General features: G+C 40.4%; 1 protein-coding gene across 1 annotated transcript; it reads right to left on the bottom strand.

Moving 5' to 3' along the window:
• Nucleotides 1-22,189: 22,189 nt before the first annotated feature.
• NPSR1 (neuropeptide S receptor 1) lies at nt 22,190-84,478 on the bottom strand (the record flags this gene model as incomplete). The annotated part of the gene is made up of 9 exons (XM_084281557.1): nt 22,190-22,283; nt 22,407-22,587; nt 24,693-24,785; nt 26,703-26,779; nt 35,831-36,032; nt 41,086-41,179; nt 41,665-41,768; nt 67,961-68,093; nt 84,332-84,478. 9 exons carry the CDS (start codon nt 84,476-84,478, stop codon nt 22,190-22,192), a joined length of 1,125 nt encoding a protein of 374 aa, XP_084137683.1.
• Nucleotides 84,479-104,833: the final 20,355 nt, after the last annotated feature.

Below are 104,833 nucleotides of genomic sequence, written 5' to 3'. Positions count from 1 at the left end.
GTGGGAGGTAATGTTATAAGCAAGCATTAGTAGTCCGGTCAGGTAGAAATTCTCATTCCTGAAGTATCTAGAAGACCACTCAACTCAAAACACAATTTGTATAAGATACTAGGAGCGGTTTTCCTTAACCTTTGTTTTCTTTGTTCGCAGTCCTTTAGCTGCGGTAATCATGCTACGTGCTGCTTCATACAGGGTCTTTGATTTGGTCATTTTTGAGTTATTACATAATTTAAATGGATGAAATTTCAAGATTTTTTAGACTAATGAGGTCTTAGCTAGTTGGAGGTTTTTTTATCCACTAGTTTTTTGCCTGAAAAGGGGATTGTTAAGACATTGTTGAACCAGGAGCCTGTGACACGAGTTACATTCCTTTGAACTCTCAATGTGCAGCTGGATTGACAACTGAATTTAGAAATAAACTTGTCAGCACTGATGGTTTGTTCTGTATCCTAGCACACAAGGAAATGGTAAAACAATAAAGTTCCAATTGAAATAAATTGAAAAACATAAATATTTGCAATGACAAGGTGCAGCAGTATTGCTGAAAGAAAACATGGTTTCAATAAACTCAGACCTTGTTTGGAACATGGTTTTTTTGACTTTTGTTTGTGTTCTATTTTATCTGATTCTGTTTCACTTTAATACTTGGAAATGGGATAAAATTGAACAGAATAAAATGGAGCAAAACTGCATAGCTGAAAACTGGGAAGGTGTCTGTCTTCCAAATATAACCTGTTTTTCTAAACCTCATCAAAATGCTTGACTTAGGCAAATGATCTAGGTGATGTGAGCTGTCGATGTTAGCTGCTTTTCCTGCACCAGGGTAGTTTGTAATCACCACATTCTTCCTCACTCTGCAGTTCATTTATTTGTGAGTTAAAAAGATCCTAGACTTGTTACAAGGTTAAACCTGGAGTGTGCATCAGCATCAGGACCTTACAAAAGGATGAGAAGCACACTTCAAAAACAAAACAAAGCAAAAAAAAAATAATTGTTTGTTTATATGGTCTGAAAATACCTTTCTTCCACATATAGCATGTCTCAACTCATGTCTGTGAAACATGCTCATCAGAGTGAATTATCAAGGGTGTGCTATGCTGCACTGTAACTAGGAGGACCAAAGTGAATGTATCACAGCTATGATCAGAACATGTTTTCTTTGTGGCGTATCGGTCTAACAGGAGCTGGATTTATTTTCGAGTAGGACTAAGTGTGTTGCCACTAACCTAGTCAGTAAGTCCAGCAGTGGATTTTACTGAAGAATTGATTCAAGCTATTAAGAACCAGAATGACATCTGTGTTATTTTAGAGTGATGGTTAGATTAAGTTTCTAATGTTTTGGCTGCAACTGCATGTCATACTGTTACATAATAGTATATATAACAAAGTAAAAGAGCATAGAGAAGATAAACTGGAGAGAGAAAAGAACCTCCTGCCATGCCATAGCTATTGCATTCAAAATATTTCAACTTATTTGATATAAAAAAAAAAAAAAAAAAATTGATAAAAAACATCATCTGATCTTCAGTGGGCACTTTTTCAAGTTTTTTGCTCATGTCTGCTTTCAATGTAGGAACTTTTTGTTTTGTGTTGTTTCCCCTGAGGATCCTTTTGATTGTTTTCTAAGGTTGATGTTAAAGCTAATTGAGACAAGTCACTGAAGGAGAAACAGGACAACATTGTTTTGCTATGCTAAGCAGCTCGGCTGATGAACTTCAATAAAGAGCTGTGCTTAATGTATGTGTAACATATGCGATCACTCCTTCTGGTCTCAGAGTGTCTGAAGCAGATGTCTGGGGGGATTCCAACCACAATATTTAAGTTACTTGTGGCTGGCAATGTTGTTTTATGTCATTGTCATTTGCCAGCTTAGCTGTGTCATTTATTTATTTATTTATTTTTTTAACTAGAGTGCTTTCTGAATTGTTCCAAATAACTTCGACCCTCATATACAGTACACGGGTGCTGTCGTCTTTGTTATTGGTATGGTGAGGCATAGGACCTCAGTGTTACCTATTACACAGTGTTTCACCCCTTTTTTCATTGCCTTAGTACCATCATGCATCATCCAAATCCTTTGAGCGATAGGTAACATGCTAGTCTGTGTGGTTAAAGAGATGTAAATGCCATCTAAGCAAAGCAACCAACTATGATGGAAGCTATCTGCTCTGTGCTCCCCTATTTACGTTTCACAAACAAATAACTACAGTGATGTACTTTTGGATGTTTCTGCTATTTTGTAAATGTCTACTTGTCCTTTTGGAATTTGCTCCTGCAAGTTTGACAAGCAAATACAGAAAAGATGTATGCAGGCTTTACTGAAAGCTTCACAAGTCATGGTAATTTCCTATGATAACATACCCAAAAAGCCAAAAGATATTGTCTGATATTGTTGCAGAATTGCACTTTTGATGGGTTGGATTACACTTTGAAAGAACAAAGGATGAGGGACGCACACAATTTGGAAATGTAATTCATTTCTGACTAAATTTGTGGTGTATTCTAGTGCAGTCAAGTCACGGTGCTCCCATAGCCACCATGAGGAGTCTGTAGTCTGGATGAGCAAGACAGGTTCATGAAGCCAACCCACTCACAACTATGGGTGAACTGTGCAGTCACACTTCATCAGTTCCTGGTTCCCTGATACCCTTTTGTACTTTCTTCCTTCTGGCACGGTGAGACTGCAGGCCAGACTTCACCATTGCCCTTTGAGCTGCTAACAAGCAGTGAGCAGGAAATTTTAAGGTAAGGGATGAATGAGCCAAGCTCTCCCACAGGCTCATGCTTATTGAATTAACGGTATCTATTATTTCCTCTCTCTATGCACAGTCAGTAGCATATGTCCATTTCAGTAAATCCTGCTATTTGTGTTCTTTGAAGTAAGCCCTCTAAAACAATTTCATTGATTCCTGCATGACTACCCGATTACCTTGTCATTACAACTGTGAAGAAAAAAAAAAAAAAAAAAAAGGTGACAGAAACTGACCATTAAGGTCCATCTAAAAGACATACAGAAAGCTAAGCATGTCTTGTACTGTTGGCAAATGACATGCTGGGGTCTGTCACCATGGAGCACAGTGACCTGCATGACATAAAGATGAGCTTGGCTATGCCCTGAACCCAGGTTTGTCCTCCTAGAGTAAAACAGATTTCATTTATAGCAGGTATCACTGCTGGGCAAACTCTTGTTCAAGTGCCACTCCAGTGAGTTCAGGGGGTTGAGGAGGTTTCCCTTGGTTATAGTCTACTCCAGCACCCAGGGGCCCAGGCTGTAGAAAGCAATCTCCAAATTTCTTCAGACTTTGCATTGTGAGTGGTTCAGTCTTATCACTGCATGAAACGTCATTGTGTACTAGCACATGTGTTTGATTCTGGAAGAATTTAGAGGAATGTAAACTAAGTGTTCCCTGAAGTAGAGATTTTCTACTTTCCTTAGGATTACTGAAGCCTAAACCCCGTAATTTGTACAAGCTGTAATAGCACCTCCCAGAAGTATTCTCTAACTGAAAAAGTTTGACGGCCATCACACTCATGTAGAGAACTACTTTAATAAGTTATTCCTTTTCATTGAGTTTATTTTAAGTTTCATTATTTTGTTATTTATTTGTTTATATGCTGAAGGTTTCAAGAAAAAATGTTAATTTAATCCAGAGAGAATCACTAATGCAAAGTACCAGCATAAGAATGTTAAATACAATCCAATCTTCCTGTAAAGGCTTTCCCTGCTGTGTGATTTTAAAACTGTGCAAGGATTAAGTCTGGCTAAAGTTGCAGTTCCACATATGCAGCAGCCCAATGTAAACCACGATGCCACTGAAGATTTCATCCTCTCCAGCCAGCTTGCATGCTAGCATGACTTCCGTGGAGTCAATACAGTAAACCAGATCAGGAGTCACAGAATCACAGAGTCGGTCCAGATGAAACTCATCTGGCAAAATAAATTGCCTTTTACATCAGTTAAGTATGTAAACTCATTCATTACACAGCTACAGGAAAAAATGGAAAAAACAAGGAGAAAAGGCATCATGGAGAAAGATACAGACAGCCAACACCAGCTTTTTGCAGTAGCTGGGTCACCTTATGCTGGGCCTTCAGGTGGATTTGTGCCTGGTCCATACCAAATAACATTTGAGTTCCTTCCTAAATTAAATAAAATTTGATGGAGAGGTAGAGCTCTTAAGAAGAGCAGGCTTCACTGTTTGTGGGGCTACCATTTTTTTTTTCATTTGGTAAGTGCTTGCGTTTTAGAGCTATTTCCCACAGCTCTTTCTCCAAAGGCTTTCCCCAAAGCCTTTCTCCTGCCCAGTGTGGTGGGCCCTGCTCAGGTGTATGCACCTCCTTGCCCTTTTCAGAGCACCCACCATGCTTTGTGGGACAGAAGGCTATTAGTGCAGCTGCAGCCCTGGAGCACCACTAAGCCAGCACAGGTGGGAAGGGGTGGTGCAGGGATGGATGAGGGGGCAGGAGGCTCTGGGAGGGGGCTGCAGGCTTTGGAGCTGTGTGGCAAACTATAGGCCTTGGAGCTGCATCAAAAGGCAAGCTATGGAGCTGTGGGATTTCTGTGTGTCTCATGGGGTAGCATCATTTTTTTTTTTGGTGGTGGTGTTTTTGCAGGTTTTTTTTTTTGTTTTGTTTTTTCTTTTGAAGGTGAGATGTCACCTTCAGAGAGCTAAGCCCATGCTGATGTCCAGGTGCTGCCAGCTGCCTGGCTCTAGGGGCTTGCTCTGAGCATGTGTTTTGGCAGCACCAAAGTATGGTTGGGTGATGGCAACAACTTCCACAAAGTATTTAGGAACAAGGTTACCTCTCTCAGCAGGGTTTGGTGTTGCTTGTTGAGGATCGTTAAGGCTGATTTTGGTAGGTCAGCCCCAGCCCTGGAAGGAAAGGATGCTAGAATGAGTGCTGGAGCAGGTGCAGCCCTGGTGGGCTGCTCCTGGTCCCACAGAGGAGTCTCGATTCAAAACGGAGAGCCTCGCATTTCTCAGGGATACAGCAGTGTGTGCTTTTGTAATGTACTGCGTTATTTTCTAAGAGGTGGTGGAGCCACAATGTACTTCCTTTACTATCAGCTGATAGTTTAAGGGAGTCAACCAAACCAAGGGGTGAGCAAGGCTTTTCCAGCCTTGGGCCCCTCCACTGAGGCAAAAGGAATCTGCTTTAAAGAGTCTTGGGCACTCACAGCTGTCCATAAAGCCATTGAAAGATCTGATCTGAAAGCATTAAGTGAAAATGGATAGAGTAAGATGCTGCAGCCTTGTGAAGATGTCAGGGAGATGATTTCTTTGCTGTGCCTAAAGCCAATTCATGGCACAACAATGCGAGCTAAATAATCACCTCTGTATGGCAACACATCAGAAAAGCGTGGAGTAAGGAAGGTCTGTGACGTACACTGAAAAGTTAGGAAAACATAAAACAATGAAACAGCATTCATCAAGGTAGTCTATTCTGTATACTACATAAAATAAACATGCTTTATAGTAGCAATTCTGTTCTGTATCTTATTACATCCACATGCAGGGAGTAAAAAGTAAATTAACCGGTACATGCAACCTTAATTTCAGCTTGTGCTAGGTTTGGAGGGATTAACTTTTACAAATATGGGGCTTTTCCCATGCCTGGACGTACATACAACTGTGTTCCTATGCTGTATTGTGTGTGTATCTGAGTCGTGGGTCACTTCCAGACATTCTCCTGGCTCAAACTTTTCATTCACAGTACCCTCATGTGCTTTGTCCTCACCGTATTTTTTGCAAGAAAATTATTTTGGAACGCTTTGACACCTTGACAGGCTGCTGGCTTTCTGGGTAGAAAGCCAATGCCAGGGGTCCACAAGCAGCTCCATAAGTTGATTTTGTTGCCAGAAAGCTCAGTCTGCTGATTCTCCCCCTCCACCACCTTCTCCTTCAGTTAGGTGAGGTGTTTGCACAGTCACACTGGGAACTGGGTACAGGAACTGATCATGTTGCTGAAATTAAAGCTAACCTAGCAGTATCTGTTGAACTCATTGTGCGCTTGATGTGGCAAACAGAGGAGCGTGTGGCAGAGGGTGGGTGAGAACACGACTTTGCTTTTTGGTGGTAGCTCTTGGTTATGCTGCCTTAAAGTGCAACACAAGCATAGGAGTGGACAAGGATATGGGCAGCCAGTAGTTGAGAGCAGGAGGTGAGGGAAATACATATGATGGACACCCTCTTACCAAGCCCTATAAGCCTGCTGGACATTACAGAGTCACACCCTAGAGCCTGACCTGTGAGATGATGAATATTTAAAAAAAGATAATCATTTCATTACATTTGTTCAAGCTTATATTCAGAACTTTGGATGAGGAAAAGAAGGGAAAGTGCCTGATAAATATGGTACATGATAAATACAGGTCATCACCTGAGCAGTCATCAGCATTGCATATGCATGCAAAGGGGGAGGGAAATGTATGACAGGAGCTTGTTTTGTAGGATGAAGCTATATCTGTGTCTGAGATACCCTGTGTGCTGTGTCTTTTTAGTTTTATTTAGCCTTCTCCCACGCTTTTCCTCATATATTAAGAGAATAGTATAAGTGAGTAGAAATCCTAGATTTTTTTTATATGATACCTAAAGGAAAACCTCAGAATATATGAGCAGTTTAAAAGAGTGAGAACAAAGTTATTCTCTCTCACATACTGCTAACAGTTAATATTGAAATCACTCTGGAAATCTGGGAAGAAAAGCAAAGTGGTTGAATATGGCAAATACAAGAGGAGCTAAGCTCTCTTGAGTTTGCTAATCTTCAGCTTGAGCAATCAGAGATTGGGAAAGAATTCAGGATGAATTTTTAGGAATTCTGAAAACAAGTCTTTTGGCTCCAGTATCTCATTTTATTTGATAAGTGAGGCAAGCAGGCTTTTCACCACAGTGGGTAGGTGTTACTCTGTCCACACAGAAGGACAGATTTAGGACCCAGACTGCCAGGTGCCATCATCCCTGGCACTGGTCGTTAGTGCCTGTCCTAGGGCAACAGGGTTTTAACTGAATCCCAGAGCTGTAGGCATTCAGCAGTTGTGCTGAAAAGATCAAGACTGATGCATGGAGCATTGGTACCCTGTATCAGCCCACAGTGAGTGGGCCAGATTCAGTACCCTCCTGTTTTGTTGGAGGGCCACACCAATGCCCAAAGGAGCTGTAGGAATTCTGTGCATCAGAGTCACCTGGCTCCTAGAAATCCTGGATTACAGTGGTCTGGTTGAGGGAGCATGTAGATGCTAAGTCAGTGCGCTGACAGCCCAGCACAGCATCTGCAAATCCATCAGGAGCAAAGCTCTGTGCAGTCAGAAATTCAGAAACACCGAGACGGCTGAGTGCATCTTTAGCTTCAAGGGCAGTCAGCCATGGCTCAAAGTGGCTCAGGCTTCAGGTAAGTGTTCGTTACGCAGTTATCAATGTAAATTGTTCCTGCTACAGCTCTTGAAAATTATGGTCAGCTTTCTGTGCCTTTTCATATTCTCTATATAATATTTCCTCAGGTAACTTCAGAAACTTAGCTCTTTTCAGCATAAAAGTTCCTAGATCAAAATGCTGTCCTTTGTATGATGTATAACTTTGTATGATGTATAAACGGAATATAACTATAAACCTGAAGTGAATTCTGACTGTAAATGGAAAGGCAAAGATAATGGAGTATTGTATTTCCAAAAATATTTTTTTTGTTTTATTTTGATTTAGATTGATCTTCATTCTTTCTTCTGCCTGATTTTCAAATGCTTAAGGTACATTAACTGAAAGGAACTTCCTTCAGCCTGTAGCTGTGACTAAGCAACTCTTCCTATACTCACTCTACTACACGTCTCATTGCGCTTGGGCACCAACAGTGAGTCATCACCTCAGCTGGAGGCTGGTAACTGATAAACAAGCAAGTCACCAAACAGGAGCTTTCTTGAGGAAAAACAAACAAACAAAGCTAATAATTTCCACCGTGTTTTGAATGGAAAGCTGAGATACCTGCATTTTAATTCATAGTCTATTTTAAAACAAAAAGCTCTGTTCCCAAGCTCAGCTGGAGACAAGGGGGTGTTCCATGGGTGATCCTGAAACCTGCAGCTCTGTGATGCCCCTGGCGTGATGCTGCTGCCTGGGTACAAATGAAGATGAGTTGGCTCAGGGTTGAGAGTGCACGGACTCTGCAGGTAGGGAGTTACAGGCTGTAGCTGAGATGAAGGCAGAGCAGCAAAACTTTAATCCCAGTAGCTCTGATGCAAAAGCATTGTAGACAGATGGCTGGGTTGCATTGTGACCTCCTGCAGCCGGAGAGCAGCTGGGTATTTTGTGGGACCATGTCAAGAAGCAGTTTCAGAGCCCCGCAGGAAACTAAATGTAGTGTGACGTCTTGAAGTGGTGCAATTAAAGAGGAATTTGAAGTGTAGGCAAAGGTTACATGCTTAGCTTTCAGTAATATAGTAAAGTAGAATTAAATAGAAGCATATGAATAAAAAATGTGTTTGCCTGGATGAATGGAACGGCATTTTACAAAAGGACAAAGGATTGTTCTGAATAATATTTAAAGTTTAGTATTGCAAATTGCTTGAATTAATAACAATGACATTTTTAAAAGGTCAGAAATTAGGTCAAAAAGGTATCTAATATTTAAAGCTGAGTTTCCTGCAGCCGTGTTTTCCTGGTGTCACCTCGGACCTGTTGCCAGCTGAGATCAGGGACCAGCCCTCTTGCCCTGTGGGTTAGGGTGCACCAGCCTGGATGATGGCCTTTTTGAGAGATGGCCATTAGCAGAAGTGACCATGTGAGCTACTCAGCCAGGCTGAACAAGCCTCTGGGAAAATGCATCGCTGCCCCCAAGAAAAGGTGAGGAGGGACATCTGCACATCTCACATGAATCTCAGTCCAGGTGGTAAAGCAAAAGAGCCTGTCATGACTGCCAGAGGAGGTCCACAGGCTTCTCTGTAGTCACCTGGTTGTCATCCCTTTCCTTCAGTCCTGTGTGAAGCCTCTTAGTGAGGTGCCTGTAGCATCCCTCCCCTTGGGATAGACCACACTGCTGTCATCTGCATGACTGAGCAAGGGTTTTGGGATCTCAGTCCAGGGGTATGCATGAGTTTCCTGCCTTGGAGGGTGCAGCACCAGCAGCTGGGGGCACAGACCCATCTCCTCTGGGATCCCAGCCTCTCAGTGGGTGGAATTCTCCATCTCTCTTGGCCTGGTTTTGTCAGCCTCCTACATAGTGAGGGACTGTATGTTGTGTGGAATCTCTATTGCAATGACCCTTTGCTTGGTCGTGTCCTTTCATCAATTTTGTGAAATCCCAAGGTGCAGATACAGTGCGGGCTGAGTAATTATGTTGCTGCTTTTAATGTATATTAAGTAATTAGAGTTACAGAGAAAATATCAACCTCTGCTCCTCTAAAGCTATTATACTGTTAAGGCTGTTTTATTGCTTCCATATTTTTGATAATATATTTGGTCTCCTTAAAGTAGTGCTGACTCTCAAAAAGATTATTTTCTGCGCTATCACAGAAGTGGAACAGACATCATCAGCGTGTTTACTCTTGGGTGGTGAGTCCCTGGGGATTGCAGGTGGATGGCACCAGTTGCAGTACTGCAGTGTGAGGTTAGAGCTGGACCAAGAGACTGAGAGAACAGGAAGGCTTCTCCTGGGCTCATCAGTGAATTAGATAAAATAGTCTGTGGGCTCACTGAAATGCTGGCTGTTGCAGTGTCAGTGAACTCTCTGTTCATGAGCTGATTGGAAGATTGTAGTTTTCCTTCTGTAACTTTGAATGCTTTCCCTTCCTCCTGCTATTGTTTCACTCTGGTATTTCAGAGCTTGCTCACTGTAGCTTGTATCTTGAAATAAACCAATATCAAGTTCAGCAGCAGGAAAAAAATTTAGTTGGAAATTTGCTGTGGGAAGAGTTGGCAGAATCAAGTTTTTCCATTAAATGTGTGAATAAATGAAACTGGCTGACTGGTTGTCCTCATCTGTTTCAGGTGAGCTGACTCGGATATTCCTCTGGATTCTGGCCATGTGCTGGATAGGTGACTGCTTCAGTTTTCTCCCCACCCCATGCTGAAGAGGAAGAAGTCAGTTCAAGTTCACCATGAAACCTGGTAAGATCAACTTTTCCTTGTAATGGTGATGTCCTGCTGCTCAACTACTGAAAGGCACGTAGTGGCAAGCATAGCTGAATTGCACAGCATAGGGGTTTCACAGATCTCTCCAAAGCTGGAGTTTGCCATGCTCAGTGGCAATTTGTCAGCAGTGAATTTGTTCTTCAGGATTTGTGGTGGGGAGTTCAGGTTAGGTCAGGATAGTAAACCCATCAGCTTATTTGGATGTCATGTACACTGGTCCAGTAACGGATGTGTGATGTTCAATGTGGTATGGCTTGCTTTGGGGAAAGCATGAAGGGACATCGAGGATGTGGCTATTTTTTGTGGAAACAATGAAGCTGTTGAAACCAAAGAAACACAAAGAAGTTGTGTTTTGTTTTGTTTTCTAGCACAGCCAAGAGCACAATCATGCTTTCAGATGCCTTCAGTTTGTAGAAATTATGGTCCGAAAAGTTGCTAAGTGTTGCTAACAGTTTGCTCTGACGGAGGATGAAAAATAAATTAGATAAAATTTATCATTCAAGTTAGGTGACATTTAGAAAATGCTGAATTAACCTTCAGAATGTCCCCAAACATCTTGTCTGGGGAGGAGGAAGGGGTGAGAAAGAAGGAAAGACAAAGACATTCAGTTTGGTTAAGACTAACAATGAATGAATGCATGTAAACAAATTCCCTCAGGCATTCATGAATACATTTCCTCATGCTCCAGTATTTCATCAGGTAATTAATAATGTCCACATCTGTCATACTGAACAAAACCCACCGTGGTCTGAGCTTGCAGGTGAGGAGGGAGCAATATGTTTAGATTTAATGTGGATGCAGCTGAATACAGAGGTTAGGGAAAAAACAAAAACAAACAAACAAACAAAAAACAAACAAACCAACAAGCCTTAAACTCTCCCGTTATTACTTTTTGCAATTAGGAGAAATGAAAACAAGCATAACTGTGTTTTTGTTGATAGCACAACTTTACCATTGCTTTGTGGGGTTTGTATTTCAGGCCTTAAAATAATGAAATGAGAACTGAATGAAAAGTCAGTATGGCTTAACTGTTGCAAAGACCCTTACAAGCATGCCTGGTGTTTGTAGGTGCCATGCTTGTGCTCCCATGCATGACATGCATGTATTCACTCTTTCAGGGAGAGTCACTCTGTGATGCACGGCTCAAGCATGCTGAAGCCCTGATGTCTCTCTTTGGCTGAGCCCTGGAGGGAACAGACGTTTCCTTTCCTGCCCAAGGCACTCATGTCCCATGTGTTAAGGTCCTCCCAAGGGGCAGCCTGGCCCATCACTGCTTGGCTGCAGGTGTCCTGGCATTCAGACAAGGGCAGTTGTCAAGTTGTTTCCAAAGCAGAACATCTCAATAATCACAGTGGACCATGTTCCCTGTAGGAATCTGCTGAATATAGTGCCTTCAGGAAGGATTAGCTCCCACTAATCCCTCATTCAGGAGGAAAGTCTCAGGTGTTGGTCAAGCACCAATGGGCCTGTTTCGTACTCCTTTTGCTTTTTTTTCCTCTCTTGACAAATCCTTCTCAAAATTGCAAAAGCAGATCCAAGCAATCACACAGTGACTCAGCTGTAGAGCTAAAAGCAGTTCATGTTGCAGATTAAATTTGCAATTGGAAATATTGTTGTGCTGCACAGTAAAAAATGAAAAAATGATTCTTTTCCTATTTGCTATGTGTAAAGTGCCTTATGCAAAGATTTACATTAAGCCAGAGAGTCGGTAGAACCGGAAAGTGAGGAACAGACATCGTCTGACAGGCTGAGAGACCATCCCAACCAATGTCTTGCTTTACCAGTAGAGTGGTCTTTGCTGGGTGTATCAGCAGAAGAAAAAAGAGACATAGACAAAAGCATTAAGAACCCAGGCATTCATTCACAGCTAAATGTTGCAGGTAGTGGAAGTTTATTTCTGATCCAACTTGTGGTATTTTTTGCCTGGAGACATAATGCTTATGATATTTTCAATCTGAAACTCCCCCAGAGCTACAGCAACTGCAGATGCTGCTGTTGTTCAGTTAAGCGTTGAAAAGTTCATAAAAATTTAAACTGATTAAATGTTAGCATGGAGTAATGATTCCAAGTACCGATGTGTTAATTATAATATTACATTTAGTGTGATTGCCTTTGTAATTGAATTTAATGCACTCTCTCCTTTGGTTATGGGACAGTGGATAGGAGTATGCATTCTGTTCTGTATCTCTATTTTATATACCTTATTCCTCTCCTTTAAGGTATCTGTCCCAGCTGTACATAAAATGTATAACAGTGTCAAGATTTTGACTTTTTTCAGTGTATAGTAGGCAATGTCTGTGTGAATTTCTGGTTCATTTTGAAATCAAAGGCAGAATTTCCATTGACTGTGGGAAGGCCAGATCTTTCATAGCATCACAGTTTGTTCCCGTTACCCTGATGTTGCCTTTTAACATGTTCTGCTTTTACTGCCTCCTCCCAGTATGAGATTACGAATCTGCTTCACCTGAACTGGAAGTACCTCTGCTGTTTTCATGTGCCACCTTAATGTGGTCTAAAAGATACCTGGACATTTTGCTCCTTTTCATTAGACATAAACAATCAGAATTTTGAGTTTGTTCCCCTTCAAAAACAAGAATACAAATATCAGGCTGTGGGGCCTATTAAAAGCTAGCCTACTATTTTACATTTGGTTCTTACGCTACCCAGTGCAACTAATTATCGCTAGGAGAGGTGATGCAAAGCCATGCAGAATATAACTTTTCAAAGATTTTAAACTGTTGATTTCTGTTTCTAAAACATAAACACCTCAGCTTTGGTTAGAGAACATCAAAGATGAAGAATACAGTATTTCTCATGATGATTCCTTCTACTAGTTAAACATCTTCACTATTAAAATCTGATCCTGATGTATGGTTTGACTCTATACTACTGATGTGTTATGTCTTGCTCCACTAAACTTATTTTTTAGCACTTTTTCTTCCTGTGAAAGTTCTTAGGTGTTGTTATTGGCAATCTTTTTCTATGGAAAAGAGATTGATTCTGAAATTTATTACTGTAGGAGACTTTCTTCTATTCTCAGATTTGTTTATGGCTCTTTGGGGACAGCCTACCCAAGTTTTGTAAATGCTTTTTGAAAAAGATGTGATAGCAAATCCTGTCCTTCCCATTGTGTATGGAAGGGTATAGAAAAGCTCCTTTCTTCTATCTGATCTCCTCTCAGCCTCAGGTCACACTGGGAGCTCATGCTATGTTGCTGATTTGTCATTATTCTCTCTAGATCCTTTCTTGTCTTGGGATTTCAAGCTGCAGTGCTACTTTCCCTTGACAAAGAAAATGCCTCTATGCATACATTGGTGTTTGACTTTATTAAAACGCCTTTTGTCTGTGTAAGACTAACTTACTGTATGACCTTGCCATGATTTTGTGAAGACTCAGCCTTTGCCTGTACTTATTTGTATGACATTATCATTGTTTTGCAGAAGAGATCTCATTTTTATTTCCAAGTGGGCGATGAGCATACAAAATCAGATGACCACTATGAAACTGGGATGGACAGTGAAGTATGTTATTTCTACATGCCCTTTTTGGCCTGCCTTCAGGCTTCAGACTGCATAACATCTGGTGGCAAAGTGACTGCTGGGGAAAAGACCTTCAGCAGAGAGCAATTGCCCAGAGCCAGCCCTGTGTGTCCCCTGCTAGTCTCCTTGTTTCCTTCTGAGATGTCTGCCCTTTGTCTGCATAGCAAGTGGGGCTGGAGGATTGGGTGGAGGCCACCAGGATAGTGTGCTCCAGGCGAGGCAATGGGAGGGTTCCTGATGTGCCCTAAGGGATTAAAGGGGCCACAATGGGGAGGGGGAAAGGGAAAAGCCTCAAATGTGAGAGGGGAAGAGGCTTAATATGCCAAAATATGCTGCAGTCCTGTTGGTGCCTGGAGGGTGCTGTAAACAAACTTTCTTGGGAATCACTCTCTACTAGAAACATTTTTTTTTCATTTTCCCCCTCTCCTTTTCTGCAATGCATTAAAAGATTTAAAAGGCACTTTAGAACAGAAGTGACACTTCTGCCTCTGCTTGCAGGTATGCCACCTAAAATAGTACAAACCATAAATCACTTTAATAGAATAACTTTAACAGATAACAGCAGAAGCTTCACAAATCCTTGTGATTCAAACATCGGAGGAGGCTAATGTAGCAATTCAGAAGAGGAGAACTGCAGTCGTGCATTTTGTGATTGAAAAGATCATGAACTAAATTCAGCTGATCACATAAGGGATGTCAGTCAATAGAGCAATGGTAATACGTTTGAAGGGATTAATGACTCCAGTGGTGAACATCCTGTAGCTTGATAACCATTTGTCCTTTAGTTAATTATCTGAGCCACATTAGCTTTGTGCAGCAGAGATGGAGTGGTGGGTGGCTTTCATACACCACAGAAATACTAAAATCAGATTGCTGTATCATGAATCTCAAAAAACAATGTCTTGGCAGGGAAAGCACTTTTATTTTGAAGCTTGGCTTTTGCTCGTGTCTCTTGAACCATCAGCAAAGCAACCAGGTGTGCTGACTCTTATCCGAAAGCTTTCACTTTATTAAAAAGACACTCATCTTACTTGGTTTGACTGTGGCCTCGATATGAAAGCGGCACATGAGCAGAGGCAGTGTCTGGGTGGCTGTGTGGTGTGGGAGCATGCAGAGGTGTCCAGACCAGCTCTGAATATGAAGCAGGATGGTCAGGGTCCTATTGCCCCCACCTTCTTGCCTGTTCTCATAACCCCACATGTGCACAAGGGTGCCAGAGAGCTACTCAAATGATGGACTTCAAAGTGGATTTTGACTTGTAAATCTTTCCTGGATTCTTTCCAGCCTGCTTCCCTCTCTCTCTCCAGTCTGGGGTTTAGGATGCAGCAATCCTACAGCAGCCAAGGTTTCCCCAGGGTGCAAGGAGAAGTTGCAGCATTGACTCCTCCAACTTCTTCATGAAGGCACTGGCAACTGTGAAATACTCCAGAATACTGATTTTTGAAAGTCAGTGGCTTTTATTCACAATCTGAGGCCAGGGCAGCAATTTTTTTTTTTTTTTTTTTTCCTTTCAGGACCTTTGCATTGTGTCCAATGGAGCTTGTGTTGCTTAATCCCAGTTAAGGGTGAGAAGGAGTGAAATTCAGCAGAGCTCTTATCTCAAGTAGAGAGAGGCCTATGCTGTTCCTCATATTGCTTTGGGTTGTTTTTCAGTTGGTAGTTAAGTTTTATGCTTAGGTGTGACTCTAAGTATACTCAATGAGCCAGAAATTACGTTATACCACTGCTGAGCCCACAGAAATACCAAGAGCGGGTAGGAAGTTGATGCAATAGTCTTGGTGTGCTCTGTGCCCTATACTGTCATTGAATATCTGGCTTCCAGACGGTTGGTATTCTATGAATTTCCTTTCTGTAGTGTAATTTGAATCTCTTAATATATATATATATATATATATAGTTATAGTTATTGGGACAGTTTTTCGGGAAGTAGGAATGAGCTTCTAGGAAGTATGGATTATTTTTTTCCTTTCTGGCACCTTTTAATTGATGCCTGTTTCTTAGGTTTTCTTAAATGATTGCATGTCTATGTGCACTATTCTCTCTTAGCGTTTTGCTTGACTAACCTGAAAAAGTCTCTGCAACCTGTTTTTTAAATGTCAGTTTGTGTTGAGGTGCCAGTTAATTCAGTTCAGTGCTTCCTGAAACAGTAAATGTAAACATGTTAAAGAGGTCTTGTGCTCTCAGAGACCCATCAAGGCCTACAAGAACCAGCAAGAAGAACCTTCTTGACCTGTGATAAGGCTGGATTGATCTACCAGTGATGTTTATTTGTCACCCAACATGCCTCCTCTGACAATGCAAACTGAAGTTCATGCTGCTTTATATAAGAAAAGAAATTAAATTGATTAGATACTTTTAAAATTATAGCAGCTTAATTGCCTTCAGGCTTTTGCGAAGTCTCCAGCTGGGTAGAATACTAATCTTTTCCAATTATTCTCATAATTATAAAATTATAATTATGTCTGTTTTCTGATGATTGATCGTAGCTCATAATGGTTCACACTTATAGTCCTTAATGCATGAATGTAGTCCTGGTCTAAAAAGCAACATAGCTTCAACTGAAGGTGACAAAGCCATGCTGAGATGCAAGAATTGAGAGTCTGGCTCAGAATATTAAACAGGTTCAGACATGTAATGCTGGGTTCCTAACTGGCCCTTTCTTATACCTTACTGAGCCATATTAACAGTGTATCTCCATACAGTAAGTATGTATCTCACTCGTGGCTGTGGGATTTGAAATGAACATTTACTGTAGACATCAAATATCATATGCTGCAATTCTTTCCTATCAACCTTTTTTTTTTTTTTTTTTTTAGGGAACTGAGGCAGTACCCTGTTACCCCCTCTCAACCTCTGGATTGAACTAATTTGCTTTTTTTTTTTTTCTTAAGAATTCAGACATTTTTCTAGCATCCAACAATGAGAAGTCCTGAAGCACATGAAAATCTTGTTTTGGAAGTGAAGGAAAACTGAGAAAGAGGGGTGAGAAAGCAAAGGCAGCACCAGGGTGCTCCTCAGTGTGGGTCTTCCCACTTTTTGAATGGGGATTCATGAGCCCAAGGGGTTTTGTTGCCACAGAGCCAGGCCCTTCCTAAGATGTTTCCCTGAGTATGTTCCATCCAGAAGATGTTCTCTGTGTGCAAAAACCTTCAAAATTAAAGCTTTCTGAAAACTAGTGATTTCTTGCTCAAGTTAAATAAATATTCCCAGATAATTCTACACCCTGCTCCATGGGAATAACCATGTTAACTGCCCATTCTCTAGGAGAGATTCAGGTGAATTTCCAAGTATTTCTGAAAGAGTGACTGCATTTGCTTTTCCTCCATGAATTATTCTACATTTGTGTCATTTTATGAACAGTGCTAAGCAGTCACCTTTAAATTGTTATTTTGGTAGCATATCAACACTGAGCACACTTCCACCTACCTGATGTCTATTCAAATCAGTAATTCCCCTGTCTAGGTTTTTAAAAACTCTCTTGCAGTAATCTTTCTCTCCCAAATAAGGAGATTAAGCTATGGACTCCAAATGGGACTTACTTAGTGATATTTTCCTATTTGATCACTTTAAAGTCTTTTTGCTCTACAGTAGCTTCATAAAGTACCTTTTAGCTTTTAGTGTGATCAAGAGAGTCTGACTTCTCTTTAATTTTCTGTGTAATACACTGAAGGGACCCAAATCCTTTAAGTCAGGGATGCTTTGTTAATTTACAGCTACATGAATTTTTCGTTTGGCATTAGGCTGTACTGCCCAGGAGGTGCAGTCATGCATAAACATGTGCCACTTTGCAAGCTCTCAATCACTGCTTTGTGGAACCATGAGCATGTGTGAAGTCAGTACAGTGGCAACTCAGCTACCACCAGGTGTGGGGGGCCGGGTTGTATGCAAGCCTCTAGCATGGCATGAGCCATGGTATCTCAGGCAAAGAGGAAAGAGGATTATGCTTCAAAGAGTAATATTTGCATAAGTATGTTACCATCAGTATTGGGCTCAACCTGAAAGTCTGAGCATCAGCAAAAGGGTCAGCTGCTACCTTGTACTTTTCTAAAACCTGTGATGTGAGCTGGTACAGCAGAGATGGTGAGAGTGTGCACATCTGAAAGTTAGTTTGCTTTTCCAGCTTCATCAGTTTGACTACAGAAGATATGATGTCTGCAAATAAATGTCCCCTACTGATATTGTTCATATTAGATCTCCTTGCTGCACAGTTGCAAAGGTATGGCCATTAGCTTCATGCAAAATGAGAGGAACCAACACCTTCCTCTCCTTCCCTTCTATGTAAAGCACAAAGGTGCGTGCTTTGCCTTGTGTTTAAATCTCAATAAACAGCCATAAAACAAAATGAAAAGTCTTATTCCCCAAAAGTTTGTTACTGACTCATACAATAAGATTCAAGCAAGCTGATAATTATGTCTGCCAAATTTATTCAAATTTATTCATGGTAAAATTATTCTAGGGGGTGGTGTTTGTGGCAAATGTATCACTTACTTAAGTAGTTCTCTTCTCTTGCTCCTTTTCTTTGGTCAACATTCCAGATGTGTTACCAGTCAATATAAATATCCCTCTTCTGCTTTCCATTTTACTAGCCCCAACAAGCCACAACCACAGGCTGTTTTTTTTTTTTTCCACGTCCCTTCTTTTTCATGTTTCATGCTGAGTAGTCTCAACAGGGGCTCACAATGGTGCTAATGCAGCCTTAGCTCTTCTGACTAGTGCTTTACCAGATACATGTTGGGATCGTGTTAGCTCCTGCTGCCACTGGCTGCATTGCTGTCAATAACCAGGCACTATCTGAGCTATGGATCCACCCAACACTCTCTCCTCCACAGATGTTTCCAGCTGATGAGCTCCCAATCTGTAATTGAATGTCTTGAAATTGATGCAACTGATTATTAGCATATATGATAGATGGTACATTTCATAAGATTTCTGCTAATCCAGTGGTAAAGATAATCCAGTTCTTTCTATGAGATGCCTCAGTCTGTTCATTTTTACTGAATTTATTAAAGCTGCTGAATTTTAGCCCCTTTTCATTTGCATCACTTGAGTCTAAATTAACAGTTGAGTTTCTAATTATGTACCACTATAAGTAAGTCAGTATGAGGTATAAGCAGTGTCTATTTGTAAATTCATGCCTGTGTTTGTATGCCTAACCCTCTACCCCCATAATTTATGCATGCTCAGAATAGGATGCCATCAAACATGACAGAAGATTATCTGATGAACCATTCAGCTATAATGCTTATCTAAATTGAATGCTATGTACAATAAATTACAGTTTGCTAAAGAAAATGAAACATATTTTACCTTACAGAAAAAATTGCATCTACTCCCCAGATCAATCATGTTTTTTCAAGGGTTGGTGAATAAACTAAAATCTCTCTTCATGTAAGCACCAGGCTGTTGGGTGGAAGTTAGATAGCTTCTGCTGTGATTTATTTTCATCATGGAATGATTCCTCACTTGAAAAAAAAAAAAAAAAAAAAAAAAAAAAGGTATTTAAGACAACAATGTATATACACTTTTTTGTTGTGCTTTCTGCAATTTCTTTCTTTTGTAGTTCCTCTGTTTTCATCAAGTACTTCTGAAGAGTGCATGCAGTCCTTGTGATGAGTAAAGTGAAATGGCAGGTAGCGTTATGCCTTCTGGGTTCTTGTGTGAAATGAATCTGTACAAACAGCGTGGGTAGGACTTTCTGAAGGGACTCATAACTTGGGGCATCTTGCCAACAAGCATGTTCCTTGTGAATGCCAAGAGACTATTCTCAGGTATCTCAGGCTGGTGGTGCCTGAAAGCACTCATCTCTTCAGAAATTCTTCACCAAAGCTGTGTTGAAAATATTCCTTTTTTATTGAGCCACTTGTTCCTGGGCTTTGAATAGAGGCTCTTGGTTTGAGAGAGGATTTTGCTGTGTCTTGAAGTGTCAAAAAATATGAAATCTTAACAACTGTAAAGCTTGCTTTTTTTTTTTTTTTTTTTTTTTTTTTTTTTTTTTTTTTTTTAAGACACCAGGGCTTGAACTAAAATAAGTACTAGTCTCACTTCTTTTGCTTATGTGGCCTTCTTAGAGAATGCTACCAGTATGGGTGTGATATTTGCAATATCTAGTATTGTAAAGCCATATTGCATAAGCCTACTTCTATAATCATACTTGTGGACCCGATTACCCTAAAAACAATTCATGTATAAATGTTTATGTGACTTGTAGAATAGAGACCTTTATTCATTCATGCCTTTTGAATCTTAGAGACATTTAAGAAATCTTGGTGGAAGACAAATCAATCTGTATCATAGCAAAATATCTTTGTCAGTGACATGGACAGTGGGATCAAGTGCACCCTCAGCAAGTTTGCCAATGACACCAAGCTGTGCGGTGAAGCCAATGTACTGGAAGAAGGGGATGCTGTCCAGAGGGACCTTGACAGGCTTCAGAGTTGGGTGTGTGCTGAACCTCCTGAGGTTCAGCAAGGCCAAGTACAAGGTCCTGCATCTGGGGCAGGATGATCCCAAGCTAAACACAGGCTGGAGAGCAGCCCTGAGGAGAAGGACCTAGGTGCATTGATAAAAGAAGCTTGATATGAGCCAGCAATGTGTGCTTGCAACCCAGACAGCCAACAGTATCCTGGACTGCATTAAAAGAATTGTGGCCAGCAAGTGGAGGGAGATAATTGTCCTCCTCTGCTCTGCTCTCGTGAGGCTCTGCCTGGAATGCTGTGTTCAGCCCTGGGACCCCCAGCACAAGGACGTCGAAGTATTAGAACAAGTCCAGAGGAGGGTGGCAAAGATGAATAAGGGGCTGGAGCACCTCTCCAATGAAGACAGGCGGAGGGAGTTGGGGTTGTTCAGCCTGGAGAAGAGAAGGCTCCTATTAAGTCTATGAACTCTGCTAAATGTCCAAAATTAGGCAACCAGTGTATTTGTATCAAATGGAAAAATAAAAGAACAAAGAAAAGCTCATATCAATATGAAGCTTAAACAAACCAGTTCATTTTTGGGAATGTTATGAGAGGCGCACAAAAAAATATTGTCTAGTTCTTACATATAATCTATCCAAGGCAGCTGCAGTGAAGGGTGGTGTGGATTCATGGTTTTAATTAAGCTGATATTAAAACTGAGATGTAACAGAATTTCTTCATAATAAAAAGAGAAACCTTACTTATTTTCTTGACAATGTAAAGTCCCATGATTTTATATATCTCTTACTTAGAAAAAAAGCTTTTTGTAATGTAGGTAATTAAATCAATTTTATTCAGTTCTTGTTTAGCAGTGAACAAACCCAGTGTAGAGTCACTTAAAAAAAAAAAAAAAAAAAAAAAAAAAAGCTGTTTAAATAGATTCCACTTGAGTAAGATTGCTAATTTTGCACAGGGAGGAGTAAAAACATGCCATGCAGCTGGTTAGAGTGCATTATCATGCAAGCACTTTAAGCTGCCTTATAGTAAAACGAGTGTTGAAATCAATAGCCTTCACCCACCTGCTAAACCCATTTGAGACCATTTGTCTTCAAACCCAGGGGCTTGGGGAAGGGGATGTCACTTCCAACCCCTACAATTCTGTGATGTCCCAACAGCTAGGGGTATTTTACAGCAAAGCTCTGCCTGGTAGCTGGTGCTCTGTGGACCTTACAAGAATAAACAAGACTGGACCATCAACATATAATTTCTCATGAACATCATTTGAGTTTTAAAATGTCACCCAGGCCTTTCTCCACCTCTGAAGTTCCCTAATAGCTTACATGATTCCCTCCATGACTTAAGTGGTATGAATATGTAGGGCATGAGACAGAGAAATGCTGCTGTGTGGTGGCAAGATCGATCTGTACAGCTGGAGTGCCCTATATGGCAGCTCTCTTTAGGTAGTATAAGCGTAGTATCCCCAAAAGACTGCTTAAAAAGGGGAGGGGAACACGAGCTATGTGGATGGGAGGACCAGCTTGAGCTGAGAAGCACAGCCAGGAGAGGCAGGGGACAGCCACCCAGCCCTGCAGTCCCTTTCTTTCTGGAAATGAGATTGTAAGGTGTGGTTGCATGTGAAGCCAATATGTAATTATGCAAATTGACAGTGGTGTGTTATCATTGGAAAAGTGCCTGTGCCTTTATTTTAAGAATGGTCTCCTCCCATAATTATTTGTCAATACTCTTTACTAGATCTGTGAGTTACATGGTACAATAGATGGCTTTGAGATGCTCTTGAAGAATAGAGAGAAGACTCAGACTAGACACTGTTTACATTGTGTTTTATTTATTTATTTTTTTTCCATTTGGAGTGCATATATGTTACAGCTTGCTTGAAAACAGATGGTCAAAATGAGCCATCATGAAAGTGGCATGCAAACCACACGCAGCGAGCTTGGTCCTGGTGGCATGCAATGGCTGAAGATGCAGTGCTGGTCCAAAACACTCATGCTGTTCAACAACAGCGAGGTACAGGCTCTGTCCGGTTGGTTTGTGCATGGTGTCCTTCTATTCTCAGGGAAAATCTCCACCCTCCTTGGTACAGGTCCTGGTGTGGCTATGTGGAGCATCGTTTACACTAGATGTATTCTGGTTTGGAGAGGACCTGCATCTCCTGCCCTCCATCACTTTGGTCACGAAAAGTTCCCTCCAGCCTTCGTGTTCTTCTTTCCCTAAGGAAAATAAGGAACATTCAGGATTAAAACAGGAGAGAACAGGTGGTGAGTTTAGCAACTGTGTTTATGTGTTCCCTCCCTTCCTAAGGGATAGTGGGGGTGAGAGTTAAGGAGCAGTACTCGAAGGGCGGGCAGAGGCGGTTGCTGAACAGGCAGTAGATGAGGGGGTTGATGGCACTGTTCAAGGCCGGCAGGTTCTGAATAATCACGGAGGCAAAGAAGCGCTCTTTGGTCTCAGGGAGGATGTTGAAGTTGTCCAGGATATCAAACAGAAAATAAGGGCTCCAACAGAGAACAAATGCTGCAACAGAGGCAGAGAAAGAGCTTGACGTTAGATAGTATAGCGATTTAGGGAGTTAATCACGGACACACATAGAGAGACTGTCATAACACATAAATATTTGTTCATGCAAGAAATATCTCTCCCTATTCAGGGTCTTATTTAAGAGAATAGTTATTAGATTGTGTTTCTATTTGTCTTTATCTTTATTTTAATGCCCATAAAAAAAGATTATGTGTCCTCCTTTAAGTGTTTAGAGTGCTCCCTCTAGACATATCGAGGCACTCTGAACACTGCACAACACATAAAGGGTAAATAGGTAGCCAGTTAAAGCATCATCACTTATAGAGAAGCGTTCTTTTAATGGTCCCTTGAGTGAGCAGCAAGTCTAAAAGCACACAGCACCAAAGTGCCAGTTTGTGGCAGTGCTGCCTGTCACGGCCACCTGTTAAGAAAAGGCTCTCAAACACCCAGCAGCAAGGACTGGCACTTTCACACCAAATTATAGTAGGCCAACATGTCATTTTACATGCTGGTTGGAGGTGCTGTGTAGGTGGGGCGTGCAGGAAGATTTTCTTGATTCCTGTACTGCTATTTGAGAGGCATATCTGAGGAAGCGAAGAGAAGGCTGCATCATTCGTAGCTTTTGTTTGGAGGGGCTAGAAGTGAAGTGGCCATGGTTTTATCTTTATTTGCAGGCATAGGGAATGAATCTGTTTTTCATAAATTTCTGTCAAATCCTGTCACAAAGGTTATTGAAAATGATGGGACAGACAGGTCACTCATAAATTGTAGGCACCTGGGTTGCAAATGTTCAGTTTTCTGTGAGATCAGACATATGTGCTCCCCCTGATGCAAATGAGTCAGCAGAAGCAGCAGTCATGCTTGCTTTCTTGTTATATTAAGCAGCATCTCTAAGTTGGCGTATAGCAGGATGCTCAGTGAGTGTGTGAGGAAGAGGTAAGCTCTCCTCCTTTTTTCTAGGGTAACCAACTGATGGTGTCCATGCACAGGTACCAGCAAAACAAAAAAGCACAGTGTCAGCATGTGGATCACAGCACTGACTGTGCAGAATTTTAGGTGGCTTCAGAGAAAGTCCTGAATGTTAGGTGTCTTAATGTGCTTGCACATTGCGAAATGCTGTGTGCCTGATGTTATCAAGGTCCTTTGAAATATTGAGCACCCCGGTGAGCTCTTGACATCTGATAGCATTGCAATAAGCAGCCAGTTCTGACAAAAACTCTCTCTGATTGTCACACAGAAAAGATGCTCTTGGTCTTCCGAAAGGCATGAATCACACCGGCATCTTTCATGTCTACAGGCACTACTGCTAACTGGTGAACTAAGCACCTCCAGTAGTAGCTATTATCGTGGTATCAATCAATCTGAATTTTTCCTAGGGTTGGAAAGAGAAATGATCTCTCTTGCAGTGGTAGCTGAAGGTTGTCAGCCCTGGGGAGTAAATAGCTTCTGCTGCCTCCCAGCCCGTCTCTGGCAGCTAATCGCAAGCCCTGTGTGACGCTGCCTTTATTTATCGAGATAAAATGTCAGCCTCCTAATTCCATCAGGATAATGTCGTCTCCCTGGGAGACGGAGGACACCTGCACTGAGTCATACACGGCCTGGTTGGGCAAGGAGAGCTCATCTTCCCACCTTGGCAGGGAACATGCTTCTGACATCAAATTCAATTGCTCTGCATCTCTTGCCTCTCCTTCTTTTCCCTGCCCTGCCCCAGCAGCTTATATGCAGGCTATATTCTCTAAATCTAGAAGACAACTCAGACTCTCTTAGCAGACTGGATTAGAAGGAGGCGACATCTTCCTTTGCTCTTTTTAGGCAATGTCCCTCCTTTACTTTCGTTACATGCAGGAAGGGCTATGTGTATCATTGCACCTGAGGCATATGTCAAGTGCCTAAAATAGGATCCTATCAGTCAGAGGAGAGCAGGGGACACGGTCAGAAAGCAAGTCAGGGCTTTAAGTAAAGCTCCTTCTTTGAACCACCTAATGCACTTTTTTTGCTGGTGATGGAGGGAGCTAAGGAAAACCAGCTTCCTAACTTCAGCATCGTCCTCCCTCCTTCCCAGCTGCCAGCTGTGAGGCTTTTATTCTTCTGTTTTTACTTACCAAGAATAATTACAATGCTGTACTTGATGGCTTTCACTTTTGCTCTGGATATGAACCCACGACTGGTGTAGCCAGCAGAGGAGGTTTTCCCATCTGGGGAGAGAATAAGTCAGTTAGTGAAAGAACAAGGCTGGTGCGTGGATGTGTCAGCATGCACTTTCACAGTCAGGACAGTGATATGCAGCACGTCCTTCCTCAGTGTAAGGAAGCAGGGCTCAGTATTTCCTGAAATTCAGATGCTTGCAAGACTGCTTAAGTTGGACACTCAAAACCTAAGCCTTTCAAAATCAAAAGTGGAAATGTAAGCAAAGGAGATCTTCCTGAAGTTTTGTGGCAGCTGCATATCCCTGGTCCTCAAGACTTGGGCGCATGGTCAGGAGAAACACTGATGACATGCCCAACAGTATCAGTCTAACAAAAAGCATTGGCCATCACAGCTGCAAAAATGCAGCTAAAGTGGTGTCATAAGAGAGGTTTTCTGAAAGAAACTGGCAACTGCAGTTAAGAAAACATGAGAGATAACCTGGCAAAACAGACTACCTGTTCACTTTTTAACTGCATTTCAGTTAGGTGGCTTTTGAAAGCTACATACTCCATTCCCGTGACCTCTTAGTCTTTGTGATGCCTTAGATAATCAGTCATGCATTTTAGTCTTCATGTTTACTCAGTAATGAAACATGAAATACCGTTAGGCTAGCTTTTCAGAAATGAAATGTGCCTTGAATTGAGAAACAAATTCTATTCAGTCTTACACCAAGGCTGGTTGATCTAATTTCCTCCGAAGCCACACTAATGTCTATGAGAATCAAGTGCTGTATTTAAATAGCAGTACCAGCATGATTTTAATAATATGCTTGATTTCATTATTAATGTCAATTTGCTGCTCATGTTGCCGGATGAGAATAATGAGGTTCACCATAGTGAATACACAAGAAGGTTATTTTTTGTCAAAACATATCTCAGCTCCAGTAGTCCGAGCTAAGAACTGAAATTTTAATGAATGTCACTGGAAATAACTCTGTGTACATGACCTTTGGCACCTCTTACAAAAACAGCATATCCAGGCTTTGTAATTTGCAAGCAAAAAGTGTAAATAAAATTAATGTGGGTTTGCTATCAGTGAAACATGTTATCAGTGAAATATCCCATAGAGAACCTTGAATATTGTCCATACTTAATACTTCTGGAAATTACTTGACTTCCAGAGCAAAATATACCTCTTAGGTGAGGAGAATAACATTTTTTTTTCAAGGTTAGTTGATACTGATTGTGTCACAAAGGCAAAATAATTAGAAATGGGTCCTGTTCAAGCATTTCAATGGAGGAATAAATCTTTGCAAGATTATAGTTAACAGATGTCAGGTTATGATGAAAGGATATCCGAGTAGGCACAGCAATGCATTTGGACACTTCCTCCTAATACAGTCATGATCCTACTTCAGGCAAGTATTGGCAACTTGGTCACCACGGTCTGATGTGTCACCACTCCCCACTTAGCTGTACTAACTGGTTGTGTGCACTGCACTCTTTGAGTTGTGTTGTAAAAAGGATTAGTGTAAATGAACATACTTCTCTTCATAACTAACAGGAAAGTCTTCTGGCAAGTGAGGTTCTTGTAATGATTTGTGGTCAGACTCCTTGGTCTTGACCAAAATCCAAACTTGCAAAGGCGTGTGAAAACACTGCAAACGTTTTATCTAAGTGTCTGCTATAAAATAAGTAATTTTAAAAATGAGCAAAGTTCTCAGATTAAAGATTCTGAGTTCTAGAATAAAGATTTTTAACTTTTAATTCTCTCCTTGCAGATGTTTTCTATAATTTCTTGAAAGCAGATTTAGTGTCAAGGGAAAAAGTGTGGAGAAGAGATATGATTCAGCAGTTATAGAAAACCAATTCCCACCACAGTGATGGGGTCCCAGCTCAACACTACATGTGTGGGCATTCCCAGATTTGATAGGACTGGCCAGATTCAAATCATGTGTCTGGAGACATCTGTGTGCTGACACTCACCAGGGCAGCTGGATATAATGACAGCCTGAGCTTTGCTCTTCATCCAGATGGTTCGAATCACGATTGAGTATATGATGCTACAGAAGGAAAAGAGTCATTGATATTATGAAGCACAGTAAATTTAACTGACATCTCGGTCATTCATGCTCTGTCAACATACCTATTGATGTGTAAGGAACTCACGAAGATGACAGAACTTCATAGGAATTATAATAATAGTAATGACAACAACAATAGCAAATTAAATATGACTGTCCCAAAGTACTTCTCAGAAGCAGACCTGAAGAGTTTTCACAATGGAGATTGTTATCATTGTCCAGGCTTTGCAGGTGTCAAGTCTGAAGTTCAAGGGAATGACATGGCTTGGCCAAGGTCTCTCAGATGAGAGCTCTTTGGAGATTTTGAGCTGTCTGATACCAGACGTGTCTAGTTACTGGCACCAGGCAGGAGGCACCTTGTCCTGCACTGGGAAGTGTTCATGAGCGCTTTACATGGGAGTTGCAAGGAAGGAACTCACCCTGAAATGGTAGAAGCAAGAGGAGGGACCTGTTTTGGATGTGTACCCAGCTCTGTTCTGGTGTTATTTCGGGAATATGAAGATGATGAATAGTATGGTACCCCGGGGAAGGGAATGGGGCACAATCCATGAGAATATTAAGTGCCACGGTGCAAACTCTCACCTCTTGAGGTTCTGGGACTGAAATTGAGGAGCACAGAAATGTCAGGTATGTGGGAAGATTTAGGTGATTCAAAACCAGATCCACTACAGTTTGCATATATAGAAGGCAATATGCATATAATTTTGATGGGAAAGATGGACAGTGCTCCACTCCACAACAACCGTGGATTGCTGTGGTCTTTGCCTAGGTGATAACTGTGGGATTCTATTTCTTTAACATAGAATAGATAAAAATAGTTCCTCTCAGTTCATGGGCTGTTTGAACCCATGCCCTGGATGAGGATGTTACCTCTGAAAAAGAGAAATATTAAGATGCTACCTCTGAAGAAAGAAAGATTAGGCCTTGCTCCGTGTGCCTTTTTACCTGAAAGCTTGGATGATGTGCAGCTAAAATCACTGAGCAAGAACATGCCTTTGACTAGTGACTTCCTCTTTAGTCTGCTAAGGAAGATGAAAATAATTTTAAAATATTTCAGCTAATGCACTTGGCTTTGCATATTTTCGTGACATAAAAACCAAGCTTCACAACAGAAGTCATCGTGTGCCATTTGCCAGTATACCATAGTGTTTTGGGGTAAGCTTGGGCAACCTGACCATTAATTGCTACAGACCTTAGTACTGAGCCTGTGAAAAAGGTGCAGCTCTAGAAATTGTTGCAGGGTGTTTTATAGAGATGAAAAAAAAAAAGATGTCTTACTGTCATATGGCTTATTTTTGTTGTCAGAAGAGACATTATTGTTACTAGAGCTTTCAGACTGGTATATGAGCCTTTCCTATAGCAACCTCAATTCCTAGCCACGCTTGCAAGGCAGTATTTGTGCATCTTGGGGGTTTCCTTTCTCTGCAGGTTTGAGACATCTGGTTCCCAGACTCAGAAGGGAGAGATGGAAATTCAGTGTGCAGACCAGGCTGTGCAGCAGAGCAGTGCTGTATTCACCCAGCAAGGATTTTTCATACATCTGCTGCAGACACCAGCTTGCCTCCCTTAATCCCTTCAAAGATCCAGCATGGCTCCCAGCTGACTTGAACATTTTCCTTTTATCTCCTGGCTTTTCAAGAGCCTGTTTGTTTATCAGCTCGCACACTTGAAAGTTTCTGTGTACTTTGCACTGACAATGGTTGAAAATTCATGTATAATTTCTCCTTTGATTGTTCCAGTGAATCAGAATCTATTATGATGATAATTGTCATTATCTTGAGAAAACTTCAGCCAGCTCCTGCAAGACCTGCTTCTATTTTATCTCCAGACTGCTGTCTCTAGCCTGACCTTTTTATTTGCAGTCAGAACAATATCCCCTCTGATAAAGATCTCTGTGTGTCCAGCAGGACACATTCAGAATTGCCCAAGTACCAGGACAAAGTAGCCCAGCTCTGTACTCAAAATATTCAGACTCTGTCCTGCCAGCCAGGTACCACAAGGATTGGATTACGAAGGCAGGCTCTTCACTTGCTTTCCCTCCTACCCTTGAAATTCTGCCCTCTTGGCTGCAGTCTGGTAAGAGCAGCCCTTTCACAAGACGCAGTTGTACCAACTTTATTTTTCACACACCGGTCAAGCAATGTAGTTCCCGGTCCTAGAATACACTTGATATTTCATATGTAAGATTACACACTGTTCCATTTGAATCCTTATTTTTTAGAAGTCTGGGGGAAACATTAATTCCTTGTTTAATCTGGTGACTCCTACAGTGCTGCCAACATAGTGAATTTGTATTAGTATTTTTGCCTTTGTTCATCTTTCTTTTCTCTATAGCTGGATCTATGGGAATCTGCTTTACTGCAAGGAGACCAGAGGTGGCATAGCAGTGCTCAGGGTGGGTGTCAGGGAAGAGGAGTCACTTGGTTTCCCAGTGACCACAGTTAGGCCTTCATGCCTTCATCTCTCTGGGATTCCAGATGGTATTACTGCCTAATCTCTATTTTCCAAACTTTCCAGAAATGTGTCACCCAAAACTTAGGGTCAAAAAAGGCACCTGTGTGTGTGTGTTTCAAAGCCAAAAAAATCAATAACAAAAAACCCACCCCCAAACTATAACAAAACAAAAGAGCGCTTACAGAACAGAAGTTGTATTTTTATTACAAGAGAAAAGCAGTTTTGTTTTCCCAGAATGGACTTGTAGCTTCTTTCTTTCTGCACAAGGTGGTTGCAGGAAGAAGAGGTGGTCTGTGACATCTTAAAGGGTGGGAACAAATTCCCACTTGATGGTAAATGAAGTGTCAGATGAACAAAGATGTACAGATAAGAGATGGTATTCAGATGAACAGGAGATCCAGATGTCAGGTAATTTTGTGTCTGTTAGTGCTTGGTATTCCAACTCTAAATGGGGATTTTTGGGTGCTATATAAATGTGTTGTAGTCATAATGCATACTGTAATACTGACATATACTGTTTATTGTTATATTATTGAGTTATTGTGGCCTATTATTTTCAAGTAAGGGACTAATGAAAAGGATGAAAGAGATCAGATGTAGTAGTCACATCTGGATGGAAAAAGAAACCAAACCTTTTTGAGAAGGAGTCGTTCAGGCTGTGAAGACCATAGGATAGAAGGGGCATGCTGTTCATATGAAAATGCAATAATTTTTCTATCCCTGATAAGAAGCATATGCATAGAGGTGGTAGAAAAATATAAGAATATGATGTAACTCAGTAAATTAAATGCATTGCACCTCCAAAAACAATTTAGATTGATCTAAATTCTGAAGGAATGAGATGCATGTTCACCTTTGCGTGTTATTAGTTACTGGTGTTAGTTAATTTGACCCCATTGGTAATTTTGGCAGTCTTTGTCCATATGAATAACTAACTTAAGGTATTTCCTAGATCACTTCTGTTTTGGAAAATAAAATGTCGTCTGGTAAAACTACATATTGATATTAACAATCATAAGAATTAAAGATCTACCAGCTCTTTAATTAATTATTATTTTTTTTTTAATATTTGATTACATTGTCATAGCATCCCATAGCATCCAGGCTCAGTATTTCCTAATAAAGTGAACCATTACAATGGCAAAAAGTACACTGAAGCTCCTTGTTAATTGCTTGTATTTATCATCCAGCATTGTTTATTGTTCATCATACTTTAATTGTTCAAAGGGAAGCAGCTGCATTGTGTTTTATGGTAGCTAATTTACAGCACTATTTATCCAAAGACAAAAAGTCTATGTAACTTCATCCAGACAAACCATTGTAGGCATGCGTAATGGGTAACTGAATAGACAGGCAGATATTAGAACATATGTGTAAGATCTAGACTTTTTTGTTTTGAAATGGAAATTGCAGGCAAAATGATTGTGCTCATTGAATCAAGCTCAAAATAAGACCTTTGATATTTTTATTAATATATATTTTTTTCATTTTATTTGATTTAATTCAGATAAATACTTTTCATTTCATCTACTCATCTTTTCATTGTGATGCCATAATTTTAGTTCCATATTTTTCCTTTCAGCTGATTTTTTTTTCCTTTCTGACTATTTTTCTTCCACTCCAAAACAAATGTTCTCTTTGGAGTTTTGATTTTAAACAGCAAATGAACTTTTTTTTCCCCTCCATGCTTTAAGAGGAACTTCTGCTTGTTTTTTGTAACTTGAATTTGGGTTTATATTAGATGAATGTCTAGATATTGCATTTATCATGTTAAAATACAGAGAACATATTTGACTTTCATGAAAAAAAAAAGCTAAAAAGAACAATCCCTTATAGACTCTGACTTTCTGAATATCCAAGTGACAAAACACGATTATGTTTTGGCACCGACCAGAGAGTAATGATGTAGAACAGAAGCCCAGTAACTTTCCTGTCTCCCCATTGCAGAACCAGAGAGGCCAGGTGCAAACCCTTGCAGGAGGGAAATCTGTAATCTTGATCTGACCCATGTTTAGTGGTGCCACAGAGGTATTTGAGTATCACAGGTATCATTCTGAGATATGATTCACATTTCATGGTGCAGGAGAAATGGCTTTGGTTGTTACTGATGACACCTGTCCCTGAATAGGTGAGAACAAATTAGGCAGGTGGCCTAATTTATTTTTCTGAGCAGTCTGTTTTTTTGGAAGCTTAACAGTATTAACTGCAGGAAAAAAAAAAAAAAAAAAAAAAAAAAAAAGGTGGTAGAGTAGCCCAAATAAGAGGCTTCCCTCTTATTTAGAGCCACATCTTTAAGCGCTATAAGGAAGAACATGATGCAAGATATTTGGCTCTCTCTGAACAAAACTAAAGAAGAGGAGTGGAACTTTAATATGAAAACAACAAATGCTCTCCCCGATTCTCAACTCTCAAAGATAACCATGTACTTGGGTTGAAAATCTCATTAGTGCTTTTCATTCCCTTTCCATTATTCAGATCTTGTTCATTTGTATTACAATTGGGTTAAAAATTCCTCACAAAACCACAAGCTGTTTGATCACTGATTGCTCTAGTTATGAAGAAGTGGTGGTGAGAACAGAAGTCTCTAGTATGGAAATTTTTCAGGACTGTTGTAGGACTGTATTTTGTTCACAGATTGCCTTTTTATATATATATTTAAAAAATAATAATAAAAGGGAGATTGTTGTTTTCTTGTGGTTCATGTTTTGGCCTGGATTCTATAGGGTTTGCTCACGTAGTGTCTGGGGAGTTTGCTCACCAGTGGAAGGGATGTCTGGGCTGAATATAAAGGTTGTCAGCTAAATATTGTATCCCTTGTGCCTCAGTGTTACAAACGATGCAGCTCTAGTGAGATACTGACTGTGCCAGGAACATGTGAAATCAGCTCTGTGGAGAGCTGGAGGATGATGAGAGCAGTTTAAAAGATAATGGTACCTGGGTTATAGCAACAGAAAACTGTGCAGCCAGAGCATCAGATCAGTGTGGAATTAATTTCTGTAGCTGAAAAGTAAGGTTTTATCCTTTGTATGCACTTTGGATGGACCATGCCAGAAAATCTGCTGCTGTGGGTGAACTGTTTTGCTCTGGAGGTGAGGCTTTCTGCAGACACAGGTGGCAGAACTAATTAAGAATTAACTCTGCCAGACAGTGTCCCATATTGCATTGGGCAACCACTGTGCAGTTAGGTCAGAGTACTTCAGAAGAGAAAATAAAGGAGCTGTGTAAGCAAATTGAGTTATTGCAGAAAAGGTGTGCAGCCTGCACTGTAAAGCTTTGCTTCCTCACTAAGCACTTGACTGCTGCCTTATTCACAATAAATTAATATTTCATATATGAATTCATTTTATATATTAATTTAATATGAATAAACCTGCTTCTTAGAAACTGTTACTTGACTTTTCAGTTGCACATTTGTGGATCATCTCTCCATTGTCACATTACAGCTTTATTCTTTGTAACATCTTCACCTAAAGACCACTAAATTCAGAAACCACAAAATGCCTTCCTCTCTTGACTAAATAACACCTCTCATTTGTATAATTAATCTTTCAACAGAGTGATGCACATCCGCTACATCCAGACATTGTGTCTGTCCTCTCTCTCGCTCACCCCTCTGAAACCATGTTTAGTTTGAGACCAGTCTGAAAGAGCATCTGGAGGTATGTGGTGGAACAGGGCTTTTGCAGAGAAATGGAGTCCCTGCAGACATTAATGTCAGTTCCTGCTGCTCTTTAGCTGCAAACTGCACATCAGAATATTTATATGCTGCAGTCATATTAGGTGGATCAGTTTTAAACCTCTGGACTGACAAATGATTTTAAAGAAATAGGTGGTGTCTCTTGAGGCTGCATTAGCAGCAGTCCTGAGATGTGTCAGATGGGATGTTGCAACCTTTACTTGTATGCTTGGATATCCAAAACTTGAAAACATGGTCTTAAAAATAGCCACTTCTTTCTGAACTGTGTGCTATTTGTTCACAATGCTTCTGCTGATGATCATCTGATGATCATCCTCTTTTTCTATGGCTGTAGAAATTCCTCTCTATTCTGAAGGACATAATATAATTGACAACAAATAAATGGCCATAAAGCATCCTTCCATGGCCCACCTGCTTCCGTTCTCCTAGTATCCAGCACCACTTAAGACCTGTCAAAAATTGTTCTTCTTGCTGGCAGGGAGGTGGGAGAGCCTGTGCTGATGTACCCTGAATCAGAGACGTGTTTGAACCAGGAGCAGGCTCTGCCCCATGACCCTGAGGCCAGTGTTTGAGGTTCCTGCCCTGCAATAACCTTCTCATGTGGAAGTCACTTAAGGTTAAAGCTGCAGAAATTTTAGGGTGTTTTATTTGTCTCTTAGCTGTCAGGGCAATCTTACGAAATGCTGGCTTCACTGTCTTTCCCTTTCCCCTCATGTCTTCATCACCTTCTTGCTTCTGGGGATTTACAGTAAGTCAAGTCACACATTTCTGGCAGGGAGGAGAGGGAGTGTAATGTCAGCAAATCAGAAAAAAAGAAAAAAATGTTGCTACGTAGCTTGCCTGTCACTGGCAAAAAGAAAAAAATAATAAAAAAAAAATGGCGCCTTTATACTCCATTTAAAGAAGGGTTGGCTGTCATAGAAAATGTATGGATCTGTAAGTCTGAGTATGAAAGAGATGTTTTACACACCTGTGGAATGATAGATAAGTTGTCAGGCTGCTGGCCTTTTCCCTGAAACACTTAAGATGCTGGGTATAATTTCCTGCTCGCTAACTGTTTAAAAATTTCAAAACAAATCTCCTCCAGAAATAATAGCCAGCCTCAAAGTTTTCTGGCATTATTGCTTTTACCATTAGATTAGAGTTTGGGTGTGTGTTTGTGTTTATTCTTTCTGCCCACAGTAACAGGCTGCAGATTCACCCATATTTTTTCTTATTCCCAAGAACACTTTTTGGTTTATTTAGAACTAGTCAGGCTTTAAGATACAGGAAAAAAAAATACAGAGAAATGATCCTGTCTAAGAACAAAGAGCAGTTGGATAACCGAGAAGCTGTTTTTCTCTATTCTATGATGCCCATTCTTTAAGGAGAAATTTTAATGACCTTGTTCTTTGTGCATTCTGCACAAAAATGGAAAGTTTAGCAAACTGATGTATTATCATCAGTATAAGCAAAATATAGAAGTCATCCCTTCTCTTTAGGGATCAACACTGGTCAATGTTGAAACCATACTAAAAAGTCAGGTAGATGAATTCAAGCACCATAATTTCCTTGTTCCCATGTTTTTGGTTCTATCAGAGATAAATTTGTTTCTGTTAGAAGCTGCAGAACTTAATCTCTATGATTAAACTTCACAAAACTTAAAGGTATCACCCAACTGGAAAGGAACTAAAACTATGGAACAGTTTTTAATATTTACCTTATGTAGCTTGTCCTGTCATCACCTAGAAAAGACCAGCATCCCCCCTGCTCCCACCTGAAGTGTTAATGAGCAAGAATCTAATAGAGACTTGGTGATCTTGAAGGTCTTTTCTAACCTAGATGATTCCATGAGACTCATGCTGGAAGTCTCAGACCCACTGGAAAAGCAGAATTATCAAGAGAGATGTCTGACAAGCATGCAAACAGAGCTTCTCTCTCATAGCCCAAGTAGTTGTCACCAAAAAAAAGGTGTCACCAAAAAAGAAGGCAGAAAAAAAAGGAGTCCCAGCAAGTCACCTTTACCACTAAGAAGAAGAGATTGACATAAAGAAATTCGATCAGAACCTTGCTACTGAAAGAGAACATAAGGGAAAGAGAGGTGAGGAATATGTCTTCAGTGGGAGCACAAATTACTGCCACCATCAGTCTTTCAAGGCTGTTAGTTACAAAGCTGCACTCCCCTTCCACGAGAGTTTTTGACTGCTCGTTCCAACCGGTAGCTCCTCAGGGCTAGATCATTTTTGTTTAATGTTGACTAATGGCAGCACCCAAGAGGAAGGCAATAAATTCATTGATCACCAAGCACAGTTTGGGATATTGGCTGAGCTCAGTTTAAAAGGAGATTCTGCTGCAGATCACCTTTGTTCAAATTCCCCATTACAGAATGTGAAGAATTTAATTTCTTTGTATTTTAGCAGTGTTTGACAGCTTCAGATGTTTAGGGATTTCTTTCTGACCCCAATGAAGAAACACTCTTTTAGTACTATGAAACTTGAGAGCACTTTAAGTTAATTTCAGTTTAATTAGTCTAAGTGTGGTTTCTGTTCTTTTATTAAAACGATGTTTTGTCATAATAGCTAGATATTCATACTGTATTTATAAAGATATATTTCAAGATATTTCAAGATAATTTCAAAAATGTATTTCAAGCCTGAAGCTGCAGAGATAAGTGGACATACTTAGAGATTCAATCCTTGTTCAGAAAGAATGTTCCCAACTATTAATACTGCATGGAGAGCACCCAGGGCAAGCACAGCGGCCCGTGCATTACATGATGCAAATCGAAGCCGCTATAAAGCAGGTGTTGAAATGAAACCATAATGAATGAGTGAAAATAAAGCATTAGGAAGATTGCATGCTTGACAGCTTTCACCATGCACTCCCACCAGCAGGCTTACCTGATAATGATCAGAGGAATGAAGTACACCAGGAAAGCAACCACCGTCATGTAGGGTATCCAGTAGGAGTCATCGGGCCAGAGAGCCCAGCACTGCACTTCCCCATTGGAGAGCTGCCGTTTCCCAAAAATAATCAGAGTCGGAATTGAAAACAGGAAAGAGAGGCTCCAGGCCACTCCAATAAGAACTTTCGCCTGTCTTTCTGTTCAACAGATTCAAACAGACAGTGTTATTGGGGTTGCCAATGAGGCTGTCCCTTTGAAGCAGAACTGAGAGAAAGGTGGGGAGGAGCAGAGACTGTGTGAAGAAAGGTGTTTTCAGTTAAGCCACTTGGTGCTGAGAAGAGTGCAAGGGAGTGCGGGGGTTCATCTCTTTCTCATGGTAAAAAGTCATTTAGTTATGATCTTTTTTCAAGATTCTTTGGGCCCATTGAATCTGAAATGCTATGGGAAAGGCATGGGTGAGGGTCAGCAAGTCAGAAACCTGAGAAGTAAAATATTCCTCTTGGCCACCAAGGCAACTTTATGAATGAGTGCAGGGGAAGTCAAGCCTGCCCTGATGCACGTTTGTACCTGGGCACAGCAAAACAGAGGTCAGTATGGAGACAGATGGAAAAGAAGGAGCCTTTGTGCTACAGGTAACTGAAGAGGGTTGAGACCAGGAAGGGCTACTTAAAATATACCTGGGTTGGAGTGTACTGGATATACTGGAGGGGGGAAATGTCCTCCTTGGAATGGAAAATTAACATATTGATGTACCTTGCAGGGAGAAAACTCAAAAAATATTCCCTCCCAGGAAATAGAAAATGCATCTGTTTAGGGTGGAAACAAAACTGCACAGCCATCTGCTTTTGACCCCGGCTGAAACTCTACTGCCCCAAGGAGAAGTGATGCTGGAGAGCCCAGGCATGTCCTGCAGTTCCCCATGGCACAGTGGGGACCAAACCCAGCTCCAGCTGATGGACACAAGCCCAACCACACCAAGGGTGGGCAGCTAACTATGCAACAGAGAAACAGGATTGTGGGCTAGTGCTTGAGTGCTCAGCCCTGCTTTGTCTGCCGCAACAGCCATCCACTAAGAGATCCTGCTGGACTTCATGGTGAGGAATGGAAGTTCAGGGATCCCAAAATACCTGGTAGATTTGGGTTACTGTTTCCACCTTTCTTCTGTCCTCCTCTACTGCCAAATAGAGAAAACTGGTAGAAAACCAAATGATGCCCAGTGGCTCCTATGGAATTTTGTAAAAATCAACATATTGGAGCAAAGAGCCCCGAATATTTAATTTTGACAAATATGCATCTTTTGGTAAAATCCTTGTAGCTCTAACTGAAAAGTATGGAGAGGAGTGGCTGATCTATGGATCACCAGTGATTCTCATCAGCAGTTATTCACCCCTCCTTGAGTCATATTGCTAGAGAAACAGATGGGGACAAGTTTTTGATTTGGGAAGCTTTGGTGCTGAAATATTTTATTGTCCTTCTTGTCTAAAAAATACCTGGAGTTGTGTGTGAAATAGAAAATCATTTTAAATTATGCATATCAAGAAGAATGTCTTTTCTTCTTGAAGCTGAAAGAGCAATATGAAAGCATGTGGGAGAAGCATTCAAAAAGTAATTTTATGCTTTATAAAACATCACTTGCAAATATTCATTTATCCTGCTCATCTTAAATGCTACCCACATTCAGCAAAATATGGTCTTGCTAATCCAGGGCTTAAGGGAACTTTGATGACATCCACATAAGGGAGAGGGTTAAATTAAGTTTATAAATATTGCACAAGCAGAGGAGAACCATAAAGTTTCCCAAAGCATAACAGAATAAACTTAGCAAGAGGAATATTAAAAGCTTCACAGAATATCTCCTGGCAGAAAATGCTTTTAGGTGGTGAGGAAGCTACTTAAACAACATGCTACAAGCCTCAATAGGGCCCAAGTGTCTATTTATAAGGGAGAAAGGTCATTCTTGGATAACATACCTTATTTTTTGCACTGTGTAGCTACACCCTTAATTTGAAGTGAAGTGGGCAATTTGTGCTTGGCAAGAGCGTTATTTTATCTACATGTTTTGTAAAACTTTAGCTGCAATGTTCATTTATTCTTTTTTTTAAACATTATTTGTATTTGGTAGAAAATCACCTTGCTAGTCTAAAGGGCTTTACAGGCTACTGGTAGCATAAGGATAGATTTTTTTTTTTATTGGGCTAATGTTAATCATCTGCCTCATAAGCAGTTTTTTTTTATTATTATTTTTATTTTATTTTTGCAAATGCTCTAGTATGTTCCAAATGCTAGCAAATTCTGTAACTAGGGTTATATAAGTTATAGATAGAATAAGTTATAGATGGAATCAAATAAATATCAGCTTTCTAATATTCTGTATAATATTCTACATAATATTCTGTATGATATTCTATTCACCCCGTCAGTATTTTCCTCTAAACATAATATTGCTCTTTATATGGAGAGTTTTCATTGCTGGAATGGTCAAGATGAACATCCAGCATTAGCAGGAATCTGTCACAAGCTCTTGTACTCTCCTAATGGGCCTGTTCATGTCCCCTTCCCTTTTGCTTCTTCCATCTGTATATTGCAGCAGTGTTTTTTATGCACATCTGTCTGTTCTCAGCTCCATGTGGAGGAGAAGCACCTTCTGGGGGGAGTTTTGCTTCCTACTGCCACCCTGCTGCAATCCTTTCACCAAGAAAGTGCTATTTTAAAATTAGTTTTTAAGTCTGGAGAGAGTTGTTATGATCTCAATGATCTAGTGGACTGGAGCCTTCGCACCCCAAAGCCGTGCAAGGGACAGTTTCTACCTATTTGGGTTCTTTTATTTAAGCAGTTTTGTTGTCTCCTGCTTGTTAGCTTGCACACTACTTATGTATATCTTTTCAGTATATGAAATGTCTTCTGCCATAACTTCTCACTTTCTTTACTCTTCGATCTTGATTTATTTATTTATTTATTTTAACGAGCTTCTTTATTGTTGAACAAGATGTTGAAAAGTGTTGGAATTAGAAACTGTAGTTCTTCCCTATCCTGTGCTTTCTGTGGTCATGTGTGTATTTGCAAAGTGAGTATAAAATATTTAACCATTTTATCTCCTTAGAAGCCAAGAAAAATATAATTTCATTGAAATGTTTTTTATAAAATAACTCATGGCTAGTAATTAAACACATGTATGTATTTAAAATTATTTGACATTTTCTAAACAAAACGATGGACTTTTTTTTTTTTTTTTCCCTGAAATGATATTTCAAGGTTACATTATTTCTAAACAGAGTAAAGAGAAACAACTCTTTTGTTTCTTGACTGAAGGATTTTGGGGGATGAGCATTTGATTTTGGACAGAATATACAAGTGTCATTTTCCAGTAGTTGACTCAGAATGGTTTTTAGCATTTCTTTGCATCATTACCAATGACAAAGTCTTGTAATTCTCTTTGTTCTCCATTTGCAAGACAGCTGAGAGCTGCACACATGGCACCTCTGCTAGGAACAGCCAGGTGCAAAAGGCTAGTGTATATACATATATATTTCAAGAAGTCTCTGTGGTACATATGCCTCCTTAGATCATTGTTTTGCATTTACCACTGCCTCCTTTTTCCCATTGAAGATATGCAGGTAGCTGCATGATCTTCGCTCCATGAAAGACATCTGTTGGTGGCACCAGCCCTGCTGGAGGCAGACGGTGCTCATCAAGTCCCCTCTTGCCTCCTGGCATGCCAGATCTTAGCAAATCACCCTGAACCACTTGGGCTCCAGTAAAGGTGATAAAGGGAAGAAGGCATGCTTGTTAATCCTCCTAGGCTTATTATCCCTTTGCTCAGCTCCTGTACGCCCCATGTTGACCAGGTATCTTTGGCTGGAGGAATAGTGCAAAGAGCATTTTTGCACACCATGGGGCACAGAAAGAGTGACCCGCACTGTAGTGGGGCAGGATGAGGTTTGCAATCTCTGAGGATTGCATCCCACCAAGTGTAGGAAGAGTCTGATGGAGAAGAAAACCCTCTTCCAGTACGGGAAAAAGAAAAAGAGCTATTGCATGCAATTTGTTCTTTAACCTTTACCAAATTTTCCATGGCAGCAACAACAACAAAAGTTCATGGATCAACATCAAAATGGCTGGCAAAATGTACTGAAAAAATTCTTTACTAAGCCCAGGAAGTAATTTAACAATGTTACTTTTCTCCTGTGGTGCCCGAAGAAGAAATAACAGTGGGTCTGTCCGGTAGCTAGCCCTGCTCTGCCAGCAGCCAGTGTTTCAGGTGGTTTATGAACCTTCCCCAGCCCAAGGCTGTGGGAGCTGCAGAGCAAATTGCATCCAAAAGCCCACTGATATAAAAACTTGGTATCAATCCTCCCCGCTTTGAAAAAGTCAGTCCACATGCTGGGGAATATTAGGTTGAACTTCACTCAAGTATTTGAAGTTTTCAGGCCTTAGAATCTGCCAGAGCTGCACCACTGCCTGGGCTGTGATGGATTCATAGATTTTTAAGGCCAAAGAGGACCATTATTCTGATCCCCTGAATAGAGCAGACTGTCAAAAGTCATCATTACTCAGAAACAAAAATAATATTTCTGTCTGATTGCAATGCATCTTCGAGCCACCATGGCTCTCGTAACTGTACCCCTTCCACCTCACCTGCTATTAATATTTTTCACTCAGTGCAGCATTCTTAAATTCAGACTTTAAGCTCTGTAGGAAAGAACTCACATTCTTTAAATTGTATTGCTAAGCAGACAAGGTGTATTTGAGTGCTGCAAAAATAACAGATGGAATTTTAAAACAGAATAAATATCCTAACTTATTTGCTATAATTTTTAAAGTTCTCTTATCGCAGTCATATCAATTCTCAATACTATATAGCCTCTATCCATTTTTTTTTTTTTCACATGAATAAATAGGTAATATAGTTGTATCTCCTAGAGACAGTCTAGCTGTACAAGGGATACCTTTTTGCCCATAATACTTTCCTCAAAATGCTGGAAGATAACGAAACCCCTGTACTTTTTAAAATGTCATTTCATTCTTCACTAACACAAAGCTTATAAAAAACTGCTGAGGGCTAAGTGCAGCTTTATACATATTGAAGCCACAACTCTTTTGCCATTTGGAGAAATGTAGCGGAGTCCAAATATTGCTACAGCAGGAATAAATAATTCATGGCACAAGGTTAATAATTTTGAAAACTTTCCTAGAAAAATGAAACTAGCCAATACTATCCACAGCAACAGCAAGGCATGGAAATTCTCCTACCTCCTTGCATGAACTTCATTGGATAAACTATGGCATGATACCGGTCTATGCTTAGTGACACGAGGACATACGTTGAAGCATACAGGAGGACCACCTGGGGCAGAAGGTATAGAAGACAGAAATGAGACACATTTATTGCAGAAAATAACACTGATCTAGGGATATTGTAGGAATATATGAAAGCTTTTGCGGGAAAAAAAATAAAAAGGAGAGGAGAGGAGAGGAGAGGAGAGGAGAGGAGAGGAGAGGAGAGGAGAGGAGAGGAGAGGAGAGGAGAGGAGAGGAGAGGAGAGGAGAGGAGAGGAGAGGAGAGGAGAGGAGAGGAGAGGAGAGGAGAGGAGAGGAGAGGAGAGGAGAGGAGAGGAGAGATATTTTCACCTCGATCTTTTTCTGGTCTACAAAATTTAAAGGATTTAATATATTTTAATTAATAATGTTTAAAATTTAAATGAATACCTTTAGCATTCAGTGTTTCTGATGCTAGCAAAATGTCTGTACAGCATTTTGTTTGGGTTTATTGCTGTGGGGACACAAAGCCATGTGAGCTTGGGTGTGTAGCGGAGCATGTGGTTTCTGTACCTGTAAGTAGCGGACGACTCTGCAAACGATATCAGGAGCCATGAAATCTCCCGTGTAGCGCCAGATGATGTCAGTCATTATGTTTATGAGTCCCGTGAATGAATCTGTAAAGGAAAGCCACAGAAACTATGTGAAAAGAAATGCACACAAGGTGCAGTTTAGTCATGGAGGCAGGGAGGACCCTTGGGAAATAGCAGCTCCCCCAGCCTTGAGGGGGATGCTCAAGGATCTGGGAAAACCAGAGAAAGCACTGGAAGTTTGGTGCTTTTTTGGTCTCATTCTCTTAATTTGAAGCCTATCCATTTGGATAGACAAAGTGAGACTGGTGTAAGTGTCAGAGCCTGCAGCTGTGGTTGTGGTGCAGTCAGGGGAGGACTTGTCACTGCCACTGGGGTTGTGGCTCGGGATGGCTGGCATTTAAAGCAGGCCAGATGAGCTGCACCCCAAAAGTGCTTTTTTCTTTCCATTGCTTATAAAAGAATGAAGTGACCGTCTGAGAGGGCTTCAACAGCACTAGGCTGGATGTGGATCCTGGTCTACACTGGCATGTCTACTGAAGATGCCTAAAATTAATTGAGATCAGTTCACCCTTAAATAGTGACTTGCTTTTTGTGAGTGGAACTACTTAACAAATCACCCATGGGCACTACTCCCCTGTATACCAACATGTTGCAGGTCTTTCCACAAAGATGTGGAGGGCTTGATCCTGCAGCATACCAGATATATGTTCTTCTAGCTCACCGCCTCCTGCTAAGACCCCTGAGCTTTTCCATGAGGAGTGGATAAAGTATGACATTGGGAAGCTGTAAGTTAGTGCTTAAGTGTATGGGCTTGTTCTCAGCTGTACCAAATATTGAACTACCTAATGTCTGTTTTCCTTCACTTTTTATTTCAATGCAAAAAGAAATATGTACCCTATGTGAAAGCACCCAGGGTGAAATCCAAATGCTGCTGAAATTAGCTGGAGTTTTGTAAGGATTTTATTTGCAAACTTAATTATTTAATAACTAAGCCCACCCTGTCAGCTTAAAGTTAACCTACTTATGTCTGTACTTCTCCTGCAGTCCTCATGCACCAAAATGAACACACCTCAGGCCACCTTTAATTGTTTAAGGAGATCAGAGGAGATATTCCAGTCTTTGTTCTGCTACTTATTGAACAAATGAGCACTTACAGCAATGCAAGTTGTACAAAGGGATTGCAAAAGCTGTTATTGCTCTTGTGCATATTGGCAATATTAAGTCTTGTACTTAAAAGCAGAATAATAAAATCTCTTTCCCTTTAGGACAGGATAAATGTTTTGAGTGCTATACATAGACACAATGGTGCATCAGTGTAATGTTGTGCTGCTTACAGTAACACAACACGTTGCTCTTCTTGGACAAGCTAACACAAAGGAAAGGCGCAGGCTGGGAAAATATTTTGTGCAATTTGTGAGGAAAACAAAACAAAACAAAATAGCTTCAATCCACATTAAAAAAAAAAAAAAAGAGCAGTGAGGTAAAATGTTTCATTCTGATACCACCATTTTGCACATTTGAGAACTGTCTGTAAAGTTTTATATAATTATATATCATAATTAATCCTCATATCAGAGCATTTTGGTTTGAAATGTATGGTTTTGGAAACCATACATTTCAAAAATTTCAAAACTTTTTTTTCAAATTTTTTTTTCAAATAGTTAATTGTTTGAACCAGTATTTTCATGCAAACAGGTGTGGTTTTGCCAAAATGTGTCTATTTTAATCCCTTTGAAATTCCAGAAATTCACACGTATAACTGGAAATTGAGATATCAACTTAATGCTTTAGAAGCAATGATCTGTTTTGCTTCATTGGAAAACTAAGATTTTATTTTTTCCTGTATCAGTAATCTTTCATCTCCTTTTTCATGCACTCTTAATTTAATACGAAATAAGAGCAGAAATATTATCGCTGATGCAAGTGAACACAATATTTCCCTACTCGTGGCTTTATCTTATGGCAATTATTTCAATATCTTTCAATTAATTGTTGTTTTTTCTTTCCTCTCCCAGTATTTCCTAATGCCATTTTCTCTCCCTTCTCTCTTCCCCTGCCTCCAGCAGGAGGCTGGGTCAAGGATGACCTCCAGAAGTTCCCTCCAACCATCATTTCCACGTTCTCAATTCTCACACCTGCTAAAGGCAGCAGAAAATCCTGTTTTGAAACCATACCTTAAATTTTGCTCATTGATTAGAGTCATGGAGGCAAGGTTGTTTCTCAAGGATGGTTGCTTCTCTAATGAGTATTACTGGCTTTAAGATTTTATTGGTGTCTGTAGATGTACGTGTCTGTAATTAAGGTGGTCTTTTGAAAAAAACACAGGGTTTTAAAGGGGAAGCATTTTAAAGTGAAATGTATTCTCTAGCAGTGGTTCAAACTCAGCTCTTTCCCTCTCCTTACTCCTGAATTATTGATTCATATTCTTTCTCTCCAGTAATGAAATATTCATCAATTCAAAGTAATACACATCAATAGAAGTTCACCTCAGGATATCCCCCAGTTTTTGACAGTCTGAGCATCTGCCAAGCAGGCAGTAAATGGGGGCTCAGCTCCCCTGGGGAGGAGGAGGATGAGCAGTCTGCTCTTCCACCTTCCCATCTCAGCACTCTCTAGGGAACAGGGAGGCAGAAGAGAAGGCTGTCTTCTCACCTCTCTCTTCTCACCAGCGTTTTGTTGTCCCTTTCTGACGCACTTGGGAAGTGCCTTGGAGATGCATGAAGGGCCGGCATCCTGGTGGTCTCTGGGAGGCTGGCTGTGATGCTGCCCAAAATCTCACTTCCAGCTAATGCCTATCTCAGCTGTTCAGTTTGCATCCTGAGTGTGTGTTTTAAACTGCAGGCGGTCCCTACTTCTCTGGCTCATTTCATGGAGCAAGTGAATGAGCTTTCACTTACAAATGATGCCTGAAGGTGCTCTCCACCTCACATGCCATGCAGCTGCCAGCCAGCACTGAGACTATGGGGGGAATTACCCTGCTGAAGTGAACCCCCTGCATGCTCAGTGTGGATGTCAGCTCCATCTCCTTCACTCTACAGATCTGATCCAGCTGCACTGCAGCAGCTGCCAGTGTAATAGCGATAGACTTAAGTACTTTAAAGACAACTCAAAACTCTCTTTCCCTTTAGAGCCCTTGAGCGGGGTTTTCAGGTGACTGCAGAGGCTTTTTAAGCAAGGTTTAAACTTCCCAGCTGCCTTGTGCTGTCAGCTGAAGCTCCTCACATCCAGTGGTGTGATTTCAGAATACTTTGTGCTGGGTTTCCGAGTCTCTGGGAAGCGCTCGGTAGGCACTTGGCAGAGTACATGTCCCCGGGCACAGCACACTTCTGTGTGCCAAAGCAGATGCAGCCATCTGTGCGCGCACACCAAATTAGTCTGAGTTCTCAATTCCCTTTAATTATGGAAACATGCTCCCACATAACATCCTCATGCCCTCTGCACTACCAAGTACTGGGCCACTTTTTCCCTACCATTTTTTCTAACACCTCCATTATTCACTCTCTACCCAGCTAACTGATTACCCCTATACCAAGCATACATGTGAGCTCCACTCATAACAGCACCATATTCGCTTCTGACCCTAAATGTGCCATTCGTCCTTTTCTTGCTTTCTGTGTCCTCCTCCCTGCAGTACTACAACTACCCGTTTTATTAGTGGTTTAGGCAATGAATGTACTGGACATTATTCTTATGGGTCATCACAGCCATGATAATTAGGCTTCATATTTTCCATACCTTCACAGCATTGCTTTAGCCTTCACATACAGCCTAAATCTGCCAGTGCTATACATCTGAGACACAGATCATGAATTGCCAGCAGAGCTTTAGTCACTGGTGGATGAGTCCTCCTCACCCACGTATCATCTCAGACGCAATTACAGTCATGATCATGATGTCTGGAAAATCCTTATCTATCATGTTAAGTGCTTTTGTTACAGGTTAGTGTTTAGCTGACGTCTAGTGTTTAGACGTCAGCTATTTCACTTATGTGGTCTCAGCAGATCACAAGTTCATCTCAAGGTATGTCACTGGAGTACATAACTGACATCCAAAATGGTAAAAGCTGGGTATCAGGAACCAACGTAGCCAATACTTCATCCTAAATCTCAGTGTCCCTGTTGCTGATAATTTTCTCACTGATCCCCACTGAGCTGGTAGCTTGCTCCTTAGGTACCTGTGTTCTCTTATTGATCTTTCATTTCCCAGGCCGAAGGACACCAACCTCTTTCCTAAAAACAGCAGTGGTCAGCCTTCATTCATAACTATGTGTGAGTTTGTCATTGCCACTGTTTTCTTAATACTTTTTTTTTTTTTAACCTAGAGTTGTTGTTTGTACTGTGGTTCTCTGCATGCAATTCTAGGCAAGAGTGTGACTACAGGTTCATTTAATTCCTCAGAAAAACAGGAGAAAAATCAATTAATGACATATATCCTCTTGATAGAAAATAAAAAATACCAGCAAGTGATAATTTTGGACTTTTAACATGATCCAAAAGTGTAGTCACAAAATTATGCAGACAGAATGTTTCCTTGCTAAAGAGAAGACAACAGCAGTAATGTGATGGGGACAGTAGCCGTTTGCTGTTGAGAGGAGGTGGAGTTTCCAAAAACATGATTTAAAAGAAAAATTCCATGAGACTTCAGTAATGAGAAAAAGTAGAGGGAGGCAAGCAGGGAGCAGAGATGGATTTGCCTGAGGTACAGAGGGAAGAAAAAGGGTCTGTGGGGTTTCGCACACACAGGGGCTGTGGGGTTTCTCACACACCAGGCAGGTCTGCAGCCCCTCAGCTCTCTCCTCCCCATCACCACCATGGCCACAGCCAGTCCTCCAAGGCACAACTTGTACCTGCTTTATGAATCTGCCAGTGTTTCTAAAAGCAGCTTTTAACCAGCAATTATTAAAAAGACCAAGAAGCAGTCTGTTGTTCCTCGAGGAGGCTGAACCACACTGAACATAGTGCTTCAGCATCTGAGAAATTTGGCAGGTGCTGAAACCAGCTGTGAAAATCCTAAAGACCTGTTCTTACCCAAGTCTCTCTTGTAGTCAGTAAAATCCATTTGGATTTTTCTGGGTATAACTGAATGTGAGACCTTGCCTCTTTGCATTTGAGTGTGGGAGCCACTTGATTTATGAGGTGATTGCATGTGCTTGTGTGTTGGGCACTGCCTCGTGTGCCTGAAGAGTATAAAAACGTGAAAATACAGCACTGCCCTTGGAGTGACAAATTTGAATGCAGGTTTGCTATCATTTTGAGTGAGACAAATTTTCATAGCAAAAAAACCTCCACTGAGATAGAAGTCCATTATGGAAAACAAATAGAGGTAATTAGCAATCTAGCATGGGAATACGGACATGTTACAACTGTCCCAGTTAATCTTTTTATAGAAATTCATTGAATTGATGGCATTGCCCAAGGGATATACCTTGTGCAGACTTCAGGATATTTCTTTCATTACAACCAAAGAGTTTAAAACAAAATTCTGTGCTAGCGAGGCTGCAAGAAAATCCCTCCATCATTTGATTATTACTGCTGACACCACTCTTCCCTTAAGTCATTTCCCTTAAAGATGCTGGATGTTTTTCCTGTCAGAAGTGGGGAGCAGATTGTTGGTAAGCTGCCATGGGTTAAAATGCTCCACATGTCATTTCAGCCACAAGTTGATCTTTCTTCCCCTGATGAGAGCAGTCTCTTTTAAGGTGGATGTGGAGATCCATGACTTTTTGGTGAAGCCAGTAGCTAGTGCCTCTTGCTGAAATTTCATTCCTCTTTTCATGTAATTTACTGAGTGTTCCTCATTGTAGCATGGTAGGATGTTTTGTTGCTTTATTGACAGTACCAGACTGCAGAAGGCACAGCAGCAGTATGGCTTGTAACACAGGTTCCTCCTCAGGGCTGAGCACTGGCTCATTTTCTGGGGACATCACCATGTGTTCCCATCACCTTCCTATCCCCAAAGAGAATTGGAGGCAGCATTTTCCTAGCCCTTGCCTGCCACTCTATGGAGTGATAGGCCCTTAAAAACAAAAATGCTTTAGAAATGAACCCTAGTGCAGCAATAGGGACCTGTCTGTGATTTCTGAAGGGACGAGGCAGCTATTGCCAGGCAGAGCCCTGTTTCACAGCAGCCATCACTGCTCTGCCATGCCCACTCTGTATCACATTGCCTGACATGCAGCCAGCAGTAAGACAGCATGCTGTGAACTTGCCTTGCAAGCCAGAAAAGCCTCTTTTTTTTTCTTTTTTCTCTTTCTTTCTTTCTTTCTTTCTTTCTTTCTTTCTTTCTTTCTTTCTTTCTTTCTTTCTTTCTTTCTTTCTTTCTTTCTTTCTTTCTTTCTTTCTTTCTTTCTTTCTTTCTTTCTTTCTTTCTTTCTTCTTTCTTTCTTTCTTTCTTTTCTTTCTTTTCTTTTCTTTTCTTTTCTTTTCTTTTCTTTTCTTTTCTTTTCTTTTCTTTTCTTTTCTTTTCTTTTCTTTTCTTTTCTTTTCTTTTCTTTTCTTTTCTTTTCTTTTCTTTTCTTTTCTTTTCTTTTCTTTTCTTTTCTTTTCTTTTCTTTTCTTTTCTTTTCTTTTCTTTTCTTTTCTTTTCTTTTCTTTTTCATGGCTAGGGGTGCAAACAATTTAAAATCAAGGTACTTAGGAGTCCTGAAACTGCAGGTTGGCCCCAGCATACCTGAAGGACAAAGCACAGGAGAGGCAGCAGGCTCTGGGCACCTTTAAGACAAGACACCTGTAAGATACCCAAAAGACACTTTTTAAAATGCCTTTGCCCAGTTTTGCAGGCCCCCCACCAGCACTGCAGAGCTTTTGGGCACAGGATGGTGCTTTTTGTGGGCAATCAGCAAGCTCTTTGCTCATCTGTGGTGCTTGCACTCCTACAGGCAAGTGGCAGACACGGTGTGTGATGCACTGCTACAGCATGTTCTCTGCTTAAGGCCTGGAGCAGAACACAAAATATAAGAGATGAAACATAACCCACTTGAAAACCTTTGAGAGGGAGTCTGTTCAGTTACAGCTATGCAGATTTTTTTTTCAGTGACAGAAGTGATGTTTTGAGGTTTTCTTTCTTTTTCTCTTTTTGTCTCATAGGAAGTGACAGAAAGTTTTGCTGTAGTGGGTGAGCATTTTATTTATTTATTGCATTTCTAACATTTCTGCTCTGAGGTCCCCCACCCTCAAGATAAGGCAGGCAGGATGCTGTAAGGATGCACACAGTAAAGCTTCAGCCTTGCCCCTGGGCTCATCCAGGTTAAATGATAAAGGGCTGAGACAAGCTCTTAGGGCACAACATCAACCTTAAAGAAATGGCACTTACAAGAGCCAGAGAGCAGATCCCTGACAATTCAAATGCAGTGTGCTGCATATGTGAAGGGCATTAAGGTTTTGTGTAATTTGTCTTTTTTAATAAATCTCTTCCTAGCTTTCCTTCCAACCCCACTTCCCACAGCTGACAGAAGGCTGGATTGAACCAGCAGTGCTGCTAGGGGGATTTGTGTGGAGCATGGCACCTGGTAAGACTGTGTACAGTGAACAAGAAGGAGGACTTGGCTCATCGTACAAGGTCATCCATGTCTGCAGTGGTTTTAGGCACTCAGAAAACCCGGTTCCTCACACAAGGGTGAAGAACTGAATTGAGGACTGAATGGAGAAGGGAGTTGTGCAGAGCACATGAAGTTGAGAGCTTCAACCAAGTCCCCACTTCCTTCTTGTGTGACTTATGCATGTGTAGCCTATGAGGTCACACAATATTTTGTTCAGTGGGAAGTTCTGCACAAAGGGAGGAATTTATTCGAGTGGAACACACAGCGTCATCTGAATGTATTTCCACACTGGGATGTGAGCAGTGAACAAAATTGTGGCAGCCATTTATGCCGTAGGTAATGACAAACATTGCAAACACCTTCAAGTTTTGTGTTTTATTGGGTCCTTTCAGAATGTCTGTAGGTTTTGAAGTAGGAATCAAGCATCTGCCTAGATAAATGAACATAAGACTGATGCATGCCTGACTGTCGAAGTCACAGTTAAGCAAGAACAACTGTTTGATCACAAGTATTTAGCTGTTGGGAAAGTGTATTTCAAATTCAACCCATTCATTTAACTCCCCTTCTTTCCTTCAGGCAAGGCAGAACAGGTAGAAGGAGTAAAAGCAGCAGGAGGAAAAAAAATCATGAATATAGGATGTTGGTCTTGGTTAACGAAAATGCAGAAGATAACGTCCTACAGATCATCTTGTCTCACCTATGCACTGGAAAATAAAAAATGAAAACTGGAAAAATGGAAAACTTCTAAAAGGACACAGAAATTACACAGTTTGTAATTAGTCGACTCTTCATTTATTTCAAGTGATTATTGTACCTCTAACATTTTCCGTGAGAAGTGTTCTTTCTAGGATAACACGTACCAAACAAGTCAATTTTAATTCTGTCCTTCCCCAGTGTCTTCTACATATATTCATTTGTTATTTCCTCTGTAGCCCCATTATTGGTAATTTTTGGCAATGTTTTACCTCAAGTATTTTAAGGACTGCTTATCCATATCTTGATCACAACAGCAGCTGTGTGATTTTTCTCATCTAAAAATTGTGGACTCTCCAGGTAAAGATTTCTGTTGATGTAATTCAGGCATTCTGGTCCCCATTACAATCACTGAACATGAGCACTTATAATCCTTTCCTACTGTCTCAGATATTGTTGATGTAGCTGCTTTAGTCTAAGTTGGTATGGTAAAGGTAAAGCCTTCTTTTCTTCCTCACATCAAACTGTAAATCAGATTGCCATGATGTTGAGGCAGTGATGTTGCAAGCTGTAGCTCAATTTTTGTCTAACCGTAGGCTTGCAATTACAAAGCAGTGGGACAATATTCGTTCTCATTTTTGTACCTGCTTTGTCTCCCCTGGTGTCTGCTGATAACATGAACAAAAACATACGAGTAAGCTTCCCTGGAGGATTGCCTTGTAAAATCATCATGTGGAAAGGGCAGCACATGAAAAATGAATGCTGAACTGCTTTCCATTAAAAGTATTGCAATGCCAGAACACAATGAAGATTGTTTAACATGCAGTCTGGATCTCAGTCCTATAACTGGACTCAACTTGGCCGTAGTGGACTTATGAGCTTTAGGATTTATTACAACAAATAAGTCTCCATGATGCCATGTGATATCTTGGATGTGAATTCCATAAATCCTGTTAAACTTTATAATCATATGTTAACCAGCCATGCAATGAAGTTAGAGGAAGTAACAAAAGTCCCTTAATACATGCCAGCCTAAGTTGTACAAATTGTCAGACAGTGTTCTGTCCTACCATCCTCTAGAAAGATGGGGAAAAGCCAGTCTAAAGACAGCTTCAGAAAATTAAATAAATATCACTACTTTAAAATGCAAGAAGGGGATAGTAAAAAAAGCCTATATGTTTTCAGTGCTTTCTAGTGCATGTAATGTTTTTCTTTTTTCCTTTCCTTTCCTTTCCTTTCCTTTCCTTTCCTTTCCTTTCCTTTCCTTTCCTTTCCTTTCCTTTCCTTTCCTTTCCTTTCCTTTCCTTTCCTTTCCTTTCCTTTCCTTTCCTTTCCTTTCCTTTCCTGTCCTCTCCTTTCCTGTCCTCTCCTTTCCCGTCCTCTCCTCTCCTTTCCCTTCCTCTCCTCTCCTCTCCTCTCCTCTCCTCTCCTCTCCTCTCCTCTCCTCTCCTCTCCTCTCCTCTCCTCTCCTCTCCTCTCCTCTCCTCTCCTCTCCTCTCCTCTCCTCTCCTCTCCTCTCCTCTCCTCTCCTCTCCTCTCCTCTCCTCTCCTCTCCTCTCCTCTCCTCTCCTCTCCTCTCCTCTCCTCTCCTCTCCTCTCCTCTCCTCTCCTCTCCTCTCCTCTCCTCTCCTCTCCTCTCCTCTCCAGTATAATTTCTGTTAGAACTAGAAATGCTGCAGTACAGATGCTTGACTCAAAGATGTTAGTATTATATTTGTACATTTAATGTCAAAAATGAATATCATGTCTTTTAACTGAAGCTAATGAGATCCTAAATTATAATTTTGAGGAAAGCATCATTATTGCAGCCACACTGCTGGCAGCACTGCTGAAATACACATTGTGCAGTCCTCTCTCTCAACATCTGCCACCAGCATACGAAGATGCCAGGTAGAATACTCTACACACCTACCTTAATTTAGCAACAGATATCAAACCTTCATGTAGAGTAACTACAAAATTAACATCCCCTCTGTCAGATGACAATCGTTTTATACTTTCAGCAGGGAATCAAACAGCAATCCATAGGAATTACAGGCAACTGGGCAACTCAGAAATAAATAAATAAATAAACCCACTTTACTCCTTAACGCTAAAACATTGGACCCAAGGGATTACACACTTTGGCTGCAAGCAGCTTTTTTTGAAAACAAAAACAAATGCAGCACAACTGTCATTAGGATTTGAATGTCTAAAGCAGGCTGAAAGTAGGAAAACCGTAATCAGTCCATCAGGACCACAGAACAATTCTGTAGCTGTCAAAACAAGAATTAAGCCTTCCTATAAACCAGCATAAATTGACACAGCAAAAGCAGACTGCTGCCAATGTAAAAAAAAATATATACATAGTTCAGTCTGTTGGCAGCTGAATGTATCTACAAAGCATATTCAAGTCTACCACAGGGACATGTGAAAGGTTATCAAAACATCAGCCATCCTAATATCTGGTTTTGCTCTGGGGCCCCAAAGTAAACCCTGAGCCTACTTCTTGCCCTTCTTTTTTCCCTGTACCACACCGTGTGCACCAAATGTGGCAGAAATATAAAAACAACTATTTTCATTGCACTCTGTCTTGTCCAAAAATTGTGTTGTTTTGAAGACTGTCATTTATGAAAAGGAGCACTGAAGACCAACTGATTGCTAGACAGACTTACCAGTGCTCCTAATTCCTTTTTCCCAAAGCACGTTACTTATTTAACACCCTTGAGACATGCTCAGAACTATGTTTAAACAGAACCAGTTTTCCACCAGTGTCAAGAGCCTTTGGATGAGATGTGGTTTGTGGTTTGAGGGCTAGGCCTACCAGGAATTTGATTGAGGTTGCAATCCCAGTCCAAAGTGATTCCCCAGCATGCTGAAAACATACAAGTAATCAGTCTTTTCAAAATGTCCACCTTCTCTTCCTGACCAAAAAGGTCAGGGTATGTTTGAGATGAATATCCAGAGGGTTAGGTTCTCCCTGCATATAATTCAGTGAGACAGTTGAGTGTAAAGAGTGCAAACAAACAGCTCATTTAAACTGCAAAAACAATTTACTTGTGCCTTTTGCTAATCTTAGTCAGTGGCATCCTGGCAAAGTTCATCTGAAATTGGAATGTTTTCTGAAAGAGTAAATATATTTATTTACAATTCACACTGAAAACATAACTCTGGGAAAAGCTTGATGCGGTTCAACGTGACTTTCCCCAGTTCTGGGGCAAAGAATGGTCAGCCGGGGGGGGATGTGAATATTTTTTTGCCACCTTCTAAGGGAAAAAAAGCAACATAAACAACAGACTATAAATTCAGCAAGCCATTGAATGTATGCAGTCACTGTCTTTTTGAGAATATTTTCTGCAAAGTATTGTGGAAAAATTGTATGTTGAAAACAATATTAACTTGCAACAGCACTTATTTGAAAATATATTGGTGTACTAATGAGTGGGAGTTTAAGGATATGGAAATAAGTCTGAAAACACACAATGCTATCTTGCAAGAGCAGGTAGGCCATTTGTTTGTGATATTTCAGGATGATCAAGTTAGTCCTGAGCAAGAGCAAAATAATTTGTTTGTGACATTATCTGTGCACAATGAGGTCCAATAAAAGAACTCATAAACATTTTCTTCTTCAGATCCCTTCAGATTTATATTGACATTATAAACCACAGAAGTGAAGCATAGAGTTATTTAAAAGCATACCTGTAAGAGATATAGTTTTAGAAGCACTGCTTCACTGCTTTTTATTTTTTATTTTTTTGGATGGATCCTGTTGAATTGATTTTTTTTCCCAGTCTATTCATATTAGCTGTGTAGATTGTTCACAAAATTGCAATTGTGTATTGTAATTTCACTTTGATCACAGTCATTTTCTTTCTTGTGTTATCCAAGCTGTCTTCTAAAAAATAGAGCAGTAATGGTATGCAGCAATGGATACTGAACTGCTCGCAAATCACTCAGGCAGCTCATAGAAACATTATTAAAAGGCAAATGCCCTTTGTGCTCCTAACTTCTAAACTACACAAGCTGAAGTGCTTTAATATGTCTAACGCATCGTAATACATTGAGATGTGCTCTGCTGGAGTTAGTACCATGGCTTTCCAGCTGACAGCTTTTCCTCTCCTGTCAGTCACTGGCTGGATTTGACTCTGACTTCAGTTCATGATGTCGGTTAGATGTCTCAGTGTGGTTTGCTGGGAAGCTTAGTGACAGGAATGTGGCACGTATAATTTTCCTGGAGTAATTTCTCACCTCTTGCAGAAAGATCCTGTTCAGAGTGTACTGAAGTGTCTCCCTGGTACCAGCGAGTGTCCTCCCAAGCCATGGGGACTAGAAATGTCCCATCCTGGGAAGATGTCCTGGCTCACTGTCTAATGTGAACTTTCTCCCAGAGCTGGGCATGCTGCTTTAGTTTGTGGATGCATTAAACAGCCTTTTTCCCCTCTCCTGATGTCATCCCCTGATCAGCGGTGTCCATGAATGTAACATTCAGACATCATGTGAGTTTAATCTTTTACCTAGAGAACTGGGAGCTCATCTGAAGATGTGCATACTCCTAAAATCAGATCCTGTGCAGCTGCCCTACAGCTTTCCCTGTGTAGAGGAGATCAACAATGCTGGCCACAGCTTTTGAAAGCTGAATGTGCATTGCCAACCCTCACAGGGTGCTGAGAACTCTTTCCATCGTGGCAGCTGCCCTGGGTTTGGTATATTTGGTTCCTCATTGTTGCTTTTGTTTACTGGAAAGTTACCTTGTCAGGCCAAGGCAGGAACTCGTACACGGCCATTAGTGATCTGAAATGGCCACAGGTGTGCTTGTAGGGAGTGAAGAAGCTTATCCTTGTTGTCTGAAGGACTTCTTGTCTCTTTTCTATTCGCTGGGCATATGATACTTCATATTATAAAACTTGCATCATTCTTTAGGCTGGTTTTGATACCTAAGGTTAATGTCAGTGTTTGTGTGGCTGAGCTCAGTTCTCAATCCACGCAGCCTTTTGATGGATCGAGTCCTGCCTTGGTAGTTACCTCTGTCTGTTAGAAAACTGGGGCATTCTCTTCACCTTTTGTTTATCTTGCCTACTGCTGTTGTAAGCTAAGCATAAACTATACTGCCTATAAGGCCCAGGTTTTGTAGCATAAGAAGTCTTTCCAAAAATCACAGTTATAAAATATGATATCTTGGAAGACCTAAGACTTTCATACAGACAAAAAGGACCAGCCTAGCCAGTATCAAATTTCCAACAGCTGTATAAATATATTTTTTTCTCAGTTGGCATCAAGAGCTTTAAACCAAATAACAATTATTAACACATGATTTCCCCTTACTGGCAAATTATTTTTTTCCTACTGGCATATTAGTGGAATACACTTTTCCTTTGGTAATGAGTAAATTGTGCATGCCTTTAGATACAGTACATACTCACAGTAAGCCATCTCTTGAGTGCAATATATGTTTTGAATGTCATCACTTACAGAAAATCCATACTTGAGCTAACATGCTCTTACATTGTCCCCTAGACACAGTGTAAAACATTTCCATGTTGCTTTCCGTAAATCACTCATCCTCCAAGGCCTAAGAAGATGGCCAAAGACACTGTCCCACCCACTCTACAACCAGATCCCTGTTACCTGAGGTGCAACATGTCCAAGCAACTCAAAACTTCTGTTCCAACAGATTTTTGCTACAGAAGAGACAAAAAGTGCTTTGAGAGACATCTAAGGAATGTAAAAGGTGCCACATTTTGAAAAAAAAAAAAAAAAACAAACACATGTTTTGGCTAATTTAATGCATGGTAGGATATGGTTATTTGGGATGTACTCAATGAAAGCCATGTATGTGGTGAGGCGATGCTATTTTAGTGAACTTATCAAGCTACAAGGGCTGGCATACCCATGTGGGGAGACCTAGCCACAGTCTTCACTTACAGCCAGGTTGCAAAGGTACAGGACTCACTACTGATTTGTTCATTTTAGAGGCTTGAGTGTTTGAGATGTATGTTTTTGGAATATAATATAATGAGAGGACCCTTCAGAGAAACCAGGTTGATGTGCACCTGATGTGTTTGACACTTACTTATTAATATTAGATTAGATACTTTGCTTTGTGAAGGTTTCACATGGGTAGTTTTCTTTGCTGTATTGTCTTTTGTGCATTAAAATTTCATGAGAGTTCCTGACACAGAATCACAGAATCACAGAATTTCTAGGTTGGAAGAGACCTCAAGCTCATCAAGCAATGAGATTCACCACTGATAATTCTTTGAGACTAGAAATGCATGCACTGCACGAGTGGATTAGTGTTGTAGTATAGATTTCATGGGTCCCATGCAGCCAGTGCTGTGAGGTTTACTTCATATGGGCCTTACCATTTTGCAAGCCCAGTATTTAAAATGTGTCAGGCTTGCTGTCTGTCCACATGTGCTTCTGTCAGGAAAATCCAGAAACCTAAACTTCAATTGATTTTATAAATGAAAGAGGGAAGAGGTGACATGGCATATTACTTTTAGAGATGTGGACAAACCAAAACACTGAAGGAGTCTCATTCTTCAAGTGTTATATACAAAGCTGGCCTAAGAAGTGGTGTTACTGATTGTATTCTAGGCTAGGACCGAAAGAAAGAGTCTCTTTTGCTTTTCAGTCCTTTTAGGGGGGATTTGCTGCTGATTTCCACGAGGAAAGGCCCATGGTCTTGAAGGTCATTACATACTGAGTAAGGGCATTTATACAAGTACACCTCCTTGATTTTTAAATAGTTTCCAACTTTCATTAAGACAAACAAAAATGACTGAGAGAAGTGACATTTCTTGTATTATTTTGACTTACCAAATATGACTGGACAGAAATTTTCGTTAGGAGCAGTGTGAAATGACAATGTTTAATCCACTGTAACTTATTTTTTAGTCTTAGTAATAACATAGCAGTAACTCCAGCAATCCCATAACACTTCCAGAAAAGCATTGCTTATATTAGTTCTGTCTCTGTAGGAAAGCCATTTTCTAGGAAGAACCTCCATCCTTTCCATATGTGATACCAGTTCCTGTATTATTCCCTATCTGTGTGAGTTGGAAAGTGGAAATGGATAGAAATCAGTCCCTTATTCAAGACTGCAAAATGTCTATTTATAGAATAGCGCCATCATAACGCGTAGAGATGTGGTATTCATCTCTATAATTAAGGTTATATTAAAAACTCTATAGATAAATAGCTGCCCTGGCACATCCAGTAGATAGGTTCTGATTTTTGCTATTATTTCTTCAGTTCATAAACGACTTCAAAAAAATACACACCTGTAATTTTATTTTTATTTTTTAATAAAATATTTGTACTTTTATTTCTGTCATGTTTCTTCAGGTTCCTGGAGCTACGAAGCAGTCTCCTTGTGCTAAAAGCTCCTAATCCCCAGTTCTGGTTTGCCAGCTTTTGTCATGTTTGGATAATATTTTGCCTATTGTTCTCTGCTGCTAGTTTACAAGTAAAGAATAATCACCTTGCAAGGAAAAAAAAAAAAAATATATATATATATATATATGTTCATTATCAGTAAACTGCCAGTCTAAGAAATCAGTGTGATCTACCAACCATTTCTGCTTTTCAGTGCTGTTAACATAGTTGCTTTAGAAACAGCAAAATTCTGACTTGGAAGTTAAATGCCTGGGGGGGTTTCCAGATGTAATTTCCATTCTATTCTTATCATTCCTGTTCCTATTAAGCAGGTCTTCACCCTTTTCTCTTTCAAGGTACCAGCAGCTTATTTATGCCCTCATATTGAAAATGTCAAATAGGAGTGGAGAAATTAAGTCTACCTGCAAGGTTTTGGATTTCAAAGTTCTGTGAACCTCAATTTAACACTTCTGAAGTTTTATTTTTTTGTTTTTGGTGTGTATTAAACGTGTGCAGAAACAGAATGATGCTGCTCAAGTATGTCCATATTCACATTGCATCCTTTATTAATTTCATGCTAGTCTTTCTGCTAGTGCAGCAGGGTATGGTAGTTATCTACACTGCAAAGGTTCTAGTCCAAGTTTAGCCATGCAGCCATTGTGTTACCGCACAGGTTTGGAATAGCATTTACCACTTAAGCTACATTTTTTTCCAGACTTTACTTAAATAAATTGTCTTTTAGGCAGATGCTAGAAAAGTCTGGAGAAATTCCAGGTGGCTGTTTAGAAACATAGATGAGTGTAAAGGGAATATTCGTGTGTTTTCCATGAGGTAACATGTTGATATGCCTTGCTTTAAAAAAAAAAATATATATATATATATATATAATATATATATATTATATATATACTCATATATACTTAATATATATATACTTATATATATATACACTTATACTTTTTATCTATCTATCTATCTATATTTATATATATATATAATATATATATATACACTTATATACTGAGAAATACCTTCTCTGCAAAACTTTGTATTTGCTGATGTGAATGGAGTCAGAGCCTTTGGAGGTTTTATTCTAGCAGTGGAAGATAAGGTTCTTCATTGTCAAAGAGGAACAGTAATCTTGACACATTTGGTGATATATGAATGTCAAAGGGATTTATATAGTCAACTTCAGGGGTCTAAATTAGGACTTGAATCCTTCTGTACAGTTAGTGAAACTTAAACACAGCTCAGAGAGCTTTTCTCTATTGGCTATGGCTGGATCACAGGGAAAGCAGCTTCCTATCTTACATACCTACAGTGAGGCACCTAAAATAGATGGCATGAATAATCCCTAAAATGAAAACCAGCATGAAGGAATGCAGTAATGAAACTTAATCCACTTATCTCTATGACAGTTATGGCCCATTGTGTTTCCCAGGACTGAAGTTGAGCCTTATGTTTTCCTTTGGTCCTATTCCTCTATATGTGGCAAGTAGCTAGCGGAGCATTTTTCCTCCCTTATCCCTTCTCATAATGATGCTATTTAATGCTAAAGATGTGATGCCCCCGCCAACAGTAACTCCCTCAGGTGAAAAAGGTCACACTTTGACTCTGAGTCAAAGACCTGAAAATGTATGTTATCGCCAAAATAATCAACTATCTGGCTATAAGAGAAAGAAGGTATATGGAAATATTTGCCAAATTCACATTTCACCATGCTAAATAGAAAAGTTGCTAAGATCATAAAATGGTTATTCTTGCTATTTCTTTAAAATATTGCATGGTTACTCTAGCATGCACACTCATCCCACATTGCATTTTTGCCTTACAGCCCTCAAAATTGCTGCAGTCATCCAGGCAAACCTTTATAATCTCCAGACAGTCCTATTGGTATCAGCAGATCTGTGATGACACAGTAATTTAGCTGCACAGTGCAGGTCTCAGCACAGGATTAGCAAAATTACATTGATGGTGAAAGGGAAAAAAAGCTACTAGCAGAAGTTGGCTGAAAGGAAATGCTTTTATTTCAGCCACACAGAGGTGTAGTCAGGAACAGCATTTTTATGCAAAGTTCTGAAAAAAATGGCAGAGCCTTTCAAAATGATATAAATGGTAAATGTAGCTCTCCTATGTGGAAATCTGTAGGTGGGGTAGTGGAATGAGGTTTTGGCTGTGTGTCTGTTGAAATGAGAAGACGGTGTCTTTGTATAAAGAAAGGACATCTAAGGTTCATTCATCATTTTTTAATCCTTTCAGAAATGACTTATTACATAGGAAAAGCAAACAGAGTGGCCAAGTCTACCTTAGTTTAAATGTATGATCTGGTGTGAATTTTGAGAGAGAAGATTGTTGCCCGGTGTTCCAGTACTTTTGTTATTTCCATTGTGGGAGTATCCAAGGGCCCAGGCTTTTGGGGTGATACTTAAAGGCACTCCTGGCTGACTTAGGAACAGAGGTTTGGTGCCTGCTTGTAATTTTAAACATATATATCCACTGCAAAGGAATAATCACTTTGTCTGATATTGAATATGTATAGGCATACTGGCACTGGTTTTATTTTGTGCTTTAGAGGTAGAGGGTTTTGTAGACTAAAAACTGTTACATACATACAGTTTATATACAGAAAGGCTTACATTCTTTGAACAGGAAACCCCACCTTTACTGAAAATATGTTATGGCTCTACAAAATAAAAGTGTGTTTTTTTTTTTTTTTTTTTTTTTTAAAAAAAAGATATTTCTGTCCTGAGAGTGTTATAGTGACTGATATGCAGATGAGAAAAAGACATTTCATCTTCATTGCTAAATTTTCAGTGTCCCAGGTGGTCATGTGCAACATGAAAAAAAACAAAAGCACATTGCAATATCTTTTCCTGAAATTGGTACTGGAACTGGTGGCCACCTGGGAGAGTGCCTGCTGTCTTGCTGTCTTGCACTTTCAGAGTGGATACCATTTATATCAGTGGGCACTTTGAAAATACTGCTCTGAGCAACTACGGATGGTGAACATGCGAGCAGTCCCCTCCTGGAGCATTTTAGTACAGGATATGCATGCTGTGCATTAAGCAAATGGCTAACAAAAGGGTTAAGAGGGTTTGTTCATGAGCTACCCTTGCCTGTGAGGACATGAGAGCAATGTCTGAAGCTATGCTGCAGTGTGGCTTTTGCTACCTGTAACAGAGCTGAGGACCACTGCTCAGACACAACAGCCTGGAAAATGTTCGTTTAAGGATGTCTGCCTAGAGGTCTGTGATTGCATTAATTATAAGCCATGAATCATGGACATCTTGTTCCTGCATTTGTAAGATTAAAGTAGCCTATATAAATAACAGTCATTACAAGGTTTTTAAGTGGATGACCATTCTTGCTTCCAGTAGCAAATTTGGAGAGATCATTATCTTTATATTTCCACTAATGGGAGGGACATTTCATTCTGCTGTTAGAGATCAACACTTCAGCTTTTTTTGCATCTGTGCCAGCACTACTTTTTCCTACTGCAGTGGTCTGCAATTGACAGAGTCAGAGCAAATGGGCATATTGTTTCCAGCCCTGGACTCTCCAGTGAGCAATTAAGAAGGTATCTAAAAATACAGTCAGAGAGCAGGAGGCAAAATTTAGAGGCCACAGGCTTTGGTCAGGGCTGGTTAAAAACACTTTGACTTTGATTCAGAATTGGAAGGAAAAACAGAATTAGTTTTCAGCAAATTTACAGCATGTTTCTACACTCTCAAGGAGTGTTCCACCTCTACAAAAGCCACCCTGCAGGGTATTAACTAGCCTGCTTTTCAGAGTACCATATTCTAGAACAAAACTCTGGCTACTGAGTCAAGATCAGCTCCATCACTGTTTCTTTACCTTTCCTAGCATGCTTCCTTGACTCTGATTCTCTTACCTATCTACTTAGAAAGCAAATGCAATCCAGCTGCTTTGCACCTCAGTACTACTGCCAGTCATCCAAAGTCACCTTCTTCCACCTGTCTTGTGGGAGTACAAGATCTTTTCAGAGAAAGTTCATTCTGCGCCAAAGGCAGTTTCTTTTACTTTAAAGGAAACTTGCAAGGAAGTTGTATAACTAGGCCGTTTGTTGCTATTATATATTTCATTGTTTTTCCGACACTAGTAGTCTGGATTAGAGCAGTATATTTTCAGGATGCCAAGTTTTGTCTGCCAGACCTCTAGCCTCATAATTTCACCTCTGAAACATGGGATCATCTTTGTTTTCTGTGACAATTTTCCTTTGTATGACCAAAAAAGGTGAAATGAAGGTCTATATTCTCCCTAAGAGACTGTCTTCTCCTTCATACAAAGCTGCTTTCTGTCTCTCACTTTTGGTGCTAAAGCTCACTTTTGGTTTCCTTGCCTAACTTCTGAGGATATTCTGCTTTTTACCCCATCTAATTGAGGACTGGGTTTGGAGATATCAGAATAGATACACATACAGAAATATTCCTGGCTGTCCACAAAAGAAACCTAAGAGTATAGTAAAACTGGAATTGTGTAGCATCAATGCCCAAGATGACTTATTATGATCTAGGGTACTATGACTCGTCTTCAGATCTTATTTAGAAATCAAAGGAGAATATGAGTTTTTGCTAGGTGGCACTGAATTGCCAGGACTAGCAATGGATATCCAATATGGTTTTCCATGTGCTACTATGAGGTGTTGCATGTGATGACGCCACCACATTTATCTTATCCTGCATTATGTCTCAGCTTGGGGGGAGGGGAGGTAACTTCTTCCAAATCTTCTTTTCAACAGGTAGAATACTTTCTTAACATAAAAGACAACACCAACAAAAAACAACAGACACCTCTAATTTTTACTCAGTCTTCATGTTTTTCCAAAAATACAAGCAGAAAATAGAGGTGTGGAAAGAGGAGAAAGCCACAAAATTCTGGGGATTGCTGGAATAAACTGTCTTTCAGTTCATCATTCTGCATTTTGTTTCTGTATCTTGGTTAGGCAATCATATAAATCAGTGGCAAGGTCTAGCCAAGACCCAGTTGGCAAGGTGTAAGTTTTCCAGTATTACTGGGAACTGAATGGGCTCTTTGGCTGCCAAAAGTCCACCTCCAATAATGAGACTTGCTGAGTTAGAAACTAATTGGCTCTATGCAATTAACTTCCAATATTCATTATCATTGTGATACCTAAGGTACTTGTAAAACTGATGATTTTATACTCAAGATTTCTCTGAAGTGAGGAAATATTGCAAGTACCATTTTCCAGATGAAAAGCTGAAACAGTGAGAATTATCTGTTAATATGGTTCTATATGTTAATTTTTTTAATGGTGCTATTATATTAAGTTTTTGTACACATCAGGAAGTAACAAGTCATCTTCATTCTTTCAACTCACAATGACTAGGAAGGAATCCTAAAGGAGGAAAGGTACAGCCCATTAAAGTTGCCAGTGCCACAGTAGATTTAGTGTAGTTTTATTACCCAAGGCCTCCTGAGGAGGTCATATTTGGAGATTAGGCAGATGGACAAATTAGAAAAAAAAAAAGGAGGAGAAGGAGAAGGAGAAGGAGAAGGAGAATGAGAAAGGAGAAGGAGAAGGAGAATGAGAAAGGAGAAGGAGAAGGAGAAGGAGAAGGAGAAGGAGAAGGAGAAGGAGAAGGAGAAGGAGAAGGAGAAGGAGAAGGAGAAGGAGAAGGAGAAGGAGAAGGAGAAGGAGAAGGAGAAGGAGAAGGAGAAGGAGAAGGAGAAGGAGAAGGAGAAGGAGAAGCCAATGTGTTTCTTCATGTTTAGCCATTATAATAGTCTAACTTAGTGTAGGTAAGTTGGCAGACTCTGCCTTCAGTCGTCTTAACCAAAGCTATTACAGAATTCAGTGGCTAAGCAGCACAGAAATGAAATAATTCCTACTTCAGAAGGGTCCATATCCATGTAATCCTCCTGTAGCAGATTTTTGGTGTACTGCCTTTTTACTAAACACTAAACAAAATGAGTGCATTTTCTTAAGGACCAAGACCACCTTCTGTGGTCCAATTTCCTGGAAGCAAACAAAGAATGTAGAAGTGATGTAAGGAGACACTTTTAAAAATACTTTTTTTTTTTTTTTTTTTTTTTTTTTCCAGTCATTCTCAAGTCATCCTTTAGGATTTGGCATTTATACCACAACTTAGACTAGTTAAATATTTTTTCAGGTCTTTTATTTTTCTGCATATATGTATGTGACAATAAAAGTTAGCTGACATTCTTTTTACTTTCTTTCTTCATTACAACCATAACAATACCTAAATGAGCATGTATTCCCAGTTAAGTTTATTGGCTTAGGGCTTAAAGTTAAGCACATGGTGAAGTGCGTACTTGTATTTTTATCCCCAGTAATGAACAGAATTCAATATCATTCCTAAGGTACTGACTTCTTAATTATGGGGCTGGAGAAATCTTATAGAATTAATGGTCATGACATTTCCAACTCCAATTTTCCTGATTTTAACTTGGGGGGGAAAATGAAAAAAAGAAAAAAAAAAAAAACAAACAATCCCCATCCCCAACAACAAACCCCCAAAAAACTATACATAGACATGTACACTTTTGGTCATTAAAAAAAAAATAATTAAATACGTTCCTCTGTCACTAGTAGTTGGATGAAGGATATTGAACAATTAAATACTTTTTTTTACCGGAGGTTTTTGCATGCCTTGATGAGTTTTAGAATTGGTCAAATAATAACATTTTTTATTGAACGGACTGTTTAGCCAATATATTACTATCTCATGTTACTCAAATAACTGAGTTGTTAATAGAAAAATATATATTCTCTTGTCAGCTGCTTTTACATTTTGAGAGTAGGGATAAGGAGGCCTTCTTTTGGTAGATCTGGGGGAAGTGATCTAACTGGATAGAATACAATCTTATTTCACGTGAAAATTTCCAGCATGATTTCCAGCATGTCCACAGTGTCGCTTGTTGGTCTGTCAGACCCTACTCTTTGTTCTTGAACCACTTGGTGAATTCAGTCAGGGGCAAAAATCTTAAAGCCACCAAGGGTCTGTAAGGTACATGAAATGGCATCAGGTAGAGGGAGATAAGAGAGGTTTCCTGCCAGTAGAGATAGCTATGCCATGAGCATAAGTTGTGTTAAACTCATAAGAAATCTATTTGGGAAAAAGTGTTTAGAAATACCCTTCCAACAGGGTAATCTTCAAAGTTTACACTTTCTGAGAAACTAAATTGCCTTGGAGATAGAAATCTGCAGGAAACATACCTTTAGTTTTAATCTTCACAGAAGAACTTGTTTCTAAGAAAAACATTTGGGGGAGGAGGGGATAGGAGACATATACCCAAAAGCAAGCTGAACACAAGACAAACATGGCAATATTCTTTTTTGTTAAATTAGCTGATGCTGAGTGATTAGTACTATTGTTCAACTCAGCTGTTAACTCTTAGCTGATTTCCTAGTGCTTAATTTCCAGATAATTTCAAAGAGATTTATGCATGATCTGAGAGTTAAACACAGATTTAAATGCAGTACTGACACAGGCATTGTATAAGCATATATTTAATATGAAATATACTCTGAATCCAGGCTTCAGCAATATCTTTATGCTGAAGTGGAAGATATTACTCATATACCTATAGATCCCTGCATCCACCTGCACCATGTTGAATTGCAGTGTAGTGAGGGATTAAGTACGTGTCTTATCTGTGAATTTGCCAAGTGGGTGAGACCATTGACTTCTGGTGGTATTGAAAGAAGCCTCAATCAGTTAGTTGCTTCTCTTCTGCATCTGGCTTGGCGATGAGTCAAGAAGAACAACAGTGCACATTTCCTATTCATGTATTATGTATAATTTGCTTTGAATACCTTGTTTATTCTAACACAAAGGCTATATTTTAATTTTATATTAGTACTGTATTAGTAGGAAGACATGAGAATTAAGTATGTTATTCAAGTATCGAGCCACAGATTAATAGAAAAGAAATTTTTAAATGGCTTTGAAATGCCTGCATTGATAAAGCTATATCCATTATTCTTCTCTCTTGCTACTAGGGCAGAAATAATAAATATTTTAACAATCCAAAAATAGATGGAAGTAGTAAGATTGAGTAAGCAGAAACTGTTTGCCAGGAGATTAGGCTTTAGTTGGTAGGATTTAAATACGCCTGGCATATCAAAGCAATGTGACAAGCCAGTATTTTCATAATATTCTGTGTCTACCTCATAACTTGTTGTGAAAGGCTGATGACTGTTGCCAGCTTGCTTTTCTCTTATTAATATTTTTGAAGATAAGAAAGTGAAATAGCTCCATTTCAGGAATTAAGTCATTTCTTTGTGCCAAATTACTGACAGAAACTCTTGGTGAGGGAAGATAAATTAGAGGTCTGACTGCTGTGCCACAAAAAAAGAAGTCAACATTGCCTGAAAGGAATCTTGCTCTTCAAGGTGGTGTTAACTCTTTTCACATTGCAGATGTGAATGTCAAGTGGGTTTTCTGCTGTGAATTCGTATAATAAGAAATAGATCAGACCATTGAACTCAGGCACTGTTGTAGTCTGATTTTGAAAGCCAGGGATAAATTTAGGAAAGGGGAAGTCAGAAGAACCAGCAAGTTTAACATGCAGACCTTAGTCAATATGGTAACATAAGCTATAGAACATTATGTGCTACCCACCTCTAATGGGATATTTACCTTCTTGTCTTTGTCATTAGTTATTGCAGCTTCCTCAAAACAACACTTGCAATCCCCTCCCCTCCCATCACGCAGACTGTATTCAAATCCCCAGCAAATAGCTCTCCATCCACGTCCACTTAACTCAAAAAATTAGCCTTTCTTATGGGTCCGAAACTCCTGCTGAGGTCCTTACCCAGTACAGCAACAACAGTAGTCTCCTGGTACACCTCACATAGACCAACTTTCTCCTGATCAGTCCTGGCCAAGACACTTCTGTCTGCTTCTTGCATTATTCCTTTGACCTACACACCCGTGTTGTAATGCTGGTTCTTCATCTGCTGCAGAAAATACATGTGTTTTCTTACTCAGACAGAGCACTTTGCTGTTTATTTGATCTCTTCCTATAAAGAACCATCTCCTATTACCACATTGACCTGTGCATTTGCTCTGGCAGCGAGACTGGCCCTTGTGCATTCTGTGTGATGGACACATGGGGCCATTTTCCACTCATCTCACTTACAAAACCTTTCTCAGGGCAGTTGTCCCCACTACTCTGTTCTCTGATGCCATCAGTTAGAAAGTGGACAGTGTCCATCTGAGGTTTCAGATACTCTTCTGCTCTTGTCCCATGTTACTGCTTGTCTGGTTACTTTTTACCATCTTCTTTATATTCACCTGGCATTGGGCTATTTAAACTCATATAGACACACATGATCTGTGACTGCAGCTTTCAAAGTGTGCTGTGAGACTGTGTCAACATATATCATCTGATGGCAAATACCACTGGCACATGAAGGAAGTGACATGGAAGTCACAACCAAGATAAGAAGTGAAACTTTTTATTACAGATGAACACAAAACCCATCAGCTCTTTTGAAAAGGAGTCACTGCAAACCTTCATCTCCTCATCTTGAACTAATTCTTACATTGCCTGTAGTTATGGGTCAGTCCTTCTGCATCACTTTGCACAACTTGTTGTAACTGTTTCAGGTGAAAGCTGTTCTTCAAATAAGACAAGGCCCTGGATAGGCATGGTTGAGACCACGGGCAGGAGTTCATTTACTTGTGAAGAACATGTTAAAAATTGGGGAGTGTAGTCCTTTTCTTTTCCAGTTTAAATAGATACAACAGACATCAAAAGAGGACTCAAAATTGCTGGGAACACATGTATTAAATAGCTGTTTACTGGATGTTGCTATAATTCCTACCATATCTTACCAAAAAAAAAAAAATCAACAGAAAAAATATAAATATATGCTATATACACAACCAAAGCAACACAGCTGTCTTGTAAGCAGGGATTAGTAGCAAGACACTGTTATAGAAACAGTACACATTTTCCCTCGGGAAACTGTTAAAACCCCATAAATTCAGCCCATTCAAGGCCACAGAGAAACAGTGTTCTGCTTATGCTCGTTTCCATTTCTAGTTGCTGAGATCGATAGTTTACAAACCAGGTTTCTATACATTCTCCATTACATTTGAAAACTACAAAGGTATTGGATCAGAATCCTTATTCCCACTGCAAAAAAAAAAGAACTGACCCAAATGCATTCCTCTCCACATTTACATTTTTCTTTCTCCCTTACTTGGTTAAACCAGACTACAGGAAGTTTTTTTCACTCTTTAATGCAAGTGCATAATTGATGGAGCAACACTGTAATGAAGTACTTTAGAAAGGGTTTTAGCAGAAAAACACCAGAGATTCATCTTAAACTAGTTTAATCTAAACAGTTCCATGACAACAGCTGGGGACATAACTTCTGGGACATGTGGATGCAAATTCATACTGGAAGATAAGATTCAGTGAAATAAATGAGTTGCAGCTGCTGTGTCTGACACAGACACTACTATATCTAGCAACATCTTTTTAGATCAGAGGCAGACTGAGCCCTAAGATAAGCAGCTATCCATCTGTCTCATGGCAAACTGCAGCTGGATGTTAGGTGGCAACTGAATTCTTCACCATTCAACTTGCATTTTCTTATTAATGCAAGACCTTTTTGTAATTTTTCATACCAATTCTGCACAGTTCAGATGCCCCATTCCCTCCCATACACTACCTGTGATTGCCAACTGTGTAACAAAGAATGTCATTCGAGATTTCCGCTTCCTCCTCCATGTAGAGAAGAGCACAATGGCATTTCCAGCAATTGTGACAATAAAGAGGATCCAAAGAGTTACCAGCTGCTCTGTCTGCATTAGAAAAAAGAAAATAAAAAATCATACAAGTAGGTGAGTGGGTAGTGACTACAGTTAAGCCAGTCAGTTAACCTAGGACAAATGAGATAAGAAGAATTAATATATAAATGCATATATATATATATAGTCTATTATTTTATTTGCAGTGCCTGCATATTACTTCTGTATTCACAAAGCCACTATCAGTATTTATGTTCTGCACTAGATGCTAAAATGAGAGGCAGTTTTCTCGTGTTGCTCCAACAAGCTGTGAAATAACCAACTGCCTTACTTTGTAAGGAATATTGATAGATGGGCTCCTTTGGAGAAATGGGGGAAATAAATACTTCTCTTCCTCACAGCTCCAGTGAGTACGGGTCATGCACAAACCCTATAAAATTCAAACATCCACTCCATGATCTAGATGTGCACCAAGTTTGAAAAGCAAGCATGACCCACTGCAAGGAAAAGTAAAATTGCATAGCAAGCAATACGTGAGGACAAAACGTCCCCTAGTGGTAGTGTGCACAAAGAAAAGAAGTAAGAAAAACAGTTATGCGCACTCTCAAAGCATCAGGATCCTCTGGCTGCAAGAACAAAGGTGTACATATGCACGATTGCTTGTTTTGTGTGAGTGCATACACAGTTTTCTCCCCCCCTTTTGGCCTACCAAAAATGATTTTGTCTTCTCTAAATGCAGATTAGTTATTTTCCAGTGGCTATTCTGTAGGTTTCCTCTAGATGTGTGAGACTGCAAAGTTCGTTTTCTCCATATCAGCCAGCCAGCTTTGAGAAGCACTGAGTCTGGTGAGCATGGGGTCAGCTTGGAGAAAATACTCTGTATTTCTGCAAAATTGTCATTTACAAAACCTCTCTTGTGTAATGCATGTAGTGTCATGGAGGAAGATGGTTCTGCTGCTCTTCTGAAGGCACTTTTCACAGCAACAGTTTGGAGGGCACAGAACAGGGGAATGCAGTAAAAAAAATCCTGAAGTATCCAGCAGCAATAATATATACATTATTATTATAGTCAGTGAGAGAAAAAATACACATATGGCTCAGTAGAACCAGTAGCCAGCATCCATAGTCCCTCATTTACTGGAAAGCAAGCTGTGGCCCATGCTCCTCAGCCACCTTTGTTCCAGGTAGGTGGTGATGGTATCCTGTGAGTTATGTGGGTGTGAGGGAAAGGCAAGATGCAGTGCATGAGCAATTCAAGGCTGCGCTCTCTAAACCCAGGGATTAGTCTAAGTGCACAGTGAAGGCTGTGTTTAGATGGTTTCACTTTTCCCAGCATGATAACTTTGTCAGTATAATCTGCCATTAGGGCCACCTCACCGAACTTTAAAGCTCTAAAGAGAGACAGCTACTCTAAATGGCTTTTGTAGTCTGAGTAATGGCCGTATCTCAGGCATGAGTCATCATCCATCTCACCTACCCTGGGATGGCCTGTCTCCACTGATTATAGAATCATAGAATCATAGAATATCCTGAGTTGGAAGGGACCCTCAAGGATCATCAAGTCCAACTCTTGACACTGCACAGGTCTACCCAAAAGTTCAGACCATGTGACTAAGTGCACAGTCCAATCTCCTCTTAAATTCAGACAGGCTCGGTGCAGTGACCACTTCCCTGGGGAGCCTGTTCCAGTGTGCAACCACCCTCTCTGTGAAGAACCCCCTCCTGATGTCAAGCCTAAATTTCCCCTGCCTCAGCTTAACCCCGTTCCCGCGGGTCCTGTCACTGGTGTTAATGGAGAAAAGGTCTCCTGCCTCTCGACACCCCCTTACGAGGAAGTTGTAGAATGTGATGAGGTCTCCCCTCAGCCTCCTCTTCTCCAGGCTGAACAGGCCCAGTGACCTCAGCCGTTCTTTGTACGTCTTCTCCTCCAGGCCTTTCACCATCTTCGTAGCCCTCCTCTGGACACTCTCCAACAGTTTCATGTCCTTTTTATACTGTGGTGCCCAGAACTGCACACAGTACTCGAGGTGAGGCCGCACCAGCACAGAGTAGAGCGGGACAATCACCTCCCTTGACCTACTAGCGATGCCGTGCTTGATGCACCCCAGGACACGGTTGGCCCTCCTGGCTGCCAGGGCACACTGCTGGCTCATATTCAACTTGCTGTCTACCACGACCCCCAGATCCCTCTCTTCTAGGCTGCTCTCCAGCATCTCATCGCCCAGTCTGTACGTGCAGCCAGGGTTTCCCCGTCCCAGGTGCAGGACCCGGCACTTGCTCTTATTGAACTTCATGCGGTTGGTGATCGCCCAGCTCTCCAACCTATCCAGATCCCTCTGCAAGGCCTTTCCACCCTCATTCGAGTCCACAACTCCTCCAAGTTTGGTGTCATCAGCAAACTTGCTCAAAATACCTTCTATTCCTACATCCAGATCGTTTATAAAAATATTGAAAAGTACCGGCCCTAAAATGGAGCCTTGAGGGACCCCACTGGTGACTGCCCACCAGCCTGACGCAGCCCCATTTACCCCTTTGGGCCCTGCCCGTTAGCCAATTGCTCACCCATCGTATGATGTTTTTATTTAGCTGTATGGTGGACATTTTGTCCAGCAGGATCCTATGGGAAACTGTGTCAAAAGCCTTGCTGAAGTCCAAAAAAATCACATCAGCTGGTTTCCCTTGGTCCACCATACGGGTGATCTTATCATAAAAGGAAATCAGGTTAGTTAGGCAGGACCTACCCTTCACAAACCCATGCTGGCTGGGACCAATGACTGCTTTGTCCCCCAGGTGCGCCTCAATAAGTTCGAGAACCATCTTCTCCATGATTTTACCAGGCACTGATGTGAGACTGACAGGCCTGTAATTGCTAGGGTCTTCTTTCTGACCCTTCTTGAAAATCGGCACAACATTTGCCAGCTTCCAGTCTACCGGGACCTCTCCAAATTCCCAGGATCGTTGAAAAATAATTGAGAGAGGTTCCGCGATGACGTCCGCCAGCTCTTTCAGCACCCGGGCATGAATCCCATCCGGACCCATGGACTTGTAGGGATCCAGGTGGAGTAGCAAATCCCGCACACGTTCGGGGTCGGTTGGGAGTTTGTCATCCCCACCGTCCCGGTCCTCCAGCTCAGGGCACCCTGGGTCCCGAAGCCCATCATCGGCATTGAAGACAGAGGCAAAGAAGGCGTTAAGTGTCTCTGCTCTGCCTATGTCATTGTCTGTGAGGAGACCTTCCCTATCAAGGAGTGGCCCTATGTATTCTTTAGTTCTCCTTTTTCCATTCACATATCTAAAAAAACCCTTTTTATTTTCTCTCACAGACACAGCCAGCTTCAACTCTAGGTGTGCTTTGGCCACACGAATTTTCTCCCTACAAACACGAACAGCATCCCTGTATTCTTTCCATGACACCTGGTCCTCCTTCCAGTAACGAAACACTCTCTGTTTCCGCCTAATCTCCATTAGAATGTTCCTGGTCAGCCACACCGGCCTCCTGCCCCGCCTGCCTGACTTGCGATATTTAGGAATTGCCTGATCTTGTGCTTCTAGGAGGCATCGCTTAAAGAATGACCAGCACTGGTGGACATCGAGGCCTTCAAGAGCAGTTTCCCAGGGGACCTTGCTGACTAGTTCCCTGAGCAGCCTGAAGTCCGCTTTCCCCATATCTAGGGATGAGGTTTTGGTGGCACTTTTCCTTCTGTCACCGTAAATTTTGAACTCAACCACTTCATGGTCACTATGACCAAGGCGGCCACCAATCACCACATCACCCACCAGACCCTCTCTGTTTTCTAGCAACAGGTCTAGGAGGGCACCTTTCCTAGTTGGCTCCGTTAGCACCTGCACCAAGAAGTTATCATCTAGGTGCTTCATGAACTTCCTGGACTTGCTCGTGTCAGCCGTGTGGCACTCCCAGTTAACGTCTGGCAAGTTGAAGTCCCCCATAAGGACAAGGGGAGTTAATCTCGAGACCTCTCTTAGTTCTGTAAAGAATAATTTATCAGCGCTATCGTCCTGGCCAGGCGGTCTGTAATAGACTCCCACAACAACATCCCCTTTATTCGTTCATCCCTTGATCCTTACCCAGAGGCTCTCAACTTTGCCATTGCCGACCTGAAGTTCCACACAGTCCAGCCCCTGCTTCACATACATCGCCACCCCACCACCTCGCCTACCCTGCCTGTCCCTCCTGAAGAGCCTGTAACCATCTATCGCAACACCCCAGTCACAGGACTCATCCCACCAGGTTTCACTTACGCCGATGATGTCGTAGTTGCGGGACTGGGCCAGGACTTCTAGCTCATCCATTTTATTCCTCATACTGCGTGCGTTCGTGTAGAAGCACTTCAGATGCGTCTCCTTACACTCAGCACCTTGTGGATCTGACCGAAGGATCTCACTGGCACACAGCCCCTCTGATTCTAGTGTACCATCCCTTAGGTCTTCACCGGCGTGCCTGGTTTTAGCCCCTTCCCCCTTCGACTCTAGTTTAAAGCCCTATCTATCAGCCCTGCCAACTCCTGACCAAAGATCCTTACCCCTCTCCGAGAGAGGCGCATCCCATCTGGTGCCATCAGGCCCGGTGTAGCATAGACCTTCCCGTGATCAAAGAACCCAAAGTTCTGCCGGTCACACCAGTCTCGAAGCCACGAGTTTATGTGAACAGCACGCCTTTCAGCTTTGATCCCCCCTATCGGAAGGACAGAGGCAAACACAACCTGCGCCCCTGATCCTCTAAGTAGTCGCCCCAAATCCCTAAAGTCTCTTTTGATTGCCTTTGGACTTCTCGTTGCTACTTCATCGCTACCAGCCTGAAAGACCAGTAGCGGGTAGTAGTCAGTGGGCCGTAGCAGGCGCTTGGCTTTCTTGGCAAAGTCTCTCACCCGAGCCCCAGGGAGGCAACAGACTTCTCTGCGGGTTGGGTCCGGTCGGCATATCGGTCCCTCTGTCCCTTTCAGAAGGGAGCCCCCCATAACAATAACCCTTCTTTCTTTTTTGAAGGTTGATGTGGCAATGCGATGTGTAGGTCGCCTTGTCTTAGGCGCCCCCTCCAACTGGGACGGGTTTTTATCTACTTTGTCATTCAGATTGTCTTGTTCTAGTCCTTCATATCGATTATTTAAGGGTAGATGAGAAGGTGAGGTGGGCAGAGAGAGGGCTCGCCTACCACCCCGAATATATTATAGACTCACCTACATAAGACAACCAGTGAGGGCTGAATGCTTAACTTTTCGATGAAGAAACAAACAAAAAAAAAGCACCCCTTTTTCATGTCTGCATGTCCCCTTTCAAAACAATCGGGACAGCAATGGTGAAATTATGCTTATACACTTTGTGTTGTACGGAAATTGGAAGGGGGTATATATTTGGAAGGTAAATACAGAAACAAGCAATCAAACAAACAAAACCTAAGATTTTATATCACATTTGTCCTTGAAATCAACATGTTCTCCTCAGGGTTTGGTTTGTCTTTTCTATTTCAAAACAGATCTTTAACGTGTGAAGATCTATGGGACAAGACTTGCTCCCATTTTCTGTGATATAAAGTCAGGAGAACATTTTCTTGAAAGAAATTCAGTATTCTTATAGTATACTGATAAGGGTATGTATATATATATATATATAAATATAAATATATATTTATATATAAATATATATATATTTATATTTATATATAAATATATAAATATATATATATATATATATATATATTTATACTGATAAACAACTACCACCACCAGGAGACCAACACAAGCGTCATTTTTTTCTGGTCTGACCCCTCCGCTGTACCCAGCTGCTGTACTATGTCCACTTCAGGGCACTGTGCTTCAAGAGAGGCATAGGGCGATGAGGTGACAGCATTCTAGAGGATATAGCCAGGCAAAAATACTGACTGAATTAAATTACTTAATCTAGGAAAGAGCTGACTGCAGGAAAAGACAAGCATAGCCTTTAAGACACAAAAATACTGCTGTTAAAAAAAAAAAGGGGGGGGTGGGGGGTGGGAAGGGAGATTATCTCTTCAGATTCACTGCTTATTGGCCAAAATCAGTGAACCAAAATTAATTTAAAATTTTTTGACTTACAAATTACTTGAATTGATTGAGTCAGTGAAACCTTCATCTATGAAAGCCTTAAAAGTAAGCCTTAGGTTTGAGTTATAGCTGATTGATCCCTAACTTCAGTGCAGCTGCACTTTCTATAATTCTGTTTTATTCATCACAATGAGGTTGCTTAAACATAGAGGTTTCATTTCATGCCATGTTTGTTCATCAAGCAAAAATTCTCTTTTTGTAACAACCTTCAGCAAGGTGATTTAAAAAAATGCAAAAAAAAAAAAAAAACAACAAACAAACAACAAAACAAACAAACAAACAAACAAAAAAAACCCCACATTATTTAATAATATCTCACACAGACACCAAAGGTATTTTGAATAAAAAGAAAGATAATAATATCTACCAGGTCCCTTGTGTAAAAGCTTTCAGTGAGGGCTGCTTTTGCAATGGACATTATTAATTACATTACACAAGAATGCTGTGAGGGAGACTGGTGTCATCAAGTAGTACTTTTAGATTAGAAAAACTAAAAATGCTGGTGACCTGGTTAAGGTCACAGAACAAATCAAAGTCGAGAGAATTTCCTTGGCTTGATTATAAGAGTTGCATATGCTACTATTCCACAAAACTGTTGTTTGAAGCATAGAAGCGCTTGACGTCTGGAGCACATATTTGTGTTTTTCTAATTTGCTTTAAGATTAAAACCAGCTTAAGTCAATGAAGCAAGCCTCTTCATGGGAGAAATGTAAGCCAGAAAACCTGGTTGAAGAGTGTGTGCATTTTCCTTTGCTTGTAGAAGTGGTTTGTTATTTTGTCTCTGAGAAAATTTCTGAATTCATAGGCTGCAATAAGTCTAGCCTGAGGTGTATTGTGCTTTATATTTGCAACAAACTCCATCCCTAAGAGTCTTGTGTGTCATTCACTCATGGTTCATGTACCATCCCAAGGGCAGAAGGGATCCGTATGGGTTGTAGGCATTTATTTTATTATAATATGATTTATATTTTTCTTGTACCAATGACAAAATTCACCTATGAAATCTGCCTGCAGGCTCTCAGTGTTGTATCTTTGACTTACTATAGTGTAGGCGATAGTAATGGAAAGTGTTTAACACCATTCCTAATGAGACTGGCTGGTCCCTTAATGTAAGGTGAGAATGCTTATAGCAAATTCAAGTCCCCCTGACCTGTTGCCTTCCTGCTCTGTATTCTTGGTCAGTTTGGTGAAGAGGCACTGATCCCTCTTATCACAGGCGGGTAGTGACTTATGTGTCTGAGCACCTTTTTCTTGCTCGCTGGTTAAGATCTGTGAATATGCAAACAGCCTGACTGCTTACCTTTTGTTTATTTAAAAATAATGTTACAGGTGTAACCTACTGCAGCAATCATGGAGCAAAGCAAGCAATTTCACAAGGAACATGCTCTTAACATGTAAAAAGAACACATAAATCTGCTTGTTAAATTGAGGATTGTGGAACTGGTATGCTCAAGATGGTGTTCACCACTAGTAGATTGCATTGCACTTTCCTAAAGGAAAAAAAGTAAAAGTCTTTTCTCGTCCTCTGAAAAAGTCACTTTAATTACAGACCAGGTAAGCAAATGGATGACTCTAGGTTTTGCATTACTTTGATCCTGTTATAGATCTGGAGTACTGAATTTTGAATACTGAAAATACATTGGACATATTTGTTATTTTGGCTGCCTTCACTTAGGGTGGAACAAAAAAATGGGGAAGGGAAGGGAAGGGAAGGGAAGGGAAGGGAAGGGAAGGGAAGGGAAGGGAAGGGAAGGGAAGGGAAGGGAAGGGAAGGGAAGGGAAGGGAAGGGAAGGGAAGGGAAGGGAAGGGAAGGGAAGGGAAGGGAAGGGAAGGGAATTAGTTTTCCTGAGGCAGATGGGTGCAATGCATCTTGACTGATTCCACTTGGGGATTTACCATCTGTTTACCTCTAAGCTAAATTGTACTTTTGACTGTAACATTGAAAGAGATCAAAAAAAGACTGGCTCAAAAATTGGTTCAACTTCATTAAGGAGTCTAAAAGATATTGGTACAACCTCTGACACGATTCATAATTTGTAAAAAATATATATATTAAAAAAAAAAAAAAAAAAGAAAGAAAGAAAACCTCTGTTCCATACTGCCAGAATTCTCCACAGCAGAATCATAGAGGAGCTCTTGGCCTGGATGGGAAAGAGGTGAGGCTGTTTCACTGCTGCAGTCTTTTATCTAATAGGAGAAGATGGACCCAAGGGAATGGAATGAAGCTGCAGCAGGGAAGGTTCAGGCTGGATATTAGGAAAAGATTCTTCACCGAGAGAGTGGTCAGGTACTGGAACAGGCTACCCAGTGCAGTGGTCATGGCACAGAGCCTGTCAGAGTTCAAGAAATGTTTGGACAACACTCTCAAGCATAGGGATTGATTTTGGGGGGTTGCTGTGTGGAGCCAGAAGCTGGATTCTATGATCTTTGTGGGTAACAGACAACCAGGTATATTCTTCGTTTCTAAGATGGAATTCATAATGAGAAGCAACAGATGGGAGATTTGTTGAATGTGTTCCTGTTTGGACACAGGACATTTTGATTAGATATTAGGAAAAAAAAATTCAACATGGGAGTAGTGAAATACTGGAGTTGGAGAACAGGGAAGCTATGGGATTTCCATCTCTGAAGATAGTCAGAACATGAATGGACACCAGAGCAAGCTGGTATTGTTTGAATTATCTTTTGAGTGGTCAGCCTAGGAGACCTTCAGAAGTCCCTCCCAACTTGAATTATGCACACACAAATATGCATAAGGCCTATTTTCTTAAGGAATATACTTAAAACTGAAGTGTTTTAAGGCAGACGTATTCAGATGGTAGTTTTGCACAAGTTCTATATTATTTATTGTATCATAGAAACATAACTCAAATCTTTGTGGAAATTTCTACGTAAATTAAAAGTCACCCTGCAAATCAGTTGTAAAGCTATTGGCACAGGAAGGACACAAATATCTTAGTCTTAGGGAAAGCAGTATTAGGTGGCATTTAGTTAAACCTTATGCAGAAGTCTGAGATGAAGAATTTCAGCTAGGATGTGACCATCCTAAACAATGAGCTGTCAAAAGTAAAGTGTGATGACATTAAAGTGCCCATAACTATTTTTGTGTTTACCTACACACAATATAAAGGTTCTTTAAGAGATAAAAAAAGAACAAACTTGGTTAAAGTGCCAACTGGAAATATCCATCTGTCTTCTTATGTTGAAACTTTCAACACAAGTTAGGTTGTGAAAAGAACAACAGAAATCTGTTTGAAAATAAGCCTTAAGTGTGTTACATATACTTTATCTGTAGATAGCAGTTCTCACTGGCAAGAGAGAACAAAAAAAGAGTCAACAATAATTTACCAAAAGAGAGAGAACAGCAGGAATACTTAGGCTAGAAATAATCTTCATACACCAAACATTAAGCATATGAATGTGAAAGTTCAGATGATTAATTCAAACCACCTCCTAATTCTCAAGAAATATCAAAAAGAATAAAAATAAATAAAATATCAAAAAGAAGAAAAGGAAGAAGAAGAAAGGAACATCTGTGGAGAAGAAAAAGCCACAAAATAAGTGTCTGGATCACTTAATTCATTTGCAGATGGACTATGTCTCAAAAGAAAGAAACACACTAAACAACCTGGAAGATAACTGAAATCTTTTGGCCTAGTCGTCATAAGTAGCAGAAATTGTACTGGCCGTTCCTATAATATAAGTATGTTTTGAAAGAACATTTTCCATCTAGCAAGTCAAAAATGAGACAATGTCATTATAGAACACACACACAAGATGGCTCTTAAAAATTTGTGAAAGCAATTTGATTGATACAAATAAAAAGGTCTGAGAAAACTCGTGAAGATAGCAAAGTGAGAAAAGAGTCAGTTCAAAGCTGTGTTTTATATTTTTCTCTTTAAAGGTGCTTCCATTGTGACTGAATTTCAGAGGAAGACATTTGGGCAGGCAACAAACCCTCTAGGAGTTGAATTTTTTTTTTTTTGGTAGCTTGGCTTGGAACTGAGCACGATTCAAACTGCATAAATACTAGTTCAGCCTCAGGTTTGTCTCTTGGACCACTGCTTTCCCATTTAAGCCTTGGGGCAAAAAACACCCCTGACTCTGATGGACCTTGGCTATTAATTAAGAGGTTTCTCTTCAAATCCCAATGTCCCCAAGCAAGCTTAGCAAAGAAAACTCAATCTGCGTCTCACATTTCTCTGAGTCAAGCATGAGCTTTGAATTCAGCAGACGCAATGGTCATGCCTGATGGTTTTCACATCTTCTTCTGCACAGGGGCTGCTTTACTGCAATGATTTCTAACAGGATGTCTCTGTTAGCTTCCCAGCACATGGCTGTAGGTTATTCTGGCAATCCTGTGAAGTGTTGCCACATGAGGCCTTCACAGTATGTCAGAGATGCTGGCAACAGTCACTTCTCCATGTGACTTTATGCCTGGAAGAAGGGCAGAGCTAGAAAAGGACCCAAGATCATGTTTTCTGTTCTGCCAAAATCTGAGAAGCAGTTTTGCATGAGTTGGTATCAGTATGGTATTACGCTCAGTGTGTGGATGTCAATGTGGATGTCAAACCTAAAGGAAAATCTAAAATATTTTCTACATTTTAGGCTTGGGGAAACCGACTAGGTAAGGAAACCTATTCAGTAAATCAGAACATACAATCTCAAACAAAGGGGTAATTATGTGACTAAAATGACTTTCAATCCTTTTTGAAATCTGGTAATGTTATATATATATATATATATATATATATATATATATATATATATATATTTGTGAATCTCCAGTTTTAAAAAATATATTTCTTATCTCTTACTTCACCATTGCAGGTAAGGCAGGGTCACTTCAGTGGGCAACATTTAATGCATATGAATTGCTGTGATCTTTATAAGCACCAATAACAACTAAACAAGCCATCCCTAGCCTGCCCTCAAATCCTCCATAGATGTGACTTGGGTAGAGGGGAAGATTATTAGTCATTAACATATAGCAATAATTCAATTTTCCTAGCAGATGGTTCATATTTACCATTCTGCTGTGTTTTGTTACATGGATAATAAACTGGGACAGTACTGTTCAGTTATTATAGGGTGTTTGTTTGTTTGTTTGTTTGTTTTTTACCAGTTGTACTCTAGGGAGTTTCCACAGAAGTTAAATGTTTTTTTGCAAATTTTGATCTCATCAGGAAATATACATTTATCATGACGTATCTATCTATCTATTTTTTCATATAATGTTTTGGACAAGAACACATAATATTAGGTCACTCAATAGCCCATCCATAATTGTATGATCTTGATAACCCTATTAAAAACTGTGAAACACTGTTCTTTCTTAATCACAAAAAGGGGTAAGATGATTAAGTGTGCCTAATTAAAACACCTCACAAACTAAGGAAATTATTTTCTAGGTCTGATTTTATAGGAGAGGCAGACACAAACCCTATGGGCTGTGCGAACCATGAAATCAGAAGTGTGAGGGATGGTAGTATAAAACTGCTTTAATTGTCTGTCTCAGAGCTACCCAAAGCTGGGCTGTCATATAGTCAGTTCACTTTTGTGCTGCCTTTAAGCTAGTAGATGAAGCCAGCCCACCCCAGAGCATTGCAGATTTGTTTCAGAAGGTGATCGACTATTTCATTCTCAGTGTGACAGTCCAGCATTAGCATCACTCATCACAGCATATTGCGTCGGCTGTGTTAAGGAGTTCCCGACACTGTATTTGTGTAGGCTTAGTTTTCCTCCTCTCCCTCCAATGAAAGATAGCAAAGTCATTTATGAATTATTTGGTTTGCCTATTTTCCTAAAATGTATGATTGCATTTGCAGAGATTACCCCAGAAATTTGACAGCACCCATTAATATTTTTCTCTTATATATTCAAGGATAAGATGCTTTGTGCAGTCTGCTGTAAAATCAGAATGAGCAATAGTATAGGCAAATACTTTCCAGGAGATAAGAGACTCCAGCATTTGGATGAAATGATAAGGCCCCAGATTCTGGCTTAGGCTCTGAGGGCACCTGGAACTACATCCTTCTTACCTGATAGTTTTACAAAACTAGCCTATGTAAACCTTCTCTCTGCACACCGGTCTTCTCAGCTCTTTGCTGGAGGTGGTAGGTCCTGAACTTTGTAATGAACTTTATTCTCTGTGGATGATAAGTATGTGGTCTTATATTTGTGCTTACACCGGCATGGCTCTACAGTCCTGTTTAATAACTAAGCTACCTGTGCTACAACATGCAGATACTGGCAATGCTACTGGGGTGGGAGTGGGGGTGGGGGAGGACGGTCACCGTCTGTCCTTCCTGAAAAAAAGGACGGGAATTTTAATTATTCATGAAAAATCCTTTGTAATCATTTGTAGTGGATTTAACGTGCATGCTGTTTCTCCTGAGAGCTCTGATCCTTTGGTGTCCCTGCTGGGGTGATGCTGCACAACACAGGGACCGGGGTCATGGCACCAACCTCTGGCCCAGTGGTTGGGGTTCTCACCTGGCAGCGTGGGATTGGGATTCCCAGACAACTTTGTGTAAAAACAGCAAAACTCTTGTGCCTTGCTGCACAGGTGGAGACTCAGATCTACACATCAGGAAACAAAATAAGGAAAGGTACTAGATGTGGAAGGCAGGAGATGGTGGTGGGAACACAGTCCTGCCAAAGAAGAAATAATGACTAGGACTTTTCTGCATTTGAGCACCCTAACCTTTACTCAGTTGCATAAAAGTATGGCATCTCATTTACCAACAGAGTTTCTTTTAAAATAAATGAAACTACTCAGGACTGCCTAAGCTTCGGAGCTGCTGGGGGACTGGGGAGGTCCTTCCTCCAGCCTTGATGAAGACCCCTAGCCCTGTTGATCATAGGTACTCCTTTCTCAGCAGGATGCATTGCCATCCTGCAGAGATTTTGGCTTCACCCCAGGCTCTCCAAGCAGGTTTCTAGTTTGCACCTTGTGTCTCAGGTCCCTGAGAGTTGGGTATGCAGAACCAAGGGACTCCAGAAGTGGAGGGAGGCCACAGGTGTTCACACAATCTCTGATCTTTTCATTTTACTGTATTTGGTAGAGGGCAGTTGACACTTGCTTAGTTCCTTTTTACACATAGATTAAATGCATATGGGGGAGATTGTAAAGGGATGTAATGAACTCTCCTTTGGCCTGGAAAGTTGGATTTGTAATTAATACCAATTTGCACGTCTGTTCTGAATTTGGTGCTGGCACAGCCAACAGGACTTCTAGAGTTTGTGGATCAAGACAGTAAGCTACCTACATGCCTCATGTAAAGGCACCCAGGCAGAGATAAGGTCTGGGCTTTCAGCGACTCTGCCATCATGCAGCACCAAGACCTGTCTGCAGGTGAGTAGGAGCTGCTGTCTTTGCTGTGGGAAGCCCCAGCTCATCTCTCACACCCCATGACACACCTTGGTCCTCCCCTAAAGGGTACGACTGCACCCCAGCTCCAAGGCTATCATGCATGGCAGCAGACTCACATGCAGCTTTTTGGGGCAAAGCCTCATCTAGCAGCTACAGTAATGAGTACCAGAAGGGAAGTGCACATTCCTCCAAGCGGATGAAATGGTCCATTTCCCAGCAAATAAATAAAGAAAGGAAGAAAGAAGAAAGCTAATTGAACTGGCAAAATGTTTTTTAAATTGAAGCAGCACAGGATTTAGTTGTTAAATTCTGAAGTGGTGTGGAGAGAAATTAAAATGTTTCTGAAAGTGGTAGCAGGGAAGCATTCATGGTTCAGCTCTGAGTCACATTATTTTACTTCTGCAATGTTGCCACCATGGTGTAAACCAGACAGTACCAGTAGGTGGGTACAGGTAGTCCTTCTGAAACATGGGAGGAAAAAAAGAAAACAGTGCTCCCTTTTCATCTCATAGTTCGAGCTGTGTATGAGATACCCTACAGAGCTGATATTGGGTAAAATCCTTAAAAAAATCATTAATGTAGGAATTGCTGCAGGTACTGTGTGAGCATCACTCCCTAGTCTCCATTTATTCATTTAAATCATGTTTTCCTGTTATACCTTTGGTAAGGTAGATTAAAACTCTGCGTTTCCCAAAGAGAAATAGGTGCACTTGCTTGCTTTGTGTTGGACATAGAGCCATGTGGCAAGTCCCCACATGCCACAGGCACAGACCATGTCCAACATATCCTGGAGGTTTCTGCTTCACAGCCACTCAGAGTGTCTGTTTAACCTGCACCTGTGTGGTGACTGTTTGTCCAGTCTCCTTTACTGTTAGCAACGGGCCACGACTTGTTTGAAAATCCCAATAAATGGCCAAAGCCTCATTTGTAGATATATTTTGAGCACCAAGTTCAAATTCTATGGGTTTTTAATCTATTCAGCCCATTCCAAGGTGACCTTTTATTTCCTTAGCTGTTTAACCAGAGCCTTGTGAAGAGGAAGGATATGTCTCTCTTGCTGGATGGGATAAGGACATGACCACCACCCAGAGCGTGGGCAGTGCTGGTGGAGGACAGCCAACCTAGGCAGCAGGTATCAGCAGCACCTTCCACATGTGAGCATTTACTGAGAGCTGAAATTGCTGGCAGGGAGCCCTGCCTTCCTTGCACAGTAGTTGTCAGAGCAGGTGCTTTATTCCTGCTTTCCTGCAGCAGCAACACCAGCTGTCACTTGTCTACAGAGTCAAAATATTTCCATGCCTATCAGCATCTGGTAATTGATGTGAAATCAGTGAACCTCCTTGCAAAGTTCATGCTATATTTGCCAGAGCTAGACATCAGGCAGCAGAGTGCAAGTATAATGAGAAACTCTTAGCTAACTGAATCAAGTTTCTTTTAGCAGTGGACGAGCACACGTGACTATCCATGGTATCCTAATTATTGTAATTTACTTATTCTACCCTATTAAGAAGCATTTTTTTTTTCTGCCTGGGGACTTTCTAATCATGGAATTAATTTGTCACTTTTACCATTATAAAATACTGCTCCCATGACATTGTTCAGATTTACAGCCCTCAGTGTGAAGAGGAGAAAGGAGATAAAGAAAAAATAGTAAAAAAAGGTTTTGCTCCTCACTTGTGTTGTTTTTTCAAGAGCCTTTTAGGAGTCTAACATGAAGAGAAAAATAAAATAAAAATAAAAAGGGAAAACAGAAAGTTGTCACCCTTGACATCCCACATAAGAAAGTACTGTCTTAGCAAGAAAGAAAAAAAAAAAAAAGTAAAAAAGTATAATGTTAAATGAGACCCAAATTAATAAATTGTAGGAATAGAAGTAAACTTTTTCCTTAGCAGAGGTGAAAAACAGTGGTAACTCCTTTGATTCCATGTGCATTGTACCAGAGTATTATCAATCTCCTAGAAATCAAAATTCTGAATGTATTCCTGATAACCAACTATATTCTCAAACGAGGTGAGTGCCTATACTTGTCTGTCTGAAAGTGAAGCTTTCAGAGTGGCAGGGTACTTCTTGTCAGCCCTTTTAGTAACTTGAACATAACTGATACAACTACAGTAAAGTGACACATGACACACGGCATGAAATTAAGCAGTGACAACAGGCACAGAAAGCTGAAGCAAAGATGTAACTCAGTACCTCTTTCATCTTTTTCCACATTCGCATATTGCAAGGGTGATGTTTATTTTGGGCGATGAATGAATACGCTTCTCGTGTCGCTCAACAGCATTCACTACTGGATCATTCATCCTGTATGTTCTTAAAGAGATGCTGCATCCCCCTCTCAGGTTGAAAACAAATAAACAAGCTAACTAATTAAAACCTGTCCCTCTTGTTTTTAAAACAAAGAAGCCAACACACACACACAAAATCTGTCTCACTTGTGTGCAGATGTTTGTTACAGATGGAAAATTGAAAAGAAATCCCTTATGTCAAGACTATGGCTAGAAGAAATTATGTACAAGATGTGTTAAACTGATATGCACTTTTGATTAAAGATGCATGTATAATTACAATGCCACTTTAGAAAAGCAGTACCACCCTCTCTTCTAAGGGGAGACAATTGGCTAAGACCTGCAAGTCTGAACTCCAAATCCTGTAACTCTTTTGTTTTTCAGTAAATGCCTCACATATGCTGTCACCTGTCTTGGGAGGGCAAAATCCACAAATACACAGGCAAAAAGTTCAATAATCCTAGCTGCCTCCCCGCAGAGGTGATGAAAATGCACCACAGCTTGTGAGAAAAGTAATGCACTGGCTGTACCTTGAAGGAATAGTAAAAGGATCCCCACTCCTCTTCTTCCACCACTTCAGTGAAAGTCACTGTCTCAGTGCAGGTGACAAGGGTGAAATCCAGCCAGCCGGTGCCAGCTGGGGACCTGCTGCTGGCTTCTGTGGAGCTGACCTCCATCACCGGCTTCTGCTTGAATTGTCTAGGTGCTTGTTTTCCTAAGAGTTCACGCAGACAAGTCTCTCCCGTAAAAGCAAAGCAGCAAAAACGGCTTCTCACTGCTCCACCACTGGCTACCAGAGGCATTAGGCTTCAGCGTAGCTGAGTGATAAAAAAATAAAAAAGCAAAGGAAGAAAAAAAAAAAAAAAAAGCCAAGCTGGCACCAGCCCTTTGAGCTATCTTTCAGCATAACTCTATCAACAGCCGTCCACATGCTCTTTCCAGCAGCTGGACCAGCAGCTGGTAAGAAAGTCAGCACATGTGGACTCATCCATATGCCTTGTAGTCTCAGGACTCTCTGGCATCCACAGATGCCAGCTCTGGAGCCAGGCATGGCTGTAAAAACAGAGACATGGGGCACAAACTCACATTTAGTGCATCCAGGATTAGTTCAATTTAGTGGAGTTGCTCTGTCTCAGGACAGAACAATCATAAGCAGTACTCAGTCTATTTTCACAGCCATGTCCCACCAACTCAATTTCTCCATCTCCTGTTACCTGCAGGACAGAAGCTTGGAGGAATTGGAGAAACTTCTGGGTGCCCAAGCAATATTCAGGCTTTGCCAAGATACACTGAAGTCATCCAGAGGAGGATTGGTCCTGGCCCATATAGATAATTAGAACCATTCATGAAGAGAAAGAACCAGCACTGATCTATATGCACCAGTGATCAATACTTACTTAAAACTTCCTGCACTGAGTGTTGTCTTTTTGGGATTTTTTTGGCTCACTCATTCCGACACAGATGGTAGTCTCAAGCGTATTAGAGGTGCTAAGGAGCTTTTCAGTACATACATGATCCTGCACAACTCTCAGGACTAAATCAAGAGTGACTTCTCTTGTGGCTTTGCCAGCTGGTTGCTGTAAGTAATGCTTATGGTGTTAAAAAGGTAATTCAGGTAAAAGAAGAGGTAATTCAGGTCTTCCATTACTCTTACCTTTTCTGTCTTCAATTATTGTCACTGTCACTGCCCCGCTTCGTTGATGGCTGTTTTTGCTGAAATGCTGTTTTGTTTGTTAGTTCATTTGTTTGTTTTGTGGTTGATCACAACATTTTAAGCCATGGGCTGTCTGTGGTACCATATCTATATTTAAACTAATTCTCTAGGGAAAAACAAAACAAAACAAAAACAAAAACAAACAAACAAAAAGCACTTATTTTCTTATTTTTTAAGCCTCTAAAAAAAAATCTGAAATTTGACGTATGGGTTTGCTCCCTCCACCCTTCACCATTCCCAAGATTAAGCAAACTGTTTGAATACCCCTGGAATGAATGGAGAAATAAAAGACTTTACTGATTGAATCTCAAAAGCCTATAGCAGGCAAGCTCAAATCCCAGCAGTTCCTCGGTGGATAATGAATAGCTGATTGATTCCTACAACTGACGTTGTTTTCCTCAGCCAGGAGTCAGCCAGGAGTTTCAAAAGTCTCTGAGAATTTCAGTGCTTGAAGAGATTTAGGTGGTTTTACATAGAGAGAAATTGAGTCTTCCCACTGTTTTTAAAAAAGATGCTCTCAAATTATTTTATTTTATTTTAAATTATTGAGAGCATTTTTTTTCTGATATATAATAAAATGTGATTTTTACTTTCTTAACCTAACCTATTTCTCTTTTTAAGTCTCACTATTTTACTACACCACAGCATAAGCATGCTTCCTATATAGGAAATATTAAACAATTTTGAAAATAATCTTTAAGCAAAGAGAATGGAATATTCAGAAGAAGAACAGAGAAGACTTGTTTTAGGCACCACTTCACTGGCCCTTCTTTTTACCTTGGTCTCAGAACCTACACAAAATTGTATTTCTCAAATATAGCTTTGAACCAAGGGGCTGGAAAACTAGAGCATAAATGGTTCCAGTGCAAGCTAAGTAGAACTCTTTGCAGCTGCTGTGTGTAACAAAGCTTTATGCTCATCTTCCATGTGCAGACACAGGGGGGAGACCTGCAACATGCAACATGTGTCTCCCCATAACAGGATGGTTTTCCTTACTGGGAAGAGAAGGAAACAAAAAGTGAAATCAGGAGACTAATACCGTGCATAATGTTGATCATTTCCCCAAATTTAGCTGATCTCAACCTTCAGATGCACCTAATAGTTTAAAAAATTAGGCACGTCTGAAATGCAGAGGCTCAAGGTTATATATATGTGTGTATATATATTGTACAGAATTTACAGTAGAGTTGGCTTTTCTGTATTTAGCCTGTATTGGAAGGAAACTGCAAAAATATTTGGATTCTTGCTGTTTGTAGTTTCCTGTACCCTGGAGTAGTTAGACATAATCATATTAAATGCAAAGAAGAAATAAGGCTATCGGGCTTCAGAAAGAAAGAGAATGAGATATTTCTTGCTTCTAACAGTATGACAAGTTAATTGCTTTTCATTAAAAACAAACAAGCAAACAAAAAACAACATGTTTATCCAAATCTGTATAGAGTGGCCTTGGAAGAGGAAGGTCAGCCTGCTGTTCCCCATCTCCTTCTCCCCCAAAGCTGACTGGGCAGTTCAGAGGGGCGCAGCTGCTGCTGATGGCAGTGAGGACCACAGGAGAGCTGCCTTCCTGCATCCCCACTGCACAGGAGCAACACAGAAATTGCACATTAGTGACACAATCCCTGTTGCCTGACATGGAAACCAGCATGAAACATCAGTTTTCCTTTAATTTTGAAGCTGCTTGGCATGCATGTTGTTTTCTGTTTGCACTGTGCCTTTGGTGGGGTGCAGTTCTGTTCAGCATGGGTTGGAGATAACCAGGTTGACAGTGATGGGACTAGCCAAGGCTGCAGGTGGCCCCAGTGCTGGGAAGGGATGCCCATATTTCAGGGCTCTTGGAGGCCAGCGCTGCAGGTGCAGCAGGGAAGACACCATGTGTGCCTTCCCTGTGATGGGGCTCACATCTACTGCTAGTCTCTGGCTTGCATGATCTGCACCTCGCTCCAGCTCCCCTGCGTGACTTGCAGCAACAGTCTGATGGTTCCACATAAGGCTCCCTTAGCTGGGCTGTGACTGTTCCCCCAGCATTTACAATCACAATTTTACACATTTTTTAGCCACACCAGGCAGAGACAACATCAAGCTTCTAAATCCTCTAAGACCTGAAATAGCAACAATCTTGTATTAGTTAATTTCTGAGTTCTGAAGTTAGAGGCTGGCAGATGGAACTGAAGAGCCTCTCCCTTATACAGAGAAATATGTGTTTGATTTTCTTTCGGAATCTGTAGAAACTCAAGCTTGTAATATTCAAAGCCTTCACAGAATGAGATGACAAATCTCTGCCTAGGTCCAGCCTGATTTCTGGCCAGTCAGTATCTATCCAGCCCTGAATCAGATCCCCAGACTGCCAGAGGGTGGATTCTTTCTATAGATTGACGTTTTGGATTGGATCTTTTGCAAAAAAGAAAAAAATCTGTATTTTACCATTAGTAAAGAAGGAGGGTCATAAAAATCACAGAGCATTTTTCTAATAGTAATGACAAAAGATGAGCACTTTATTCCTTTTCCATTCAAAAATGACTTTTTCAAGGAGAACTTTTCCACATCTTCATTTCTGCTTGTGGTATTAATTCAGGGTGGTCCATTTGAAAGAAAGGATTAATGGGCATTTATCTGTATTTGCAAATAAACTCTTGGAGAAGAACAAGCAGTTCTTAAGGAATTGTCTTTGAGAAGAAGCATGTAGGTGAAGAAAGTGTGTAGAAGAATGCTATTAAATATGAATGTCATGTCAGTGGAAGTGTCAGACACCCTGAAATTTCAAATCCTTTCCTCTCTTTGTAGCAGCACAACCATGAAGAAAATCATGTATTTCACAAGGGCCTGGTTCTCCCAGGATAGTTCCTGTTCAGGGACAGAATCACAGCTATCTTTAGCAAAAAAAAAAAAAGAGCCAAGGCCCATGACCTGAAACAGAAGCCTGATAAATATGCATTCCTATACAATATCAAGGCAGTCAACATCATATTATTCATTATATAGCATGGGAGCACGCCTGCTTTCAAGGAGCTGAGCAGGTATCCAGGATATGGATATGGCACCCATCCCAGAAGGTCCTGGCAAGAGGTAATGCATGGCACACCACCCAGTAGACAGCATGAATTCACAGCTCCTAGTCACCAGAAAGATTTACTTCCAAAATCCACCCTTCTCGAAGCGCTGACATGCCCACAGTCGCTGGGATGGGAAAGCAGCTCCAAAACAAAGCTGAGCTGCCAAACAGGCAGTGCAGCTGCAGGTGAGCCCCGGCTGGCCCCCAGCAGGCCGGCAGGCACAGAGCCACCCCACAGAACACATGTCCGGCCACGGGATGACCATGGGGAGCACAACACCAGCAGTCTGAGTGCCCTATCCTACCCTCCTTCTGCTGCAGAGCCCTGGTAACAAAAACAAGCACAAAGGTCAGTTGAGAGTGGGCAGAGAGGGCGTGCAGTTGCAGCTCCCATTTTATCTAAAACTGGCTTCAGCAGTTTTTTGTGCATTTATACAGTCTCCTGAGCTAAATGCCAGAGTCTCAGCAGGGCGACAAACCTGTTTAGCACCGTACAGGAAGGCTGTTGGAGGAAAACTGAGGTCCAGGTTTCCACAAGCAGATATCTTGCAGTGCTTTAAACAACCACCACCAATGGTGGTGCCTTTCACAGCTTTTAATGCATATGTGATTTCAAACCAGGAATTATTTTCAGTATAGTTTTCATATTGTTGCTTTACAGCATTTTTCTTCCCTTCATCCACATTTAGTTGAAACACAACCAATTGTCAGTTCATCTTAGACTATGTCTTACAGATGTCACATCATGACTGCTTGGGGAGAGAAGTACTTCTTTCCTCCCACCCCTCAAGTTCTGCCCACAACCTACAGTGGTGGCACACAAGATGTTGAATCCATTGTTAAAGCCTGCCATAATTTAAGAGTTGCTCCCCCATTGGAGTTCAGAGGATGCCTGGAACTGATGAACCTCTCTGTTCCTCTGCAGGGGATGAAGAATAATCTAATGGCTAAGACATGGACTTGCAGTTGTGGGAAGATATAAAGCTCCTTGTTCCTCTACAAATTCCCATCTCAGATCAAATGGTACTATAGATGCTACAAAGAGGGGTATTGAGAGAAATCAGGCTAATCCGTCAACACTAAGAGCTTGGGAAAAGACCAGCACAAACTTCAATGGAGGTCAAAAAAATGGAGGACTTCTGTGCCCAAGGGGAGGTAGGAGAACAAAAGAAAGTGTGGTAGGAAAGAATTTAAAGTGCCTGTATCCCAGTCCTCATTTCTGTGGAAGAAGTTGTATCTGAAGTAATGAATACACTCTGTCTTCTGGCAATGAGCAGCAGTGTGGAAGTGCAGATTTACAAAGGAGGTGGAAAGCTGTTAGATGAATTGCAGGACTTTTTATTGCCAATTACAATTTCATGGCAGGGTTATTATTTATTAAATATAGAAGCAGCCAGTTGAATTCTAACTGCTCTTAGGCTTAATTCCACTTTAAAAAAAGGCCAAAGAAATTATTCAGAGCTAGAGGAAAAACCCTTTGCAGTAGCAGGCATACTTCTAACAGCCTTCACGTCTGCATGCATGCACACATATGGAAAGAAAGAAAACAAACCACTCTTCTGAATGGGAATGGGTTACACCCAATTTCCCTTTAATAAAGCCTAGGATGGAGTAAACTAAATGTACTGCACTGCCACCACTAACAGGCATGTGAAGGACAATTTGAACTGTGTAACTTCCTCAATTATTGAAGCTGAGGATTTGAGGCTCTCCAGAGAAAGATATACTTCATCCACTGCTTTGCCCTCCAAAAGCATCATGTGGACAGAAAAAAAAACAACAACAAAAAAACAAACAAACAAACAACAACAACAAAAAATAACAAACAAACAAACAAACAAAATGTTCACAGGTAGAATATGACCCATGTCAGAACCGGATTGGGAGTCAGAAATCAATATCAACCACAACATACAATTGAATCCCAAATCATCTCTGTAGAGGAGGAGGATGTCTATTTTCAGGCAGCACAAGGGACGAGCTATCACCAGAATCAAAGAATCACAGAATCACAGAATTTCTAGGTTGGAAGAGACCTCAAGATCATCGAGTCCAACCTCTGACCTAACGCTAGCAGTCCCCACTAAACCATATCCCTCAGCTCTACATCTAAACGTCTTTTGAAGACTTCCAGGGATGGTGACTCCACCACTTCCCTGGGCAGCCTGTTCCAATGCCTCACAACCCTTTCAGTGAAGAAGTTCTTCCTAACATCTAACCTAAAACTCCCCTGGCGCAACTTAAGCCCATTCCCCCTCGTCCTGTCACCAGGCACGTGGGAGAATAGACCAACCCCCACCTCGCTACAGCCTCCCTTGAGGTACCTATAGAGAGCGATAAGGTCGCCCCTGAGCCTCCTCTTCTCCAGGCTGAACAAGCCCAGCTCCCTCAGCCGCTCCTCGTAGGACTTGTTCTCCAGGCCCCTCACCAGCTTCGTCGCCCTTCTCTGGACCCGCTCAAGCACCTCAATGTCCTTCTTGTAGCGAGGGGCCCAAAACTGAACACAGTACTCGAGGTGCGGCCTCACCAGAGCCGAGTACAGGGGGACGATCACCTCCCTAGCCCTGCTGGTCACGCTGTTTCTGATACAAGCCAGGATGCTGTTGGCCTTCTTGGCCACCTGAGCACACTGCTGGCTCATATTCAGCTGACTATCCACCATCACTCCCAGGTCCTTCTCTGCCTGGCAGCTCTCCAACCATTCCTCTCCCAGCCTGTAGCTCTGCTTGGAGTTATTGCGCCCCAGGTGCAGGACCCGGCACTTGGCCTTGTTGAACTTCATGCAGTTGACCTCGGCCCATCGGTGCAGCCTATCCAGATCCTCCTGCAGAGCCTTCCTACCCTCAAGCAGATCAACACACGCACCTAGCTTGGTGTCATCTGCAAACTTACTGAGGGTGCACTCGATGCCCTCGTACAGATCATCGATGAAGATATTAAAGAGGACCGGCCCCAGCACCGAGCCCTGGGGGACACCACTAGTGACTGGTCTCCAACTGGACTTGACTCCATTTACCACGACTCTTTGGGCCCAGCTATCCAGCCAGTTTCTAACCCAACGAAGTGTGCGCCAGCATTTATTTTGAATTCTCTTGATTGCAGAGCAGAGGAAAGGGCTAGGAAACAGAAAGAACTAAAGAAATATGCAATGAGGCTTCTTCAAAGACCTCACCTGGAAGCAGTCTTTATTCCTTTGTTTATGCATATAAGTGCCCCTGTACATTGCCATGAGCGGTGTGTTTAATAACATACATTGGCCAAAACAGTAATCCAGATCTGGTAGGCAGTACATCAACATAGGTTTTTGGTGTTAGACAAATGACATGAAAATAGTCTTCTGCAAGCCAGTTCTTCACAGACTGGAATAGAGGTGTAAATTACTCAGTCCTCTGTGATTCAAAATTTTATTTCCAAAATCCTACAGTCTTTTGCTAATATAGTTTTCAGGAATGCCTCTTTGGATACTATTGTGAAGTGTTTAGAATATCAAGGCCATTTTATTCTTGTTCCTGATCACATTAAGAAATATATTTTCATTTACAAAATGAAGAAATATGCTGTGAACAAATATATATTTGTGAACAAATATATCCATCTGATTATGGTTTGGATTCTGTGAAGAAAAAGGAGTGAAACAGGACTACTCCACACTCTGATTGGAAGCAGAAAAGTTGTTCAAAGAAACAATGTTATCTAAAGAAAAATACACAATTTAGCAACTGTCATGAGGTTTTGGAAATACTTGATATAAGTACTCACATCACCTAGTGACTGGCCATACAGCAAGTTGTAACTGGTCACATCAACTCAGTCCAGTATTGTTGTGCCCCACATTTGAACAGACTTTCTGTCTGGAATTAACATCATTTCAATGAGATGCACAGAATAATTTGGATATCTTATGGCATTGATTCTTTGCTCACAACTGTACATGTATTATGACACAAATGTTCAGACAAATGTCAGAACGGGCATAATTACCCAACTGATCACACTACCCCTAGGAATGCTTTGCTAGGTACCCTTGCAACAACTGTTCTAACTGCAGTGAGTTACGGAGAGGTAGTGCCAGATTCTCATGGAAGTAAATGGGCTTCTATAGACAAAATAACGTCTCCATTTGTTAGGCAAGATATTTCCAGTCTGTGTATGAACATAACACTGATTCAGGTCATATTGTTCTTGTAATAAAGCTAGACAGAATAAAACAATAAGTACCAGTTAGGAAATGAGTTCAAAAAGTTTCCAGTGCTTAACAGTTGTGTGGGTGGAGTAAAATAACACACACAAAACACAATTTGTTAGTCATTAGAAACAAACCTGGAATCAACATGAGCTGTGGTGATCCTGCTGCCCAGTGTCAAGTTTTCAGAACTTCTAAAAAGACTAAAATTGTTGAAGAGTTCTTTAGTTTTTCTTTTCAGAGCAGAAAGGAACTCTGAAGTAAATAAATAAATAAATAAATATGTATCGTTATGCATTCACATATGTATCAAATTAGAGAGAGATTAAATGAAGGAGAAGAAAACCATCTCTGCATTTGAAGCATTCATCATTTTTGTAGCACAATTTGCTTTAGGAGAAAATAATGTTTTCTGTGGTTTTGAACATGCAAAATAATTCAAGACTTTATATGAACTGCTGCTTGGGGATTAGATGAGGATTTAATATCTTTCTCAGAGACAGAATTAATTAAAGTCTCTCCTCTTCGGGAAGGTGATGAGCAAAACAAAACATAGAGCTTTGATTTATTTCTCTACAGAAATAAAATGTGTATAATAATTTTTCTTTTCATTTTCTTTTTTTAAAAAATGAATCATTTAAAAAATTATCATATGAGTTGCTTAAGGGATTTTAATACACTTGCTTAAGGGATTTTAATACACTTCCAAAATGTCAGCTAAAATTGAACCATTGGGTCTCCTTTAGAAAATTTTGAAAATCTGTTGTCACAAGCTAAGGAAATACTGTCTAAGTATTACCAAAGATCTGTCCTTTTCTTTAATTTTTCATATGCTTAACACCAGAACTGATTGGGAAACCTATTGGTTAGTTGATAGGCCTCACTGTTTTTCATATTTTCTACGATCATCTCATAAAAAGTTTTGATACTCTTTTCATAAAAGACCTCATCAAAAAGCTGAAGGCTGCGCACACACAAAAAATCATTTTCTGTTGGCAAAGATTTTCAATCCTCAAATTTTATGATGTAATGTTTCAAGGCACAGCTGTTATTACCAGATCAGAGTATTTGCTGAATCTGGTAAGAATGATGATATCAGAACAATGCAATGTTTTAGGATTGTGATTTCAATTCACCTGTAACTACATGTAGGATTAACAATGTCTTATATTCAATAAACTCTGGAACATGAGTAGTACCTATCTATATTGAACTCATTGATGTGCCTTGCACCTTCATAGTCCTATCGACAATAGAAACTTGTGATATCAGGACAGGAACATTTGCTGGGGTAAAAAACAAACAAACAAACAAATAAATATATATATATATATATAAAGAAAGAAAGAAAATTAAGGAAAAGAAAGGGAGGAAGAAAGAGAGAAAGAGAGAGAGAGAGAGAGAGAGAAAGAGAGAGAGAAAGAGAGAAAGAGAGAAAGAGAGAAAGAGAGAGAGAAAGAGAGAAAGAGAGAGAGAGAGAAAGAGAGAGAAAGAGAGAAAGAGAAGAAAGAAAGAAAGAGAAGAAAGAAAGAAAGAAAGAAAGAAAGAAAGAAAGAAAGAAAGAAAGAAAGAAAGAAAGAAAGAAAGAAAGAAAGAAAGAAAAAGAAAGAAAGACACTTTCATTCAAATGTGGGTACGTTATTTTTGTCTGTTTTAAAGCATGTCTCATAGGTGAATTGATGTCTCCCTTCTTTGACAACTTAAGTTTTTTGCATTTACTTTTTAAGCAAGCAGCCTGGAAGGACCATCCAAAGTCAGATATGGTAAATAGGTAGGGCTCATTTTCTGGTGTTTGGATTTGGTCTGTGCATTGATATTTAAGTATGAGGACAATGTATTTACCACCAGCCAAAGCCCTGAGCAATTACAGGAATCATACCCAACCTCTGTTTCACTGTAGGATTTGTCTTAGCACAGTACTGTTTACACACCCTCTGTAGCTGAATTATATCACTATTTGCAGGTTAATTGGAAACCCTTTATATGTGTTGCTAATCAGAAGAATTGCTGTGGCTGCACTGAATGCACAATTGAATGTGGTCCCACGTGTGTTTCAATCAGTTAACAAAAGGCAGGTGCAAAAGACACTTATTCTGAAATACTTAAAATTAAAGGGAATGAAAAAAGTAGTAAAAAACACTGATAAGCTGCTGAGAGGAGCAACACTCATAGGAAAAAAACTTAAGACTTTAATTTCTGTGCTGACTCATTGTCTCTCTGTGCAGTTTCAGCAGTCCACGTTGCTTCTTTTTAAATGACTGGATGACCAAAAGAATGAAAAAAATATCAGTCTTTTTACTACTAATAGAGAAATAATTAGAAAAAACTTATTTCTGTAATCTGAGTTTTTCATTTCAAAGGTCTTAATGCGGGGTTTTCTAAGATGCATTCCCCATTATCAGTCATCTTGCTACCAGCCATCTGTCACCACGGCCAGTAGCAGGCAGTACAGATAGGCTGTGAACTTCAGTAAAGTCTGTTCAGGTACAATGCCTTTCACCAACTTCTATTTAACTTACATGAAAATGTAAATCTGAGAAGCTATGCTAAGTCACGGGAAAGTATGAAATTATATTTGCAGACCTTATTGTTAGTGGTTTTAGGCAACTCAAATAAAAATCTAACTAATCTGGCTCAGTGTCAGGGTCTGTAAGTCTGAAATGGCTTTGACCACCTCGTGTCAGGAGTGACACAAATTAGAGCATCTCACAGAAAACCTGCTGGTACCTGGTCTTCTCTGTTCTCTCTCTCCACCAAGCAGCAATCCATAGCAGCTGCAGTGAAAAATAAATCAACAACAGCTGAAAATTATCCCTTATTATCATGACAAAAACCCTAGCAGCCATGTCTGAATTCCCTATAGCACTGACTTAAAAGTTTAAAAGAAACAGCTATTTTATTGCATTTTAAAGAAACTAAAAATACCCACCCTAAACCATCAAGACAAAAAATTCTTATTCCTAACTTTTTTTTTTTGTCAAAACGATTTGACCTCAAACTAATTAATTTCACTCAACACAAACAAGCCTTTTTGTGAAAGATATTTCACAAGAATAGTTTTTGATACCCTGTTTCGAGGAGTTCAACACTAGCAAACTTTAAAGTGTACCTGTACTTCTGATGATGTATCTGGCAATCTTTATACATAACATTATGTTAGGTATAGATATATATATATGTGCGTATAGATATGGTAGGCAGACATTTAAATGGCTTAGACCAAATTTCAGAGCCTCCTGAGTATTCATATAAAGCCCAAGAAATGGACATTGGAAAGCAGTCAATTTAAAACCAAAAAAAAGCCTGTGCAGCCAATGCATTTCCCATACCAGAATGGGAAAAGGTGACAAATGGCAAACTGGGGATAGGATCTAAACAAGTGTTTGAGAATGAAGTCTCTAGCAAATAACTTTCACATACAACTGCTCCTCCTGTAAAAGCCTGTGGCCTCATTTGGATTTTCATGCCCTGCATCTGGTTCATTTTTCCAGTCTCCAAATGCAAGATGGTTGAGACAGAGGCTTGTATTCCTTGCTGCCTGTTTGAGGAGCACCAGAAAGGCACTGCTATCCCTTGCCCAGGTGTGTGCAATCCCTCCCCTGCAGCATGGCACTAGTAAGAAAAGCAAAGCAAGCATCGTTTGTGCTGTTAAATGCACCCAAAGAGTCACCATGTCATTAGCATACGAGCAACCAATGTCTCTCGGGATGGAGTGCAGCAGAGTATTGGAAGATTTGGACTACTGATTTAAACACTGCTCAACTGTGACTATTTGCCTAAACTTTATAAGGCAATCTTATCCCATAATTTTAGTATAGATCTTTCCCACAGTTCAAGAAAAGATTGATGGGTAGGAGTTTTACAGTCTTGGCCACGGTCCTGTAAGATAAATATGGATTAACTGTCCTGGATTCAATATTTAATGTAATAAAATGCTTTTTTTACAGGTATGGAAATGTAACTTTGTCATGCATTTTAATTATGCTGGGAAAAAAAAAGTCATGTCAGCATCTAATTTGTTCTGTTCAAATCTTCACATGCTCTGAAGATAAATCTCTTCTGTTTGAAGAAGGTTAAGATAGTCAAGGGAGAAGATCAAATAATTAGGAATAGGTGAATTTAAAATCACTGTTCCAGACTGTCAAATAGATAAGAGTACAAAGACTGAACAGTAAATTATACATATATATAATATACATGTACAACTTCTCATTCCATTTCTGTAATTGGGGAAAAAAAAAAAAAAAGTATGTTTTATCAGTTCATCTCAGACTCCCATGATACTCAGTCACAGGTCATCAACTACATCAAATAAGTTATAATGTACCTGTACAGAATTAATTCAAGATTGGGGGTTCTGGTTGACAGCGGGCTGAACATGAGCCAGCAGTGTGCTCAGGTGGCCAAGAAGGCCAACAGCATCCTGGCTAGTATCAGGAATAGTGTGACCGGTGTGGCTAGGGAAGAGATCGTCCCTCTGTAGTCAGCTCTGGTGAGGCCACACCTTGAGCACTGTGCTCACCACAGGAAAGATTTGGGTTTCTTGAGCATGTGCAGAGAAGAGCACCAAAACTGGTGAAGAGCAAACAAGAGCTGTGAGGAGCAGCTGGGGGCCCTGGGGCTACTCGGTCTGGAGAGGAGGAAGCTGAGGGCAGAGCTCCCCACTCTCCACAGCTGCCTGACAGGAGGCTGCAGCCAGGAGCAGCGTGTTGCTCTCCTTGCTCAGGTGACAAGTGACAGGATACAAGGTGACAGCCCCGAGCTGCACCAGGGGAAGGTTGAGCTGAGTGTCAGGAAGGATTTCCTCTCAGAGAGGGTAACGAGGCCTTGGAAGGGGCTGCTGAGGGATGTGGTGGGGTCTCCATCCCTGGAGGTATTTAAGAGACGTGTGGATGTGGCGCTTAGAGGTGTGGTTTAGTGGTGGACTGGTAGTGTTAGGTGGCTGATTGGATTCGTTGATCCTGAAGGTCTTTTCCAACCTAAATGATTATATGATTCTACATCATAGCATACCTGTAGCTCAGCCTAGTTGACACTATATATGCATATCACCTTCTATAATGCCAGTTGTTCTACACTACTTTTTGGAGCTATGCTAATAACCAATGAGGAGAGGGGGTGTCAGCTCACTGATACGGCAAAATGAAAATAGAAAATTTCAGCTTCCTTGCTTCAGGCCAGGTAATTTTTTATTTTTTTTTTAAATTTAATTAAGCATAGATAAAGCTATTAATGTTTCAAGACTTCCAGAATATTAAAACAGACAAACAAAGAGAATATTCCACAGGAAAAAAAAAAATAAAAAAAATTCTAATTTCTCTGGCCTTTTATTTTAGCTGAAACTCTCTGAAAAAAAAAAAAAAAAAAAAAAAAAAAAACAGAATGCAGAATGGCTCCTGTGAAACCAGGAGGCTATAGGGCTCTACCAGACTGGTCTCTTACTGGTTCTTACTGGTTTACCTACGCTCAGACCCAGATCTTCAGAGTGGCATCATTTAGGAGCACAAACCTTCTGCTCAGGATAGAAACAGACTATATTTCCTCTTTACTGTTGTTCCTGGCATCAGCTGAGCTGGCAGGTAAGAATTGGATAAGGACAGGGCAGCATCTGCTGTCCTCCCTTATCAGGGTTTGGCTCCTTTTCTAATGGTGTAAAGGGGCTCCCTGGTGCCACTGCATCACCTCCAGTCCAGGGTGTCCTCCAAGCGGTTCAATTTGTCTAGCTTAAAGAGCACAGTTACTTGGGGTTACACATTTAGTTCAAGTGGGTGGTACGTTAAAGCTTGGACCAGCACCTGCGGTGAAAACAAACTGCCTGTGTTTTTATATCTTTTTATTTTATTTATTTATTTATTTTTAACAGCATAGAGCACTAGACCACACTGGAACCTCCCTCCTGAAGGCTGTAATGTGGATAAATAATGTGTTCAGCTATCTGTGGTTTCTGCACCTTTACTGCTGCCTTTCAAGTGGAAGAGTTAACCTGACAACACCAACAGTTAAAATGAAGGAAGTGAACAACACTTCATTTCACATCATAGAGCACCCTTAAGGTAATGTGTGTTAGAGCAGTTGGCTTATGCAGTGATTACAGTACCCAAGTGAGCATGTCATGACGATGTGCTTGCCACCATAACAACACTTTATTAATGACCAAACTAATGATCAAACTTGTATTTGACTTGCCATTAATGGGATGCCTTTATTAGGACAGGGATCTTATGAGTAAGAGCAAAATCACCTTGCAGGGCTGAACTGCCATGCTCACCCTGATTTATTTTATTGGTACAGCAGGGAAAAGGTAGCATTACATTACTTTAAAATGACAGATTGCACCACATGTAATGCTTCTAGAAAAGATAATTTTCTAGCTGCTGTATCTGACCAAACTGCAGATACACTGATGGATGAAGCTGGTCTGCAACAGGACCTTGAAATATTTAAGAAACCCACAATATGGCAGCTTGCAAGTGTCTGATCAGATTCTAGCATTTTGCAGTAACATGACATTTATTTTTCCCAAATAGCTTTTCAAAGACCACCTTAACTCTGTGCACTCTCTGAAAATAAAGCAGGCACTACAGGGTCTGGATTTTAGAAGTCAGGAATCAGCTGCTGCCTACTGCTGTGTGTGAGGAATCCCATGTTGTTTTTTAAACTTAAGTTTGAGGACAAACCCAGCATTTAAAAAATAGTGAAACTTCTATAGGCTGCCTTTCAGACTTAATAGGGGCTTGACAGAGCATCAGTGACAGCAGGAATGGTCTTGAGGAAGCCATGTTTCTCCGTGACTTTTATTGTATGAACCAGTGAAAAAGAAATGAAAACTAGCAACACTGATGTTTAAAAATCAGCAACACCACCCATCTATCCAAACCTGTGGCCTCTGTGCCACTGTGGGTCATACTTCACATTTCAGGGAATTAGTCCATGTGAAAATCACTGGCTGTTTTTTTTTTTCAGAACTGCCACTCAAAGAAAAATCACGAAGCACTCCTTGCCCCTCAGCCCTGCTGCTCCAGTCTCCACCCACGCTCCACCCTGTCTCTAAGATGCTGGTTTGTAGCAGTGCTCTCTGCACTTTTCTGAAGACCTTTCACCTTTGTGAACCAGTCCTGGTGTGTCCCAGACCTAAGGCAGGGAGGGATCTGCTGAACATCCACCTGGGATGTGGCTAACATGAAACAAAACAGAGATTTTTCTGTCATCATTTCTCTCCTTCCCTGTCTCTATTAACTGTGTTGCTCAGAAGACCTGTGATATTTCCCATGCACTAAGCTGACCTCCTCTCCCTTCAGAGTTAGGCAAAAACACAGACCTCACTGTGCAATGTCTCTCTTCCATCATCACTACCCAGAGGTTTTTAGGGGGATATCTCACACCTACCTGCTTAGCGCTAGCACCCTTCTGCACCCTGCTCCTTGTCAGGGGACCACAGCATCCCCTGCTGTCATTAATAGGTCCTCATGTATTCTCCACAGGCTCATAAAATCCTTGCTTATTAGCCAAATTTCATAATTCCACATGAAATATGGCCAGTAGCCCCAAGTTCAGGCTGGCTGCCAGTCATTTTGGCTCAGCCAAAACATGGTAACTGTCTTTTATGGTGAAATGCAACAGAATCTTTTTCTTGGTGTGCACACATGAGCTATCTCCTACATGATTTAATATTATTCATATTTAAAAACCATCTTAAAAAAAATATTTACAAGCATCTGTCATTGTTGCATTTTGATTCTTTTGCAAGTATATTCAGCTCGTGCTCTCTTTATAACCCACGTAAATAGCAAGCCTGGCTTCACTGGCATTTCTCATCTTGCTGGAGCCCTCTGGAGACAGGATCTCCACATTCTGTCCATAAGAATGAGCAAAGAATTCCCTACAGAGATCAGAGGCAGCAGAATGGGTTTCTTGAGGTGATTATGGGTGACTGACACATCAGTTCTGCCCACACTGTTCCAGTAAAAAGTTGGAAGAAGGATACAACCGACAAATTACATAAAGCTCACCATGGTGTTAGTCATGCCACTGCACAGTTCATCCATATCATTGAATTTTCTGCTGTCTCATATCCATGAACGTACCTACACCTTCAGGTATTCCCAGCTGCTACACAGACATATTTCAGTATTCTATCTTGAAGTGGAGGATGTTAAAAAGCAGGGTTTCTAGCTCATGTAAACTTTCTTCCCTTCGTTCCCACAATCCCTATTGTTCCGATGTGCTTTCACAACCTTTTGCACAAATTGACAATCTGAAGGCCTGAAAGGAGCAGCTGTCTGTTGAGAGCCAAAAATTCATGAGCTTTTGGCCTCTTAAGCTCAAATAGAGACTTTGCAAACTCTGGTGCAGTTCTGCAGGAACTGCTTGGGATTCAGAACACAATGAGCCTGAGGTGTGTTAGATCCAGTACTTCAAATAAATCACTGTCTTTTGATTAAAAAAAAAAAAAAAAAAAAAAAAAAGAATCCTGCCTTCCACTGCCATAACATGTCTAAGCCATAAACAGCATCATCTCCCAAATGAGGGGTTTACCAGTAACATCTGGTCATCAATATATTCTACTCAGTGCAGCAATAAACTAACCGTATTGGGACAATTATGAATTCACAAGACGACTTAGACTTCACATCTCTGTTCTCCTCCACCTGACATGATTCCCCACTAGTTAAGTGGATGGTATTGATTTAGGCAGGTAGGCTCCATATACTGCATGCTGGAAGAGTTACAAGATTAAAGCACAGACCCTGCAAGTCAACAAGCAGAATTAAGGAATACTTGAGCTAAGAGGAAATGTGGTGTTGCTTAAAACCCAGCCACATTTACAAATTTACTATTCTCAGCTGCCAGAAGCTTGAAATTCACAGCCCCTCCTATAGTTACAGGTAGGCATCACAGTGTTTCCACATATCAAGTTGAGTTCTCCGCCCAGAGAGGCTACGCAATAGACAGGAACAGAGAAAGCACATTGCCTCCATTCAGTAAAAGTCCCAAGCCTTAAAAGTCTGAAGCCTTTGCAGCTCTAAAGAAACTGTCCTCTTCAGTGTTTTCAAATAGCTATTGCAGCTGCTCTTATTCAATAACATCTCTTCCCTTAGCAAAAGCAAGACAAAAAAATAATGCAAATGGATATAGGATATATGATATATAATGTGAACATTATTAAGTACCTCATTAAATCATTAATCTTTAACCTTCACAAATGTAGTGACAACATACAATGGTATTTGCTACAGACAACTGTTCTTTCATACTCACACAACAGAATTATTTATAGCACCAGTACACATCTAAGCAACAAAGGAGCATGAAAGGTAGTGATGAAAGATGCATTGTACCATAAGCAATAAATCAGAGAGCACCAAATTGCTGAATACTAAAGAAAAGGAAGCCACCTGAAAATAATGTTGTGATTAGCAACAAAAACACTTTAAAAAGTGCTTAATGCTAAACACATATTTGTTTCTTACCAAAGTCAGTTAAATTTAAGCTTTTATTCAGAATTAGGTATGCACTTAACTGCTTTGCTGAATTGGGAGCTAAAGGAGGATGACGTGATGATTTCTATCCAAGACTTCAGGATAAATAATGTTTTCAGGGCAATTCATGAAGCCAAACACATAGCTGCATCTCAGTCAATAACAACAAATATCACTATCAGAATAAATTCGATTAGTATTCGAGATTGAATTAGTGGTATTCTTGTAAGCATCGTTTTTTTCAATTTCTACTAAAAAGCTTTTGGTCATGAAAAACTGCTTCAGGACACTTAGATACCTCTTAGAGCTGTTACAGGTAAGCCTTTCTCCTTTACCCATCATTTTCATGCAGCACTAGGGCAACAACTCAAGAAAGTCAGGCATGAAACACTGAATTCATATCTTTGGTTTCTCTCTTTGTAGACTTCCCATGATTTGCATACATGTGGGATTCTTTACTATGTATATATGTGCATGTGTGTATTATCTTAAATGACGATTTAAAATATTTAGATAAAGAAATCTCTACGTGTATAATTTTCATTAAAGTAGTACTGTTCATAAGCCATACAGATTTGGTCTTTCCAGTATTTAGTGTAATTATTTTATTCAAATAATTAACTTTTAACTGATTTAAAAAGCAAAACAGTTGTGTAAGTAAAACGATCAAAAGATCAGGGTATATGGCCAATGCAAAGGCACCAAAGAACTCTTTAATCAGGAGAGGAAATGAATGAAGAAAGACATGGAAACAGTTATTAAATCCATCAACATTGGATAGGACAAGACATGATGGACTTAAATTGCCGCAAGAATTTTAAGGTGGACATTAGGAACAAAAACAACAACAAAATTCTAATTGTAAGGCAAAGGAAAGCTCAGAAATCAATTGCCTGGGGAGGCAATGGAAGCCTATTCTACGGGGTTTCTTGTTTGGTTAACTAATATCCATCAAGAAAAGTTTAATAAATTTTTATTGCCACAGGGATAGGAGACAGATTTCTTGAGATGTTGTTCATCTGTATTTCTTGTGATTCTAGGTTAAAAGCTGAGTAGAAAGTATTAGAGAAAAGGGGAATGGAGGAGAAATCATTTTATTTTCTCTATTCCAGACTGAAGAGTCAGATGCTACATTGTTCTAGTACAGTTATGGCATCCCGTCACAATGGACACATTTCTATCACCTCAGTAGTAGTAATCAGCTACTTACATGCCCTAAAGTCTATAAAATACCATGGGTGAGGTAGTTTTCCCACTTATAGATTAATGGGAGCCTACAACCACCAGTCAATTTCTATTTATTAAGACGAATGCAAATACAAATACACCTATTTTCCTTTAGTGGAATATTGTACTTTGTTCAGAAGGGACCATAGGCTTAATTCGTATTTTCATATACATACATGCTCAGCTTACCAAAACTAGCTCCTGCTATTGGTCTTTGGTGATGTAAGTTAATATATCTGACTATGAGAAGAAATCTGTGATACAGAGAGCATCCTCATTCATTAAATTAACTGCAGCTTCCATCTATTGTAATATGACAATGTCTTTGTAATGAAAGCCATTTGACTCATAGTCTCTCTTTAAATAAAGAGAATCCAAGCAGCTGCAGAGGTCGGTATCAAAGTGATGAGTCATAAAATGAATTTCAAACTCAGTTATGTAATGAATGCAAGCATATATACTCCTTTACACAGAAATAAAGCAGAACCCTATGAAATGAATGTGAAATGGCCAGAAGGTGAAAACTGTTTTCTAGTCTTTGATGTAAGTTGCTGGTCTTTTTCAGTTTGAAGACCCCATAAAAGTTTTCTATTGAAGCTGTATATCCTCTACAGTAAATTTAAGCCTCTGCTGATAGCTTTCCTTTGCTTAGTACTCCCACTGATCCCTTAGAAGATGAAAAACACAGACATATGTGAACTCCCTGAATCCAGTGAAATTTAAAAGGGAAGAAAAATTATGTGCTTTGCAAGCATGCCTGAAAATGTTCATAATTACCTAGCTGTTCTGGTTGCAGTTAAGGAAAGTGCATCCTGCTTTGTGTAAATAACCTAACATGAACAATGTTCTCCTCTCCAACCCATGACACCAAGGGATGCATGAACATGTATTTCAGAGCAGTTTATCCAAGTAAGGTTTCTGTTGACTGCTTTCCACTGCCTTCATACTAAATCAATTTCAGAAGATTTTCAGACTACTGTTCCAATATCCATTAATACTATTGATATTGATGGGGAATAAAGACCACCTAGTTGCAGTTTCAGCATGTGTTCAGTTTTCTGTGAACAAATAGCTAAGAACCAACAAGTACTGGACAATTTTGCACATCTACTCTACACCAAGTACTTCCCTAGTTAAATAATTCCAGCTGCAATCAGAACCAGCCCAATTTTAAAATTATTTCGCTCAAGTTTGCTTGATTCTGCATGGAAAAAAAATCTGTAGGATTTTGTTTGGACATTGATGCCTGGAACATTGTCTGCAACTTTGGAATTAATCTAATGCAGTGTCCAGAAGGCCTCTTGCAATGAACAGAAGAGCCCCCAGTTTGAGTATCAGACATTCCTTCCACCAGTTGGAGCTTTGATCAGACCATTACAT

The sequence above is a fragment of the Netta rufina genome (assembly GCF_964035555.1).
Source record: "Netta rufina genome assembly, chromosome: 2".
NCBI classification, from domain to species: domain Eukaryota; kingdom Metazoa; phylum Chordata; class Aves; order Anseriformes; family Anatidae; genus Netta; species Netta rufina.
This window is presented reverse-complemented; position numbering and strand designations above follow the sequence as displayed.